The 118090-nt window shown below is 38.9% G+C and overlaps 7 protein-coding genes across 8 annotated transcripts; 2 read left to right on the plus strand and 5 right to left on the minus strand.

Moving 5' to 3' along the window:
- Nucleotides 1-5971: 5971 nt before the first annotated feature.
- Nucleotides 5972-33063, minus strand: LOC574749 (epithelial cell-transforming sequence 2 oncogene-like). The gene is made up of 21 exons (XM_030995449.1): nucleotides 32614-33063; nucleotides 31612-31647; nucleotides 30234-30473; nucleotides 29650-29787; nucleotides 28531-28633; nucleotides 27599-27801; nucleotides 26919-27055; nucleotides 23241-23373; nucleotides 21834-21949; nucleotides 20343-20521; nucleotides 19503-19595; nucleotides 17413-17604; nucleotides 16586-16692; nucleotides 15950-16081; nucleotides 14964-15155; nucleotides 13473-13690; nucleotides 12508-12655; nucleotides 11226-11456; nucleotides 10028-10188; nucleotides 8514-8686; nucleotides 5972-7839 (listed from the first exon to the last, which is right to left on the minus strand). The coding sequence occupies exons 1-21, from the start codon at nucleotides 32905-32907 to the stop codon at nucleotides 7709-7711; spliced, it is 3357 nt and encodes a 1118-aa protein (XP_030851309.1). The 5' UTR covers nucleotides 32908-33063; the 3' UTR covers nucleotides 5972-7708.
- A 4776-nt stretch (nucleotides 33064-37839) lies between these two features.
- On the minus strand, nucleotides 37840-55923 carry LOC574685 (solute carrier family 35 member F2). The gene is made up of 6 exons (XM_030995450.1): nucleotides 55753-55923; nucleotides 46440-46746; nucleotides 44383-44542; nucleotides 42730-42895; nucleotides 39024-39231; nucleotides 37840-38622 (listed from the first exon to the last, which is right to left on the minus strand). The coding sequence occupies exons 1-6, from the start codon at nucleotides 55851-55853 to the stop codon at nucleotides 38326-38328; spliced, it is 1239 nt and encodes a 412-aa protein (XP_030851310.1). The 5' UTR covers nucleotides 55854-55923; the 3' UTR covers nucleotides 37840-38325.
- A 3273-nt stretch (nucleotides 55924-59196) lies between these two features.
- Nucleotides 59197-67751, plus strand: LOC115928321 (ras-related protein Rab-39B-like). Its single transcript, XM_030995451.1, has 2 exons — nucleotides 59197-59572; nucleotides 60992-67751. Exons 1-2 carry the CDS (start codon nucleotides 59283-59285, stop codon nucleotides 61422-61424), a joined length of 723 nt encoding a protein of 240 aa, XP_030851311.1. The 5' UTR covers nucleotides 59197-59282; the 3' UTR covers nucleotides 61425-67751.
- A 7234-nt stretch (nucleotides 67752-74985) lies between these two features.
- On the plus strand, nucleotides 74986-81572 carry LOC588301. 2 transcript variants are annotated; one of them, XM_030995452.1, is made up of 5 exons: nucleotides 74986-75208; nucleotides 76680-77495; nucleotides 78174-78387; nucleotides 79649-79818; nucleotides 80126-81572. In XM_030995452.1, the coding sequence occupies exons 1-5, from the start codon at nucleotides 75078-75080 to the stop codon at nucleotides 80514-80516; spliced, it is 1722 nt and encodes a 573-aa protein (XP_030851312.1). In that variant the 5' UTR covers nucleotides 74986-75077; the 3' UTR covers nucleotides 80517-81572. The 2 variants fall into 2 exon arrangements, with proteins under 2 accessions (XP_030851312.1, XP_011676490.1); XM_011678188.2 differs by having other exon boundaries at nucleotides 76918-77495.
- Nucleotides 81573-88044: 6472 nt separating this feature from the next.
- On the minus strand, nucleotides 88045-88563 carry LOC105444229. The gene has a single exon (XM_011678189.1). It carries the CDS (start codon nucleotides 88561-88563, stop codon nucleotides 88045-88047), a length of 519 nt encoding a protein of 172 aa, XP_011676491.1.
- Nucleotides 88564-95527: 6964 nt separating this feature from the next.
- On the minus strand, nucleotides 95528-99762 carry LOC115927913 (thyroxine 5-deiodinase-like). The gene is made up of 3 exons (XM_030994259.1): nucleotides 99754-99762; nucleotides 99518-99690; nucleotides 95528-98958 (listed from the first exon to the last, which is right to left on the minus strand). Exons 1-3 carry the CDS (start codon nucleotides 99760-99762, stop codon nucleotides 98706-98708), a joined length of 435 nt encoding a protein of 144 aa, XP_030850119.1. The 3' UTR covers nucleotides 95528-98705.
- Nucleotides 99583-108790, minus strand: LOC115928322. Its single transcript, XM_030995453.1, has 5 exons — nucleotides 108434-108790; nucleotides 102974-103721; nucleotides 101734-101865; nucleotides 100812-101006; nucleotides 99583-99690 (listed from the first exon to the last, which is right to left on the minus strand). Exons 2-4 carry the CDS (start codon nucleotides 103661-103663, stop codon nucleotides 100824-100826), a joined length of 1005 nt encoding a protein of 334 aa, XP_030851313.1. The 5' UTR covers nucleotides 103664-103721; nucleotides 108434-108790; the 3' UTR covers nucleotides 99583-99690; nucleotides 100812-100823.
- Nucleotides 108791-118090: the final 9300 nt, after the last annotated feature.

The following is a 118090-nucleotide window of genomic DNA, read 5'->3' on the forward strand; positions in this document are numbered from 1 at the left end:
AACCAAATTGGCAATTTGTGCAGTGATTTTTTAAGTTCCATAGTTTTTTATTTTTAAAAATCATAACTTCCTTATTAGTTATCCGATGTTTCTTGTTTTTCTGCATCTATAAAAGCAAATTATTTTTGGAGTGGACTTAGACCTTTAAGTGTGGGAGCGAGAGTGAAGATTGCAGAGGTGGAATATCAACCAGAGGGTACTTGGAAGAAGCAAAAAAAGAGGGAAAGTGAAATAAAAGAGAAATGAGAGAGGAGAGTAAAGAGAAAGCAATGTAGTTTTTACCAAAAAATATACGTACAACTGTATTTAAGAATTTTGTGATGGCAGTTTTCTGCTTTTTCACTCAAACAAATGTTTCACAGATAAATAACAACAACGAAAATATGTTTGATGGAATGATACAATTTGATCACGATGTTTCAAATTACGAGGTACACAAAAAAGCAGCTAAATAACAATTATTTCATTTGATTAGGATGGCATCTGTAGAAAAGGCAGGATACAAATTCATATTTTATTTATAAATAATTAATACTGGAATGTTTTGCATAAATATATAGCACGCTTGAGTATATATATAATATCAATGATTTTCAGACCTGGAAAAACTGTAAAGTACAAGGTTTGTTGATTCGTGTTCTAGACGGTGCATTCAGATTGACCTTGGCAATATTTTTTATTAGGCTTATTAGCATATGTGGAATATGTAATGTTGCTAATCTTAATCTAGGAAGCCTAAAACCATGGATAATACTACTTTTCAAGGGTTTTCTTTGATAAGGAATTCATTTGTGACACCAGTTTTTATTTTTAAGTAATGCAATTGTCTTAAATATCATGAGCTAATCAGCATACCATATGTACGATATATGGACTTCATTGTCATTGTTCATCTAGAACGCCTAAAAATGGTGCAATGCAACATTATAAATATCACCTTTTAAAAACAACACATTCGTAGATTAACATAATTAGTAATATGCATATTTTGATATAGGTCTAGTTTTATCAAGACATAACTGGAATGACAATTTTAATGTGTATTTTTTTTATGACGACCAATATTGATTTCGGAGGTCAATCATATCGAACGAAAAATAATTGGCTTTACTAGCATAATTAACCTAATCAGCATATTAATCGACAAGACAGAATACATAGGTATTTATTTTTAATTTCCCACTGTACCAGTGATAAGAGCAGAATAAACAGTCATGACAGAGACCCAGTAAGTTAGTAAAGATATAGAGAGAAACGGTTTGGGTCGACTGAAAGATGGTTAATATGGTGGCAAAGTAAATTTAGAATGTTGTTCTTTTCTTCTTCGAGTTTAAGTATTGGGAACAGAATTAAGAGAATTCCTTGTACCTGTTATCTGGACATATTAGTACTTTGCAATCTAACAGTGCTTATACTCAGATGCATAGGTAATGAATTACAAAGTTACAATCCTTGCCTATTTAATCTAACCTCAGCGGAACATTGGTTGCAAAGTGGAATTCACTCCGGTTCTTCTTCGTCTAGAGAGTCTTCGTTAATGTCTTCATCATCTCCTCCACCTTCTGACTTGTTTGGATTGCTACGGTTCACTTCTCACTTACACTTGCAGTACACAGAGCAAGACTATCTCTCACAATGACAGCATTCTCATCCTCTAAACGACCGCGGTGACTGCTTATACAACATTGTAACAGGACAAATTGCCTCCCTTGAAATTAATGTTGAAGAAGCACTTAGCATTGGCAGACAGATGAAGACCAAATTCATCTCAAACCTGCCTGAAAAATTTCACACCAGTGTAAGCAGTCCTGTCAAGACCATGGAGATGATGATGAAGAAGGGAACCAAAGTCGACGTGAAGACGATCTTTCCGAGGTTGATCACACTATGCCCCAAAAAAGGCCTCCCACAAGGAAGTGTACTTGCATCACTGCTTTTTAACTTGTACACGAACGACCAACCGATCTATCTATCCAAACACCTGGGGGGTGTTTCACAAAGATTCTAAGTCTTACTTAACTCTAAGTTGGACTTAAATATTATGGAGAGCCATTTGTAGCCTTATAATGAAATACATTCAAAAGCAAAATTGAAGTATTTTAGATTTTTCATAAATTCCACATCGAGAACATGAAATCTCCCAAGATAATAGAAAATATGAATGATTTGAATCAACATTTTATGCCTTATAAAATGATTTTTACAAAATATTTGTTATGCTAACAGCTTTCCATAATTGTTAAGTCAAAGTTAGAGATAAGTTCAACTTAGGATCTTTGTGAAACACCCCCCTGGAGTTTCATCTATGCTGATGATCTCTGCATCACCACCCAGAACCAGTCTTTCGTGAAGCTGGAGGAGTCCCTCAACGATGCACTGGCCCGACTCATCCCATACTATGCGACCAACCACCTGGGAGCTAACCCTGACAAAATTCAGATATTAAAGTGCATTCTACCTCAAGAACAGGGATGCCAACCCTCGGCTAAGGATCAGCTGATATGGGAATAGCTGAAGCAACTCACAACCAAGTCTACCTAGGCGTCACACTGGATCAATCCCTTACCTACAAGAGCTAGGCTACAAGAGGACTGATGTCAGGACATTCTGGACAACAGCCCTTGCTTTGCTTCTCCTGCTGCGGAGTATGCATCACCAGTATGGAATAGGTCTGCCCATGCACCCAAGATTAAACCAACTCTAAATTCATCCTGCAGAGCTTTCACTGGTTGCCTTAAGCTAACTAAAAAGTAAAAGACCTCTACCTGCTTTGCGGTATAGCTCCATCACACATCAGAAGGTTGGTCTTGTCCCAGAAAGAAAAGGACAAACAAGAAAAAGATCCGCTCCGCCAAATCTTCCAATAACAGCCAGTGGGCAAGCGGCTGAAAGCCAGACACAGTTGCCTGAACACTGTAGAGCCCCTTGAATACCAACCCTCGCAACCAAAGGATGACCTATTGAGGTTGTTCTAACCACTTCCAGACCCCTCCACATAACCTCTCCCTCAACCCCAAGGAATCCCTCGCATCCGACTCCAGTGAGATTTGGCCTTTTTGGCTAGGCCTCAACCGTCTAAGAAGTGGTTACGGACGATGCAGAGTCCTGATGCAGAGTCCTGATGCAGTCCTAATGCAGAGGTGGAGTTTCAAGGACAAACAATACTAAGTGCTTCTTCAACATTAATTTCGAGGGAGGCAATTTGTCCAGTTACAAAGTTGTATAAGCAGTCACCGCGGTCGTTGAGAGGATGAGAATGCTGTCATTGTGAGAGATTGTCTTGCTCTGTGTACTGCAACTGCAAGTCAGGAGTGAACTGTTGCAATCCAAACAAGTCAGAAGGTGGAGGAGAAGATGAAGACATTAACAAAGACTCTCTAGACGAAGAAGAACTTGAGTGAATTCTACTTTGCAACCTTCGTTCCGCTGAGGTTAGATTAAATAGGCGAGGATTGTAACTTTGTAATTCATTACCTATGTATCTGAGTATAAGCACTGTTAGATTGCAAAGTACTAATATGTCCAGATAACAGAAACAAGAAATTCTCTTATTTTCTGTCCCCAATACCTAACTCAAAGAGGAAAAAGAACAAAAGAACAACAACCTAAATAAACTTTGCTACCATAACCATATTTCAGTCGACCCAAACCAATATCTTTCTATCTTTGATAACATACTGGTCTCTGTCATGACTGTTTATTCTGCTCTTATCACTGTCCAGCGGGAAATTTAAAATGAATACCTACCGTATTATGTCTCGACAGACAGAAATCCACAAGGCCATTAGGCAATTGCCTGATTAATTTGCTAATTATGCTAGTACAGCTAATTATTTTTTCGCTTCAACATGATTGACCTCTGAGATAAATTTTGGTTGTCATAAAAAAAATACACATTAAAATTGTCATACCAGATAAAACTAGACCTATATCAATAAATGCAAATGTACCAATTATGTTAATTAGGTTAATTATACTACATCTACATGGAACATCTTTTCATGAATCAATGTGTTGTCTTTAACAAGTGATTTACAATGTTGCATTGCACCATTTTCAGGCTTTCAAGATAAACAATGAAAATGAAGTCCATACATTGTACATATGGAAATTAGCTCATTATGCTAATTGTGCCATTAAAGACAATTGCATTACTTAAAAATAAAAAGTGGTGTCATAAATGAATTCTTTGTCATAGAAAATCCTTAAAAGAAAAAATTATCCATATTTTTAGGCTTCCTGGATTAAGATTAGCAACATATTACATATTGCACATATGCTAATTAGGCTAATATAACAAATTGTCCAAGGTTACCAAGATGGCAACCAATCTGAATTTACCTCAATACCCATCTAGAACATGAATCAACAAAAAAACCTTGTACTTAACAACTTTTCCAGGTCATGTACATCATATTTGGTACTGTCTACTGGGCTAATATGAATTCACAGCAAACTGATTTTATCTTCATAATACATGAAAATAAATCATTGATACACTATTGTCCATAAAGTTAGAATAATGTTTTTTAATTATTGTGACATGATTTATTCTTTTTAGATAAGGTTTATATCTAAAAAAACTAGATGGAACTTCGATGGACAGTCGAAAGTGATGCCTCCGTCATAGAGCAATTTTACAAACCAAAACGAAAGAAATTTTTCAAATTCAAGTTCGGTTGTAATCCATTAACAGGTTCTCAGAATATCGTGATTACAAGCTATTTTTCATATACATGTATGACCCTTTGATCTTTGACCTCATGACCCCAAATGCAAGATACATACATGTCTTGAGTTTGATGATAATCCATCCATCGGTTCTTATGATAATGCAATCACAAGCTATTTTTGCATACATAATGAGCCCCATGACCTTTAACCTTGACCTCATGACCCCAAAATCTAATCAGTTCATTGCCTCAGCAAGATACCTACATGTCCTTAGTTTCATGGTAATCTGTCCATCTGTTCTAATGATGCGATCACAAGCTATTTTTTAATACATAATGACCCCTGTGACCTTTGACCTCGTGACCCCAAAATCTAATCAGTTCATTGGCTCTGCAAGTTACATACATTATTAAAGTTTGGTAGGAATCCATCAATTGGTTCTTGAGATAACGCAATCACGAGAACGGGACGTAAGTACGGACGGACGGACAACCCGAAAACATAATGCCTCCGGCTACTTCGTAACGGAGGCATACTAATTTAATTGATCAATCTCTATGACTCTTTAGATTAATCAATCAATTTCTGAGAATATAAATACATGTACTATCCAGAATATATCATATTGTCACTATCTAGACAAAATTTATTCTAACTTAATGGACAAGTGTAAATATCTATCTAGTACATGGCAATTCCATTGACATGTTATTTACAACAATTGTTTGCTAGTATGTAAGACAGTTTTAAACAAAATTAAGAGTTCTAAAACATATTTCAGTCAGTGATTGAGACACGTTCGACTATCAGCGAAATACCAATTTTTACAGTACCGAGGAACCTCATTATAACAAGCTCTTTGGGACCAAGGAAAATTACCTTGCTATATCAGGAATCTTGTTAGATCAGGGTTTAAAAAAATATATATGTATATATACATAGAGCTGGGACCAGCAAAATCGGCTCTTTAAGACGAGGTTCAATTGTATTCCACTGAATGATCAAAGAGAAAACAGACTTTGTAACAATTAACAGACATTACACAAAATGGACGGTTTAAGGTTGAAAAAAGTGATTTGGGGTGTCAATGAATCTAGTTTAGGTATTAATAATAGTTGATCATTTAGGAGCGCTAAAAAAAAGGGTACCACAGCACTTACAACATTACAAAGAGTGAAGAAACATGAAATACATACCAGTAGCCTTATAAAAATAGATAAATCATATTAAGTTACTAGAAATATGTTTAAAGCCTCTTTTGAATAGAAGCTTATATTATCATACTACATGTATAAACATCTATACATTGTACATGGTGTAAAATAATTTGATTACGCATTTCCTTGAAAAGCTCAAATGAAGCATAACAGACACGTCACTTGTGTCCGCTTTTTATAAACCTCCATAGCTTTGCTCTAACATGTTCAAGATTTCATGAAAAGGTTTGATCACTGATGTTCAATGCTTTTATCATAATTAACTACAAAAGGATACAATCTGAGGTGATTTTGGCGTGGAATACTGAGACCTGAAGATGGGATGTCTTGACTAAAAAATTTGCCACATTTTGCCCTAAAAAAATAGTGTCTTGAAGATAATTGTGTCTGAATGTATCTCACTTTGACGGAGTAACCACTCAAAGTGAAGAGCTTGTTGAGCTCATGTTTGATTATGGCTATTGAACACATGAACATTCAGACACATACGCATACATGTTTCCTGTAATATGGAACATGATACGTAACTTACCCAATTTTACAAAAGGCAGCCTCTGTTGAAAGTTGGAACAATACTAGGAATGCTCAAAGGCACATCCACTCTGGCACTCGGCACCATCTTATCATCAGCAACTGTTATATTACAAATATTCATGCCTAGTTCAATAGAACCGTTTACTACTTAAATGGATGCGTTTCAAACAAAACTTTCTCTTGACAACTAAAATGCATTGCCTGATGCATGCCCGACATGGCAACATCTAATTACTACAGCATACCTCGGACTCAACTCCGAGTTGGGTTCCGTGCGAGCCCTATACCTGGGATTTTATGTTCTTTTCTTTGAACTCCTTAGCTGTTTACCTATAGAATGCCAGGTAAACTTTTCCTAAGTTGATTTTCTAAATTCTAGTTATACATCATTTATTTTTTCAGGTGAATGGTACACTTTAAGCCACAGCATGAAACTGATGCATCTAGTCTAAGAAGGTAACGTAATTGCAACAACACGATCCAATGCAAGCATCAAGGAAATCATTCCCAAAGGCACGATACTGTTGACAATTCCCCTTACTGCAGTTGTCCCCCGGACGGGACCTAAAGCCGTCGGCCGTCTGGTTGCTTACTAACAATCATTTATGCTTTTTTAGCAGTCAGGTAAAATAACCACCACTTAATGCGTTGTACAATATTTGCAGGTTTGCAACCTTAAATAATCAGCATCAAAGGCACTACTTGTATTGAGGATACCATCTAAGCAGTTTCAACAGTTGAAAAGGCACTATGGTATACTGTAGAGATATATTTGAGTGGTTTAACTCTGTATTCCCTGCAGAATGAAACCCTAGACACTATTTGGTGATTGTAAGACACGCACATTGATCTTTTGACAAAATCTGACAGTGGCAGTCCGCCGTTTGATCCTTTACACGGCCCAAGCGGGTGAAGATCGACTGGAGGTGCACTTAAGGCATTGCGGCACAAGGCACTTGATGTATATTGCTTCTCTCCACCCAGGTGTTTAACGGGCACCTGGTAGGATGTGAACACCATTGTTATTGGGTCAGCATTGTGTGCTCCTCTAAAAAAGGCCTCTTGCTGGAATGCTCCCCAGGGAGCGGAGTGTGTGCACACAAGGTGTACAGGAAACCCTGGATCCCCTGACCAGGGGTGGCGATGTGTCCGTTTAAATTTTTGTTTACAACCAAGGAGGATGTACCAGGCTACACAGAGCCACTGTTGTTGTTCGTGTTGCGGTTGTTGTTCGTGTTGCTGTTGTTGTTGACGTTGTCATTGTTGTCATTGTTGTCATTGTTTCAGTCCACATCTAAAGCAGCTCGAATCGTTTCCTCCAGTATGCTGAGTAGGGCCACCTTGGATGAGTAGTCTTCGGCTGAACACAGCAGCCTCTTCTTAGGCGAAACCAACAAGATAGCATGCTGGACGTCTGTTCATTGGAGAGAGAAAAGGCAGAAAAATGCTGGGTTATCACATCTAGCATACATGTACATGTATTGTAAATAAGTCTTCACAAAAAGACAATACATACAACTGTACAACATTATTTTTGCAAAGGGTATATAACAAAGAATAAGGTGAAATATAGACACTGTGTGGTGTGGTACACATATTTGCTAAGACATTTTGTATAGCATTTGGTACATTGGCCATGGCGGTATGGAATTTCTAAGTCATGGATGAGCCTCCTCCGTCATCCCTATTACAATGTTGCATCACTAAATCAAAAAACGATCCAAGTCTATAGTATATATATATATATATATATATGTCCATCTTTTAAAGTTGCTCAAGCGTGGGTATATAAAGGGCAGCACACGGACGTACACACGGGAGCGGAATACTTGTTGGCGAAGTAGTGATCGCCAAGTTGCCTACTTCGGAACGACTATATACCCACGCATGAGGCGAATCCATTTTGTTTTAAATAAAATTATAATAAACCTCCTGAAACTACATGTATTGACTCTACTAAGACATATATTTTGTCTGACAATAGAAATTGCAATTTTAAAATCTTGAAATGAAAGTGCACAGTGTTTTTTCTGTGATCTTTTATTATCTTCATATTCCTTCGTCATCACTTGTGAACGGTAGACTTACATTTAGAATCTGGCACATCCTGAACCTGCAACCTTGTCAGACTCAGAGCCACCATGAACCTGTAGAAGGTCTCTGAGCGGCGGGTGTAAGGCACATGACGGGAGCCCTCGTGGGTCACGACAAGAGCATCGTTGAACAGAAACAGGCAAAGGTCATTCACGTGCTTCATGGGCCTGCAAATGAAAATGTCAGAATAACGATGAAGTTATATTACTAATATATATTCAAATAATGTTACTTTCCTGGGATCTGGTGATGAGGTAAAACATTAACTTATTATTAAGTCTGCATACGTTATTTGTTGATATATCGGGTAAGCCTTGGGCAAGCTTTCAGGTTGTCAAGAACACTCTTTGTTTACAAAGTATGCATTAACTTTGAATATGTTATTAAACCTGCCTATTGCAACCCAAACCTTTTTTGTCTGGTTGGTCAGTTCATGGTAAATTTCCTTCACTAAACCAAATTCGAACCCTAATCATAATACAAAACAAAACCCTAAACCCTAACCCCTACCATAATCCTAACCCTAATCCTAACCATTCTTAGCTACAGCCCTGGGGCTATATTCTGAACCCTGTGTTATCTCTAATATTGTTGTATCTTTGGAGATAAGATAAAGTTGGTATCCTGAACTTTTGTAGTAATTTTTGTTGTATCTTTTCATGTATCTTTTCTCTCATCTCTTAGGCCGCGCCAGCCTCAAACTGTTGGCACTTAATCCTAACTTGCATATGCCCACAAGAGATAATATGACAAGATAAGATAATTGGTATTCCGAAAATTGTTGCATCTTTTATCTTATCTTATCTTGCATGGTATTTACAACAGGTAGGGGGTTGTTGTATCCTTTGTGGTGATATAATGGCGGCAATCTTCCTTGCCCAGAACCAACTTAGTGCCAATAGACGAGTTAGAAGAAGATTGTGTGTTGACCGGAGACATCACAGATAAGAACTTTCTAAGAAATTACATGCTAGGACATGACGGTTTTAATGCTCTCATCTCTGTGATGTTTCTTAACCACTAAGTGAAAGCATGATTTGTCTTCATGATCCATGTGCCACAGCACATATGATGACGCGCATAATAAGCGCTCAATTAACTAATTACGCCCAAGATGAGTATGCGCTGGGCCATCTTCAGTATGGCATAAAGTACTCCTATTGGTTGACCTACTTATAGTACTTATCATGCTTATATAAAATAGATCTTGACTGGTAGGGTCCATAATAGGGTGTGTCAAAGATAAGATAAAGGCGGTCCTTCAAGAGATAACATTTTCAGAATACCAACTTACAACAATATAAGTGCTGTGTTATCTCTGGAAGATACAACAAAAGATAACACAAAACTTACAACAATGTTCAGAATACCGCCCCAGGATAAAACACTATACACTAACCCAAAACCCATGCCCAATCCTAATTGCAATCTTAACCATAACCCCAACTTTCGCCAGAGCAAATTTCACCAGAGCAAATGGATCACCCACTTAATAAAAGCTAGCTCACCCTTTGGATTCACTGGTCTTGCCCTGGGTTACTGACTCCATCAGGGCAACCGTCTCTAACTGTTGGACCAGGAACCTGTTGGCCTCTAGAAGACTGGGGCAACCGACGATGCGCTTCTGAAGCCCTTTCAAAACACGCTCTCTTTCACCTCGCTGCTTGTTCTATGAGATAGGTTTTTGATAAACAATTGACGAGAAGGCAAATCAAAATTAGTACATTGTCTGTGTAAGACTACACCCTTATTTCACCTTGTTGCCTGTTCTATATGATAGGTTTTTGATAATAATAATAATAATTACATTCATAGGGTGCTGTACACATGCGTTTCTAAGCGCACAGGTGATACTGTCCAACTCAGTATAATTATTCAACATGTTCTATACCTTAAAAGCAACAAAATAAAATAAAACATTACTAATACAATACAATTGAGTTAATGGAATTAACTACTTGTGTGTGCCTCCAGTATACTATAACTGATTTTTTTTTTTTTTAATAATAATTTTTAATAAACAATTAAAGAGAAGGCAATTAAAACAAACTTAGTACATAGTCTGTTTAAGACCAGACTACTTTCCCACCTAGTTGCTTGTCCTGTCAGACTGGTTTTTGATGAACAAGAAAAGAGAAAGTGAGCAAATCAAAATAATTGTATTCTCTGTGTGACACTCAACCCTTCTTTCACCTCACACGTTGTTCTACAGTGTATATGACAATGTTATTGGTGAATAATAAAAAAGAGGGAAAGAAAATTAGCATATGAAGATTTTGTAAACGAGAATAACCTAATCTGATACAAATATAGTTGACAAAACAACAGATGAACTTTAACCGTTGTACTCCCTGTGGACCTTTCTAAAAGTAAAAGATAGCCATGCAAGTCCCGCAACAAGCTTTCCATTTTGTAACGAGTACTGCGTCTCTTTTCTTTTAATACCACGCTTCACCCCAATTTCTTATTCTTCTATTCTTCAAGTACAGTCCATACCAGACAGATAGTATTACCTGGAGCGGCAAATAAGGATATCTTTACGCCTCAACATCAAAGTAAATATCAAAGTAAGTAAGATCAGAAGCCTGAGTGATATTATCATCAAATTCATTCTACATTAATTTCAATTATTCACGGATTAAGAAATCTTGGAGGCAGATGACATTGCAAGAAGATGTGTCACAACTTGCACAAGAAAACTTTTACCTGGTCGATAAGATCTTGCAGCTGCCGGAATGTATCAATGGCCGTCATCAAGTCCTCTTTGTCCGGGTGGTCATCGGGTGTGGCATGATGAATGGCTAAGAGGAGGCGAGTGTAGTGGTGGATGTGATGGGCCACGCCTAGCAACAGCTCATCCAAAGTCATCATCTCGGAAGAGGCTGAGCTGTCGTGCTGTTTGAGGAAGGCACGAAACGAAGGCTCTTGCTCTCGACACTGGAGACAAGAAACAAATAGTATTAACATTAACAGAACTAAAGTGTTGCCCCTCAAAAATTTACCACTTATCAAAATTTCTTTACAGATATAGACCGGTAGAAGTAAAATTGCAGTTCAAGGGTTTTGGGTGCAAAATATCAATTCAATATTGTTTAAATATTGTGTTCAGAGGTTTAGATGGCAATACTTCAACCTAAATTCACAAACAAGCAGAAATATATGCCCAAATATTCAATGTTGAAATGACTGCGGCGATATCTATCCAGGCCGGATCGATATGATAATTTAGCAAATATATCAATTAGTAGGCGGCTTCCCGGCAAAATTTATATCATCACGTATTAGTCAAAACATATTCTTTCACATGATTCGTAATAAGAGCTTCCATTTCATTTTTTGAGAGGGGGAGGGGGGCGTTTCTAAAACTGGTCTATACCTTACAATGGATGGTAGGATATCCCTTGATTTTGACAATTTCTTTGGAAATACTCTTTAACAAAAAATAACAAGTGGGTCTTATTTTACCCAGGGTAGCCCTTGGAGCCCGTTTCATAAAACTTGAAATCTATAACAACTGCTAAATTTCTATGACAAATTTGCTCTCAGCCAATCAGATGCCATAATTTCAGTAGCTTATAACAGTAGCTTGTAACTTGTTATTGATATCAAGTCTTATGAAACAGGGTCAAACACTAATACTGCTCTTCCTGCAGGCCCTGCAATATTCATCCCCACAAATGTCAGGTACCCATTTACACCTGGGTGGAGAGTGGCAAATGTGGATTAGTGTCTTGCCAATGGACATCAGTGCCTGCCTGGGATTCAAACCCTCAACCCCTAAATTGTAACGCAAGTGAATGAACCACTAAACAATGACACATGTGCGAACAAAGAGTTTAAAACCTACTCTAAAGGGGTTGGAGGTTAGGGGTTAGGGTTATCAAGCGTACCTTAACTATTGTGAAGAGGATAATAGGGTTAGGGTAGGGGTGAGAGCTAAGGGTTAGGTGTTAGGGATAGGGTTAGGGGTTAGGGTTATCAAGCTTACCTTGTCTATTGTGGAGAGGACAATTGCATAGTTGTTGTGGAAGTTGGTATAGGCCTTGAGTTTCGATTGGAACTTGATAAAGCAGTCTCCTAGGCACATTTGGACACTCCAACTCTCTACTCGCCCTTTCAATTCTTCAAAAAGACCCCTGTCAAACATAAGACATGGTTTACACAGGATTTTAACAATTCATTCCTTATAATTGCAAGCATAGCAAAGTGCAAGGGGAAGTCCCTTGCACTTATCAGAATAAAACAAAATAAATGAACAGAAAGCCGTAATTAAACATCTAGAAGAGAAATTCTGATTGAGATAACAAGGTACTAGCCTCTGTTACCAGCTAAACGACTACATTGTAAGTGTGTGAAGCTGAAAAGATAATCAATGTCTTTCCCCAAGTTTGTGGTGTTTATCATCTCTTTAAACATTTTAGAATTTAAAGCACTTAATACAATAATAATAGCCTGCTTTGGATTCTATGGGCAGTGTTTTTAAGTTATCTCCTAGCAGCGTTATCACCTGAGCAGCGTTGAACCAATTTGACCCTTTGGCTCCATTAATACAGGGGCTGCTAGTATGACCATCTGTCATCAATTATCTGTTGACACCAGGGGGCATTTCACAAAACTTGTCATCAGTGGCAAATTACAGTTTTGTTATAAGCTACTGAAATCCTTGCTTCTGATTGTTTATCAGAAGACTTTTTGTTATTTGTCATTGAAACAAAGCTTTGTGAAATGGGTCCCTGAACTTGCTATTGTTCACAATTGCACAATAAATACAATAACAACAACAAAATACTCTATATTCCTCATATACTTCACCTTTAGAATGCTGGGTACAATTTGGGGAGCTTAGGGGGTTGATTTTATACATACATGTACTAGTTGTAAAACTTTTTATTTTTTGAGGTAATTGTTAATTGGCCCTTTTATATAGAGACAATGGCATAGTGAATCACATACCTTGTTACATTAAGTATATTATTTGTATCGGTGAAGATGAGACTGATATTCGTCTGTCCAATGATTGCATGGTTCGATCGAAGAGCTGCCGCCAGTCTCTCAAAGTAGACATTGTGAATGATGTTGAGTCTTCGCAGGTAAACCCGCTCTGAATCAAGGATCTCATTGGCCAGCGCTCTCCTCCGCTCCGACTGGGTCTTCCCAGGGGGGGTGGTCAACTGAAAATGCCAGGATAATCATAAGAATATTAATAATACAAAACATTTTTATAGCCCCTTTTTGTAAAGCAGGTACAAATTGCTTACAAAAACATTAAAGGTAAAGACCAGTATTGGAAACGCCCCAATTTCAAAAAATGAAATGCAAGCTCTTATTACCAATCATGTGAAAGAATATGTTTTGAATAATACATAATGATAAAAATTTTGACGGGAAACTGCCTACTAATTGATATATTTGCTAAATTAGTGTATCTCTCGCCTGTTGAGAGATACAAATGCACGTGTCGCGCACGTGTGTGTAGTCCCATATACATATTTCTGTGTACAGTGATTCTAACTTTATGAAGACTTGGCCAAATTTCTCATCATTTTGATGATTCCAGAACCTTGCAGCGGGCATTAACAGAACAGGGGCCTGTTTCATAACAATTAAGTTCTTTATTCTATGACAAATTGGCCCTAAGCCGATCAAATGCCACGATTTCAGTAGTTTATAACATTTATTGTAACTTTTTATTGATAACAAGTTTTATGAAACAAGACCTAGAAGAATATTACAGAGACAGACCGAGGATAATACTCATTTCAGAAGAGAGATTATTTGTGATTAATAATCAACAGATACATGCAGATGATCAAAACTAGGTCTGTAGTGAAATCAATGCGACTTCTAGATTCATTGAAGAAGATTCAAGCGAAGTTCCCCATTTCACTGAATGCTTGAGTTAAAGCCTATCTGCACTAGTTTGACCAAGAGGGATTAGACCTCCCTGCTAGGTCACTGACAGGTGGCTATCTCATCAAATCAGCTCTCAATTAACATAAGAAAAAGGGGACCATGGGGGACATATGATCACCACTTAGGCATTGTTTGCTACTGTATATAGAGGGCGCAAGTACATGTAGCTATAATTACATGTAGTGCAGTGCAAATATACTGAAATATACTGCATCTGATACAGAGAAATGAAGTCTGGGAGTATATAAGCCTCCTTAGAGAATTTTGAAATAATTCAGGCATTTTTCATTTCATTGTTTTTTTTTGGGGGGGGGGGGGGAGGGGGGCTGTCGACTGATAATTTATTCTTGTCCACAAATATGGAAATATGCTTCCACCAGCAATACAGTAATCAAGATAACAAAATAACAAGCACAGCTGGATGTGAAAAATGGGCACCCACAATTTGAAGAAAAAAAAAATTGTTCCTTTGATTTCAGGGGTGTTGGGGCCGATATTCACACATCTAGAGGCTAGTAAAACACAACTCACCTGCATAGATTGAAATGTCTGTTTCATAGTACTTGGTTTGGAATGTGTCCGTAAGAATGTTTTTGATTGGATGGGTTTAGAACGGGACTTAGTGGGTTTGATCAGCTCCTGCTCGCTCCCCTCATCGTACTCCTCCTCGATCTCCTCCTCAATGTCTTCTCCTATGGACAGATCATCTTGACTTTCACTTGCCTAGCGCGAAAGAAAAAAGGGAAAAGAAAAGGAAAGGATGTTTAGGTACAACGCGGGGAAGAGGGAAGCGTAGGTAGCACTAGAAGCCCCTTTTATTACTAACACTGATTGACATCCTTGCACGGATCCATGCAATAGTATACAAATAATACACAGCAGTCAGGGCATTAGTAAGAATTACCCACACAAGGTACCTTAGGAACAGTCTAGTAACACACCCAAGGCGATAGCCGAGGGTGTTTGGACTGTTTCTAATTTTACTAATGCCCAAACAAAATGAGGTGAATTATTTGTTTTATAAGATGAGGTTTTATTTGTTTTATAAAATGATGTTTTATAACATGATTTTACTAATGACCAGTCATAAGTATTTTCTTATGACCGGTTATTAGTAAAATTACTTGTTAGGCAAAATAAATGCCTGGTCACATGTACACTCTCAACCAATCAATTGATTAGGATCTGCTTCATCATCTTATCCAGTAGTTTAATACCATATTCAAACTTATGGATGTTTCTGTCCCTGGGGACCTAGTGACAAGGTATTCCATTCAGCTGTTGAACTAATGAACAAACTACAATACTTGGAATCCAGTCTGCATACATTACTTGTTGCTTTCAGGTAAGCCTCTGGCAAGTTTTCAGACTGTCAAGAACAGCAACCTTTGTTTATAAAGTATGCATAAAATGGGCATTAAGCTCACTAGTCTCCTCATATTGACTTTGAGTACACATCATAACCTATTTAAACACCTGGGTAGAGAGAAGCGGTATTGATCAAATGCCTTGCTTACGAGTTTCAAGCCAGACATCTTCTTGGACTGCCTCGTTGCTCCATCTGACACGCCATTGGTCATCCCTTGAGGCGGCACAGGTTGACCGGACACTTTCAGAAGAGTTTCTCCAAGGAAAGCTGCTGGATTAGGCTGGAAGCGGACAAGAAAAGGAGAGAAATATTAAAGGGATTGGGTATCTTTCTAAACAAAATCCTGGATTTAGCCCATGCTGCAATCATAAATTATAAACTTTTAGGTCAGTCAGGAATCCCATGATTGGAAATCGAAATTTTAAAAAAACTTTTGCACCACTAACTTATCTATTAAAGGTCTTCAGGAGACTGTGTAAGACTCACTTATTTGGTCAGGGTGCATGGCTAGTTCCCCCGAGCTTCTCTGAGTCTCTACTCTGACTGAATAGCATACACCTAGTCCATCCTATCTGATATCCTACATCACATTACCTCTAAGAATTTTTTTAGGAAACTGAGTGGGACTCATTTGTTGAAGGTACCACGGTCTGGCTAGTTTCTCAACAGTCCCTCATAGTGTAACCCTATCCTGGCCACATATCTTTGAGCTATCCTCCTAAAGATCTTGTACTACCAACTTATCCATTATAAAATGAGTTTTAAGAGACTGTGTGAGACTCACTTGATCAGGGTGTCTGGCTAGTTCCTCCAGGGCTTCTCTCAGTGCTTCCATGATCTGATCACATACGCTTAGTCCATCCTCTCCCAACTCCTGCAGAACTACATCACCTACAAATCACAGAGATAGGGGAATTAATCAAATAATAATACACTGCCATATACATTCACAGAGTCTGGTACATCTAATGACAAAATATTCAGTTTTACAAAAAAGAAATCAATCTCACAAACTTGAATGCGTTTGATATATTAGCAGACTAGCAGCTGCTATATTTTTGAAAATTTGTACGATGGCACCTTTTTTTTTACTAGGCATTCTTTCATTCATTCAATTCGATAAAATAGAAAAATTACCCTCTATGAAAAATGGTTAGGAAGCTAAAGAAATACAAAACACAAAATATAGACTCAACTTTGCACACGGATACTAAAATAAAATGAATTATTATCTATATAAGGCCTCCAGCTGGTACAATGAATCAGTGTATTCCATATCTCTAGCGCAGTACCTGGATGACTGACCAATATTATTTTTGTATTGCTCAGTCATCCGGGTACTTCAACTATTGACATCAATATCACACACAAAAATCCATATTTACAGAGGTAAGTTAAATTTTGTTATTTCGCTAGTCAATATTGGACTCGTCTCTGACTCGTTCAATATTGTCGCAGCTCGAGCAATATATTCTTGTATCACACTCAAAGCCATCCAATAAGTATCCAGATTTCAAAATTGAATAAAAAGAAGACAATGCCGATAGCAGCTGTGCAATGCCCTCTCTTTTTGTTCACATAAATAATCTTCAGCTGTTTAGTCCCACCAACCTGTTACCCTGTGGAGTAGTTGCTCTCTCCTCTGGACGAAGAATCCCCTGAGGTCTTCACTGCATCGCGTGGTTGCCTCGGCCACTCGACCAGCAAGAGCCTGCCAGGCCTGCAGGGGACCCGCTTGGAAGTAGAGGGAGTGGGGCGAAGGGTTGGGCCGCGTGTGGGCGGTGTCCAGCCATTCACCTGTGACTGTTGGACAAATGAGTCAATGTCCATTAAAGGCATCGTTTAACAATGTTAAATCTGAGATGCACGGCCCTACGTGTTATCAATGTCTATGATATGGTGTAATATTGACGCCCTAAAAAAATTGCACTTCAAAATGATCAAGAAGTGCCTCAAAAAAGTAAAAATCTTTGAGTGACTGGTTTTACCATACTCGTTTTCCCCAATAGACTGAAGTTTTATGAAAACTGTTAGGAAAAAGCAAAATTTGGTTTCAATTTACAATCATAAATATCTTGATAATCAGACAGGCGATCAGCTTGTGAAAGTCATGGGGTTCCTGACTGACCTAAAGGTTTATAATTATCATTGAAGCATGAGCTAAATCCAGGATTTTGTTTCAGAATCTGAGGCAATATTACCTAGTCACTTTAATTACAATATCTATAAGGGTGACCCGGAATGTTTTCTCAGTGTATACCCATCAGTTGAGAGCCAGAAGGATGTTCACCAAAATGCTTTAACACAATATTAACACCCTTCTATCTCTCAACACCCTTTTATCTCTTAACACACGATACGATGGCTTTGTCTATGTCTACATAGCTTCAACTACATTTAACACCTATGGAAAACAAATTTCTGTAAATACATATCAACAATGTAATCTTGAATCTTGTACGTAATAACTATTGTTTATATAGCACCTTACCAATAGGAAGTAACCCTACTTATAAGCACTTAGTCTTTCTACAATATGTAACACTCAATTTAGATGAAAGGAAATGCAAAGGAAAAAAATGTTTGCTTAGAGCAATATAATTCTCTTTTGCTTTGAACAATATTTTAAATTTCCTAAAGCATGCACAAATGACTGTATCATATATTCTTTAAAAATGTAAAAGTAGAGCATTACAAGGAACCATCAATGTTAAGAAAACAGCATGATAATAGCGATTTTAACAATTAGGACACACTGCCTTTTTCATAGAAAAAAACCTTCCTCATATAATTTTGTTCTAGGACATTATGTTTGTACAGAGGGGACTGACGTCCAGACCGTAGAAGACTTCAGCCTGAACGCTAATTGACCTCCATGAAGTGATCTCTCACACACAGCATTATCAACCATCACATTGGGTTTGAGAAGGCTGACACAAATAAGCTGGTGTGCATAACTATACCTTGTGATTAGTTACCGGATCCCTTTAACAAAAATATATGTATATTAATTTGATTTATATGGGCATAAGCTGTGTATGGGAAGGGATACTGTGAGTGACCGGAGTCACTCGAATAACAATATTACCTACAGTGTATGGTTATATGCAGTTATACAGAAACAGTTCCTTAGCAAAAGCTGCACCTGTCTTCTAGAACTCACTTCCTTTGTATCTGAGACAGTTAGATTCAACAAAGCAATTCAAAACACATATCTGTTTATCTAAAATTTGAGTTTCACAGCCTGTAGATTACCTGTTGAGCTATTTCTTATGTATATTGCTTTATATTCATCATTGCTGCACCTTGATATGTGTGTGTGTTATAAATTCCTAAATAACGTTATCAATATGCATTCTTGTATAGCGCATATATCACATGCTGATAAAATATCATGCACTTCCAAAGGACTTTGGATATCTGTGTCAGCTCTGAACAGCTATTATTATTATTATCGTTATTTTGGCGTCACCTGTGCCTGGGAGGCGAAAAGCGAACTGAATCACTGTAACCCTGGGGTCTCTCCTCCTGGTATAACTGATTGGGGGTGTGCAGGTGGACCACTACACCGGAGTTCCCACTACTGTTATACGAATAGTGCAGTGGGTTCTTAACGTGCAAAGGTGGTAACTCTCCTCTACACGGGACCTCCATTTAACGTCCTATCCGAGGGATATAGTTGAAACTAGACTGAAACTTACCATAATCAAATCGAGTGGGTGAGAGAGTGGCGGGGCTGGACAAGCGGAGACCCAGCAGAGACGATAGACGGGACATCATCTCGTGGCCTCCAGCTGGATGTGAAAAATTGTAAATAAATCAGTTCAAAATGTGTTACGTGGACAGCAAAAAAATGTTTAAAATCTAGAGAAAAATTACTACATGTACCGTAAAGTGAAATATTTAAAGAAAAATAAGGAGATAATGAAAAATTTGAAATGCTTGTGAACTTGTCATAAATAATAGTAACAATGTCTTTTTTAAAACTTAAGATGACAGATAAATTTTCCTTCGAGTCCAAACATAAACTTAGACATGCAGGCTAGTTTTTGAGTGGTGAATCGATATCCCGTGTGAATGAGCTACAAGATACGGCTGTGTGAGCTGAAGGGACAGGTGAGCTTCTGCCGGCAAAGTGCTATGTGAAGAGGCATAATTTATCAAGACTGAAAAAACTCTCTTCCCTTCAAATTAGGAACGTAGGTTAACTTCAAATAGTAGATCCTATTCTTTATTGGCATTATGTGATTTATGTTGAGATACAGAGGTTTTCGAAAACCACTATAAAGTAGCATTTTGAGGACTCAAATATCCTGTACCTGTCTTATACACAGAGATTTACGGTATTGACCGGTAAGCCGGCATGGCTAAAATCCCGACTACAATTTTGACCAATCAGATCAGATGGCTAGATTTCTAAAGAGAGGTATATAATGTAGGACATTGACAGAGTGGCAATTTTCACCGGAGCATCTTTGTAGGACCACCCTGGTGAACAGGTGGACATGTACCGGTAGGTTACTGTGAAAAGGTGACCTCACCTGTAGCCTCGAGCGGGGCAAAGAAATCCATGGATCCGCCCTCTTTGGCCGACTCGATGCACTGAGAGAAAGACTCCCAGAAGTTCTTGATGTCCGGATGTTCTATCATCTTGGCCGTGATGGCCATCTCTCTGATGATTCGCACCGAGTCCTCTCCAAGAGTGAATAAACCAATGCTCCTACAAATAATGAAAACAATGATTTTTTTTTTAATAAAAAAAACGCAGAAGGAAGTTACTCTGTATAAATTGGAATAGCCGTCTCTAAGATCCAATGTATAAAGTTTGCTGCAAGAACACATAGACACATTGATGCTCATATGGCCAACAAATGTCACATTAGCTGCTAAAACCGGTGTGTTGGCTCAGTCAGTAGAGCGTTCGCCTCACAACCAGGAGGTCGTGGGTTTGAACCCCGGCCGCATCATACCAAAAGACGTTAAAAGATGGGAGTTGCTGCTACCTTGTTTGGCGTTCAACAATAAGGGATAGAGCAACGTCGATCTGGCGCTGCTCAGTGGCTGCCGGGCTCACGATCAATTGGGCAAAAAGAATTTCCATTTTCGGTTTAACTTAATCAAATTTGGAGTGGACTTTAAAAAGATTATTATTATTATTATTATTATTATTATTATTATTAAAAGTGGCATTACAGCCAGTCAAAAATGACATTATGTAATATGTACAGAAGCTTTAATCTCTTCAAATTTGTTGATACATTGCAAATAAAAAAAAACCTATAGAGATAAGTAAATAGTATAAGCAAATCAATTCAAGTTCATAATAGAAATGAAATAGATTCAACTAAAGCACGCTGGTAACCGCAATGTTTATTATATTTTCATTTTGTTCTCTCGGCGATACCATAGTACTGTTGCTTCCAGCTAGCTAGATGGGCAATGTCACGTTACTCGTTTGTAAATTTCGCACCGCATCAAAGATTGAGTTCTCTTCTTCACTTTTGAGGTCAGTAAATAATATTTCTGTACAATTAATAGAAAAATTTGTAACCTCTTGTCACGTTTAAGACTATATTGGGGAATATAGCTTCGACCTAAACACCCCGAGTGATTTCATTCCGTTCATGCTACAGCAAACGGCATAACCTCCTGCTACGCTGGCATCAGGCCACTCCAGCAAAGCATAGAGAGTCAATGCTAATGCATATTGACCTCTAGCGCTGTACTACATGCTAATAGGCAGCAATTGCACACATGAATAATCAATACACACATTACACACAAATGCACACAATGAAGTTTGACAGTAGACTCACAATTTGAATTTTCAAATTATTCTTTCTAACATCAGTAAGGTGAAAAGATTGTATTTTACTGCTATTTAGGTGTCATCAATTGTCACTTAAGTACCGATTTTGAGTGTAATCAGTTGAGATTTGTACAGTGGTGTTTGAAATGTTGAGAATCAATAGAACAGGTTTTACTACACAGCCAGGATAGTAATGCAGCTATGTTTGACATGAATAACTTACCTGGCTTGATGTGACCCTACAGTAGCTTGTAACATCTCCAGGAGGGACTCTATGGTGCTGCCATTATACTCATACACTATGGGTAACACGTCTGGTTTGGCCGCTGAGACAAGGAGCTTGGAAAGAACAATGGAATAGAAAGGGTTTTTCAGGTTGCTTTAATAGAGAAATGTAATGGCACAAGAAAGATGTGTCCAGGGCCATGTTTCATTAAACTTGTTATCAATGACAAGTTACATTAACTGTTATAAGCTACTGAAATCGTGGTATTTGATTGGCTGAGAGCAAGTTTGTCATAGAAATTTCGCAGAAAATTTTAATAGAGAAATGAAGTGGCACAAAAGAGACGTGTCCAGGGCCTCATTTCATAAAACTTGTTATCAATAACACATTACAAGCTACTGTTATAAGCTACTGAAATCATGGCATTTGATTGGCTGAGAGCAAATTTGTCATCGAAGTTTCGCATTTGTTATTGATAACAAGTTTTATGAAACAGGGCCCTGAATGCAAAAGGCATAATGATGTTTGTTATCAGAGGTTCTTTATTGACATATCTCAATGTAAGCGTAAGTAATATTATGCCTAATTGAGATAGTACAGTCAAACCTGTCTATAGTGAAAGCCCGAGGGAAACACAAAAAGTGGTCTTTGAAGACAAGTTCCTTTAGTACATGTTTCAATGAGAAAACAATTTCAAGGGAAACAAAAAATGTGGTCTTTGTTTAGACAGGTGATCACTAAAGCAGGTTTGACTGTATACACGTATTTACCAGCTTTTAACTTAACGATGTACTTCTACTTCTGTGAGATGAAATTATAATTTTCAACCATATTCATTTTGCATTCTGGATGCATCTTCTTAACGCTTCCTAACGAACCAATCAGGAAAGGACCTGCCAAATCTTGCATTTTTTTTGTGTTTTTGGTATTGATCATCTATCAAGGATGAAAAATGTTTATGCACAAATGACTCCAATTTATGTTAGAGAAGATATATGATTCATTGCATGAAGTTACTACACATAGACAAACAAGAGTGCAAGTTAGAATCAGCAACTTTAAAAGCACCTTTTTTCTGCATTGCAGAAGACATCCTCGAAGTTTCAACAGTGAGTATTCATTTTGATTGCTTTGAAAGGAGTACTACTCGTTTTCCCAAGCCTTCTTCAGTGTCATTTTCATATAAGACATCATTTGTAGGTGTCATGGTCAAGTGGATGTGTCACCGGACTATGGATCATAAGGTCTGCGGTTCTAGTCCAGCTGCGGCACTAATGTCCTTTGACAAGATAAAATCTACATTTGCCACACTCAACCCAGATGAGGTAAATGAATACCTGGCAGGAATTAATTCCTTCAAACACTAGAGAGAAGGAAAGAAAATGCTAACGATTGAACGCTTACTTGATAAGCTGGTACTTCACTAGATATAAGCAGAATCCTGAATGGGGAATCCCCTCTGATGACCTTTGACCCTACATCATGTTTGGACGTTTCCTTGAATGCGGAGTAGTCTCCACCTCTAGACAGATCAGGTCTGTAAAAAAAAAAGGGGTCAAATAGTCGTCAAATAGCCAGAAAATAGTGACCGGTGTTTGCTTCTGCGACATATGCTCCAGGCTTTATTTTGTCAGGGGGGTGTTTCACAAAGCCTAAGATCAACGTTAAGTCGAACAGCAGGCCATTCATGCCACTGGTTGCTCTCACCATTGGTCTCTCAATGATGATTTCTAGATTTGTGACCAAAGCTATGTTGCTGGCTTACAAGTGTCCTGAATATCTTAACTTGAATGACTGAATGGACAAAAACAACATCACATACCTCCTGCACTTGCAAGCTACTTTCATTTTCATGTTCAATCAAGTCATGTTCTATTTCCATTATATTGTCAAATTTATTAACATAGGTATTCAAGTTTATGGATGTTGTTTCCAGCATGGGGACCTATAGAGACGAGTTATTCCATTGACCTGTTATTAATGAATGAACTACAATACTTGGAATCCAGTCTGCATACATTGCTTCTTGCTATGTAGGGCATGCCTTGGGCAAGCTTCCAGGTTGTCAAGAACAACCTTTGTTTAAAAAGTATGCATAAAGTTTGAATATGTTAGTAAAAGGTCTATTGACACTATGAATATGAAGGACAAAGAAAGCGGACAAAATATACAGTTCCTCAGGTAAACGAAGGAACATCCCTTTCACTGCTATTATATAAAAAGGTGACTATGCATAGTGACACCTGTTCTACACATGTTTACATAATAGCAGTGAAGGGATGTTCCTTTGTCTACCTGAGGAACTGTACATTTTGTCCGTTTTCTTTGTCAGTTATATTCATAGTGTGAGCTCCTCTCCAGACCTCACCAGCTGTGTTTATAGAACCAGTAACTTCAAGATAAGCAAATATGTCGTTAGCACTTCCCTACTCTATTGCATCTCCTCTCAGGACCTTGCTTATACAATATGGAAAGAACGTTGGTTTAAAAGAGTAGAGGAGGTTGATTGCATTGATCACTATGTGCATGCGTGTCGATACTTACGTAATACCAATTCATCAGGGGGGGATGAATGAATAGATCATCCCCCCCTGATGAATAGGTATCAGTTACGGATCGACACCCATGACTATGTGCAATCAATCACAAAAATCAATCGTATGATCAATTACCAAGTTTTGTGTTACAGGGCCTAGAACTCAAATTTATCTTACAGGCCTTTTTTAAAGGGAGACAAAAGTCATGGTCTTTTTATACAGGTGGGAACTCAATAAAAGGCAAGTTCGACTGTCAATAGACCATTACAGGGCGCGACAAACCCGCTTGCCCGACGTCCCGGGGCAACCAAATTGAGCCGTCGGGCAAGTAAATCAAATTATCACTTGCCCGATTCGGGCAAGTGATACTTTTACAGTAATTTCCTAGTGTCCAAGAACTCTACCATTCACCCGTCAACTTCTTACCCGTCGTCAAAATCCAGAAGCAAAAAAGCGATCGTTCCGATTTCGAAAAAACTTCACAGACAGCTAGCCAGCTCAGCTAGCTCAGCGCGCATGCAACAGTGACACTTCAAGCCATGAATGCCGCTCCGCCTCCACGCACGGCCGGCAGTGAGCTAGCTAGAGACAGCTAGCGCGATCGTACCAGCTGCGAGCTTATTCGCGCTCTCTCTCTCTAGCTCTGCAGGCCGCACCGACAGGCCTTTGCTATTCTCTGATTGCCGATTGGTTGAATCACGCCAAATATGACGTCATTATTCTAGGGAAATGAACACGTGCGAATCGGAATGGAATAAACAACAGGGATTTTCTAGTAAGTACAAAAAGTCAAATGTTTGATATTTATTCATAATGACTGTTAATGATTGTGAACATATTATTTAAAACTCGCTGCTCATATAAATCAGATGAATGTTTTTGTCTCGTTTTCAATTTATTACTGCGGTCTCAAGATCCGACCGAGCGAGTCATTTTGATAATAGTATCGAGACCCCCAGAATATAAGCTGTTGTTGTTTTGTTTTCATGGTTTTAGCGACGTTGTTTAGTCTAGTTTTCGCATACTTATCCGAGATTTATCGTAAAATATCTTCAATATTATTATTTAGTAAGAATTTACAAATTTTGGCATGATATTTATAGCAGTGAATGATGAAATAAAAATGTCCGTACTTTATTTAAAATAGTTGATTACCCATTATTTACATGACGTTTCTTGATGGAAGAGTTGACCCAAATTATTAACAGCTGAAAATTAGCCTACGTTTCCAAATGACAGCGGCTTGCACAGACACACATGTGATGTTGCACCATGGTACATGTGGCTACCATTAATGACATGTTTGTATCATATTTTTTACAACAGGGTCATTATGCTTTTTTACATGACTGAATATTAAAAACTTAAACCTGCTTGAACCATTCTACCTTGCCGAGATTCATGTGAATCTGATTATTTATGGAGAATCAATAAAATGCGTTTTTTAAACCTTCAACCATCCTTTGTTGACCATTTTCTTTGACATATTAGGTTATTATTCAGTACAGTTACACTGTACATGTATGTGCATTAATTTGCTATCTAAAACACTAACTTATCATTACGAGATAATAAATGCTTTAACCTCGAGTCCTTTTTCGCTTTAAAGTTTTGGGCAAGTGGAAATATTGTTTGGGCAAGTAAATTGAAAACCCACTTGCCCGACAGGGCAAGTGGTGAAAAAAATTCTTGTAGCACCCTGCATTACATGGTTAGCACATGTCCCAAATAACCCTGAATATCCACAGATCTACAAAACATGAAGAGGTCCCACTTTGTACATTTTGAAATAATCACTCCTACAGCGATGGAGGGGCTACATAAATAGCCTTTGTTTCCCCTTTTCAAAGAATACTTCCACCTGTGTATCATGGAGTGCACTGCTTGTGCGTAAATGAACAATGATTACATAACTTTCATGAGCTCTGTGCATGTCTCCGTGTATTTCACAATAGGCCATCTTCGTAGTGTAACCAAATTCAATGCACAAGTCTTTGTGAAGTGCCTCAATACAAATTATTTCATTCACCTGATAAGAATAATAGTATTTCAATAGTCAGAATACAACTGCATATATTAGGTGTTGCAAGGTAAGTCAAGCCATAATGTTTGTCCAACCTGGCAAAAGCTAATGTATGCAGTTTGGATTCTGTCTATTGAAATACTATTATTCCTATCAGGTGAATGAAATAATTTGTATTGAGGCACTTCACAAAGACTTGTGCATTAAATTTGGTTACCTTACGAAAATGGCCTATTTGGTCTGCAATGACCTTTATCTGCTCATGCTCAGACTCACTATGAACATGACGGACAAAGAAAGCAGACAAAATATACAGTTCCTCAGGTAGACAAAGGGATCCCTTCACTGCTATTATGTAAAAACGTGTAGAACAGGTAAATATGCATGTGACACCTGTTCTACACATTTTTACATAATAGCAGTGAAGGGATGTTCCTCTGTCTACCTGAGGAACTGTATATTTTGTCCGCTTTCTTTGTCCGTCGTGTTCATAGTGACTACAACTATGAACTGACTTATTACCTTCTAGAGACTGGCTGAACTTCAGGTTTTGCCCAGGCCTTGTTGATCTTGTCTGGGCTCTCACTCAGTTCTATCGCTATACAGGCTGATAATGAGGTGGCTAGACTCCTGCCATTGCCTATCGTTTCTTCTACATCCTGCAAAGAAGGATGATGAAAACAAATCGAAAACAAATTAAGCTAATACAAAAATCACATTATCCAATGGTTGTAAAGTGAACAAGTATATTCTACTGCACTTAATACAAGGTATCACATTATTACCCTGGCTATAATGAGCTGCCATAATAAGGCGCTAAAGCATCCAAGGAATTTCTTCCTACCGGATACCTATTTACTTAACCTGGATGGAGAGTGGAAAATGTAGATTAATGTCTTACCAAAGGACATTAGTGTTGCGGCGGGACTCTATTGTCATGAATTACGATGTTCTACTTCTACTTCTACGACGATACTCAGCAGGATCCATAAGTCAGGATGTATAGTGCTGAGGAATAAACTATCTAAAAACGAGGCCAACCTTGCATGACTAGCTCTTGCTATTTGTTAGCTCTATTTACTAAATGTACTGTATACTGTAAAGCTGAATTACAATGTAACTTGAATTTGGGGTAATAGTTAGATGAATGAATACACCCTTAGGAACATAGAAGACCAAAATCTGCAGCTCAATTAAGGTACCTGATTGACTCTATGCTGTTTCTTTCTATCGCCGGACTCCAGGCCATATTCAAAGTTGCGGGCAGGTTCAGTCCACGATCGCTGGTGCGCCTTGGATAGGCCAAAGGTCGGGTTGGCCGAGTCCGCCATGCTCTTGAAAGCTTTCTCAGTGTCCTGGGGTCGTGGATCAGGGTCAAGCCATGGCCCCCTCTCAGCATAGGGATCTAGGATTGAAAGAATGATAATATTAGATCAGAGATGCCAACTTCTTGACACAAAAAAAACAGACTGAGTATCCTATAAAAAAAAATCAGATTTTGGAGAGAAATATCAGATTTTCACAAAAACTCGACACTACCTCTGTTGCTTGCTCTTTCACTAAAATTTAATAAGAAAATAGTAAAGCAAAGTTTTTGTTGGGGTTGCAGGGGTTAACTTGTACATGTTTCTATGTGATTCAGCTGTTTTTATGTTGTTGTTTTTTTAAACGACCCTTTTCTTCTTTTTTTTGAAAAAAAAAGATTAAAAGATCGTATTTTAAGATCGTATTTCACTCTTATTATCATACTAAATACGATTTAATCGTACTGATTGGCATCTTTGTTAGATGCATTTATCTTCATTCCATCTTTCAATTCATAACTATAAGTTACAGATTATGATGGTGCCTACATACATTGTAGATCTCATCAAATCATTGGGGAGTTCATGAAACTTTTTTTTAAAATAAGGAATTAGTTGACACTACTGTACATTCTCTATGGAAGCCGGTATTGTATCTGCGCGTGTGCTGAACTGCGCAGTGTGGGAGGAAGGTCGCAATCTACTGTCGAACATTGTACTTGAGGTAGGGTTGATTCTTTACACAACCTTTCTTTATACAAGTTTCATATTCCTTTCCTAAAGTCTGATAAACAGGCAATTCGATACTTGAGGGGAGTGGAATGACTCACGTGGATTAAGAGGAAGTTCCTTGGTCCTGCCTGCCTTCAGTTTCCTTAAATACTCCTTCTCCGCTAGGGTTGAACCATCTCCAAGCTTGCCATACCTGTCAGACTGGAAGAAAATAGTACAAACCATTTCATGGACATCAGCCTTATGATATATCCTCTCCTAAATGCTTTACCTTCCACTAAAATCCTTTTCACATTCGGTAATTAAATCTAATATCAAAATTTCGAACCATGGAAGGATAACTCTCTTAAAAATTGCCTGTATTACTAAGAAGACAAACTTCTATATATGCAGAAGACACAGGGCTTTAAAACAAATTTAAAGGCATAGCTAGAGCATGCCTGCAAAATGGCAAGCAAACGTTCCTACAACTTAGTGCTGTTATATGTTATACTGCACTATATAGCAATAGATTTCTTATGATATTTACTGACAGTCAACCTTACTTTGCCTTTACTAAGTTCAGATTAATCTCATTAAAACATTTCAAATATTTAATACTATTGCATTCTTAGAGCCTATCTGTACTAGTTTGGCCAGGGGTATTAAACCACCCTGCAAGGTCACTGACAGGTGGTTATCTCATCAAATCAGCTCTCAAAGTCTCAATTAACATACGAAAAAGGGGATCATGGGGGACCAACAGGCACCGATTAGTTTGCTATATAGGGGGCGCAAGTAGCTATAAGTAGTGCAGTGGGGCTTTAAAGGCCAGATGATAAATATTTCAACTTCTCTAGTGACCATTTGAAAATGTCAAACATTACCATTTGTCCTCAACTAATGAATTCTCTCTGTATAGCCTTTATTAGTACACGAGCCACAAAGTTCCCACAGACAATGGGTTGAGATAAAAAAAAAAGTTATTCAATTATAAGAGTACCGGTAATGATTGACATTTGCCACCCTTTTGGAACCACTACAGGAGTAAGGGAGCATGCCCAACTCAATTGTTTGTTTGTTGTTCTTGTGGTTTTTTTTTTTTTTTTTTTTTTTTTTTGGGGGGGGGGGGGTTCTTTGTTTATTTGCTTGTCGTCAATTTTTGGGGAAATTGTATCAGCCCCTCTTTTACAAAATCCTGCATCGATCTCTCTCAACAACTCGACAGAAGATTGTACCTTTTCATTGGGCTGTGTAACATCGAGCGACCTGAAGCATTTGATGTAGTGTTTCTTCCAAGCTCCAAATTCATTCTCTCTGGGGACGTAGGGAAGGAGCCAGCCGTGTCGGAGGCACTTGTGTATCCAGAGCTCATCCTGCAATCAATCAGTCAAATAAACACACATAGGAAAGTGAAATGTTAAAGCCTGTCTGCACTAGTTTGGCCAGGAGGGATTAGTACACCCAGCGTGGTCACTGACAGGGGGTTGTCTCATCAAATTCAGCTCTCAATTAATATAAGAAAAAGAGGATTATGGGGGACCAACAGCCACCGCTTAGGCATTGTTTTCTATATAGAGGGAGCAAGTAGCTACAATTAAGAGTACGGTGGGGCTTTAAGTGGATATAAAAGCAGAAGAATGAGAGGAACAGACAGTTGGAGAAAGCTCTGATGAAATATGAAGAGTGGCAAATGTAGATCAATGTCTTGCCAAAGGACATTAGTGTCGCGGTGGGACTTGAACCGCGGACCTTGTGATCCACAGTCCAGTGACATATCCACTTGTCCACGACACCTCTACCACTGGCTGTTGTCAATTACCTGTTCGCTGACAAACTTCCAGTGCCAACAGACCATGGATGCGCGGCTGAGGCTGCGAGGGTCCAGGAACGAGAAGATGTAGAGGCAGAGGAACCGCGGCAGGATCTTGGTGAAGTCCACATGGGTCAGCGGAATTTTACTGTCAAAGAACTGCTGAATGAAGACAAGCTGGCTACGCTTACAATGCACCAGTAGGAACTGCAGGAATCGCTTCCGCTGGGAGTCGGTCCACAGGTCAAACTAGAAGAGTATAGCAGTAATTCATTATTTCAGTAATAATAATAACAACAATAATTATAATATAAGGAAAAAGAAGAAGAAGAAAAAAAAGAAGAAGAAGAAAAGGAAAAGAAGAATAAGAAAGAAGAAGAAGAAAAAAAAAGAAGAAGAAAAAAAAAGAAGAAGAAAAGGAAGAAGAAGAAGAAAAATAGATATAGATAGCTTTCACTGAAACAGTTCGATAGTCTTAAAGCCTTTGGTACAATAAATACAATGTGGCACAGAAAATGTAAACAAAATTGTGGCATATCACTCACACTGTATCACAGAGTTAAAGCCACACTCCTCCCAACACAATTTCACAAAACCGTAATTTATACATGTAAGTACAATTTCACTGACATCCTATCAAAATGACAGTGGTCCTATGCTTATGTCGGTTTCATGAAACGCTGGCACACTGATTTCTCATCTTCATCTTCAAGGAGTTCCAGAATGTATTTCTGAGCATCCAATTCTCTCAGGATCCCATGACAGTCCTCCAAAACTATATTAGTTTTAACAAGGTTTAATAATCACCGTTAAAAAATATGCACGATGTGATTATCATCTATCAATTTCCATATCCTTGCTGGATGAAAGCCTAAATTATTCCAAGTAGGTCTAGTGTCAGAACTTTAAGTGCATGTATATCTGTTAGATCCATTGGAGTCCGACCCGGCCCCCCCACTCAGTGTTATTTAGGGTACGCGTATGCTCGTTCCCTCTTTTTGAAAACACCCCCTATCTGAGGACTGGCAACATTTCCGAACCCCCCTTTCGCGGGCTTTTAGCGGGCTTTTCCTGCCTTGGAGACCCCCCTAAATACGGAAAAATGCTCAATGTACCCCCCTAAATTCAGAATAATTTCTCAGGAATCCAAAGAGATGAGAGAAAAAAAGAAAAACACCCCCTATTTAAATAAATCTCTGGGTGAAAAGTCCAATACACCCCTTTTTTTACAATTCTCGGGCCGGACTTTGTCGCACGAAAAGCACCCCTTTACTGGACATTTTGGTAACACGCATGCGGTCATTCCGACCCCGGAGTGGGGGGGCCGGGAGTCCGACTGAGCTAAAATAAAATTTGAAATACTTTTGTTAGTTTTGTGTACACTTACCCAATGAGCAGTTAAATCTCTCCTTTCCAAGTAGAGCTGAAATAAAAAGAAAAATTTAAGGAATATGTAGTTAATAATCACAACCAAAGTACATTTTACATTTTGCAGTCGTTTGCATCTGTTCCCAAAAAAATGAGCTAACCTACAAAGGTTTGGAAATCTTAATTTTGAGAGAATACACGTTATAAAAATTGTAAGTATATAGTGCAATGATACCAACTGCTTGTACATGTTGTATGATATTTGGTTTTCACATTTGTTTTCATGACCTTTTCTTTCGTTGTAGCGCACACCGGTCGAACATAGAATACAGAGATTGCGATATCTCCAGAGTTTTTTTTTCAATTAATTTCCTATAGTTGCCCCATTTTCGTAGTCTAGAATTTTGCTGTTCATTAACTTCATTTGGAGTCTATACTATTAATTTATTTAAATGAATTTGTGTAGAGTATGAGAATTCATGGTCATGGACCAATTTATTCCCAGACAACGAGGCCTAAATTCACAAAGGGGGTTTGTCGACAAACCTTGGTTTTCGTACGTCATATGACGCGCTTTTACACGTTTTTTACAAACCTGGTTTGCAAAAACACGTCAAAACGCGTCAAATGACGCACGAAAACCAAGGTTTGTCCACAAACCTCCTTTGTGAATTCGGGCCAGAGTGCCCGGACACCTGATTATTTAAGACAGCGTTTTGAAGAAGTTTTCAGGCAATATTTCATTAATCTTTTAACTTATGAATAGGTCTATGCTAGACAGTATTATAAAATAATAAAGGACGATTATTTATGATGGTCTAGACCGTTGGCATTAGTGCTATTTGATGCGAAGTTTTTGATAAATCAAATACACCCCCGGCCCATCATTAATCTCGTCATCATCATCATGTTCATAATCATTCTTCATCTTCTTCGACTTCGTCATACCGTTTGGCTTTGCCTGAGATTGGCCGATTTTCATAATTAGATCTAGGTCTAGGGTCTAGATTGGAAGAATCACCTGTTCGTTTGATGGTTTATGTAGAATAGGTGTCCATGTACTATTCTTTGTCTGCAGTTTGTTTGTCTTGAAGGTAGTTCCTGAGCGCATTGACGGTGTACTCATCTGAAGTGGCGAGACCTGAGCCGTCTTCTTCAATGAACGATCACCAGAGTGTTCTGCCCTATACTTGAGCACCCTATCAGCAGCAGGTGCTGTCCCCGACGCTCCGGCGGTCGCAACAGGTAGCGACCTGCTCAAAGGGTTGCTGCTTGTCCTCGGTCGCGGAATTAATTTTGTTGAAGAATTCGACATTTTGGCAATGTTTTAGTGATTTCCTTTCCACAAGACCGCCTCATGAGCAAGAAATCAACCAAGGTTAAACGTTCCTCGTCCAGATTAGCGCAAAGAGACGAGGCAATCGCAGTTAATTGTCACCATGGCCACACAAAGCTTCTTTACCTTAACGGTTGTAAATTGTCATATCCGAAATATATCGGCATATGTTTTGTTGTGTGTACGTACGTGTGTCACTGATCTCTACGGATTTTCCGTAGAGATCAGTGACGTGTGTACGTTTAAAATATATTCGTATCCGAAATAAACACCATTTTCGAGGGGGAGTCCCATATGGGGTATTGGGGGGGGGGGGGGGGGGGGGGGGGGGGGGGGGGGGGGGGGGGGGGGGGGTTACATAGGCCTTCATATCGCCAGCTTATTAACACTACACACATTTTTGTTATCAGTTTCAGAATATAGGAACAAAATATGCATCATTTGATGTACATACAGGGAATCTAGGTAGCATTTTAAATTTTAGTGATTTTTTTACAAGATGGCACAGCTAGGCAGGGTATAGGCTAGACCGAAAGCTTCAGTCTCTCTAATCGTCGGTTGTTCCACTGAGACTACGTCTGGCTCCACTAGACCTCGAAAGCTTCAGTCTCTCTAATCGTCGGTTGTTCCACTAGACCTCCGATTATTATGTATTGGGGAATGACAACAAATGTCAGTTTTATTAAAGAAATGACCCAAATCAGATGGTTATTGCTGTCTAGGTATAGGCCTACTATAGGGGACAAAATCTTTTATGTCAATCAAAGATAAAACGTTCAAGTCATTTTGGTGCACACATATTTCAGGAAATCAAGGTAGCAGTTTCATTCACAGAAAATAATAAGAATTTAGCAGGGGAAAAATAACTTTGCATCCTGTATCAAACCACTATCATATTAATGACGGATGGCCAACATATTTGACACTCTTTCATATTATGATAAGTAGTATACAATTTTCATACGGATGAACATTTCGTGCAACAAAAATTAATAAATCTATATTGCATTCACCTCCGAATCCCCAATTTAAATCTACCTACCCCCCCCCCCCAATACATTTTTTTAAGATGTAAAACTGAAAATTTATAAGACCCAGTGTCAGGCTAATTTAAGCTTGAAGCTTGTGGAAACTTGTCAAAAACATAGTTTTATATGGGTCTGCAGGAGAAGGGAAAAAAAAAAATCAATATTATTTTTTAGAATGATGATATGATAAAATGTGATACATGTACAGAGCATCTTTGTACTACATATCCTCCTAATATGGAAAACAGCTGAGAAATGAATCATTGAAACATTTTTGAAGAAAAGAAAGACTTAACAAGTTGGTTTTAATGATGGTATAATAGTACAAGATTGGTTTAATGATGGTATAATAGTACAAGATTGGTTTAATGATGTCAGATAAACTCAATTGAATAATGCATGATAGTACATTTGTAATAAATCAAGAGTATCAAAATTATAGATAAAAATACAGAAGATTTTTCTTGTATCTGCCTACCCAAGGTCAAGCACATCTATAGCTGGTGTTACGAATAAAAAGATGAAAACTAATGCCATTAAAAAGAGTCCCACTTAGGAGCATTTTAGACAATTTTTTCAAAAGAAATGGGGATGCGACATAAATAGCAGTTATTCATTTTAACCTGCTTATCATGGGATGCGACAAGGATGCATCATTGAAGAATGATTACATAACTTTTGTGAGCACCTACGTATTTCCCTCACTTGATATCAGGGTCTGGGGGTGTTTCACAAAGATCCTAAGTTGAACTTAACTCTTAAGTTGGACTTAAATATTATGGAGAGCCATCTGTAGCCTTAAAATAAATATATTCAAAAGCGAAAATTCAAGTATTTTAGACTTTTTTTTTTATAAATTCCACATCAAGAACATGAAATCTCCTTGATAATAGAAAATAAGAATGATTTGAATCAAAATGTTATGCCTTTTAAAATAACTTTTACAAAATATTTCATAGATGCTAATGGCTTTCCATAAGTCCAACTTAGAGATAAGTTCAACCTAGGATCTTTGTGAAACACCCCCAGGAGGTACAAATGACTTTTATCTGCTCATGCTCAGACTGAACTGACTCATTGAATTCATAGCTTCAAGTATAGCACATGTGTGGTATGTAGCAATCCCCATAAACTTTGTTTTGCTCTTGATCTAAAGGGGTCCTAAGTGGCTATACTGTGTTCAAAATATGAGCTTCAAATCTTCCTTTTATAAAGAGATATTGCAATTTATTTGAAATACACTCTCAGCTAACAATAAAATGTCCTGTTGAGTAGACTGTTTAATGCATGTACAGTGTGTATTAAGCATTCGCATAGAATTAGGCATGCATTGAAATCAAGTCCGACTCGGGATCAGAGCCCTATACACTGGGTTTTATGTTATCCCTTATTTTCTTCATACTCTTTACCAGGTAATCGTTTACCTATAAGTTGCCAGATAATGGGGAGGGGGATGCTTGGAACACTTTCAATTGGTTTCTTTCTGGATTAATTTTCACCGGTCAGAAACAGCCTCTTGTGAAAACGGGTAAAATGGATGTTTCGCTCTCTTAAATTCATAACATAATGCAGTTCTTGAAAACACTACATTGACATGTGTATACAGAAGTTATGCAAAAGAATACTTGGCAATATTTCATGGCAAAACTCACTCAAGGCAAAATTGTGAGTAACGGTACAGTCAATTTTGGATACTTTTTACACAGAGGTTTTCAGAAAATGAGAGGAATCTAAGATTCATAACATGAGTTTGAAGGCCCCCAAAATAGGAAATCATTCCTCAAAAGTAGTAATGGTTGGCAGCTATGTATGTACCCCTAATATGACTTCTACTCATACTGATATTATATGTTTACTCTGCACATTGTATGTTTTCAAGATTTTTCAGCAAATCATATATATATAATTTTAAGATTAAAAGAGCAAAACTGTTTCATTAAATAAACAAGAGAAGAGAAGAGATAGTGTTACCGTGAAATGTATAAATATGACCAATATCAGTTCTAAACTTCTAATAAACGTAAAATGACTGTGCAGTGACACATAGTTTACTCACATACTCATAATGTACAATCATAATACATGTATACCAAATCATAATCAAAATCATAATTCATCTAATTATTTATATTAAAATAATGCCTGCTTAATTTCGTTAAAAGCGACAACAAGAAAATGGTATTTTATGTAGACTCCACGATACCCTTTTAAAGCTCTTTAATTCAGTTTCATACACAATATGATTAAAAATGTGAGCAACAAATGCAGTTATCTTACAAGACATACACCGAGTTCTTTATACATGAATGTACAAAAATGCTTTTAAAGTACTCTTAAAGCATTTGAATTTGAAAGCTCATAAGTAAATATGAAAGATATACATTGTATACCCAAATAACTGCTTTTTTATTGGGGGGGGGGGGGTGGTGCATCTTGCCTCTTTGAGTAGACGTATCTTAGTTACGTAGTTTAAAAACCGTCTGCACTAGTTTGCCCACGGATTAGACCTCCCTGCAAGGTCACTGACAGAAAGTTATCTCATCGATTCAGCTCTCAATTAAAGATATTACAAAGTGTTGGTAAAATAAAGGGGATAATAGGGAACCAACAGGCACCGATTAGGCATTGTTTGCTATATAGAGGGGGAAAGTAGATCTAAGTAGTGCAGTGGGGCTTTAATCACTTGACTGGTAATGCAGAGGTTGTGGGTTCAAGCCCCAGCATGACACTTATATCCCTGGGCAAGGCATTTTAACTACATGGCTCCTCTCCACCCAGGGGCTAGTTAGGTGTACCCTTTAGATCAACGTGATTGGTTTAGCTTGTGCACGACCAAAGCCCAAGCAGCTTTCGTTTTCCCCACAGAGCTATAAAACAGTACTAGAATCCAGAAACCAGTTTTATGATAATACTCTAAAAGAAAGTTATTATTGTCATTATGATTACTTGTGCAAGAATGAGAGGGTATGAGATGTTTGATATTTATTAGAAATAAAGGAAACATTTTCTCTTACATGATCAGAATTTTAAAAAAATTGTATAAAAGGTACATACATTATATCTAAATCTCAAGGTTAATTTCAATAAGAAGCCATTCCTTTGTCAACAGCTTTTCAATTTGATGAGGTATTGTGCAAAGTTTGCTTTGTATGATTGCACAAATATCAAATTTCTTGCCCTCTGCCGTAGAGTCAGTGATCATCAACTTCTTGACCAGAAAAAGGCCAGAATCATAATTTTGTTCAAGCAATTTGAGATAATTCCTTTCCCTACAATTCATCTTTCCCCAAAATGCAGGACTATCAGCCAGTACCAATCATAACTCTATTACTATTACAACTGGGCCCTGTTTCATAAAACTTAATATCAATAACAAGCTACTGTTATAAGCTACTGAAATCATGGCATCTGATTGGCTGAGAGCAAATTTCTCACAGAAATTTGAGAGAGAGGGCCCAAGTCCACAAGAGCAAGGCATGAGATCGCAAATACCCTCCATTTTATGCACACAAAAATGATCAATATAACATATACAGTGTATTCACCACCTAATTCAGAATTCCCCTCGTGCCATTATATTATAAACTGCGGCCTTGGTGGAATATATCATCTCTCACAAAGTTCTTAATTTTTCAGTTCATACCCTTTGTTATATTCAACAGCGGAGCATGAATCATTTGGATAATATTGTGAGGCAGCTGTGGCTGTGGCTGTGGCTGAATACTCTATGTACTATGAGAGACCAATCCTGTGTGTGAACCTCCTTTAACATGTGGTGGTTGTTATTTTACCTGACTACTAAGAAAGCATAAATACTTGTAAGTAAGCAACCAGACGGCCGACAGCTTTATGCCCTCTCCGAGGGACCTGCTAATGAGGGTTAATGCCTTACCAAAAGGCACTAGCGCATCGCCTTGGTTTCGAACCTGGGTCATCGGATTACGAGACCACTGTTCTACCGACTGAGCTATCGCGCCTCCTCCTTCAAGTCTCTCTCATTATCAAGCACAGAATAATGATCATCTTTACAAAAGAAAGATTATATACATAAAAATATTGCTCCTTCTGTAACAACTCCCCCTCATACCAGCATTTCCAAGCGATTTCCTTTTGGCGCTTGATTAGAAGATCATACCGCTGTTGCAGGTTGTTGGTCTGCCATCTGGCTAGAGTTGACAAGGGAACAGGGAATGACACCCAGTAAAAACTTGATGGCAACTTTGTTGAATCCAATCCTGGCACCCTTCCTGAATCCAATCCTGTTCCCGGATGAAGACAGTGATGCTGTATCATACGATTATAATAACTTACAAAAAAAAGAATACAAGAAAAAAGGACAACCTCCGAACGCGTGAGATTGCCGACTCCTTCAGTTCGAATCGCCATTGAGGCTCTTGCTAAATTCTTTGTGCAACTGCTCTGTATCATCATCCCTTGGTGTTGCACCTTCAATGTCCACACCATCGGTCAAGGTTGTTGTCGTCCCTGCGGCAGCATCATCATCGTCGTCTTGGACCCTGATGTGGGTAATGTTTTCCGATGACTGGTTGTTGTGGAATAGACTGTATGACCTTGGACCCGCGGGAGAGTCCTTGGTGGGTCTCAGAGAGTAGAGGATGACCCCGGCGAAGATAAGGCCAAAGCCAAACAGGTAAAGCCCAGAAAACTGAAAGATGACAAAAACAGTCATGATAAGGGTTGCAGCATGAGACTGTGTATGGTTTCAACTTTGCGTATGTCGCAATATATATAGTACATTCAAATCCTACAGCTGTCACTTTTAATATAGTTTTGAAAAAAAATATTGTAGCAAATCATTAATTCATTCTGCAAATATTAGAAATGGTTATATTTATGGATATTTCAGCCGTCTCCGAACCGATTTTGATCAAACAAAGATGATTTTGACACTCAGTTTTTCAATATCTCCCCAAAAAATTATTTTGTCCAACCCCCTCTGCAACAAAACTCAACTATTCCTTTAAGGTGGAATTTCCCTTTACTGGCAGATCTAGACACTGCTCAAGGCTTTAGGAATTGTTGTCAAGTGTCAAATTCAAGTCTTACCGCGAAATGGAACACAAAGATGCCGATGATCAAGGTGTACATATCGGCGGTCAGGATGGACAGGTTGACCACTGTGGCGCTACTCCACTGGATGACCACAGGGAAGAAGGAGTAGAGACAGAACATGCAGGCTGCAAACCCAAGGAGCAGCAGGATGGCCTCGATGTTCCAGGAGAATGAAGCCAGTTCTTGGCGCTCCAGGGCTACCCTGGAATATCAGAAAATAGGCGAGAAAAGAAAACTCAGTGTTTATTAAAGCCTGTCTGCACTAGCTTGGCAAGGGAGGATTAGACCACCCAGTGTGGTCACTGACAGGTGGTTATCTCATCAACTCAGCTCTCAATTAACTTAAGGAAAAGAGGATCATGGGGGACCAACGAGCACCACTTGAGCATTGTTTTCTATACAGAGGGAGCAAGTAGCTACAAGCAGTGCAGTGGGACTTCAATCAAGTAATAGTTTCTCTCTTATTGGTTAATGACAAGATGTAGGCATTAAGAACCCACAGTAGTGGGTTCTCATGGGGAATTTGACACCGTTTGGGTGTTTACCCAATCACTTTTAGGACAGACAGGTTGTATATCATGCAATGTGCCCAAACCCATCAATGAAAGAAATTATTATCATAATTGTGGAGTACAGGATGACGTTCTGAAGCTGATGTTTGTGATGTCACAAGCATCACTTTATAGAAAGGGTTTGGATTTGGCCGCTAGAGGGCTTGGTGAATTTTGTGTGCTGCCAATTCTCCACATCATGGGAAAGTTTGTTGCCCAGAGTTGAGTATGTTTTCGTTTAATTTGTTATACAAGTTCAATGATGTAAGTAGAAATTATTGTGTTATCTTGAAGTTTAGGAGTTATATTGTCTTTTATAGCCAGCTGATAGCTTGATATGACACTAATATGAGGTGATGAAATAATGACATGAGTTCTTCATGTGAAAGATTGCACACGTGTACAGTGTGCGTTACGTGATTGTAGTGCACGGTCGTGAATATTAATTTACATGTAGTAGTAACATGAATGATATGATACTTGAGGAATGACAAAGTCAATGTCAGTGAGTCATTCTTGCATGTATTTAGTCAGATTTATAGTGAAGAAGGCATTGTTTTTTTTCGTTTAGTAAAATTACAAATGGCTATTAGGAGTGCCAGGGTACATTTAATTTGATACATGATATGTTACTTTCTAGTCAGTTTATGCAAGATGACTTATTATTGTTTATCTTTATTAAATTGCAGATTGAACCCTGCCTGTTTACAGTTCAGTGTAACTAATATACAGCGGTGCATGGTCTATATTTTTGGTTCTTGGGCATCTGGGTTGGCATGCCATATCACACGCCACAATAATGATATTTCAGTCACGCTTTACATACATATACAGTAGGAAGGCAAGCCGGAGTAAGAGTCTTTACACATATTTCAATACAATGCCATCAGTGAAAAATATCCCGGTTGGTCAACCCTTCAGGACTTGGCTAAAGTGATCACACATTGTTCTTCAAATTGGCAATAATGATATTTTCTTTCATTACTACATTGTTAAATCATATGTGTTATGGCTCTGAAACTGATAAGCATGGGCAAGAATGTTGCCAAAAACACCTGCTTTGTTTAATCACTATAAACTTACCGGTATCTGTACAAAGGATCATTAAAAAATTCTTGCATGGTCAATGTATGGTATGTCGTCAATCTATAAAGCGCATAATAGCTGAGAATCTCTAGGCGCTTTTTGTTAACAGTGCAACAAAAACAAACTTCAAATTTATGTTACAAAATGCTCAAACTGGAATTCTACAAATATTGTGATAATAATGACATTGGAAAAATCATACATTAAAATATAATTGATCAATTAATAGTGATATTATTGATCACAAGTCATATCAAGCATTCTTTAATATCATTTTTCAATGTACACCTGTAATGAATAAACATAATTCTCTCTTTATATGTGACACATTTCTAAGGAATCTCTTATACAATGGTTTCAGCTATTCAAGTGATCTTTGAATTCGATTTGGGGTATTACAGGGTACTCAAGCGCAGCTAAGCAAAGTCTATACAAATAACACAAAAGACTATGATCTACGGGACCTTTTCAGGCCAGGGTTATTTCCTTGTAATTATGCCCCATGCCTCACCCCCCACCCCCCCCCCCCCCATTCCTCTCCTTCAATATCCTCTCAATTCCATTGGCCTGACTCACTATATGAAACTCTATTCACTTCCAGGTAACAAAAGATAATACTAGTAACTAGGCATTGTGGCGTGCGCCTGTAATTCAGCTGACAATGGAAGTTACAAACTGATTCAGCCGAGGACGCAGGTTCAAACTGAGTCACGTCTTTCGAATAGTGACGTTTAAAGGTCTGTCCACAGACGTAAATGATCATATCTGATTGATAAACGTCTGTAAAAACCCAAAACATACATACATATACAATAGGAGAGTACTAGCATCTACATGTATATTTATTGTAACTCTTCTGTGACAAACATCCCACGTTTTGTAGTTTCGTTCAATAAAGTTTGATTCGAAACCCTACAAAATACGCCGGAAGCATGAGTGTAAAGAGTAAATTTTCTGCACACAATGCATCCATTTGTGTTTCACGGCTGTAGTAGGCTACAATTGATGCCAGGAATTTAAAAAAGGAAGATAATCCTTAAAATCCTTAAATTGGCAACATGTTGAGAGATTCAAAATCATTGTTTTTTATCTTATTTTGCAATTTTTTCAACTTTTTAATAACAATCTTGCCTATGTATATTGTAGGAATTTCATGGAACCTGAACAATATTTTAGTAAATTCAGATATTAGTTGAAAATGCTGTATATTCTCTATGGAAACCGGAATAAACCTTGTCTCGTCTTCACCGGTATGGCATCTATGCATGTGATGACCTGCGCAGTGCGGGAGGAAGGTTGCCTCTACTGTCTAACATCGTATCAATGGTGGTAGGGGTGAATTGTCTAAAGGGCAGGATAGAATGACTAATAGAAGACTGGTCTTTAATAGCTAGACTGCTTCAGAAATCAAACCATTTCAAATTTGAGCACAGTACTGTAAAATTACTAAGGCCAGTCTCAATTATGCGCTACAGAAGCAATTTTATTTGGGAACAGTACAAAATGGGAATATGCTTTGTTCTTTGAAAGAATAGGGTCATAAAGTTCAAGATAGGTCAATGATTGAATCACTAGCAAGATCTAAGCTTCCGAATCCCCATCAATATCATCATCACATACACAATTTATAGCCAACTATTTGATAAGATACAGCAATAAAGATTCTTCAAAGGGATTTTATGATTAGGGGTAAATAGTTTTATTGAGAGAGAACAAACTCTACAGAAGTCGTACCGGTACATGTCATGAATAAAAAAAAATCTTAAGCAATGAAAATTCAGTTTAGAAGAGGCGAAATCTGGATATGAACTTTAACTTGAATAATTCTTTCAAGGTACCATGTACCGGTATACAATTTTTTAAAATGATATAGGATAATATGATAACAGAATTCATGTATAGTAGCTCAAGCTGAAGCACATCTCTATGTACAGTATCTGAGCCAATGATAATGGAAATTTAGTTCTATCCAGGACAACAATATAAACTTATATGAGCATTTAAAAAAAAAAAATCAAATAATAGCAATAAATGAATGAAAATAACTAAAATGATCTACTCACAGCTGTATTCCAGAGACAAACGTCCCAAAGAGTCCCACCATGCCCAAGAACTCTGTCCGCGTGTACTGGCGGACCACATACTCCTGTGCTACGTTGGAGACGCCATACAGACTGGCACCGAGCAAACAAAAGATGTCTCCCAGGAGCTTGTTCGACGGCGCGCTATCTGCAAGGACATTTTATAAAGTACAAAGGAGTAATCAACAAAATTCTAATTACCAGTTTAAGGATTTTGAAATAAATGTTGATTCATTTTAAATCATCATAATCTGACATTTTCTTTGAGCTTGCTTTTCCTTTTTCCAAAAAAATCATCATCACATTAATTTTCTGAATTTCCCCTGTCCACGTGTACAATAAACACAAGACAATAGGACATAATAGGCTTATGAAAGCAACGAGGTAACTGTATCGTTCCAGAACTTGACACAGGAAAATATTCTGTAAAAGCTGTCATAAGGGTGACCTCTCTAAAAGGTCATCTTTCATGTTTCCCTCTGGAAGTATTAAATTATTTTAGGACCTGTCTTTATAGAAGTCACCTGTCTACAGTCTGGGGCCACTCAACCTTTTAGTCATTCCCTAGTTGGCCTCTATGAACAGGTGTAACTGTTCAAACCCAAATAAAATTTCCATGATTCGGTAACAAGTAGGTTATTATTAGGAGCAGGTGATTCTACATTGCTGTTGAAATGATGATCTCCAACATCTCAGAGAAACACACACAAAATAAAAAAAATAAACTTATGGGGCATTGCAATCAATTGCAAATCCCCCAAATCAAGGGTACAGTGTGTAAGTCTTGCAATTAATTGCAAATTTGCAATTGATCGCAACTCAACTTTCTTGCAACACCCATTAGTAAGAGAGAAAGAGAGAAAGAGAGAGAGAGAGAGGGGGGAGGGGGAGAATAAAAGCTAGATCTAGTTAACATAACTTTAATCTTAACAAAATCTTAGGAAATTTAGGAGACTAGTGGGGCGTTACAAGAAAGTTGAGTTGCAATCGATTGCAAATATCAGTAGCAAATTTTTCAACTTGCAATCAATGGCAACTTTCCTGCAACGCCCCATAAGAATCACCCAAACTTGCTGCTTTCATTGATCTCCTATTCACCAACTCATACCTGCTCATGCGCAAACATTAACATTTTGTATATATTTGTATCAAGTTCATATGATTGAATATCTTTCTTTTGTTCATATTTGTACGCATAGACACAATCACAAAAGAACTATGAAAAAATGGACAAGGTGTATGCCCTCACAGTGACCTCACATTGATCAAGAAAACATAAAAGAAATAGTATGCCGACATTCATGTAACAAAATTAAACAATAGCCATTAGGCCTGTCCTCATCAGCTCCAGTTCGCCAAATAACCCGCTATCTCAACTATCTCGATTGCAAATTAGCCAGGTAATTTGCATCTTCATCAGTCCGCAGTTGCAATTAGCAGGATGTTTAGCTTAGAAAATATTCTGATAAATCTTGGTCTTGTTTCCAAAATATTCTGCCATTTGGGAAATAGCGGGCTAATTTCCGCTTGTCCAAGCTAGTTTTTGATGAGCGTATCGGTCTGGTGAAGACAGACCTATTGTGGATCGAAAAAGTACATTGAACCCTGCCTTGAATGAATGAATAATTGGCTTACCACCGCTGCTGGCTCTGCCTGAAAGCACATCGGCTCCAATTAGAGCCCCCAGGCCAGCGATGCACGTTACCACGCCAACGATGTGAATGATGCGATACCGAGTGCGCAGGATGAGGAAAGAGAGCAAGATCACCACTGGGATGGTGATGCAATCCAATAGCTAGAAAAGGAACATGAGATGTATTCAGATGAAAAATGTTTTGAAAATATTCTTGTATAGTATTCATTTGTAAAACCAATTATAGTGGGGGCTGTTAGGGCTAAAAAGGGCTTGTTGCTCAGATTCTTCTAAAAGCACCAAATTTGGTCCTTACATGTACTTTCAGAAACAATTGCTATCAAGTCATTACCTATTCCTATGGTAATATGTGAGATTTCCTATTCAATTTTAAAACATACTTTCTTGTTGTTGTTTCTGTTTATTCAATACATTTTCAAGATTCTTCACAAGTCTACGGACAAATATGTAGAGTTTTCTGTAAAATGCATAAAATTAGCATTTGCATTTAATTAGGCTATAACGACAAAAATTTGCATATTAGGAAAAAACTAATTATACCATCTTGTTCCTTACGTAAATATCTACAAATATGCAAATTTTCGTGTTCATCGGACATTCAACGGCCGAGATCATAGGGGGGCCTCACAGAAGTGAAAACCCGGTGGTAGAATATTCACTGCATATATCCTTGGATTAAATCAAGCCAGATTTAGCTTAAAGATAAAGTCGAGTTCTGGTTATCCGATTGCATTGTGAAAGAAACATTGTGGAATCGATCAGAAACGGTTGATTATCTAGCATTTAAGTATTGGTTTGTACTGCAAGGTTCTGGAATCATCAATATGATAAGAAATTTGGCCCAGTCAGATGTACACAGAAAGATGTATTCCATGCCATATTTAGATTTTAGAATAGTGAGGCATTTGAAGAGCCATGCTTTTCAGAGAACATTTTTTATATGGTGTTCTTCCATACACACTTGCATATTACAATGATAACGCTCACAAATTATTTTCCATCTCTTCCCAGAACTCGACAACCTTCTCTTTAATCCCTTCATGAGTATAAGAGCCAATTAATTAAGTGGTTGATTTCACATGCATATTATCCAAGGTTTATTAATCAAAACATTGGCAAACAGAATGAATGTGAAACCCTGGTAGCACAACAGTAATTCCATAAGGGTACCTGGGAATTTAATAGATGATGCTGTAATAGACTAGTTTACTAAACATATTAAAATCTACTGATGTTTCTTTTCGGGGGACCTAGTGATGAGTTTATCAAATGGCCTGTTATTAATGAATGAACTACATGTACATTACTTGAAATCAAATCTGCATTCATTATATGTTGCTATAGATGTCGGGCAAGCCTTGAACAAAGCTTTCAGGAAGTCAAGAATCCGTGTTAAAAAAGTATGCAAACTGGTCTATTGTTTGCACTCAGTCACTGTGTTGATAATTTTCCTTCAACAGCTAATGTGATATACTGTACATGTATGAGACACTCAAACACCTAACCTACAATGTACAGGGTAAATGGACAAATGGACATTGAGGTGCCTAATTTTGAAAAATAAATCTATGATACTTCTGTATTTTGTCCCATACGTCATCAAGATCAAGATCGACAAGTACTGTAGATACCAGACGATGTTGATAGCCCTAATAGAGCTTACATGTTTACAGAGCAGAAATATATGAAAGAAGCCGGACCGGTAAGTCGTACAGGATTGCATGGTGTCTCCCTTCGATCTTATAACTCTTCTGTTTATCAAAATGTTAGCTAAAAAATTCATAAACTAATCTAGGCCTACAATGTAAGTCTTTTCTCTCTCATCCACGTACTTTGACCACTGATCTGTGATAACCAGTGTAAAATATAAGTTTCTGTTCTCAGGATCTCTTTTTTTAAGTTCATGGTGATATTAAAGTTGTTTTTTTCTTCTCAGTTTACCAGATCACTTTTGGTTCTTTCAAGCGCTAAATCGCTCACCACTCCCGTATAGTTGATTTTATGCTGGTGAAAACACATCAAAAAGTGGGTAATGTACCTGTACACTTGTGAGAGTCGTATACTGATACGCCTTCACCACCAGATAGTTTGCCTCCACGTCGACGAGCGCCACCAGGATGTACTTCCACCATCGCTTGGTGAAGATGTGGTAAAAATTCTTCTCCCTGCTCTTGCGCAGGCACAGGAGGGTGCAGTACACCAGCGCCAGGAGGAGGTAGTTGGCGAAGCTCTGGGTCGTCGGGGCATTGATTCCGTGGGTGTCGTTCAGGATCTGGCTCGTGACCCCTGTGCCACAGATGAGCAGGGACAGGACCTGACCCCCCAGGAAAACCTTCAGGAACGAACTGCAAATGAAAAGGAAAGGTAGTCATGAAGCAGCAAAAACTTTGCAACAGGTTGCAGAATACTTACCTCAAGCCTGTACCATTTTCCTTTCTCTCTACTTTTCATTTACAACTCTGTCTTTCTCTACACATCTCCCCTAATCTTTCATTATATTCTCTGATCAACTTTTCTTTCTTTCTTCTTCTTCCTTCTCTTCCTCTTTCTAGTTTCCTCTCTTTCTCTCTCTCTCTCTCTCTCTCTCTCTCTCTCTCTCTCCTCTCTTTGCAACCTTTGATGACACAGTTTTAAGTTTTTAATGTTTTTAATATTTTTAATATATTTCGATTTTGATGTAATATTGGACAGTTGTATTTTGTTTCATTATGCATGATTTATGGTTGTACGTTTTAGTCATTAAAATTTTGATCATTTATTGTGTTCTATATTGACTTTATAAATTGAACAATTTCAGCTTTCCAGCTGCAAGTTCTTTTATTGCAATAAACTGAATCAAATCAAATCAAATCAAACTTACATTCTTGACAGTGAAGAGACTGTAAGCTACAAACACGGGTATGTATAAACTGAGCATATTTCAAAGCATTAAATCAGATAAGTGATATATTTCTAAGCTTAAGTGGTGTGCCTTATATCCCAAGAAATAAATGCCCTAATTATACGGAACCTTCTTTTGACCTGCTTACCAATTGCATGTTACATAAAGTTACTCTTGTCAACTCAAAAGCTTGCCAGACATAGCAACAGCTAATGCATGCAAACCAAGGGTTATTTTATGAAACTAACTTTGGTAAATCTTTGCCCACTACCTAAGGATGTCAGAATGCTTACAACCTGTCCTGTTTCACATAACCATGATAAGCGACAAAATCATTATTTAGATATTCGGCTAAAATAGTATAGTTTTCATCACGATCCATCATCTTTTATCCTGAATTGGCGATAGATCCGATTTCCACATTTAGGTACCTCAGCGTAGTCAAAAGCTCTGGCCCGACATGGAATTTGCACGTGGATGCGATTGTGTCTCGGGCGAATCGCCTCCTTGGCTTCATAAGACTTGTTGCACATGGTGCTTGATCCTATTCTATATTTTGTCTATACAAAGCACTAGCACTCCCATTATTAGAGTATGGCATTTCGGCCTGGCACCCAACGATTTGTTCCCAGGAACACAAACTTGAACATATCCAGAGAACCGCCACGCATTTTGCACTGAAGCAATCTCGTGGAGTGATGCCATACAACAAGAGACTCCGCTTTCTTGGTTGATGTTCACTAGCTTCTCGCAGAGACCACCTTTTGTGTTCATTTGCCATGAAATGTCTATACGGTCTAGTGATTGTTCAGCTCTGCTAGAAAACATGTTTATCAACCCTTGCCGTCCCCACACTCGGTCCTTTACCCATTTTCCAGATCTGCCAACCTCTGGAGTTCAAAAAACTGTATTCTTTAATCCCAAAAGTTGTATTTTACTGACAAAAGTTGTATTCTTAAAAATAAACATGGACAATGCCTCCTACAGTTCCTACATGTACATACAGGAAGAATTTGTTTATGGATCATTGGTTGAATATGCATGATTTCGTCACGACTGGTGTGTTCGATGAACCAATGAACATCCCCAAATTGCCGATGTGAGATGCTTGTAGGCTACTTTACAGGACAGAATTGGCATTTTGCCATTGATATACTTATATATATATATCATTTATATACTTACATGTTGATACTATTACAAACATTATGTCGGATTTCAATGATTTTTCTCAAACCTGTTGGGCATACCAGCCTCCTTTACTCTTTAATTCCTCATTACTTTTATCTATAATGCTGCTTTGTATCATAATGAATATAATTTCCTTGGTAAATCTAAATGATATCCTTATGTAGCAATATGTGATACATGTATGTAATAAAATGTGTCACTTTAGTTTTAGTTTTTCAGGGGGGGGGGGGGTATAGAAACTAATTTTGATTGAATTGATTTTATTTGAGGAATTGTAACTTGATAAAGGAGATTTGATGCATTTATATACACTGTAGAAGTTGCAGTTTGTCAGTTCATTAATTATTATTTATTTCTTGTTTTCAAATGTGTTGTGGTTTATACAGTAAGTGTTATAATGATAATGCTGACAACGATATGATAAAAATAATGACTGACTTTGTCCCCGCATCTCTGGCGGAGGACTTGCTTGCTGCTCATTTTGCTATTCGCGAGATTCATTTTTTACATCAGTATTTGGAGAGACTTTTCATTGTCTATATATTTTTTTGTTGATGGGATTAATCATTTTTTTACTCCATGCAGTGAGAATAGAGCAATCTATTGGTTTTCTCATTCTGCTTCATAGTTTTGACAATTTCAACAGCAATTTTTAACCCACATCGATCGACTCGATAGCCGCTTCAATAGCCGCGAACATAAGCATCTTCGCCGTCATTCCTGGTGTCGTGCTGAATTTTGTATTATTGTCAATGTTATCATCTTCATCGTCCTGTTTGTTTTTGTCATCATCGTCATCGCGAAGTACCGGGTAACTAATTTTTTCTGTTTACGCATTCATCGCGAGCGATTTGAATTTCTTCGAGCATCATCTTCGAACTGATTGTTTTGTCATCATGGACATTGTGCATCGAGGCATTGACCGCCTGATCATCAACATCATCACTGAAATCATCCAGTGACTACTTCATCACCATCATCACCAACACCATCATCAACAAAAACATCCCCTTAATCATTATTATCGCCGACATCATCGCCGTCATCATTATTATCGACATCATCAGAGTCATCATCATTACTGACATCGTAATGACTTCATCATCAGAGTCATCATCATTACTGATATCGTAATTGTTACGATATACGATATCCGATATATCCGGTATCCGTGGTAGTTCAATAAACATGGTCACCATCATCACAAACCTGACTGCCGACTCGTCTATTATCATGAGTATCTACCAAATCTAAGACCCTCGAACTCATCATGGTGGCAGCTGCTGGGATCTTCGAAATCAAGTTTGATTTTTGAAGACACAATTGATCCAGTTCACGACAGTTGGGAAGTATAATTAGCAAAATTATCGTCGATTAGCGATTTGTCACGTCGCACTTTTTCGTATGCACTGTACGTGCACCGTACATATATACAGCACAGTGTACCGAGACACTGATGCTACTGCATAATCCCGATGAACTCGTACGTGAATGGTGATGTGTGTATGAGCATATAAAGGTTCATAAAGCCTGCTCAGAATAGCCTAATCAAGTTATAACTGTGCTCAATCACTGACACAGGGGTCTGCATAATAACTAAACTAGTAAAGTTTAAATCTAAAATTAAACTAAATCAGAGGTGTGAACATTAAACCTGTTTTCAGATAATATTAACAATAATATCTGGTGTGTGAGGAATTGTCACTGTCAGACATTGAGTGAGAGTGACCAACATTTTCATTGCATGAGACACTTAATGACATCCACACAGGTGCGAGAGTGTACACAGGTATACGTGTACGAACCTTATCAACACCAGCCGGTTAGGACCTGTTCACACTAAGATAAACAACACAAAGATTTACACTCAGTCATATAATCTGTCGTAACCAATACGCACACGTGACATATACAATGAGTACTAAGTATCCAGAGATGAAATGGGAGGTACCAGACCTACCCGAAGAATTCAAGCTATTCAAGCAGAGAATGGAGCTTGTGTTGGCAGATCAAGAAATAACTGAAAACAAAAAAAAGGCTATAAAAATCAAAATCGCTGTAGGCAACGAAGGTTTGCGCAGAATCAATGCGTCTGGGCTATCAGAGGCCGACCAAGAAAAACCACAAGAGCTGTGGAAATTATTTGAGAAACAAATAAAGGTAAACATTAATTTTCGGGTCCATCGTCTCGAGCTGATGCGATATCGGCAGAGACAAGATGAGAGCATTGACGCATTCGTTACTCGATGTAGAGACAAAGCCAACACATGCGACTTTGAGGATTCTGAACTTGCCGAGCGGATAATGGAGGTAGTCATCACCTCAACACCAAGTCTAGAATTCCAGAAATTCCTATTGGACCAGCCTAAAGGATATCTAATCGAAGCAATTCTTGTAGAGGGCCGAAAATACGAGGCAGTTGCGGCGAGCAGAAAATGCCTAGAAACGCTTGAGCCGGCTAAAGAAAGCATAGATTCATTCAAGCGGAACCAGGGACGAAAGACGTGTGGAAACTGTGGACGTATCCACAAACCTCGTCAGTGCCCTGCGTACCACGATGTGTGTCGTGCCTGTGACACAAAGGGCCATTGGGCCAAGTTCTGTAGAAAGGCTAAGAACGATCGAAGTCGAAAACCAGATCGTAGATCAGATGACCATAAATCTGATGACCGTCAACCGAAACACGGTAACCAATCACGATCAAAATCAAAGGGTCGAAAGTATAAACCGATAAGTGAAATGGACACTGAACATGATACTAGCACAGATCATGAACATCAACAATCAGCAGGTCCATCAAACTTCGAACATTTTGACACCATACACACGATCGGAACACACACAGTGATCAACTCAAAGGGTACAGTAGCTTTTGCAAACATTGACATCATATGCCCACAGAAATCAGGTCAGCATTACCTATATCTGAAGATAGACTCTGGGGCAAGCGCTAATACTATCACAGTACGCACAGCCAAACAAATATATGGTGACAAGTGGAGGCAAGTAGTGAAACGTACACCAGTAAAGCTAGTAGCATATGGCGAAATATCAATACCATGCGTTGGTACACTAGACATAAAGTGTAGATACAAGAGTCCAGAATGGTATACACATACATTCTACGTAGCAGACGTGAATGGACCAGCTATCTTAGGGTTGTTAGGTTGCACAGATCTCGGGATTATCACAATCCATACAATGCACAAGGACACACCTACACATACACCTATCACAAGTGTTAGTGACCTCAAACAAACATACCCAGATCAGTTTGATGCCATAGGAAGCTTTAGCGGGAAAGCAATGCTGCATCTGAAAGATGATGCAGAGCCAACCATAGATGCACCTAGAAAGTGCAGTGTCCATCTGAAGGACAAGATCAAAGCCGAACTAGATAACATGGAGAAGCAAGGAGTCATCAGAAAGATAGAAAACCACACAGATTGGTGTAGCTCGATGACCACCGTTGTGAAGAAAGATGGATCCATACGGATATGTCTTGACCCCAGAAGGTTGAACGATGCCTTGAAAAGGTGTCCACACAAAATTCCAACCTTGGAAGAAATCCAACCAATCTTCGCAGGAGCTCAATTCTTCTCCAAGCTAGACGCAAAGGCTGGATACTGGTCAGTACACCTAGCAGAGGAATGCCAAGACCTGACCACCTTCAGAACACCATTTGGAAGATATTGTTTCCAAAGATTACCCTTCGGCTTATGCACAAGCCAAGACATCTTCCAGCAACACATGGATAGGATCGTCCAGAATGTGCCTGGCTGCGTATGTATCGCAGACGACATTGCCATTGTCGGGAAAACAGAGGAGGAACACGACAAGAATCTCCACTTACTCATGGAGACAGCGAAACAGGAAGGACTCGTGTTCAACAGCTCCAAGTGTACTATCAAGAAGGAAGCTATCAGCTACTTTGGATCCATGTACACAAGATCTGGAATCTTCCCAGATCCAAGCAAGGTTGAAGCTATCAACACAATGCCTTCACCCAAGGACAAGGAAGATGTTCAGAGATGCCTAGGATTATTCACATACCTAGCACCATACATTCCTAATCTATCAGAGAAGTCAGCACCACTTCGTGAACTCCTTCACAAGGAAAATCCATTCGTCTGGGACGAGGATCACGAACATGCCTTAAACAGCCTGAAAAGCGCAGTCTCATCGGGTGCATGCCTGCAGTTCTTTGACCCAAAGAAAGAGACGACCGTTGAGGTAGATGCATCAATGAAAGGGCTGGGAGCATGCCTGCTCCAAGATGGCAAACCCGTAGCTTTTGCATCCAAAAGTCTCTCCAATGCACAGTCCAACTACTCGAACATAGAGAGGGAAACCTTAGCCCTAGTGTTTGGTATCGTCCGATTCCATACATACCTATTCGGGAAGGAATTCACTGTGATAACAGATCACAGGCCTTTGGAGACAATTTGGAAGAAACCTCTAAGAAGCGCACCACCTCGTCTACAGAGACTATTGATCAAGGTACAAGGATACAGATGCCAAGTCAAGTACCGACCTGGGAAAGAAATGATTCTTTCAGATACCTTGAGCCGTCTTCCTAACCCCAAGGAAGCACGCGATGTTCCACTAGACATCAGAGTGGAATCAATCTGCTCCGAAGTAGAAGACACTCATCAAATCGACTTGATCTTCTTCGGACAACACAAGAGAACAGAACTCCAGAGGGAAACATCCAATGACCCTGTTCTTAGGTCATTGTGGCAGACAGTCACTCAGGGTTGGCCTGAAACTCTTCAGGAGCTGCCGACATCCCTCAGGGAATTCTGGTCTTACAGAGATGAGATTGGAGTATCTCAAGGAGTACTCTTCAAAGGAAGCAGAGTCATCATACCGAAGACACTTCGAGAAGATATCCTCAGACAACTTCATCTTGGACACATGGGAATCGAGAGCACGAGACGACTAGCTCGTGAGACAGTGTTCTGGCCACACATCAACAAGGACATTGAACAGCTCGTAAAGCAATGTGCTGCATGCCAGGAACACCAGGCAAGGCAACAGAAAGAGCCGTTGCTTCCCCATGATGTACCTTCAGCACCTTGGACTAGACTAGGAACAGATTTGTTCATGCTAAACAGACAAGACTATTTACTCGTCACTGACTATTACTCCAAGTATCCGATAGTCTACAAGCTGACTGACACATCAAGTGCTGCAGTAGCCAACGTGATGAGTGGAATCTTCAGTCTATTTGGTCCACCAGAGGAGATCGTATCCGACAACGGTCCACAATTTGTCGGGAAGCACTTCAAGGACATGTGCCGGAAGTGGTCGATCACCCATACAACCTCTTCACCTCACTATCCAAGATCCAACGGACTAGCTGAGAGAATGGTTCGTACCGTCAAGAATCTGTTGAAAAAGTGTTCACAGACTGGCCAAGACAGTCAACTGGCTATGTCACACCTAAGAGCAACACCCGTTGACAGTCACATGAGATCACCTGCAGAGATGTTGTTTGGAAGACCCATCAGAACAACACTGCCAAGTCATCATCTTTCAAGAGAATCTACCACCACTGATCATCTCTTGAATCGACAGAGTAAGATGAAAGAAACGCACGATCGACATGCGGGTCCAGATCTTCCACCACTCCACGTAGGACAACCAGTCAGAGTCCTACATCCCAAAGATCATACTTGGATACCAGCCAAAGTATCCAAAGTCTGCGACGAGCCTAGGTCGTATGAAGTATCAACACCTAACGGAGGAATCCTGAGACGAAACCGATCTCACCTGAGGGAGATTCCATCGTCAACCAACCCTACTCCAAAGCGTGTTAGGTTCGACGAAGACGACACTTCATCTACTCAAGCAGAAACACCACAACAGAATGGCAACAACCATCAGCCAACACCAGAAACTCAGAACATTCAATCTAAAGGACCAACATCAAACTCGCAAACCACAACAAGATATGGACGCAACATCCGTACACCAGCGAGATACATGTTTGAAGATTGAAATTGAACTCTTAAATTTCTTCAAAGAAGAGAGAAGATAAAGAAGAACACAGAAGACGCTTAGTTTAATGTAGTCTAAGAAGTTTATTGTTCATATGTATGTATAATCATTGTACAGTAGTTTTGGTATGACAAGCATAATGCTTATAAGTCTAAACAGATGCTAGCCCAAACATGTTTCGTTTGGAAATTCATTTTATAAAGGAATCAAGTTATATCAAAACTATGTTCAATCTTGCAGATCAACTGTGAAGTTGAAAGTGGAATAATATAATTATATAGACAGTTAAATACTCATTCTTTAATACAATACAAAAGAAACGTATTGAAAACAAATCAAGATTTTATGTTATATAACCTGATTGGAAAAAGTTTATTAGGAAGCAAATAACCAAAACTTGCATACTACCAAAAGTATTGTTATCAAAGCAATATGTCATTAATCATCGATCAGTGATGTTCACTGATTCCCAATTTTTCCAGAGGAAGGGGGATGTTACGATATACGATATCCGATATATCCGGTATCCGTGGTAGTTCAATAAACATGGTCACCATCATCACAAACCTGACTGCCGACTCGTCTATTATCATGAGTATCTACCAAATCTAAGACCCTCGAACTCATCAGTAATGACTTCATCATCAGAGTCATCATCATTACTGACATCGTAATGACTTCATCATCCAAGTCATCATCATTACTGACATCGTATTGACTTCATCATCATCAACATCGTAATTTTTGACATAGCCCTGGATGCTAAGTTGCTAACTTGGTTTAATGTAATAATTTTGAACGCTTTGCTGAATTATTTGAGGATCCTTTCTGCGCTCGTTTTTGCAGATTGATAATTGTTGTTTTTGTATGATTGTTTATTTGATCTTCTTCTTCTTCTTTCTTCTTTGGTGCAGTCTGCTTCCTTCAATCTTGAAGATTCTTGCAGAACTTAAGTGTACAGTGTGTGTCATAAGGATGGCCAGCAATTTATTAACACACACTAGACTTCCCTAAGGAGATGTTCTACACACAATCAACCACGTGCAATTAGATCTACAATCTACACCATGGCCATGTTAATGTCTGGTGTCTACACAAGCAGCCGACAAAGCAACACAAGTACACACGCTGGCCATTCATTTAATACACAATTGCAAATCCCCTAAAACGTGCGAAGCAGTTCCCACGCTGCGCTGACTTTTAAAATTAAAACCCATAACAAGACTTCTGATCATTATCCAACAATGTTTAACTTAATTTCCGTAGATCTACTTACAGTGTATACAGAGGTGCAAATATTTTCTTTGTTTTAGTCCAACAACTGGAAGGAATTTCTTCCGTAGTACTGACGTACGGGACGTCGTTGCCGAAAGCCATGATGTATGTCGCAGTCTAATCCGGTCTGATCTGATCGGCGGCGCAGCGGCGTTCTTGTACTTGTTGTGTGCACATCATGGTGCACATGTATTGTACGTTCTGTGAGCCGCGTTAATTTTTTTTTTTCATGCGAGCCCAGGGAATTGTTCATTAATCCCAAAGGGTGTGCTGGGGATGAGTCTAAATGTGGTTACACTTCGGAGCCACTGTCACGATTTTTTATAAATGATTTAGATTTTTATGGCATAATCGGGCCGAAAATTTCGCAACCACTCAATAAGCAGGGGGGGGGGGATAAGAGGACATATAGTCTATATATCTTTTTTGGGTCCCCAAAAAATCGCAACGACACAGCCAACCGCTGAATAAGCGCGGGGGGAGAGGGGGGAGGGGGGGGGGGGGGTAAGAGCACATTTTTAAAAATTATTTTTGTTTTGCTCCCGAAAAATTTAAAATCGCGCTGGTCGCGAATTCGCTCAGTTGGGGGAGGGGGGCATTTTTTTGGCCGGGGGGACACGTGTCACCTGTGCCCCCCCCCCCCCCCGCCCCTGCTCATATCCCCCTTCCTCTGTCTTCGTATCTACATAGATATTTCTGCTTTTATTTTCACGTTCGCTTTTATTTTTTCCATAACGGGCCTTTTAGTCTCTGGCACTAAACTGATGATAGAAATGATAATCAGTACAAGAAGAAATGGAAGAAGGAGAAGAAGAAAAAGAGGAGGAGAAAGAAGAGGAAAATAATGATGAATTTGTAGCATTTCTATAACGTACAAAACATAAGTATATACAAAATCAAAAAGTATGAACCGGCAGAAGAATACAAATTTCAATCATATAACACTCTTCACTTCTCTTCTCTGACTGAGCTAGAGACCCTAGCTAGAGACCTGAGCTAGAGATAGAGCTTTTTTTTTTATGGGGGGGGGGGTGCAGAAAGAAAATAACAGGCCCGGAAAATCATGTCATTTCAGCAACATATTTCGTAAATCACTGGTATCAAACCACGTTTGAATTTTGAACTGCTCCCCCCCCCCCCCCCCCATCAGTACGCCATTGGTGATCTCTTTACTCCTCCAATACCCAAAGCTTTGTGTCTCTCTTTGAGTCCGATATCTCGGCAAATTAACAAACAGTTTGGCGAGATCGACTATTTGTTAACATTTAGTGTTGTGGCGTGCGCCTGTAATCCAGCTAAAATTGGAAGTTACAAACTGGTTCAGCCGAAGACGCAGGTTCGAAACTGAGTCACGTCTTTCGGATGGTGACGTTAAAGGTCGGTCCCAGACGTAAATAATCATATCTGATTGATACACATCTGTAAAACGCAATTACACACACACACACGTGATGATTTTTTTTCTTTCTAATTAACATAAATGGTGTACCTTTCTGCTATTTTTCTTTATTTGTTGGTTCATTTGTATCTGGAATCTGACTATTATATTCATATATTTAACCTGTTTTGTTTATTATTCTGTTAATTGCATATTATGTAGCCCATTTGTTTACTATCATTTATTTAAATAATTAATTTGTGTATGCCTCTCCTTTTCGACGGGTCATGTTAAAAAACATTGTTGTTGTTGCTTAAAGTAAGCAATATGGGACCGAAGCCTCCCCGGAGGATTTGGGTACTTTATATACCAATTAAAGGACACTAGCGCAAGAGTAGGCCTATATATAATATTTTACCCCGGAACATGAGAGTAATTTTGATAGTTTCATTCTTTTAATTAAATATAAGGCGCCGGAACTGGGGGGGGGGGGGCAGGGGGCACTTGCCCCCCCCCCCCAACCCAAAAAGTGAGGGAGACGCATCCCCCCCCCCCCCAAGGCAGTAAAGGAGTAAAGATGGTTTGTATTTTTAACCCAAAAGAACATAACATTAATAAAAACCTGAATTAAATCACATAACAAATTCAGCTCAGAGAAAAGGAAAGGTAACAGGAATTAAATTTCCTAAACATTCCGCATGCCGCCTTTATTATTGATGATGGGGGGGGGGGGCTATTTCTTATTCGATACCAGTAATTTACAAATGTTGCTGAAATGACATGATTTTCCCTAATTTCTCAATTTTTTTTATAAGTCATACCTGTTTATGCGTTTGTTTGAAAATTAGAAACTCCCAAATGTACAGTCGGGCGAAAAAATATGCTTATTTAGAAGCCTTCATGTCAGGGCCTGCAGAATGGCTGGGCTCGGGGCTCGAGCCCCCCTTACTTTTTGAAAAAGTATGTTACAGAGAAAATGTCACGAATTCAATGAGGTATCGAAATATGCTCATCTGACCGTAATTAAACGCCTAAAAATCCAGAGCTTATGGGGCCCGCCCCCTGGACCCCACCAAAGTCCTTAAGGCGGGCCCCTGGATGCTCATCTGACCGTAATTAAATATCTAAAACCTCTGAGCTTCGGGTAGCTCTGCCCCCTGCATGGACCACATCAATGACCTTAAAGAGTGCCCCTGGATGAACCGTAATTAAATACCTAAAGCCCCTGAGCTTCCGGGGGCGCTGCCCCCTGGACTCCCCGCTAATTAGTGACCTGCCCGGTGTCATGACCGTTATTTAATGCCTAAAAACACAGGGGCTCGGCCCATAACACCTGCTGGGGCCGCGCAGTGCCAAAGTCACTGAAAGCTAGGTCGTTGCCTCGATCTGCAAGGGTGTCTATGGCATGTTATATTAACATTATTTTTTGTTTAAAGCTTATCTGCCGTAGTTTACAGGAGGGGTTAGACTGCCCTGCACGGTCACAGGACAGGTGGTTTACCTCATCAACTCAGCTCTCAGTTAACATAAGAAAAAGAGGATCCGATGGGGGACCAATTGTACGTGGTCACCGATTATGTATTGTTTGTTGTATAGAGGGCGCAAGTAGCTACAAGAAGTGCAGTGGGCCTTTAAAGTAGATGATTATTTATATACTTTATATACTCATTTATGTTAACTTAATATAAATGTATATGGAAATAGGCCTACTATCCAAAATTAGGAATTGAAGTGTACGTTATACAAAATGTAGGGGTTATACCGAACCCCCAGTTACCAACTAAGCCTATTTGAATCACCCGCGACTCACAATGACTTCTCCATGGACTTAATTCACTTTGCATCCATAATTTGTTGATATGTCGGGCCAGCCTCTGCCAAATACTCAAGAGAAACTTTGCAGTCACATTAAATGTAGAAAGTTTGCGGAATTGACAATAATTACTACAGAGCTAGACTCATAACGAACGTGTTCGTTGAAATTCATCCAGAAATCCCTGGGTCTTCATGCTAAAAAAAACGCGACCCGGAAGTACATTGTCGTCATTTTTAAAGGGTACACAACACAATTACAAGCGAGCTTTTGGTTACAGTAGAACGACATTTTATAAAGCCGGTTGAGATAGAACCGATAATTCTTAGTTTTTCAACATATGCTGTTTTCACATACAAATTGTAACAGCAATGCAGCTATGACAGCCCCGGCAGAAGAATTAGCAGGACTACCCCCAGAAGTCATTTGGGAATATCAATTTCGGTTGATTTTAGTCGGAGATTCGACGGTGGGAAAGAGTTCACTGCTCCGCCGTTTCTGTGATGGGAAGTTCGTGGAGGTGTCCGATCCCACAGTGGGAGTGGACTTCTACGCAAGACTTATTGAGGTAGCGCCGGGGCGGCGAGTCAAGCTGCAGCTGTGGGATACCGCTGGCCAAGAAAGATTCAGGTAAGTGAGGTAGCCAGTGAGTATGACGGGGGTTGGGTGTCCGGACGGTTAGCAAAAATAAAGCCATCACTTGTCTTTTGCCTTCAGATTTACTGAAATGTAGACTCCGACTAGGTCTACGTCTAGATCAGTGCATCAAATTAGAAATTAGTCGAATAACACAGATTAACACGTTAATCAGTGATAATTAACTACTAATATTTACCATCTATAAATCATCTAACTGACTTAGACTAGATCTAGTTCTAAGTCACTAACATTAAATGATTAACAAGTAGGCCTAGAGTAAAGGAGCCCGTAATCGGCCAGCTCCCGTTTTCGGCCGATTGGTTGGATACAAGGTAAAATCAATCTAAAATACATCGCATAATAGCGTAACACATATCCCACACATAACATACCATGCCAGTGTCACTGAAGAACCACATTTGCAATGAAAAATATATCCTAAAATATCACATTTTAGCGAAGTAATCGCCGGTCCTGCTACCCGAATCTGAAAAATCAAGTATCTTACGCATGTCTGTAAGAAATATGGGTACCATAAAATGAGCTTTATTTCAAGTATTTTTCAGATTTAGAGCCCGATTTTGTGCTAGTCGCAAGCTCAAAAGTATCTCATCGCATGTATTAAATCAATGCAGCCGCACACCGCGACGCACACATGATATCTCTGTCTAATTCAGATTCCAACTTCCGATCACCGCTGTGCCTGTCTTCGGCCAGGCGAGCACCAGGGAGCTCAGGCGTGGGATACCTGCTCCGCCCGCTTGTGCTGTACATCAGCGCGGAAACGCATGGCGCGCGCGAGCGCTTCCTATTGACTTTGTACATGCGGCCGTAAACTGAAACGCTCGGCCGATAACCGGCTCCAAAACAGTGAAAATTGAAATGAATATTGTCATGGCAATTCGTGATTTTTTTCTGGGATTCTTTTTTTGTTTAAATAATAATAATATTTGCTTCATGATTTGAACAAGAAATGATAATAAATAGGAAGTAAAGAGTCCTAAAAATAGGATTTTGTCTTAAGTGGCCGAAAACGGGCTCCTTTACTCTATGAAGTATTGAAGTAACACCATCCTAATTGGGCTTGAATTATGATTTCTGAAATGTTGCAAGTCAAACTCTTCAAGATGCTGCTTTAATTTTAAATCAACGGTCCGGATACAGAAGAACCTGTCGGCTAACCAGACACGCACTGACCAGTAAACATGCTACATGTAGGTCTACTAGTAGTAGAGTCTAGATTGTAGCATTTGTAATTGTACTATTATAGTACGGTAGTTTAAAACTGGATGTCTAGATCTAGGTCTAGATCACTCTTGTTCTTGAACCAGTCTGTTGTAAAAATGTATGAAGATTATAGATAAATGATAATGTAATTTCTCTCATCACTGTTTGTCTCCCATTTTCCAGGTCGATAACCACGTCTTATTACAGGAACTCGGTTGGCGTGATGCTCGTCTATGACATTTCAAACAGACAGAGTTTCGAGAATTTGCAGGAATGGCTGATCGAGGCCCAGGAAAATGTAATCTATCCCCACAGCACCACGTACATGGTGGTGGGTCACAAATCAGACTTGGGAGAGGACACCAGGGAGGTCCTCAAAGAAGAAGGGGAACGCTTTGCCCAGGCCTACGGGATGAGGTTCATTGAAACGTCCGCCAAGGCCTGCACCAACGTGGAGGCAGCATTCTCCGTCATGGCGAAAGAGATCTATGTCAAGTTGAAAGACGGTGACCTGCGCATCATGGAAGGCTGGGACGGCATCAAGGGTGGGTTTACGGCGCCGCGGGAAACGCTACGGTTAGAAGAACCTGAAGAGAAGCCTAGGATATGCTGCTAAGAAACTTCATGCTTTATGCTGGTTTCAAATTCTTAGTAGAACCATTAGTAATAAGATATGTTTCATTTTTAAAATTATGCACACACACATTACAAAGAGCAGGTGGTGTCAACCATTTGCTACGAAATCTAGATCAATGTATCTCATATTACAGATTGCATCCTGATTCCTGATTCATGTTCTGAATTGAAAGGTTTTTAGATGCACTAGTTAGGATAATGTTCCATTATCCATGAACATTTTCAATAAAATGTTATGATAAGTTGTGTTAGAAGATATTCACATTATGTGACTAAGACGCTGACATTTTTAAAGATTATCTCTAATGCCTCTGAAATAGGCCTGTATTTTTGGTGTAAAGTCGTTCAGGCATTTTAATGTGAATAGGTAGACGAGCTTATCAATTTGGTTTCTTAAATCTAGGCATCTGCAAATGGTTAACACTACCTGGGAGAAAGAGCAAGATTATTTATGATCTTTATTTTAACTTGAGCTACCGGTAATAATATGTTTTACTTTTCCTCTAATCATGAACGTGTCAAATTCTGTTTGTTGATCAATTCAACTTAAATTTGAGATTACAACTCTTTCAGGAGAAATGTTACACTGCAGTATATATTTGAGTGTTCTATTTATGTGAAGAAATATGCATTTGTTTGTTAATAGCATTGAAATTACTTTTCGCTATGATATAAGTCAAGTACAAAAAAAGATAGATGATCTTTTTCTAGAAAAAAATATATACTCCCCCTCCAGACACAAGATTTATGATAAAAATTAACAAGAAAACATTCCAAAGATGTGTCTTTTGTATTGATAAACGTTATTGAATGAATTGAAGTTCTAAAAGTTCTATTTTACAATATTCTTAGTCAAAATATTAGATATATTTCGGTTTTCAAATTCAGAGAAAGAAACGTTTGTGGATCATCTTAAATGGCAAACTTACTTATTAGGTCAACTAAAAGGACTGTTTGTACAGAGTTAATGAGGTGAGATGAAAGTACAGTGTACAAAAGTACATTATAGAAAGTACATTATTGCTATCTTTCTTCATTCTCCAATAATACAAAAATGGCTCGGTACTCCCGTAGCCATTTACTCATATTTCTTCATAGTTTTCATAAATTTTAATTCATGAAAATAAATAAGAACTCTTCAATGTCTAGAAATCACAACTTTGATGCAAGGATAATGTTTGACATATATTCATGGCAATTATAATCTTCAATGCATGTAACATGTAAGTTATGTCAGTGCTTTGCATCATGACTCATCTAGTGTGTAGCACTTTTTTTTTAAAATCCGCATTATGGTGACGGGGTTTTTAATAACTAACATTTTTTTGGTGTGTGTACATTTACGTGTACACCATGCCGTTTCGAATGATCTTTCTTCCATGTAACTTTCCTTTTTGTATATTTCCTTTATCCATACTTTTCACACACACAAATCAAGAGTATGCCATTTTGCCAGACATACTTACAGTACATGTACATGTATTGTACATTCTGTATGTGTATTTTTGTTTAAAGCCTAATAATGATTAAAAATAAACCTTGTAAAAAGAAAGATAGATTTAATTTTGTGATGAATAATTTTCTGCATTGTACTTATGTATTTTTTGTTTATTACAAGTTATATTGTATGTTAACATTTTAAAGCATGTATTTGTACATGTATGTGCTTATTATTAATGTAGTGGTATTATTATGATGCATTAGAGGAAAGCATTAAATCATTAGAACTTAATCATTGGAAAGAAATACATTAATGACATTTAAATGTAGGTGATATTGGTATTATACAATAATTTATGAAAATTGTGCAATACATACGTGAACCATCCTTAGGAGAGTTGTAATAGTGCTACGTAAACTATGTATTTATGCCTTTGTGGCGTAGTGTCATAAATATCTTATGTTTTTTGCATGTTCATGTACCCTTATGGCCTTTTAATTGATAACAATCACATGTGAGCATGTGTTATTGTGTGTACGGTAGATTCAGATTTACATGTTGATGTATTGCATACAGGGCAGGGGGGCGTTGCACAAAGCCTTTTTTCAATGACAAATAACAAAAATTAGTGACAAATCTGCTGATAACCAATCAGAAGCAAGGATTTCAGCAGCTTATAACACAAATTGTCATTTGCCACTGATGACAAGTTTTGTGAAACGCCCCCCAGGGCCGGATACTCAATTTCCAATGTAACCAACTGCCACTGGCTATTTTTGAAAATCAAACTTGTGTGAATTGTCACGTGCTAGCTGATGCATTGGCCGTGTTAACCATGACCCATATGGACCGGCGGCTAGTTATTTGAGCACATCTTATTGTATTTTTGTTCATGTTTATAAACACGGATTACTACACTCGTAGTTGTACCCAAATGTTTCATGCAGATTCACTATACAGTATTGCAGAAATTGTTTTCAATTTGTACTGAAATTGGGCTGTTATGGATTTTTTTTTTTAATGTCAACTTATGCGAGTACATTTTAGTGTTTATAAGCTACATGTAGGTAAATTTAAAAAACCTTTCTACATGTACGGTGTACCTCTGTAACTGTGCAGCATCTCAACTAAACAAAAAAAAAGAAAAAAAGTTAGAGCTGTAAATTCATCTATAGATATAGGATGAATCCCTTTAGATTTTTGGGAACTTAGCTCACTAGATATACGGTAGCCAGAAAGCTTCAATTTTCCTCAGAAAATCATGTCAGTATGTACCACAATGTTGTCATGTAGTAACCAGGCATTCAATTTGCGTAGCAGGTCACGAGTCCCCTAAATTAAGCTACAGGTTTAGCATTTTGCCCATTTGAAAGAAAAGAGGGGGATTACTCATTTGTGTGAGCTGTAACCTTTCAGCGAAGATTCTTCATATTTTATGCGCCATAAACAAAAAAGAGTTGTATCTGCATTCTGCAGCAATCATAAACAGTATACAAATATTGACTGCTTTAAGGGGCATGGTTACAACTATTGCCCAAGGTGATCTCAAAACTGTTCTGTGATCGGAGATTAAGTCTCCAGATCACAGAGGAGCTATAGTTTCAACTGAGATCTAAAAATAGGCAGTCAATATTTGTTATATACATCACATCACATTTATTACAAAAAATAATCGCTTGATGTCCAAAAAATATCCATTTGCTTACAAGTATATGGAAAACTAATGAGGGATAGTTCTACACTGACTGTATGCCTTTACATGTACATTGTAGTCAATGAAAAAGTATTTTAATGTAATGGATTTACAGTTTTACACATGCATGTAAGTTATTATTTGTACATGTATTATAAGTTGCAGTATATTTCTTTACAGGTACATGTATTTAATTTCATGTTAATAGCATTGTTTCTACCTCCCATAAACTGCTTGTTATCAACATCAACACTGCATCCATCAAATGCTGTAAAACAACTAGAGATACAAAAATCCCACATTTGCTCTTTTTGTTACCTTTGCTGCCAAAGTGTATATGATATCTTTTGTTGTTATTATTGGCATTCTGCTGCAGATATTTATTAGGTAGAAGCTAGAAAGGATTGAGCATTATGAATTATTCATCTCTATTCCCATTTGAAGGTCTAATTTGTTTGTTTTTAAATCATTTTTTAAAGCTCAAGTTGGTAGTATAGACTCTTCATTTTTTTTTTTTTACTGAGGCTGAAATATTGCATATGATATTCTGGATTATGTAGTAATAGGGTAGTGTAAAATATCAATAATTTTTTGACAATCTTGATTCAATTGAATTGTACATATGCACTAATTATGCACAGATGCTACATATTACAAGGAACTCCAGTGTGTGGAAAAAACCCTTGCCCATCCACTGTGTCGCATGCTACACAGTAACACTGTTATTCTTGTTTTCCTTTTCTAGTTAAAATGTAACACTTATATATCTGTATGCAATGTATCTTAATTTTAGTTGTCTACTAACCAGATGTATGAAGCATATTGTCTTGTAAGATGTTACTTGAAGGGTGTTTATTCGCATAAATTATTTATGTATCGTTCTTTGAGAGCCAGAAGACAGAAGAATGTTGACCCATGTATAATTTTACATCAGGCCTGTCTTCATCAGCTCGAGTTTGCCAAATAATCCGCTATTTTAATTATCCCGATCGCAAATTAGCCAGTTAATTTGCACCTTCATCAGCCTGCAGTTGCAATTAGCGGGATATTTGGTCAAGAAGATATCCTGAGAAATATTGGTCTTGTTTAAAAAATATCCTGCTATTTGGGAAATAGCGGGTTAATTTGCACCCGTCCGAGCTAGTTTGTGATTTGTGTATCAGTCTCATGAAGACACAATTTCGAGCTTCAGGATAATATCCCGAGTCTGACGATAGCTGGTTATTTGGCAAACTCAAGCTGATGAAGACAGGCCTAACGACATAAAAGGAAATCCATCCTCAATAGCAAACAACGCTAAAAGAAAGCAGAGAAGTAGACTGGTGAAAGTTTGAAGGAAATGGGACAAAAAGGAAGAAAGTGATGAATATTTAAAATTTGTAATCATTATACTTCACATTGGCTGAATAGGTAATGTCACCAGGATGTTGTTTTTCTTCAAAACATGTTGACTCAGGAGGGTATTTTCTGCTAAAAATATACCAGCCATAATTTATATTCAGTAGTGCCCCAAGGAAGAAGGTACTTGAAAGAAAAAACAGAAATTGATGATAGTTTTATATACAACGATCGGGAGAGTAGTCCAACGGTCACAATCCAATGACAAAATTAGCAATTTGAAATTTGCTTGGCTGTATAGAGGTGTCATATTTCAAACATTTATATTTTCCTAATTGTTGTTTTGAGTTGCCCTTTAACACCCTTTTAGCTCTCAACAGATGATGTATATTTAATGCCTTCCTGGCTCTCAGTGTACATGTGTATTATCAAATCATCCAAGGAGCATAGAGATACCTCCTTGAATGAACTACCGGTATCTGTCTTGCATGGAACATGTGTGAATTCAAATTTATGAACCCTGCAAAGCTTCCTTGTGTTCTCATGCCCTTTTTACGTCAGTTTCATGGATGTACATAGATTTTTTTTTTTAACAGATGACACATTTTAATGTATTGTTCTAAAGAGAAATATTCTAAACTTGATGCTGCTAGCATAGGGGGAAGTAGACTATTATCTAGTTAAAGCGACAAAATTAATGTGTATGATATTTTGATGGTAATGGTTGATATTGTGAGGTGATCCAATTCTTCCCGAATGTGTCACCAGTGCATGCTCCTGAAATGATGTCAATGTCTCTAAATAGGATGAATATGAATTTTGAAAGAAAATATGTACGAGTAAGTTTTATGTCTGATCATGTAGTAGAGGGGAACTATCATTATGATGAGGCTGCTTAGACAACCCCCCCCCCCCCCAAAAAAAGAAGAAAATTGCCTGTTTTTTTTTAATTCTCTATTTCTCTCTTTTTTTTTATTGGACTAATTTTGGTCAAGGTTTATGGGAAATAATTGTGCTTCTGATGGTCCAATGAAGGTCAAGCATCAACCTACTTAACCCAAATAAAAATCATGAGCTGCAACTGAATGCATGAACAAAACCTATTTCATGATAAAAAAATTATTTTGTGATGAAATTTTTTATTCTCTGTGCCACAGACTGCATTGGCAAGGATGAAAATGATACTTTATAGAAAAGAAGAAAAAGGGAAGTTGGCGCCATTTAAATCAGTTAATCAGTCAAATTGCTTCATCTGCATTTAAGAATGCAGGCCGGGGTACAGTATGAAGTATGTGATGATAATTACCATTTTCAAACAGGAATTCCCATGTGTATAATTCATGTATCAAGCACTATGACTCTTTATGTACTTAATAATATCTCAAATTCATGACACCGTTTGAAAATCAAGTTTCATTATTTTGTTATGTGGCGCATGGTCAAATATTGTGAAGGCTCTCGCATGGCACAGTCTGTATATGAGGCTACTCTGAATGTGGACATCAGCCTTTTTCATGGGTTTGTTAGGCATTGCACTTTTCTTCAATTTATTTACAAACACACTGAAGTTGAGAAATGCGTTATTTGTTCTCTCTTGTCATTTTGGGAATCGATTCCTTAATATTTAAACCTGTGAACAGAAACAAGATGAAAATATATATTGTTTTTTCATTGCTTCATTTTGTTGTTGTGGCATTATTATTCATGCCTTTATTCCCCCTACATACATGTTTTTGCCCTGTTACTGCAACTTAATTTGATTGATGTGTATATTAACATCTTGGTGTGCAGTATATATTATGACAATGTCAAAGTAAACTGTGAGCAAAACCAAACTTGTCTACTTGTTTTCTTTTGTCTGTGATGAATCTCTTTTTAATGTGTTTAAAAGCATGATATTAGGAGGAAATGATTTATTTCTTTTCTGTACTTCTGCGAGCATGATGTTGTAAGGAGAAGTACAGAGTTCACATACCAGTAATAACTCAAGTAGGTAGGCCTATACAGTGGAGAACGTTTTGGTTGAAACAATGGGTATTTAATTCTTATCATATTGAGATAACAAACTCCCATACAACTATTTGACCTGTAGTAAATAACTAAGAGAGTTAAGAAGCTTAAATCTAGTTTAATTAAAATAGGAGGTTACAAGCATTGTTGTTGCAGTGTTCTAAAATGAAATAGGTCTTGGTCATGGTCATCCATCCCCTGTTCTCCCCAAATATTGTGAAACATGGAAATTCCACCGTAATTCTACAATATATATATATATATATATATGCCTGTATTGTTATGAATCTCCCCCCCCCCCCTTTCCCTTTCTCTCTCTCTCTCTCCGGCACTCTACCTACCTATCTACCAATTTATCTGTGTATCTATCTTTCCCTCTCCCTCTCTCTCTCTTTCTCTTTCCCTCTCTCTCTTTCTTTCCCCTGTCTCTCTCTCTCTCTCTCCCTTACACTCAAACATGTAGGCTACATTCAGCTCTGACCATGAGTCATGCACCCCTTCCCACCTTACATCAGTAACATTGAAAATAAAACCAATCATTAATCATCAATTCCACTGCAGTCGTATAATTATGTTTATAATTTTGTGAATTTTCTATTCTCATCCTATAACAGGACAGTCATCAGCTGCTATTTGATATTCGTCCTTCAGCTTTAGCCATGGTGGCAATTAGGAAATCCATGGGGCATGCACCCCCCCCCCCCCCCCAACCCAACCCAACCCAGAAACTAATCAATGTCCATTCATTATAATTGTACATTATGTTGAGGGGAATCCGATTTTAAAAGGCCCAATCGAGATCGAGGTCTCGTCCAAAGTTCCGATACAACTACAAGAAAAGCCCCCAAAACAAGGATAGAAAATCTGAAATGCAATCACCTTAATTGTGCCTCTTTTTCTATGAGATTACACGGTGCTGAAATCAAACGGCACTATAATTGCAGGCCTTCTACAGCATCTTTCCCCATGCCTCAAAGCTGTTTTACAAAGCTGTGGATCGCAATAAGTCTTGATTAGATTACTGCATGGTGTGTCTAGTAAGTACATGCTCAATCGCGGCTTCATTGTCTCAGAGATGCTTTATATTGTAGGCCTACCTTTAATTTGATTCTAACATATTACACATGCCCCGGTGGGTTGAATGCTGTATGCAATCTATATTTATTTGGATGCCTTCTTTGCTAAAAGTCTAAAAAGAGGATGGAGTTGCGGTCGTCGATATGATATAATAGAGGATCTCTAATCCCTATTCTGTATCTTTCCTCTAATCCTCTCTCTCTCTCTCTCTCTCTCTCTCTCAGTATTGTAAGAGGCCACCAACTCTACTGGATAGAAAAGAGAGAGGGGTGGATATTCTTATGCTGATCATTCAATGGGCAAATTATATATAAACAAGAAATAAAAAGAAAGTAGAACATTAATAACATGTCAAAACTATAACAAATATAATGTTTTTGAAGTCACATTATCAATGGAGTAAAATTCTGTATCTTCTATAATTATAGAACTCTGTAAAATGGGTGTTCTCACATTAGTACCCACTTTGATCATTTCATTGGACAGATTTTTTGTTGTATATAACGACAATTTGGTAAACTGCGCGGGCAGTGCTTGAGGTGAAGTTGGACAGTCAGGGAGATATGGGACAAACTTTTCAAAAATGCTTTTTAAAAATCACAAATTTTACAGGTGATCGTCATAAAATAAGTAGCTGAGATAATGTATCAGTTGAAAAATTAGACTCTTACATTTTGAAAAATTTATTTACCTGAACCATGCCTAAAGTTATTAATACTAAAAAGTATAATTGTGTTTATCGATTCTAAATGGTCAAAATTCACGTTCCTAACATCGTAGGCCAACACAAAAATGTAACTATATAACTCTAACTAACCTACCTAACTCTAACGTGTCCAATTTCACCCCAAAAAAAAGGGGGGGGGGACAAAATAAATATATTAAACAAATAAAATATTTATTACTTTTACAGATTTTATCACTTTTAAAAATATTTTAGCCAACTATTGGGTCCGTCAGACATCCAAACTATAGCTGTATGCAGAGTTTTAGAACAACTAAGTGGTACATTTTATAAAAACATTTGGCAGCGAACGCCCAAAAAAGTGGCGGGGGGGGGGGGGGGGGGGGTGGAGTCGTCAAAAAAGTGATAATTAAACCTACAAGCAAAATGTGTGATAGCTGTCGATGTATTTGTGGACATATAGGTAGTTAAGACCTTTTATTGGATTTTAGCAAATTTATAAAAGGTTAATTACTGTTTAAATGGGGTGTCCCCACTTTTTCCGCATCCCGGTTTACCCCGTTTTCCCCGACACGACCAGAAATTGTGAAAGGTATATATTCATAAGGAATACCCCACCCCCCCCCCCTCTCCCTATATACCCACCCCCACACACATGCGCTCTTGTGATACACGTACACTCTAAAAATTAAAAATAAAGGTAAAATATTTACCCAAATTTGAGTAAATTGAAGGAACATGCATAATTCTTTTTTAAATATAGGGAAACATTTGATAAATGTGCCCCAAAGTGGACAAATTTCATACCAATATTGGGTAATAAGTCATCCAACAAAGATGAATTTTCCATGTTACCCACCGTTGGCTTGAAGAATATTCCAGGTCGAGGATCGTTGGGGGAGGGAGGGGGTGGGGGCTAATTGTTTCCTCGCATTGTTTATTATAATTAAATAATCTGAGACACGAAAAAGGGGCAATGGTTATTACTTTTCAGGTGCCTTTTTGAGATGGATAAGTGGCTAGGTTGAAATCGTTGTCGAGGTCACAATAATTTTATTCGACAGATTTGTTTTGCCATGAAAATAATAATAACAATAATAATGATAATAATAATGACAATGTCTTGTTTGCCAAAGGTAACTTTATCAGTAATTATAATTTCCCCTTAATAGCTCGCTCTGCATGCAATGTTAAATCATTTTCCGGCTTTATTATATAGCCAATTAAGCTACATATGTAGTCAATGAATCTCTAATTCCTATCGGGCCGGGTACTGTACAACTAGGAGAAATCAGTGTCAAAAGTAAATTAATATCTTGCTATATAAAGCTTGACTTACTTGACTTAAGCCGTCCACACCATCACTGGGATGTATGATGGCTTCTGTTTCACTATGGCTTGCCACACCTTCCTGTCTTCTGTTAACCTTGTAGCTTTAGTCAGGGAGTCAACTTGTCTGTTTTTGCAGTCCGCCTTGATGCAGTCTGTCCATCTCTTAGCTGGTCTTCCCCTTGGGCGTTTGCCATGTATATTTCCATTGAGAAGGATGTGGGGGTATCTTTTTGAATTCATTCGGTTGATATGTCCAAAGTATCTCAGTCTTTTTGTGGCAACCCTGTCGATGATAGTTTCTTCCATATTCAGTTGTGTTCGTATGTGTGTGTTCCTTAGCCTGTCAAATCTGGTCACACCCATGATTCTCCTGAGGCATGCCATCTCAAAAGTGTGAAGTCTATTTTCATCTACCTTCTTTAATGTCCATGTTTCTGCACCATATAACAGAATAGACAACACCAGGACTTTGTACAGATCTACCTTTGTTGAGCAGCGTATATCTTGTGATGTCCAGATTTTCTTGAGTGCTTGGAATGCTCCTATTGCCTTTCCAATGCGGTGCTTTACCTCTTCCGAGCAGGATCCTGTCTGGCTTATTGTTCCTCCCAGGTACGTGAACTTATCTACTTGTTTTAGCTGTTCTCCTCCAACGTTTATATTCAATAGTTGAGGCTGTTTGCTTATGGCTTGTACTTCTGTTTTGGTAATGTTTATTTTCAGTCCAAAGTTTGAGCTGCTCTGATGTACTAGGTCAACTATTGTTTGGAGGTCTCTGTCATTGTCAGCTATAAGGACTATGTCATCCGCAAATCTTAGGTTGTTGATTAGCTGTCCCTGTACTCTTACGCCGATCTTGGTGTCATGTATAGCGTAAAGCATCACAGCTTCGAGTAAGATGTTAAAAAGTTGTGGGGACAGGGCACATCCTTGGCGTACCCCAACTGTGGTTTTAAACCAGTCGGTCAATTCACCATTCACTCTGACTGCACTGCTTGATTGTTGGTAGAGTGCTTGAAGTAGGTGTATGTATTTTGATGAATATCCAAAGAAGTTCATTGCTTTCCACAGCCCTTCCTGCCAGACTGAGTCAAATGCCTTTTCGTAATCGATGAAGCAGCATAGGAGACTTTGATTTCTTTCAAGGCGCTTTTCCATTATCTGTCTGAGGGTGAACAGTTGATCCATAGTGGAACGTCCTGGTCGGAATCCAGCTTGTGCTTCGGACAGCACTTCTTCTGTTTTCTTCATGATCCTTCGCTGGAGGATGATACTGAATACTTTCCCTGCATGGCTTAGCAGGCTAATACCCCTGTAGTTTCCACAGTTGAGTTTGTCTTTTTTCTTGTAGATTGGTGTTATTATGGCTTTTCCCCAGTCAGCCGGAAAACTTTCTTCCCGCCATATTATGTTGCACAATTTGTGAAGTATGGTGATTCCTGTTGGCCCAGTAGCTTTGAGTTCCTCTCCTGTGATGCTGTCAAATCCAGGTGCTTTCTCTTCTGCGAGTTTTCGTACAGCAAATTCTACTTCATCTCGCAGAATGTCTGGAACCGGTTCGAGGCTGGCCATCTGAGGTATGTTAGTAGCTTCTCCATTTGTTTGGTTCTGGTGATTGTACAGTTCCTCAAAGCTTTCTTTCCATCTCTCTTTAACATCTTTCATCTCGGTAAGGATTTCTCCATCTTTGCTTTTCACTGCCTGCATTCTGATGCTAGATTTCTTAGTGATTTGTTTGATTGTTGTGTAGACTGCCTTGGATTTGGTAGCCTGACGTGAGGTTTCCACTTTTTTGCATAGATCTTGTATCCATTTGTCTTTGCAGCCTTTTGTTTTCCTTCGTATTTCTCTGTTAAGGAAGTTGTATCTCGGTCTTTTGTTTGGGTCTCTTTGTTTGTCTTGTTTCGCTTCCTTTCTCTCATCACTCAGTCGGAGGACTTCCTCACTTATCCAGGGTTCTTGTTGTTTGGATTTTTTAAGTCCCAATACTTTCTGTGAGGTTTCATTAATGGCTGTTTTTACTTCTTTCCATAGGTTTTCCACATCTGTGTCATCTTCCCCCAGCAGAGGGCCAAACTTTCCTCCTATTTCAATTTCATAATCTGTCCTGGTTTTGGGGTCTTTGAGTCTAAAGACATCATACCGCTTCAGGTACTGCGGTCTAGGTTTTGCTTTGAGCTTGAGGCGTAGGTTGGTTATAATTAACTGATGGTCTGTTCCTACATCAGCACTTGGAAAGCTTCTTGCATTACTAATTGAGTTTTTCCAATTTTTGTTGATCATAATAAAATCAATTTTATTATGGGTGTTTTGGTCTGGTGATTCCCACGTCCACTGGCGGCTTCCTTTGCTTTGTTTGTATAGCGTGTTAGTGATGATCAGGTCGTTTGCTGCACAGAAATTAAGAAGTTTTTCTCCCCTGGGATTGGCCTCCCCAAGTCCATATTGACCTATAACCTGGTTCCATTGCTTGGAGTCTGATCCTACCTTCGCATTTAAGTCGCCCATTACTATAAGAATGTCTTTTCTTGGAGCTTTCTCTATCGTTGCTTGTAGTAGGTTGTAGAATTCCTCAATTTCCTCTTCACTGTTGGCTGTGTTTGGAGCGTAGACCTGTATTATGGTCAATGATCCTGTTTGTATTTCAAATCTTGCTGATATAATTCTTGGTGAGATGGGGTTGTAACCAAGAAGTGCATTTTGGGCGGTTTTGTTAAGAATCAATGCAACTCCTTCTCTATGAATTTTATCTTTCCCCGAGCATAGGATTCTGTGTCCATCATGGGTGAAGTCTCCCATGTCTGTCCAGTGGGTTTCTGCAATGCCGATGATTTCCCAGCGAAATCCTTTTAGTTGATGTAGTAGTATGTCTAAGCTTCCAGCTTGGAGCAGTGTACGCACATTCCATGTGCCAATTCCAATCTGTTTTTTTGTTGTTAGTAGTGGTGCTTTCTTTGTCGGTGGTTCTTCAGTAGCAACTCCCCCGTTAGGCTTTCGAGCTGTTGCGTCATAATTCACTGCTTCTTGCAGGACCACGGGCTGAGTTGGCAGGTTAGTAGAGGCAGGGGCTTTAACCCTGGTGCTGTTTGTGTGTACTTCCATTGTGAAACAGTTTCGCTCATGTTGTAAGCTAGGTGGACGAGACACTCCTCTCCTAGCCACCCTGGTCTGTTTGTCCCTGTTGTACGAGTCAACAGGTTAACAGTCCCCACCACGAGAAGGTTGACCAGGACGATTACCCGTACTCTCACAAGTCGGTCATACCCCTCACGTTTTGCTTGTTACAGCAGTTGTTACCGGGGATGTCTCCTCCTTGTATGGTCTACCAAATTTGTTACAAAATGGTAAGAGAGTATAGGCTTTTTTAGGGGGACCTAAGATATTAATTTGTATACTTAGGGTATACCAGATTGCGAAACGATCCGCCACAGCAAATTGAAATTTCTCAGTCAGAAATTTAAGACATAGAAAGATCCCTCGTCGATCTCATATAGGGATGTGGTCGCTAATTAATTGTAAACAACCAACAATTAAAATATGACAAACAAAACTAGATAAGACCAACAAATTATGATTGCAGGGCCCTCAGGGAGAACAGTATGAATACTGATGAGGCTACCCTGGGTAAACAAGACATATTATTATTTTTATTATTATTAACTATATAACCAACTTCTAAACTAATTAAAGGCCTACTTAGCTAGCTAGCTAACTAGCCAATTACTTACTGACTGATTGACTAAAGCAGGCGCGCTTGAGATATCGCCGTTTATCTCTGGACAAAATTCAGACACAAAGCAATAAACATGAAGAGCGACATCTTATAACTCAATGTCACAAAGTAGTTAGTAAATTAGTAAACACAAAACGTAATGTTTACAATGGAAAGTGCGTTCACCTTAATAACTTACGTGCCGCCGCTGATCATCACTGATCTCTAGTTCTACGGAAAAGATTCCGTAGAGATCAGTGCTGATCATCGACGCTTCCTAATCCTGGCCTGAACAGTTCGAAATGTTTCTTCATCATATTCATAGTTATTTATATTTTTATAACAATGGCTGTCGACGGCCTGGCGATTCAAACTATTTGGATGAACGTAGCTGCATTTTGTTCCCTGAGTGATCTTGGAAGATTACAGTCAACATGCAAATATCTCAACGCGATCCTTTCATGCAATTCAGTTTGGTACGTATCATCGCATGACAGTGTTTATCAATTGAGGGATACATGCGCTGATATAGTAGGCTGTTCCGAAGCTGTCTGGGGTCGGCAGCCCCAGCGTATCCGATATCTGATCCAACCTTAACTAGCATTAGCATTGACTCTCTATGCTTTGCTGGAGTGAACTAGACCTAGATCTAGACTTTTTAAAGTCTATATATCCGAACTGGAAAATGAAATGGATGAATTATATATCAACGGAAAGCTTACAATACTATCAATTATATATAGACCCTATGCCATTTTAGTGTCTGTCACTGCCAGAGGAGTACTACTAGAACTACCATCAGTATCAGCTCTCTGAAAACTCAAAATCCAAAGGCAAAGCTCTGAAAATCGGAAGCTATCGACTTGATCAATGACATCATCTTATGAGGAGTAGCCTACGCATATTTCCAATGACTTTGAATTCGTTAAGCAATGCTCATCATCTCAGCTATATAGGTGAACCGATGGGGTCCACATGTTATATCGTCACTGTAACTTAGAAGTTAGAGTCTAGGAAAATTTGACCCCTGTTGACCCATTATTTGGAAAATGAGGTTTTAATTTGCTTTTGTGCGTTAATGAAAGGGTAAATACTTTTTATTCCTTTATATTTGTGTAGGGATTTATTTTGAACTTAAAACTCCCCTTCGTATCCATGATTGATGACTATTCATATATGTAAATTATACTTTAAGCTTGACTGCATCTGGTGAACATTGGAACCAATCAGATACTGTAGATGAAAGGATGGTGGATGAAAATGTGAATGAGGGATGACCTACATCGTAGTATGAAAGGAATGAATCATGGAAGTGAATAGAGGGGAGTAAGAATTTCAAAATAAAAACCTACATGAACAAACTAGTCGTCCTCTCACAAATAAAATGCCCTCATTTTATAATAAGGCATTTTCTTTTCTTTGATTACCTGAACACATTAAACATTAAATATCTAACAAAAATACAAAATGATATATCTTAACCCTTTCCTTTTGTAAATAGACAAAGTCAATATCAATTTATATTTTCTTTTTTCTTTTAAAGAAACTAAATCCTACTACCTGCAAGCATAACAGTGTAAAATTTCACAAAACAAATGAATTTCACTTTGTATATGAATAAATTATGACTTACATGTACATATGATTCAAATGTACAGTGTATTAAGCATAACATATAAGCTGAAATATCTGTCAATACACAAGATTTTATATATCTGAATTCTCTTCACATTTAATCTGTTTTCACTTTTATCACGAGGAAACAATCAGGTTCTAATTTAAATTTGTGCATTAATGAAATGGTAAAAACTCTTTATTCCTTTATATTTGTATTCTACATTCATTCAGGTTTCCATTTCTATCAAGTTGTATTTTCATCGGATATGGTCCATCTCTGTAAATTTAGCCTGATTTTTTTCTCCTGAATTATTATTTTATCGTCAACAGGAAGATTCAGTGGAAAAAGTTGTATAGATTATTTGACCTGGAGGAGAAGTACAGGGACCGTGTTGATTCCTCGGCTCTTGTACCCTTCTTGTACCAGAACCTCTGCTTTCGTCTCCTGTCATGTCTCAGACGCAGGGAATGTTCACAGCAATGGTTCGTCATGAACCAACAGGATGAAGTCGAATCCTTCAACATTGCTCAGAACCTCACATCATTTTCGTTCTTTGATTCAACTCAGCTGTGGCGCAGGGCCGAGTCCTCGCGGCACATCCGTTTGCGCTCGGCGTTGTCTACGGTAGTTCCTCTTCGCAGACTGAAGGCGTGTGATGCAAGGTTCCTGGATGCTGCAACAGATCACATGCTGCTTGGTGGCATAGCTCAGAAAGATGACAGTTTTGCTGAACTCTGGCCTTTCCTGGAGTCTGAGAAGAAGGCCTTCTACAACCACCGCATTGCGATGCTAATGAGGAAGGGGCGGAAGGGGAGAGAGAAATGCTTCTCACAGGTCTCAGGGTTAGAGTGTGGCATGCCGCTACAGTTCTGCTCTCTGAACCTTCTGGGAAGCGGATGGAAAGTGCGGAGGAGGGTTGTGCAAGCCTTTGAGGACACCACCAAAGGCACCAATGCTGCCATCAAGATCGGTGGAATCAAGAACTCTGAGCTGAGGTGTAGCCTGCAGGAGTTACTCCGTCCAGGATTGATCAGAGACTTCTCTCAAGAAGCGGAGCCGATCTGTCTCCGAACCCCCATCAATATGATTCCAAAAGACCTGGAAATAGTCAAGGACCTCTTCTTTCGTGTCCTGGGATACACTTGGTAAGTTGATGATATCTTATGCAATATAACAAATATTACTTGATGACTGAAAACTGATTTTGGAAGGTCACTTCCTATCTATTCACTACACACATAATAAATGATAGTCTTGACAAAAATAATACCAGATGCTTGAGATCTGGTAGCCCCTTTGGAACAGGTTACTTAACTATTCATGAGATACTACCAGCTTTCCACTCAGTCACCATTCTGCACACTTGCTTAATCAAGAATAAAAGTAGATGTAGCGTGGACTACATGTATATTTCTATTGGTATTGGGACCGTTTTAAAAATATTTTGTGCATGCCTCGCTCTGTTTCAAACTTTCAATTTAGTCTCTTTGCCACACAAGCATACACAATTGTGGTGTGAATTGATGACTCAAAATAAACATCAGTGTGTTATTTCATAATCAAGGACACAAATTTTTGTAAAAATACATGTATATCATAGATAAGATCTGGAAATGTACTGCATAACTAAGGACTCACTTTTTCCCATGCAAATAGAGCACCTAAATAGAAGTACCCCAAGACCGAGGATTTCCTCATTTTGTAAATGGAAGTGAAAGTGAAGGTACATTTCTTATCAGTCAGTGTCCTTGGTACCCACACGCACTGAATCCATAAGAAACATGGATGTATTACAAACTATATATCCTATCTGTCTCTCCTAGCATCTTACCGTTCAACGTAGCATCCCATGTCAGCGACAACGCTAGAGCAGAGACATGCCTCATTATAGAGAGCTACGTCCATCACACTGTCATCACACCCATTGTCGATGGCATCCTGTGCTCAGACCTGGTGAGATGCAAACCCATCGGCTTTGCTCATGTCCTGGATTATCTGGTTCTAAGTTTGGTAGTGAAGAACCCAAACCTCAGTAAGGTAGGTGGAAGAAGAACAGTCTTTAACATGCTTCTGCAGTCTGGAAAGACCACATTTTATGGCTTTCCTCAAACAATGTTAGGATTCACACATCAATGAACATCCTGTACTCAGCCCTGGTGAGGTGCAAACCCATTGGCCCGAATTCACAAAGGAGGTTTGTCAACAAACCTAGGTTTATGTGCTTATATGTGTTTCAGACCAAGGTTCAGACAAACCTTGGTCTGAAACACGTCAAAACACGTCATGTGATGCACATAAACCTAGGTTGTTTTTACAAACCTCCTTTGTGAATTTGGGCCATTGGCTTGGCTCATTGTCTTGGATTATCTTAGTCTAGTGGTGAAGAACCCAAGAGCCATCCTGGTAGGCTAAAGTACAGGGTAACCTGCTATGGCAACAACATCTACAGAAAGACTACGTCTATGTAAATATCACCTTTATGAAGAAAAACATATTTTGCTTCCCTTTAACAGTTTTTTATTATTGAAACAACTATTAAAAGAACCTGTGCATAAAGACCACCTTAACCCATAAATCAGCTGCCTACTGGTATTTATTGCCTCAGTTGAGTGGTTTTACATTGTATCTACTATTCGCTCTAAATGTTATTTTTCATTCATTTGTTTATTTATATATTCATATATTTTTTTTATTCATTTACAGTCAAACCTGCTTTAGTGACCACCTGTCTACAAAGACCACATTTTTTGTCTCCCTTGAAAATGGTTATCATTGAAACATGTACTAAAGGAACCTGTTTACAAAGACCACTTTTTGTGTTTCCCAGGGAGGGGGGGGGGGGGGGGGGGGGGGAGGGGGAGGGGGGTTTCAAGAAACCGAAATTGCCTTGCCTGTGTCCCTCTCCTACTGCATTTCACACTTTACTTTGGTAGTTTTACCAATGAATTTTATCATACTTCTAATCAGTGTATATCCAGTTCAAGCACTCATTTTACTTTAACAGTATCACATAGTGTACTGTGTGTCTTTAACAGAAATATGTTCTACTCTGCAAATTATTTGATATCCTCATTTGTAATTGTGAGGGTAAAATTATAATAAAGATCAACCATATTGTTAGGCCAGTGTATTAGTGTATTTTTATTTTCCCAGAACCCCAATGACATGCCAAGTAGTTCATCTGTTAGCATCTCTATGAATTCACTTATGATCTTGCGATGTTAGACGCACCTCTGGCAAGCTGTTAATAATTTTGATGAACTAGTCTTATTCCTTTTCTTCCCATCCCCATTCTTAGATCAGAGCACCATCCCTCATGCTGAACACGAATCCTGAACGCATGACCCTTGCCCTTTCACCTGCTCGTGACCTGATGGCTGCCGTCCGTCCAGAAAACCCTTCAGAGTATGCCTACAATTCACAGCTTGGTGTTTTGCAGTCAGGTACTGCACTTCAGCTCAAAGAAAGGTAAGAATTTTGAGGGTTCAGTAACACAAAGATGTAACTCCATATTTTGCCAAAATGAGTATTTGATATCAAAAAGTTCAGAAAAATGTGGGCTTTCCAGGAAACACAAAGACTAAACTCCACCCAACACCCCATTGAAGTCAATGGCTAGTGAAACATAGACTTTAAACTTTAAAGCTTTCTAAATCTGCACATACTGATGACCGTGTATAACCAAAAATGTGATATATGTGATATATCAATGGTACTTTTACTTCATATGTATCGTAGTTCAGTAATTTTTTGCAATTTTATTTCTCTTCTGAAGCATCCTATGCGTCTTCCAAGGAATCGACTCGTGTAAGCGCTCAGAGTTCCTAGTCCTTCTAGCAACCGAGTACATGTACAAGTGCCTTGACCTTGTTTCCATGGTAACCGAACTCCTCAGCCAGTTTGACCTTCTCAACGTGCGGCGGTTGGTGAGTCGCATCTTCTTCGTCGGGGAGAACACGCGGATCGGTAGCTTCCGGGAGAGGTTCGAGAGGGACCTGCGGGTGAGTCTCGACCGGTTGGGGGCGGTGTTCGGAGGAGAGTTTGCCAGGCAGCAGCGATGGCCGATACACTGCGTACACGCAGAGGTGGAGGACAGACCGAACTGTCTGTTCTCCGATACCTTCACCACCATGGACTATATCTTTCAAGGCCCTGATTTCTTCTGAATCTCCCTTTATTTCTTTTTTAATTATTTATTCGGTACTTTCAAGAAATATAACAATAAAACAATATAATCATGGTGATTACAAAATTAGAATGACAAAAATTATACAAATACAACTGTTTGTAGCAATATTCTAAGTGCAAAAGATGGCGGCCAGGGAAAAACAGAGCAAACTTAATTACTGTAACCGTAATGGTCTCTTCGCCAAACCAACTGATGCACTCAGATCGTGCCTCCTCCCCAATGAACACCCTATACAAAGGGTAGTTATGAGGATATGCAATTGACAACCATGAACAATAATTTCCAAATCACAATTTCTTCAGGATCTTCCTTTCAATGCACCCATTTGAGGCTTGCCTCTAAGGAACATGCATGTCTACATCCTATATAAAGAAAAGTCAGCAGAATCTGCAGTTTTACAAAATAGCACATATCTTTCAGGACCCTAACTTCTTTTAGGTCTCAAGGAACATGGATGTTTTGTCCTATCCAGCTGATAGTAGGGCTAATGTACAATTTACCGTCATCAATATATTCAAGGCCCTAATTTCTTTTGAATCTCTCTTTCAGTTCATTCATTTGAGCTTTGTTCCATAGGAACATGGAACATTTTTATATTTTCTAAAATCCAAAGGATAGTTGAATAATTCAATTTACCTTCATGGGCTATATCTTTTAAGGTCCTAAACCTTTCCCAGCATTCATTCACCCATTCATCCACCCTTCCTTCCATCCATCTGTTGGTATCATATCCTTAATACCAGAATTACATACTAGTTATATTTAAGAGGCTATAAATAACAAGATGTTACACAAAGGTTATGTGCTTAAAGAGAGAGCTCTCAAGGCTCTTCATTTACTGCATGTATTTCACTTTTACAATTTTGCCACAAGGTAGCGCCATTTCACTATCAACCTCGGGACATATTAACTAATTTCATTACACCTTTCAGAAGCATGTCATTATATAAACTAAAATAATACCAACAATGTTGCTCAGAATTAAGCTGTACTGAAACGTTTGAGAATCTTATATAAACTTTCAAAACCTGTTCTTTGTATTGTAAATATGTATGTGTGTATTCCTAAAAACCAGCTCACACGTTTCGGATATAATAACAAGTGATCCAATTATCACTTAGGTATAAAACTACTGAAGCAACTTCAACAAACATATATTTACAACTTAATATACACAGCAACTCCACAGATGAACTTCCTTAATGCTTACTTACTAACTGTTCTTTGTTTTTATCGTTCATGAGTTCAGTTGAGTTTGTAATATTTTAGATATGCTGGCTGTTTTGTCTGCCGCTGACTTCTGCGGAATGGTTCTAAGTTCTGCCCTGAGTTATCGCTATTTGATGTCGTGTTTGGTGATGAATCGGTAGGGGTTGGAGATGTATCCTGAGGATCGTCTGTTACGGAAGATTGTTGATCCACAGCCAAGTCGCTATTATCGTTGAACTGTTCATTCGATTTTCGATGTTCAGTTTTGATGAGTACGACCGAATACCGACTTTCTTGAGTACAATGGCACTTTCCCAGGCCCTGGCATCCTTTTTCGGCTTGACTCTTACGGTATCCCCAACTATGAGTTCAAGCAGATCTTTGGCACTCCGGTTATAGTATTGTGCCTGCTTTTTGTGATTCTTCTCTTTTCGTTCATCAATGTCTGTTTGCAGCTATACAGGGGTCCATTGTCAGCTAGGACCGTTTCCGGGATTCGCCAAATTCCTCTGCAATCTAGTTATCACAGCTAGCGCATCCTTCTTCCCAGTCCCAGTAATCCGAAAAATAGTCCACTGTACATAGATAGTCATGGCCATCTAGCGCAAAAATGTCACATCCATTTTCTGCCATTGACGCGTTGGTAATTCATGGTGTATGAGGGTTTCCTTTCTTTGTGATGAAGCATATATGTTGCATGCTTCACACCGCGATAAGTAGTCTTTCATGTCGGATGTCATATTCGGCCAAAAGACACACTCCCTCGCTCTTTGTAGTGTGTTCTCGAGGCCTGTGTGACTGGCATGTAGTTTCTTGCGAATTTCACCTCTCATGTCCGCGAGGATGACACATCTCAGTACTTTGAACATGATACCGTTCGCGCTTGTTCGTGACGAATGCTGAAGAACGGTTTTGCCTCTGACGTACAAGCCTGGCTAGTGCTCGGCCATCCTGAAGCAATATAGTCCATCACTGCTTTCAGGGCTGTATTGCGCGCGGTAGATTGGCAGATCTCTTGTTGCGATATCTGAGATACGGGAATTGCATCAATAAGGTGAATACGCTCGACCTCTTCTTCAATGCCTGATCTTTGAGGTCACTAGTTTTATTTCTGAATAACTTGTTTTAATCGATTTAAAGATATTGGGTATTGTCGTAGTACGTGATGAGACAGTGAAGGAAGCCCAAGAGACGTTTGTTAGTGTAACTGGTGCTTTATTTAAAAAACGTTGATTCTCGGTGTCTACACACAGAAATGAAATGTCTACAGCAAATAACCCACTGAAGCCCCCAACTACAGTCCGGCATCCTCAAGGGAAGAAGGAAGACACCATGCAGCCATTAATCTACTCAACAACACAAATTGCAAGTCCTCTTGCCCTCATAACTGAAGACTGCCAAACAGTTGAACTAAAACATTCACCAAAAGTAACTGCAAGTTTCTCTAGCACAGGCACAGCCAAAACATGCACTCTACCCTTGAACGTGACAAAATGTGCTTCAATACAAACATGTGTGTTAAGACATTAACGTGGGCGGTGTATTACAAAATCAATTACCCATCCGCGAAACCATGTGTAACATGTGTAGTGAACTAATTTGCATAATCCACCTGATCTTGATAGCAACTTCCACACAATCCTCAATTGGTACTTCATTGTCACGAACACCTCTTGGTACGCTCGAAAAAGGAAGACCAGGCTAGATTTCCGCTTTGTTGTATAAACCCAACAATATGCCAGTTGAGTAAATTTATTCAACCCGTAAGTAGAATAAAAATAAACATCCTCAGTATACATCACGCAAAATATATATGTATGCATTTACTCTGTTCATGTATAATTAAAAGCGTTAAATTGCAAATAATTGGCGGATGCTGATCTGGGCCCCTGAATCTAGGAGCACATTTCCTTCTCTCTTTAGCTGGTCTGTTCCAGTAAACCTTGCCCTAATGATGAGTAGCATGGCTTCCGTCCCCCTTACATGGGCTACTCCCACTGCATTGTTGTCCATACTGGGGTGTAAAAGCGGATGATGGAAGAACTTGCACGGTTGCCCTTTGTATGTCTCTGGACACCGTCTCCTTTTCTTACAAGTAGCCATCTGATGCTCTGTACCAGCTTGCTTTAAACAGCTATAACAAGCTCGGCTGCTCTTTACCAACTCCAATCTCTCTGCTGTAGACTTATCAAGGAAAGTCTTGCATTGATCAGTCCAGTGCCCATCCTTACTCTTGCAGATCCAGCAGCGATAATCTTGCTGTCTTTCCTCAATTGTTGTGACCTGATTAACAGCGGATCTGGACTTGGAGGTTGAATCATTCCTCACTGGAGCAGATGATCCTTGAGGATTCTCTCCTCCCTGCATAAGACTTTCTCCTTGGCCACTCCTCCCAAATGATCAACTAAGGATGGGCCTTGGCAGCATCTTTCAGCTGGTAGTGCCGACAATAACTATCAAAGTTTTCCAGCCACCCCTGCAGAGACAGATCACCAGCAACCTGTGGAGAACCCTTAAACGTGCCCACCTTAACTGGTGGTGGCGGCGCCTTCTGTACATTAAGTCCTTGCAGAACACTGATTAGTGTCTCTAATATCTGCATCACTGATACGGCCATCGTTACAAAGGCTGTAAAGGTACTAGTGGGACAAAACAGATAAGTTACAAGTTACTCTACCAAAAGTACATAATAATAATAATACAAAACAAACAAAATACAATGATAAACAATTACATATTAGACATAACAAAAATTACAAATAAACCTGCAAATTGCAATACATATGAAATATACATCAATATGAACAGAGTAAGTTAATCATCAAAAGTAATTTTCAATAAATGTGTTATGACGATGTCTCCTACTTCGAGGTTTCGATGTTTGTGGACCCACTTCTGGCGGCTCTGCAGCTCTTGGAGGTACTCTCTTCTCCACCTAGCCCACAACTCGTTGGCTGCTTACTGTACTTGCCTCCACCACTTGCGAGAATAGAGGTCCTCGCGCTGGAAGGCTCCTGGCGGAGGAAGTACCACCTTGCATTGATGATAGCCTCTACTTCTGTCAGAAATGTCCGAAAGGTTTTGTCGTCCAGATGGCTACCAACCGTTTGCACAAGGAGTTCTAGAGCTTGACGTATAGTCTGGATTTGCCTTTTCCAGACACCGCCCACGTGAGATACATGAGGTACATTCATCTTGAAGGGTATCCAATCGCATCTGTTCTGAAGAAGGTAGTCTTGCACTTGAGACTGGTCCAGTTCAGCTAAGGCCCGTCTCAGCTTGGTGCGGGCGCCTATGAAGGTTGTTCCCTGGTCAGATCGCAGCTGTCTCACTACTCCTCGTCTATTCATAAATCGCCGCAAGGCATTTATGAAACTGGACCCAGTCAGACTGTGGGCCGTCTCTAGATGCACACTCCTCGATGCCATGCAAGTGAAAAGGACTTGGGGTTGTCTTACTCTTTGTTGACTACTGCTCCTGCGTAGTGTTTGTTCTGGTGTGCTTGCTGGTGTGTAATCGGTGTTGGTGAGTGGTTACAGTTGGTTGTCCGCTGTCTTCTAATCACTCTGGAGCTTGGTCATTCGCGTTTGGAGTGTGCGGATAGCTTACGCAAGTGGCGTCGATTCCTTTGGAATTCGCGCCCACTGTCCGTCATGATCCTGTACAATCGTATGTCAACTTTCTCGGTCACTTCCTCTTTGTCCCACTTATCCCTTTGACGCGACAGTTGTAGGCGTACGTGATCACCTACTTGTAAGTCTGGGAGAACTCTTGTGTGGCAGTTAAAGTAAAGGGCTTGTTTCTCCTGTTTCTGCTTTTATCACTCACGTACATCCTACACCAGTTGAGGTTGCAAGAGTTCATTCGCAATGGGTATGTTTGTTTGCATTCGTCACCCAAACATCCTTTGTGCTGGAGAGCTGTTTATGTCCGCGGCAAGGGTGGTAGGATGGACGAGTAGACTCGGTTGTCTACTTCAAAGTAGTCTGAGAAATGGTTGACAGTACACAGGTAATCCTGCCCACTGACTGCAATCACAGCCAACCTTCTGCCATGGGTGGCTCAGTATAGGATGGTTGATCAGGGGCTCTTTCGGTTGTGCGATGGCATAGGTGTTGCATGCATTGCAACAGGATATATAGTCCTTCAAGTCTGCAGATATTCCCGGCCAATAGACGCATTATCTCGCCCACGACAAAGTGCTTTTGATGCCAATGCCCATTGTGTGCTGTATGCAGTCTCTTCCTTACGCTCGGAGGCATTGATCATGGAATCATACAACGAAGTCCCTTAAGTACGATGCTGTCGTCGAAATGTCAGTCCATGTCTGATCGTTTGATACTGTCTCTCTTTGTTACATATAGTCAGCAGGGTCGTCTTGTCCTAATTGATATCTTATCACCATCTTGTACGGTTGCATGGCATGTCGCGATATTTGCTGAAGAAATTGGGGAGTCATTTAGTGATTTGAGCAGTAATACTGTTTCGGCTGGTACTGGAACTGATGTTGGCTTGTCGGGTAATGGCAGTCAGCTTAGTGCGTCAGCAATAGCGTGCGCCTTTGTCGGCGTAAAGCGCAATGTATACTCTTATCTCGCAAGAGTTAATGACCATTATTGTATTCTACCGATGCTTGTACGGGTGTGGGTCGATCCTCATTGAAAAGGTCTAGCAAGGGCTTATGGTCAGTGACCAACGTTTGAAGGCCATAGATTTAAGCATGGAAATGCGAGACTCCAAAAACACATGCTAGTCCTTTTTCAATCTGCGAATACTTCTCAGCTTTTGCGAGAGTACGCAAGGCGAACGCGATTGGCTGCTCAGATCCTTCTTCGAATCGGTGTGCGATGACGGCAATTGCAAAGCATCACATGACACTATGATCTCTCTTTGTGAATCATAAAGACTAACGATGAGACTAGTAGCTCATTCGACTTTTCAAATACTCTCTGCTAGGCAGAACCCCACTTCCACTTCATATCTTTGCGAAGTAATGCGTACAAGGGCACAAGCGTCGTCGACACATTCGGTAGAAACTTTTCATAGTTTGCAAGTAATCCCAATAAGCTCTCAAGTCTGGAGCATTGCCATTGTTGATTGCTTTCACCCGTTTCCTTCTTTTCAAACGTAAGCCGTTGACAGCGTTGCTAAATGATCGTGATCATTCTTGCCTGTAATAAGGATGTCATCCAGATACACTGTAACATGTGGTATCCCTTGTAGCAGCACCTCCATTACATGCTGAAAAATTGCAGGGGCAGATGACACTTTGATCTGATGTACATGATTCTCTGTATGGAGTTAGGAATTGATTCAAGTTCTTTCCTCGGCTGTTTGACGTCGTACTTTGCCTCCTCAAGACTACATTGCAGATCATGGATGTCGCCGTTCTGTTTCTCAATCAGAGTCTTCATCTCATGTATTTTGGCATCAACTGCCTTCATTACCAGGGCATTCATGGATCATGGATGTCGCCGTTCTGTTTCTCAATCAGAGTCTTCATCTCATGTATTTTGGCATCAACTGCCTTCATTACCAGGGCATTGACAGGAGACAAGAAATCGTTGTCCTTCAGTAAGTCCTTTATTACCACCTTCCTCTTGTTCCTGGCCACTGTTGAGTTGGGTATTTAGGTGATATCAGCAGTTAAGTCCAAGTAGATTATTTCTTTGAAAGTCGAATGGTAAATGGAATCTCAACAATGGTACACCTGATCAATTGAAAACACTTTTATACTAAAGAAAAGTCACTGGCACTGTATAGTCTATACTGTATAAAGCTGAGGAAGAGTATATTTATATATAACATAACACCAAAACAGGCAGATTTTGACAGGAGCACTGCAGAAAGGTGGCTGTCTTTCAAATATCCTTCGCAGGTGTTGTAAACGTTGTTCAGCTTGTGGCTTGTTTCAAACACAGCACATTCCAGCCTGTTTTTGCAATCCTTTGAAAAATGTGAAGACTTCTTCAGGCATGAGTAGCAAAGTCCCTGGGACTTGCAAAATTGCAGATATTCTCTGTACGGTTTGCCTCCAAGTCTCCTATGTTTGTCTTGCAGTAAAGACAGTACTGCTCTGGTTTGACTGACCTCACTGTCATGTTGTCTGGCTGGTTAACATTTGCAAAAAGCCACACCTTTCATCTATTGGCTTTGCATTTGTAGGGATGGGGTCTGCCTTCTTTTGAGGCCCTTTAATATTCCTGTATACAGGATTTGAGAGTACTCGAGCCTCCTTCGCCACAAAGGATACTGCGTCAGCAAACTGAGTGGACAGGCCTTTGACGCCACTTTTCCTATAGGCAGTACGGCAACTTGGACACTACCATCCTGATATTGTTGGAACTATTTATCTTGTGGCATTGTTCTAGATCTCTTGCTGTGTTAAGCAACTCTTTAAGGCACAAAGAGAAGCTGGTCAGTTTTCCTACCTCATCAGCCTTTATATCCGGCCAGTCCTCTACTTTTTCTATTATGGCGTCTGTGATGCGGTATTTATTCCTGAAGGCCTGCTCCAGCATTTCTGTCGCTTTTACGTATGCTGCCTCAGCATTCACATTACACATGCAGCTGCGCACCATGGCGTTCGCCTCACCTCTTGTGTACTGTTCAAGGTACATAGTACAGCCTGTTTTGGGATTGGTGGTCTTTTCTTCAACGCTATGTTGGAAGGTTCTCAGGAAGTCATTATACTCCAGCGGATTGCCATTGCCTATGTGGTAGGGACGATCTACTGCTCCAAACTGGGCAAACATATTCTGCGGATGACATGCAGAGGGCAACAGCTGTAGTTTGTACAGTGGGGTCATCGCCATAGTGTGAAGTTGCTAGCTTCCCAATGATGGCATTTCGAGATTCTACTTTGCCTTTTGTCTTCTCGATGTGTTTCTTAAAGGATAAAGTGTGATCGATTTTTACACATACACTAGATGCTCACACTGGTTTAGCTGTACATTGTTCCACTTTAGCTGCCTTCAGTTCTCTCTTTGCCTCCCTGTTCTTCAAGTGGAAGACACATACCTGAGTCTTGGATGGGTTTGTCCGTAGGTAGTTTGCTCTGTAGTTTTCCGAAAGGCTTGCGAGCGCTGTGTTGAGATGGAGTTCAACAGCTTCGAAGGTACTATGCTGGGCTGTGATGCAGGTGTCATCTGCATAGATGAAGTTTCGAGTGTTGTCAGTTGAAGGGATGTCAGCAGACCGTTTTTCTGTTTCCGCCATCTGGTCTTTTGCCCATCAAGTTCGACAAAGAAGCGTCATTTGTGATGTCATGAAGTTTTGTCTGTGGCCTTTGGTGATTGACAGTGTCATAAGCCGCTCTACCGGCACATATAACACTCCACCGGCACCTTTGTCAAATCGTTCTGCTGCCTTACTACCTCATTCTGTTGCATTAAGTATGCAGCGAGATAAAAAAAAAAAAATAAAAAAAAGGGGGGGGGGGTAATAATTACGCATTTATTCAAACAAGCTGAACTCTAGCTCATATAAACTTCCAAACATATTCACGAATTACGGTTATTCAGAATAAATAGTTTAGTCTATTTCTATAGCGAAAGACTGACGTTTGTTACATGACACTACACACTTCAATTCCAGCACACAACAATGTAAGTACACAAGTTTAGTTAGTCTATTTCTATAGCGGAAGACTACCGCTTATATTCAAATTAGACTAACCTACATAGTAATTATACAAACTAACCTTCCAGCGAATAGGTGCGAGAGCCGTCAGCGATGTCGGACTCAAATTTAGTCGAAAAACGAAAGTCGAAAAAACGATGGTACTTGGTAGATCATAGATGACGTCGGTGATAATAGTATAGTTAAACAATGAATGATGAACGAAAGCCAAAGGTCGGCGATGTCGATCGGATGCGGAGTCCACGTTCGGTGATGGGGAGACGTGGAATATAAATTTCGAGTTGACGGTGCTCAAAGACGGAACGAAGGTCGATAATGTCAATATCCAATTCATATTATTGGAGTTCACAACAAACTTCATAGTTCAAAGTGGTTATGGTGGCGGACGAGTGATGAGGATCCCAACAAACAAAGGATCGAATGTCAAAATCCAACTTGACTTGAGTTCGTAAAAACTGTAATCCAAGATGGCGGATATCAGAAGCAGCACCAAACTTGGTTTCCAGCCCAAAACAGCTAAATCGGTTTAAACCAGTCAGCGAATCGAGTCGAATTGTAAGTCTGTAGATCAATTTTAATTAATGCCTAATCGAGGCAAAACTACGAAGTACGAAATGCCATTGAATATAGAAGGGTGCCAATTCGAGGAGGACCAAAATACGTAGGTCCTCTCGGCACCGGAATCTAGTCGCCACTGATTCAAAAATTGCGGGACAAATTCAAAAGAGAGTCGGCTCCGGCGCACCGGCCGCTCTGAATAAACTTTAAACCCATAGGCGCCGGAAGTGGGGGGGGGGGGGGGCAGGGGGGGCAGTTGCCCCCCCCCCAGTCAAAAAAGTGGGGGGGCAAAACGCATTTTTGCCCCCCCAAAACGCCCCCCCCCCCTCCAAAAAAACAAAAACAAACAGTAAAGGAGTAAACATGGTTTGTATTTTTAATCCAAAAGAACGTAACAATAATAAAAACCTAAATTAAATCACATATACAATCATCTGTATACAATTCCATTCAAAGAAAAAGGAAAGTTCACAGGAATTAAATTTCATAAACATTGCGCATGCCACCTATACGGTATTTATCAATGGAGATCTCTATAATAGCGATACGCGCATATCGTGGACATATTGTGCGAGAATGGGAAAGCGTGTCCGTTTTTTTTGTTATAGGGGTGAGAAGACATGAGCCACTGAACGCTGGCGTACTGATGGGGGGGGGGGGGGTGATGTATTTCTTATTCGAAACAAGTGATTTACAAATGTTGATGTTGTGACATGATTTTCCGGCATTTTTTCTCCATTTTTCTTGTAAGTCATACCTTTTTATGCGTTTGTTGGAAAATAAGAAATTCCCAAATTACAGTCAGGCGAAATACGCTTATTTAGAAGCCTTTATGTCATGGTCTGCAAAGTGGCTGAGCTCGACCTCCCCCCCCCCCCCCCCCCCCCCCCCTCCTTTTTGAAAAAGTATGTTAAAGAGAAAAAGAAAGAAGACGGAGAAGAAAAAAAGTGACCTGCCAATGTCACAAATAAGGTATAAAAAATGCTCATCTGACCGTAATTAAATGCTTAAAACCCCAGAGCTTACGGGGGCTCTGCCCCCGGACCCCACCAAGGGACCTAAGGCGGGCCCCTGGATGCTCATCTGACCGTAATTAAATACCTAAAACCCCCGAGCTTCCAGGGCTCTGCCCCCTGGACCCCAACAAGGGCTCTAAGGCGGGCCCCTGGATGCTCATCTGACCGTAATTAAATACCTAAAACCCCTGAGCTTCCGGAAGCTCTGCCCCCTGGAACCCCACCAAGAACCCTAGGGCGGGCCCCTGGATGCCCATCTGACCGTTATTAAATACCTCAAACCCCTGAGCTTCCGGGGCTTTGCCCCTGGACCTCACCAAGGGCCCTAAGGCGGCCCCCTGGATGCTCATCTGACCTTAATTAAATACCTAAAACCCCTGAGCTTCAGGGGGCTCTGCCCCCTGGACCCCACCAAGGGCCCTAAGGCGGGCCCCTGGATGCTCATGTGACCGTTATTAAATACCTCAAACCCCTGAGCTTCCCGGGCTTTGCCCCCTGGGCCCCACCAGGGGCCCTAAGGCGGCCCCTGGATGCTCATCTGACCTTAATTAAATACCTAAAACCCCTGAGCTTCCGGGGGCTCTGCCCCCTGGACCCCACCAAGGGCCCTAAGGCGGGCCCCTGGATGCTCATCTGACCGTAATTAAATACCTAAAACCCCTGAGCTTCCGGGGGCTCTGCCCCCTGGACCACACCAAGGGCCCTAAGACGGCCCCTGGATGCTCATCTGACCGTAGTTAAATATTAAACCTCTGAGCTTCTGGGGGCTCCCCCCCCCCCTTGGAACACGTCAATTGCCTTACAGAGGGCCCCTGGATGCTCATCTAACCGTAATTAAATACCTAAAACCCCTGAGCTTCCGGGGGCTCAGCCCCTTGACCCCCTGCCGAGGCTCATGCCCTGGACCCCACGCCAATTTACGATCTACCTGATCCACTTTGAAAAACGTTCCGCGGGACCTGCATGTAACGTGTAAGACTGGTGGTGATGCAGATTTTTCGTCTCCCCCCCCCCCCCTTCCGAACAATTTTTCTCATTACGTCACTGCCCCTGGAATGTGAGCCCCCTGGAATGTTTGCCCCCCCCCCCCCCCCCCCCAATCCCAAACTGCTTCCGGCGCGCCTGTTTAAACCAATCAGGTTGCTACGTATTCCACCTATCGCGAGCTTCTCGTAACCGGCGGATCAAATGAATGGCAATAGTGGTGAGATTGTGCTAATTAATAAAATACCATTATCAAGTTAAGCTCGAAGACAAAATCCTATAAAAAATACCCTACGTTATACAATCAATCTAAGTATACTACTTACATACTAAAAAGATGGCACCAATTCTCAATTATTTACAATGTCAAAACAGCATTTTACTATCGTACTATAAAACGATTCTGACACAAATTACATAGGTGGACGGCGCTATTAAATTCCCCCAAATGCTAAGCGGGGAAAATTGTTCTAGCGCCCACTAATGTTGAAACTTTCCAAACTACTGTAGCCTATCTACTGTGTTTGAAACGATCTTTTGATTTTCAGAAGATCAAGATGGATTACAACGGTACCGACCAAGACCTACCAAGTCTCATGCCTATAGCTGGTCCCTTATATTTTGTTTTGCATAGTAGAAAAGTAACTGTTCATTGTACATTGTGTACTTTTTGTAAACACTACATGTAGGCCTACTTTATATAAATGATATCAATTTCCATACCCCTATACTAAATGCTAGTCCGTTTTGTGCTGTGTAAAGATTCAATCAGTTAAATTTGGCTATTACAAGAAGTGGGTTATTGATGTAGACAAAATGCTCATGTACCCTTTCAGTTCATTTTCTGTATGTCATTACCAATACCAAAAAAAGTCAGTGAGTCACTCAATAGTGTCTGACAGTGAAGTCTAGAAAGTAAACGGGTTTCCTTGCACAATTTGAATATTAGCTAGGACACTGCTAACGTTGTCACAGATATGACATATTACGTTTCATATTCATAATTCCTGCAAATTTCTAGAATTTGATGTTGGCTGCAAATGGGACATAGTACCTTTAATGAAGAAACTGAACTTAATAAAAAAGAAGAAATATTTTGTAAGTTTTATATTCTTTATGTCGGTTTACGTAAGTTTTTGCGTACAATGCATTATTTTATTTATTTATTTTATCTGTCAATACAGTTCAAAAGAAAGATCATGCGGATGATAGGTTGCTTGCCCTTCAACAGGGCTCAACATTAACGTTTTTGGAAGGAGATCCTGATTGAACTGTATTTAATTTGTATGCATGAGCCCTACAATTGAAGAGTTTAATTCCCAAAGGAGCTAAATCCATATTTGTAACTTCAGCGAAAAAGGGATTTGTTTACCAGATTGTGTACAGGCGTCTATTGAAAAGTGGTATTAGAAGGTGTATTTTTTAAATAATTACTCCCAAAATTTAGGTAAATATTTTTGTTGAAAAACAGGTACTTAAGTGAACAATGTTCTGATATCAATAACTCAATTTTCATCAAAATTGGATTTAGCTCCTTTTGGAATTAAACTTCGGAATCTTGAGGGTCCAGACTTATATTTTGGGCACCCATGTGTCCCGGGCACCTGTTTAATAGTGTCGAGTCCTGCTTTCTTTGGTGCAGTAATAGCTAGTATGTAGAGTTTTGAATGGAAAACAAAAGTACTTCCCTTTCACGGTTGAAGTCATGTTTGTAGCGTTCAAACATGACACATTTATGTGCAATAATGAATTGATTTTTTTTCGAGTTGTCCAATTTAAGGCAACTACTTAAACGAAGTTTAATGGTAATGGACTGTTAAAGAAATACCTTTTTAAAAATAATTTTGTTCATAAGTTACACACTGTATGAGAAAACAAAAATGTGGTCTATATATTGACAGGTGATCTTTCTAAACAACTGGTTGTCAATGATGGTTCTCTGTCGTATTAAGTATATACTTTAAATTATACCGTCAGCAGTATTAGTTGTGTAATAAAATCATGATCAAATCAAATATCAAGTTTTTTTATGTATGTGAAGTGCCCATGCATGTGGGAGCTTGTGATTTGAATACATAATAAAGGAATGTTTTCAAACCGTTTTGTGAAGAATACAGATATTCATTTTACAGTGTTTTGCCAGGGCAATAGTTATTATAAACAGTAGTTGGAGTGGTGTAGAGCTGTTAAGAGTGTTAGTTGAAAGGAAAATCAACTAAGTTTCAACAAGACAAGCAAGAACAAAAAATACATCTAGGTAAGCTAAAAACAAATTTAAAAATCTGATAAACAGAAAGTTATGTTTTTTAAAAATGTTGAAAAGGGAGAGAGCGACAACGAGAGAGGAGAAAGAGGGGGGAGGGGATGAAAGAGAGAGAGAGAGAGAGGAGGGGATGGGGGTTGGTGGCTACAGAACAATTACAACAAAATGAAGTCGACCTATCCTCTCCTGTTGGTTTCCACGCAGAACACTTGTCTGCGAACAAAAATCGTAGTCACTTCATCTTCAAGCCTTTAATAGTATATATGCTGCCATCTTGTGTCATAATTTGTTTCGAGAATTGTTCTTTTACCATTTCAGAGTAGTAATAGGTAGAATAGTATGGTAAAATAGAGAGTACATGTAGGCCTATACGGCAGAAAAGGCTAACAAATGTCAAGAATAGAAATTAAACAATTACTATAATTTGTGTGGTCGGTTCCAGATGGGGCTGGGGAAGCCGTCCGTAATAGAAAAAAATTCAATATCTCTTTTTCAATCATTAGTTTTCTAAATATTACTTTTTTTTGTTTTGTTCATTCTATTATAACACTCATTCACGCTCGCCCCTCACACTAAAAACATGAAATACGTTTAATACATCGGAACCTTTTCAAGACAAACTTGAGGACATGCTATGTTTTGTTTGTATTGTATATATATTAACGGCGATATGTGCACCATACTCTCTAAAAAAATCGAGTGATCACGGACGTCACTCCTCTGGAGAGCGAAAATGTAGTGAAAATAGAGTGAACATTCACTCTTTTCTTCTTAGAGAGCACTCTAAAATCAATCGATTTTCACTCCTAAACAAGTGATCACGGACGTCACTCCCAAGAAAGTGAAAATAGTGTGAAAATTCACTCCTTTTTTTAAGAGAGTACGGGGGGGGGGGGGGGGGGGTAGTGAGCATCATTTTTGGGGGGGTATATGACCCCGAAAATGTGAAAATCGAGCCTACCAATATCTCGCTCAGTGGGGGGGGGGGGGGGGGGGGAGGGGGGAGTGGGGGGGAGTATGCATCATTTATTTTTTGTATTTGACCCGAAAACTTTTTTTAATAAATTTTTTATTAAAAAATAATAATAAAAAAAAGCCAGGGGGGCCGGGCCCGTCGGGCCCCCCGTGGATCCGCGCCTGTGTATATATACATGCACTCGGTGATTTCGAATCATATAACATTTCACGCTAAACAACTCCACAAACATGGACACTTACACCCCCGAAATAGTGAAACAAACACACAATAACCAACAAAAGTCAACACATACATACATACATTGAAAGCCTTTTAAGAAAACACTAAGGACATTCCTGTTTTGTTTTTAGTGTATTTTTAATTGCAATATGTGCACCACGTGCTCTAATAATATCTTTCTTCTATTTCATAGAAATCCAAATATTAAGAACACCACAAACTCGCTGTGCATGAACACTAAGGGGGACATGTATACATTACACTTATATTCACATGGAAGTAATATACCAAAATGGAGAATGTTACGAGATGAGAGAATCCGTGATTTCTTTGATAAATAAATTATCCAACTTCGACACTGATATTGAATATCTTTCGCGCGATGTCTTCATGGGTTTACCGTAAACCACGGATTCTCTCTCTTTCCAACATCTACCACGTTAATACAAATACAAAAACGCACATCTCGCATTGAATAAATTACTAAAAGTACAATAACTAGTGAGACTCATCTAAGTACTCCAACATAATATATCTTTTCTTTCTGAATACAATCGACAATGAAAGTGTTAGGAATGCTTTACATAGAAAGTGCACGTATAGAAATAGAGACCAGGGTTTATACTGTAGCACAGAATTGTGTTACAAAACAGTGGACGTGCGAAAGCAAAATAGAAATACGACGGAAAAGTAAGAGAATTAGTCATGATAAAATGGTATGATAAATATTCTCGGTTGATATTCATAGAAAAGTATTTTAGTCCATGTTTAAACTTCGACGATGTGGTATAAGGTTGTACAATGATTTATAGAACGCCAAGTGTCAACTTCTTAACCCAGTAAAATTTTCCTTCATTCGAAATTCTAAATCATTCCACCAGACGATTAAACAAGAATCATTTCAGAATGAAGAATATAATGCAAAAATAAATAAATCATGAAATGACTAAATTAATTTCGCCTATTGAGTTTGTCACAGAATTACAGTACACATGAATTGTAGGTAAATTAGAGCATGTTTAGTTTTATCCACTTTTATGATACATTTCTAAGTTTTAGCGTGTATCAGTGTACACTTTTCAGCTGCTTTGAAACACTGCCGTTGGCATTTTATGAACCGATTGGAACCTTTTACAATTGTGTGATATTTAAAGTTGGTGTGACTAATTCATCTTTAATCTGTTCTCAAAAGAAATACATCAGAATAATGAAAATGCCAGTTACCTGAAACATTTTACAAATAATACTACATTCGGGACATGGGTTCGTGTTCTAACATGGTGTCTAAATGTGTATGGTTTGGTTGAGTATTTTGTTTTCTGCCATCCAAAACGACGTACCAACCTTAATACTTTCTTAATTTACTTATCAAGCTGCTGGTTCCTGTATATACCATTACTACGCTGTTGGGCCAGATGCCATTACAGAATAAAAGGTAAGTACTCTGTTTTCAAGGTGAAAAGAACACATTAAAATAGGGAAAATTTAGAAAACAAGAAAATAGGGGAAAAAGAGGATAAAGGAATAATAATACAGTACGAATTTAACGAGAATGGATTATGGAAGGTAAAATAATATCTATGAATATTGTAAAAAAAAATATAATGTGCTGCCAATTGCAGGTAGAATAAAGTCCTGAATTTTTCCGCATCAACGTAATTCCCCTCGAAAAAGTTGTTCTATATTATGTCTATCTATCCCAGATAAAACACTGTAGATATTTGAAACCAGTTGTGTACAAACAATTCTCATTTACAACTATTTGATTACAAAATGATATATCATGAACACAGTGCACATCATTATTGTGATAAAATTGATTTGGATAACACGAAGGGACTTGCACAAAGTAGATAACATGGAATACTGTATTAGAATATATCATAATTATAAAAATATTTGTTTCATTTGTAGACATTTGCATAATGAATACGTAGAGATAAAATTTGGATAAATAATGATTCATGAAAAGGTGTGTAAAACGATATACTTTGAAAGATTGTTATACGGATAGTAATGCCCAGCTAACTGTAATGTTTTCTGAAAGGATTTGTGGGTATATTTTCAAATTTAGAGGTATAATATCATATTTCGTGCCCTGATATTCAAACAATTTAGACATGTGTAGTGTATAAATTAAAAATTGCTTGTGAAATTGCTATCGTAGAGGTGTCGTGTTATAGTGGTTAATAATCAACGTGTGCAATCATCTAAATAAATTCTACTTCTCGTGCTCGTCATCTACTTGTATATATATTTAATTTGTATATAGGCCTAAAAGGAAACATAGAAGAGATAGATTTTCTCCCAGCAAAGACATGGTTATTTCAAAGACTGTCGATAATTAGAGTTAATGCCCAATTTCATATAACAGCTGCTAATATATTACCACCAATACAATAACACCTTAAATTCTAACGAAATCTAAAATGAAACGATTCATAACTAGATGTTTTCATTTCTAATTTCCATGTGATCAAGATATCATTCGTGCATGATCAGGACAACATGATTACTAATACAGGAAATGGTTAACATTCATTTTTTTTCCCCCAAAGAATAACTTTATCAGATTGTCGTATTACGTATAAGGATTCCGTTTCTTAGAATCTTCTTAGTGGTTATTCAAAATAGCTTGTATGCTGTGTGAATACTATTTACGACTTGAAATCTGAAAATAAATCATATATAGCTCAACTTTTAAAGTTCATAAAAATCATCATACTGGAAAAGAAACACTAAGACACTTGGTCAAAATGTGTTGAGCATGTTCATGCATCAAATTAAGAGCAAGGTTTATTCATGGAGATAACAGATAGATATCTCCATGGTTTATTGGTCTTATGCCAGGCGTTGCATTTTCCAGTCACTTGTAGCCCTCATATTTTTCTCATGTGAGGTAGTTTTGAAGAGAAATCGGGACACACGAATAAGCTTTTACCCATAGATGTATTGTACATGAAATTTAGAAATAGAATCAAACATAGGTACACGGAAATTTTGACAATAAATTAATTGATCGATGCTTGAAATGCTTCCCTCGATTTCTTAAATACTAGAACTATAAATTTCTTGTATTCATGTCTCACGTGATGACATAATGTTGCTTCCCGCCTTTCCGGTGTTGATGTTTGATGGTGCAGTCGACGAACGCCTTTCACTTTGGGGAGAATACGCATTCGCCCGTTGACACGGGGTGTTGAACTGTATGCATAGCAGCGATCAAGCTCACGATGACTCTCGCTTTAAAATAAAAACCTTCTCCAAGACTAGAGTTTAATGACGGGCAGTACACCCTTACATTCTCTCTTTGAGCCACTCACGGACTTCGTCGGTCATCAGCTGTTCGGGATGTTCCATCTGGTCCATGATGTCGGAACCAACGAAGGCGACTTTGTCGTCGTGGATGATAAAGACGCGATCGGGGAATGCGTCGAATCGAGACGTGAATGAATTGTCCATGGTATCCACGACGACACGCACTCGACTGGTGTCGGAAACGTCTTCACTCAAACATCCGTGGTAAGCTTTGTCCAGCGCCACAAGATCCCTGAATTAAAACAAATGACAGAATATAAAAAGGGAATTAATTATCTTTTCTCGTAAACCTGCAAACAGAATTCAAATTTACCCGAATGTAATTTCATGCTTTTACAGAAATAGACAAAACATTTTAAACAATATTTGTTAATAATTTCGATTTCAATTTCATTTATTTCCACAGATTCATAAAAAGACAATATAGATTACAATAAAAATACAAAAGTATTAAAACAAAAGATGAACCTGCCGAGGGGGTGATACAAAACACAGAGGTTTATCAGAGATCATACATTTTACACTAAAAGTGTTGTTAATAACTGCTGGTTTTTACTTTCTACCTTACAAAATTATGAAAGTATGAAAGACATCAACTATTCCAATTGTTAAATCTATTAATAGCCCATTTTTTCCTAATGTTTCACGAAAATCATCAACAAATAAATGAATGACAATGACTGCTAGCATGGTTGGTTTTTATTACAATCCTTACATCTGGAACATTGCATGCATGGTGAAAAATAATGACTTTTGATGACGATGACATGAAATTGAATGCACGAACTTACTTTGCAGCGTTGATTCTGTCATGAATAGAAGTGTGTCTCGAGTTCCTACTCATCTTGCTTCCCATACCAAACTCCCCCTTGGCATGTGCTTCCTCCAAGTAAACCACTAAGAACTCGGCCTGCGTTCGGTAGGTCTCCAACAAGGTTGAGAGAGCCCCGCCTATTAAACAGGCCTGTCAATGTTACCGAAAATAAAACACAAGACAACAATTAATATTCAGTTGATTTGCAATTACATGATACATCAGTACCAAAGGTAGAAATATTGAATAATTTCTACCAATATTGCATTATGCTTTTATGTTTATGCCAATATTTTAGAAGCTGTTTCTAACGGACCACCCGAAGTGAAATATTCTACCGTTTTTGGAGTTGGCGTAACGTTCCCTCATTTCCTAGTTTTCTTGTCCATCTCTTTGTTAAACATTCATGTAAAGGTCTTTTTGTTCTTCAAAAGGCTTTATTTTTCTATCCACATTTCTACGTCTTTCTTTCTGTTTACGACGTGCCGATTTGCTACGGTGATGTTATATAGAAAAGTGCTGTTAGGTGCAAATTTACAAAAAAAAGTATATATTGACAAATGTATTTTTAAAAAGTAGTGTCGATCCAAAGACAAATGGCCCTTGACTACTGCCTCGATAAACTCTCAATTGACAATTATCCATAGGAAAATTAACACCAATGCATCTACCACCTGGACAATAACCCACTAAGACAACTTCTCATCTAGGGCATCTTGACAACCACAGACTTTAATTTTTCAGGGGGTGTAATTGCCAAAGTGGTGTATTTGGGTGGTAGTTTTCCGGGTCGCAAATTTCTTAGGAGTATATCTCCAGGGTGGAGTTTGTCCATGGGTGGTACCTCTGGGGATAGTCATCAGCAAAGGCATTTTGTAACAGGACTGTCCTCATCAGCTCGAGATTGCCAACTATCCCGCTATTTGAACTATCCCGATCGCTAATTATCCAGTTAATTTGCGTCTTCATCAGCCCGTAGTTGAAACTAGCGGAATATTTGGTCGAGATAATCACCCCAAGATATCTTGGGCTAGTTTGCAAAATATCCCGCTATTTGTCCGGTATGTCCTCACCAGTCCGAAGACTCGCACTATATCTCGAGCTAATTTCTCGAGCTCGAGTTTCAAGTTTCAAAGTCAAGTCTCGAGCTGCATGATGAAGATGCGATTTGTGACTTCGGGATTATTTCAAAAATCAGAAATAGCGAGCTACTTGGCAATCTCGAGCTGATGAAGACAGGCCAATACTGTTAACCAATCTTGAGGACGTACCTGAAGCGGAGGTCAGGAGGACGACGCGGCGAAGACGACCAGGGGGAGGTTCTTGTTGACATGGAGGTCGTCGAGCGACACTGCTTCTTCAGAGCACGTTTTCATGATGATGTTAGGAACTGCATCACCTCTTCTTACCACCAGATCGGGCCGCTTCGAAAAGACAGGACCAACGAACGACAGTTCATTGAGGACCTAGAGTCCAGAAAGAATGAGGGGTCGTGTCAGGTACAGAGTTAGAGTAGGGACTTTTAGATTTACACGACGAGAGCGTGGACTGCCGCGTGTGACATTGTGTTAAGGCACTGGGCCGTGCCCGGCAGTGCCTTAAAAGGATGTCACACGTGGCGGTCCTCGTTCCCGTCGTGTAAATCTAAAAGTCCCTACTCTCTTTAAAAAAAAAGAGTGAATTTTCACTCTATTTTCACTTTCTTGGGAGTGACGTCCGTGATCACTTGTTTAGGAGTGAAAATCGATTGATTTTAGAGTGCTCTCTAAGAAGAAAAGAGTGAATGTTCACTCTATTTTCACTACTTTTTCACTCTCCAGAGGAGTGACGTCCGTGATCACTCGATTTTTTTTTAGAGAGTAGTGATGGACAAAATGCGCTTTTGTTATTATCAACAGATTGAATGATTGAAGTAAACTTGGCTATGGCAAGAATATAATATTTGCTTAGTAGTTAAAAGTAGTACTTATGAATAACCACTGTAAGTCACAGGAGTTGAAGTGCAGACGTAATCTCAAATGACTTACTTTTCTTCCTGAAATGAGTTTATGCCCCCCCCCCCCCCCCCGGAAAGCAATACAGGGCTCTCCTTAAAGAGTTATATGGATCACAGTAATTTGAAATGTTTTGCCCCTTCTTAGACTAAGGTCTGGATATATGACACTGATGACACGTTACAGATGAGTGACTTACCTCAGGTTCATCTTGGTAACAGATGAAGATCAATTGCAAAATAGGAGGAAGTTTCCCGGTTGCGATCAGCTGCGTAAGGTGGCCCATGCCAATTTCATTTAAGAATTTGAATTCCATCTCCAGTTTGCATTGCTACAAGAAAAGAAAGAGAGAAAGGGGAAAGGGTAAAACATCATTCACACCGCTGGAACCGACTATAAACCGACCGATTCTTCGTCATTCGAGGTAATGTATTTTTGGTTTGGTCTGGAGTCGGTTTCATTGGTGTGACATAGTTATATTACCTCGGTCACACCGCTGTACCGATTCCGCACCGACTCCAAACCGACCGAACGGCATTCGGTGTAATGCAAATTGTTGTTCGGTCTGTTGTCAATCAGGGACCCGTTTCACAAAGCCCCTTTTCAATGGCAAATTACTAAAAATCAGTGATAAATCGCCTGATAACCAATCAGAAGCAAGGATTTCAGTAGCTTATAACAAAAACTGTCATTTGTCACTGATGACAAGTTTTATGAAACGCCCCCCTGGTGTTTGTCTGGTTAAGTTTGACGGAGGTAAAAGCATTTTATAATTTCATTTAGAATGTCAAGAATCAGACTTTTTAAACGAGACAGAATTTATTGAATGTTATTTTTTGCATGCACTCGGGTACCTATGATAAAAGTCTAGAGGTCTTTTCTTTTGTGAGTGTAGCCTTATGTCTCTGTACCTGTTTCTGCCTTTCACAATTGTTTATTCATGTTTCTTAACCCTGGGTTCTATAAGACCCAGGATTACGTTTGGTATTTCACATTCACACGCCTATTTCCCGATTCTAGTAAAGTAAATCCAGATTACATTGGAAGAAGAAAAGACGAAGGAGAAGAAGAAAAAAAGATGGACACTGAATTTTAAATTTGTCGGGACGTTTGCACTGGGTATGACCTCCCATATAATCATGATAATTTAACAAATTTTCCTGTCACATTTTCTTCTCTTGATGTCTCATGATCTGGATCCAGGGGGAGGGGGCACAATGCACGCGCCCCTCCATTTTTCATCAGCGGAGTTAACTAGATCGATGCTACATTGTTGGGTTGAGGACCTACACCATTCATAGTTGTTCCCTATTTTTAAGCTAATTTAAGAATACACACATATATAGATTTGAAATGGCGGAGGCGCCCCCTCCCCCCACTGTTTCAAAACCAGGAAAAGCACCTGTTAACCCCATCTAGTCTGATATGACGATACTCACCATCATCTTGAACATGATGTTCCCGTCTGTTGAGTCCATTTTCTGGTCGCACAGGTCCTGTATCTCATCTGAATTGAATACGGACTTCATATGCCTCACGATACGAACTGCATTCTCCGTACTGCCCATCAGTTTGGGAAACTTTGGTGGCATCTTCCCGTTCATAGGGGGTGCACCATTGGGCTTGGTCATCCCATGGGGGTGCATACCATTCGGTGGGACCCTCCCGTTGGATGTCATGTTACCATTAAGGTTACCATTCGATGGCATTTGTCCATCCACATGGTCCAACCCTGTCCCGTTTGGCCCGTGTCCATTCTGCATGGGAGGATGCCCTCCCATCATCTTCTTCATCTTCCGCATCATCTCCATCTTCTCCACCATCATGGCCACCACGTTGGGGTCCATGAGGGGTACCTGGTTGTCCCAGTCCAGCTTGGTCTTCTCCCCGATTAAGGGATCATTGTCCTTGTTGAACATCACGTCGTGCCTGTCGTTTCCATTCAGATTGATCAACTCGTTTCGGATCCCATTGTTGGGTGGGACCTTTGCCGTCTTGATGGCATTGGAAGAATTGTTATTGGTGATGTTGATTGGTTTCCTATTACGTTGGTGCGGAGGGCAATTTTCAAGACCCTGGGAGTTGATAGAGACGGATGCGCCCGCCGGGGAACTGCAGTTCGCTCCCATCCTTGATTTCTTTTTCGAATTCTCACTAAGTGTGAACTATGAGCATTATCATGTTGGCCTGTAAGTAAACGAACAGTGAAAAAAAAAATTAATGGAGTTTATATCAAGTACAAAGGGCGAGAATCACTACCATGGTCTTCGTCACGTGACAGTATTCATGAGAGGAAAAAAAATCACGAGATTATATTAACATGATTGAGAAAACGAAATCATCCACATAAACAACCTTTTTATTATCAGAATGTAATGCAACTGTGAAACAGAGATAAAGATAAGGAACTGACAATACTACGTTATATGTTGAAATTGTAAAGAAATTATTCAATTAAACAGGGTGTACTCTATAGGTAAATGGCGCATCGATTTAATATAGCTATCCAATGACATGATGATGAACTGAAGTAATTTTTTTGTAAGATAAGAGATCACTTTTGTCAAATCTAAGGCTCCATTTGATTGCAGAAGGGTACACTTTTAGCTTGGGTGATCCCATAAAGATTTAAATGTCACGTTTATGGATGTGGTTGAATTGGATGATGTTACTAGTCCGGTCATTGCCCGAGCATTTGAACCGCGTGAGATTTGAAAACATTTTTTATTTTTTATTTTTTATTTTAGGACTTTCATTTAGAGACGGTCGTTGTACCTCCACAAGACATAGCAACCTCGTAGAAGATTTGGAAAAATAATGCAATTAAGACCCGACAGACTTTGCGATTCCACGCTGTTCCGACCCTGAAATGAAATAAATGCTTTTCTGGATAGATCTTCTTCCCTTCTCAATCCCGAATCCCAAGTTCAGACTACCTTCAAATCCTTTCCATCCGTTGCTCCACGCTAACGCCTGCCTAATTCATTTCATTTATTTTTTATTTCCAAACATTATGTTGATATCATGAAGGGCCTGGTTGATAATCAGTTTAAACAAACTTACAATATATAAATATACAAAATTCTTTTGATCATAAAGAAGTTACGTAAACACTTACGTAAAAGTTTCAATGTTAAAAATGTACAAGGAATTGCATATTAATTCGATATTGTTACAATAAACAAACATGTAAACAGTAATTTTGGGGGGTTATTAGGCCGACATGGAAGCCAATGGCAGCATATTTAAGGCCCCTGGAGAAAAAGCGAACTTTCTCGCACACACGTACACACGCCAACACGAACACGAATCACGTATGATTAACAAGAAGTTTGGGGTTTAAAGATATACATACTTTTCAGTTGAGTTTGATTGAGAGGGGAAGGGAATTCAATATTTTCGGTCCGCTAAAATGAAAATATGTTCTAGGCCTTGGTAAATGAAATGATCCAGATTGCCTTGTACTAAGGTAATTGAGAAAGTGTCGGTTCCTATAATAGCAAACACAATCTATGCAAGTTCTTAGACTATAGAGGACAGCGCCTTGTATATCCTTTGGAAAAGGCGCTATATATATATATATATATATATATATATATATATATATATATATATATAAATCTAATCATCATAATTATTATTATCATTACAATTATTACTGTTGTTATCATTATTATCATTATTGTTATTATTAATAATATTATCATTATCATTATTATCAAATTAGTGGTACTTTCATACCCACAGTTTACACATTTACTTTTACACCTCCACCCCTTTTAATAACCAACACCAGACGATCAGACATTAAAAATGTCGACTTTCGATAACGTTATTGTGTATTTCCATCTTTTGGTGATAACCCCTTTGTGTGCAGTTCATAAACACACCCCCGGAAGTATCAATATTGACACGAATACCATCACAAGACAGCTAAACGTCAGAGATTTTTTTAGACTCTGCTCCTTCAAAAATGACATCGGAACTGCATGATCCTCTCGAATACCATTGCACTTTATCCATTGAATATTGATCAACACATCATGTTTCTTGATGTATTTATCTTATCTTCAATCTTGGAACTGAGCCAGGTGAAGAAAACTGATCATTAAGCAAAAAGTCACATGAGTCATGACGTCCTGGTGTCCTTGGCCTTGATGTATATAGTTAGAGTTTGGAAAATATTGACACCATTTTATGGATGTTTAACTCCAAAGTGAAAACTGATAGGCGTTGACCAGATGAGAACTTCTTATGACAGGTAAAGGAGCAAGTACATGATTGTATTATGTAAAATTCAGGGGGTCACCGGTTTTATAAATTCCTAATTGAAGAACTTGGTGATTAAGGATAAATGAGTCTTGCAAGCGCAGGAGGCCATTAACAATTTGGTCTAAAAAAAGTGACAATCACTTTTCCTCTTACATGTTCCGCACCTTGATATTTTCATGCAAAAGAGACTGAATAGCAATTGGTGAAACATTGAGATAAGCAACAGATAAGGTAGGCTTTACTAGACCATTCTGAGCATATTTTTCTTAAATTGTAGAATAAACCCATTTCTTCTACTCCTTTTTATTGGAAGCATGTACGTACACCCACACACGCTCCCAGACAATCTTGGATTATCCCACGCCACGCTGCCGCATTGTAATGCATGTCGAATTAACTTGATAAAACCGGTTTCTAAAGTAGGCCCGATATCTCCCCAAAATGGAGAGAGAAGTGATAAACAGTGTTCAACGGTTAATGACCTCGAAATGTTCAAATATGGGGGGCGGGGTTAAATGATATACATTCATGGATTATTGAACACACAGATTATAACTTCGCAGAACTTTATTGATCAATCTCTAAGACTCTTCGGATTGGTCAATAAAGCTCCATCTATTAAGAATAAATCATACTGTCAAAATCCTTTCATGAAAAGAGGTAAAGAAAAATCAATCTAAATTTACATAGCCTATTATAAAATCGTTAATTTTGTGTGTGACATCCCGTTTATAAATGACTTACACCATGGACCTACTATGCTTACTTTTTTATCATTTCTCTCTCCATTTTGGGGGAGGTATTTCGGGCCTACCTTAGAAACCGGTTTCATCAAGTTATTTCCAAATGGGCGCTATTTGTTAATATGTGATATAAAATAAAAGCAAAAATGTAGTAGTTTAAGTTGTTGAACGGACCATGGACTCTAGAGTTCATGGTACTCGGTATGATACATTGGACAGTATGTGACGTATCCTAAATAAAGGTATTTACACAGACATACATCGATATGTAGACATTCAACATACGGTCTGAATAAATGAATAAGCAAATACTCGTATAAAATGATATCTTATATTCAAAATGTATATATGAACAAGATTTTAAAAAACTTGTTGTTTAAGCGTCTACCAGCCATAAATCAAGTAGGGGGGGGGGGAGGATGAGTTCACTCTTTAATCTCAATCTTCCAATTAACATATTTAATTATCATGAACACTTTTGAAGCAAATTCAAAACAAAAGGTTTATTAAACAACATGGTTCGCAGCAAAAAGCTGAATTGCACATGTATTTACAAGATAAATATTAACATTAAAATTCTAAGTACATGGCAATATATACAATTTATACAAATTATTTAATCATGATTTTCGAGACATAAATTACAGACACCAAGAAGTAAGAGCGTTGGTACATGTTCCAATATGATCCGAAACGCTCTTTTCTGTAAACGTTCTAATGTTATTATCTGTTCACGAGTAAGGCTTGAATTTTTTTGAAACGGTACACAGTACACTCTTTAAAGGTGCATGGTTGACTACTAAAACGTGGTTAAAAACGACCAGGACGTGGTCATTTTTTGACCACGTTTTGGTAGTCAACCATGCACCTTTAAAAACGACCACGACGTGGTCATTTTTTGACCACGTATTTTTAAGAGTGTTATAGTATAGGACCTTTTTTAAATATCCCAAATAGATGTTTATAAGATTATGTAAGGGTAACTGGTTAAACGTCTCAGGATGCACAGTTGCCTATTACATCTCGTTAGACTATCTGTAATGTATATGTTCCACTTGAGGTCTGATCGAACAATCGCTTCTCATATAAGCATGTATAAGCATGTTGAAATTAAGTTAAGGCCATATTGTGTACTGTAAGAAAATTGGGTTGGTCGATTTGTTTATAAAAGCATATATTCATAGCAAAGTATTTGGCTGCATTCAAGTTCATGTTATTATTTAACGACCATTGTACAAGCTCATCCAACGAATGCTGAATGTTGGAGGCCTGAGACAACATGCGACTTTCCACTAAGGTAAGATCGTCAACAGTGTGGGAAATTATTAAGTTTGCAAACATCATCAATCTTGATAAGGTATGAAAACGGACCTAGCTAGGTTCCTTGAGGACCTCCAGCATAAATCATTTCCTGTCAGTGAATTCACCTTTGTATTTGACACACTGTTTTCTACATTCAGGGAAGCTAACTATCTAAGATATAACACAAGGTCTGACATCTAACTCGATTAACTTGCGAATCAAAATGTTGTGGTCTATTCTATCAAAAAGCTTTAGGAAATCCGTTATAACTACCGTAGACATGAATCGGGGTTGTCAGTACAATACAAAAAACTGTACACACTATAGCTACAACAGAAAATGAGGATAAGGGAAAGAAACATATATTTCGCCCAAGCATCTCAGGCATAGCAAATATTATACGGTGCGACGGATATGTGACAATAATATAGTCCATGTGGGAAGACTTGAGAGAACATTGGATTTTTGAAATTTTATAATAATAATGATAATACCTTTCGATTTATTTAGCGCATAATAATAAACACTTAATTCTCTATGCGCTTATACAGCACTTTTGAAAAGCAAAAATAACAATCTTACCTTAGTATTTCAAAATGTCAAGAAGCTACATTGCCGGAGTGTCATTCAGCATAACGTGAAATCCAGGATTGAGATGGAAAGTTATTGTTCTTCGGGAAAGTATACAGATGAACTTCAGTGAAAGACAATGGGTATGGAACCGATACGGCCGGTGACTACCCAGAATCAACTCGCTATCTTTAAGGGCAGCAACAGCTTTCAGAATTGGTACAAATCCAAACAGCACAGTCGCCGATTAAAACGAATTTCTCTCTAGTTTAGAGAATTAATGTCTCAGCTACGAGCATTCATACCAATATATACCCTCGGAACGCCTGAATCACCTGTGCCCAGGGGCTTCTACTAGACAATATTCGTGTATTGTGGGCTGAGAGGCACGTGTACCAAGTATGAGCATGATCGTCGGTGACGAACGGACACGCCCACTTTTTAGAGAATCCGTCTCATTGGTCAATTGTTGGCACCCTCGTTTGCAGACTTTTCCATTATGTCGAGAGGGTGGTCTAGATAAAGAGAGAGGGTAAGAGGGTTGTTCAAAACTAGTTTGTTGAGCCGTTCATGGTAAATAAATACGTCAGATCGATGCATTCTTCACTGTATCATACAACAGATCCATTATTTCCTTAATGTTGAACATTTTCATTTCATTATTCTTCACACGCAATTGACCATCATTTTGCAAGCTACGTTACGACAAACTTGCGACAAAAATGAGAATGCAGTCAGGAAATAAAGAAGTCGTTGAATTCAAAAGTTAATCATGTAATGATTTTCATTGTCTAATCTTTTCCTAATTAGAGACGTGCTAGAAAGTAATACGTTGTGAATGATGCAATAAAGAGATAAAGAGATAATATGTTGGGTGGTAATGAATAATACCGAAGAAACGTCTCAAAATCTCTGTGTATGAAGTAAGGTATACATATAGATTGGCCTCTGATTTACAGGTAGGAATAAAATACTACCAAATTATTCCAAGTGTGAGGGTTATTCGATAGTTTTTAAACAAGGGTCGTCGTCGTCGCCTTATTTCTATCCTTATTATTTTTGGGGAGGGGGAGCACCTGAATCTAGATAATAACCTGAGATATATATATATATATATATATATATATATATATACATAGAAAGAAATACAATTAAACGTTTTTTTTATAATGACAACCTCCCTATAAAGGCCATCTATATACAGACCATTAAACAGTATTTTGTCTCCCTAGAGAAAGAAATGTGTGTTGTAGAACCTATTTAGAAAAGCCATCCGTCTAGCGGACAACTGCTCCTAGGATATTGACTCCAGACAACTACCCCTATGGCAATTATACCCGGACAAGTGCCCTCGAACTTCTAATACCCCCCCCCCACACACACACACACACACACACACACAGTGCAGTTGTCCGAGGGATAATTTAAACAAACTTAAAGGTACTATGTCCCATTTGCAGGCCCAAAAAATGAAAAAGTTAAATTCCAATTGCATTTGAAAGATAATACTAATTTAGAACTTCCCTAAAAAAGGTGGGGCTTGAAAATGTCTTCAAGTGGGAAAATAACGATTATTAGTGTCAAATCGACTTTAGGGCTATAGAGCCCAAAAGTAATAGTCTTGATTTTCAGACAATATTGTACCGAATGGTCATACGTTTTATGCTGCGCAAAGATTCAATCAGTTTAATCTAGGCCATCACAAGAAGTGGGTTATTGATGTAGACTAATGCTCATGTACCCTTTACAACTCTTTTCATTTATGTTATTACCAAAGAAGAAAAAAAGCCAGTCAGTCACTCAATAGTGTCTGACAGTGAAGTCTAGCAAGTAAATGGGTTTCCTTGCATAATTTGAATATGAGGACACTGCTAACGTATACATTTCACAGATAGGACATACATGACATATTCATAATTCCTGCAAAGTTCTACAGAATTTGAGGTTGGCTGCAAAAGGGACATAGTACCTTTAAGGGGGATAGTTTTTCAATGAAAATTGTCCTAAGGGGATAGTTGTCCGAGGCCCAGCGTTCGTCGTTCGGAAACGTCCTGCAATCCACATTTTATATTGCCTAAGATTCACAGTACAGCTTAAGATTTTCCTCTCACAATCCACCACAAAATGTAATTAAACGAAAATGTGAGAAATTTTCAGCATTTCAGTTATGAGTGATGTTTACCTCTTGCTTTCTATGCTGCTAACAGTCTATGCCGAATCAGACTAAAAAGTTCTAACGCACTTGCTTTACTTTGTGCGCCGTGGTTTTCCTGGTTATTTTTGCATGAAAAGAGAAGAGGAGAACAATTTGTAGGCGTGGATTAGCTGGCATATAGTATCGTCGCCACTCTTCAATTTCTGGCTTCGGAAAAAATATCTTTAATTCAATACAGCGTTTGAACTTTAATAAAATTGCTGTTGTCTAATTGGAGGCATAATTATGCGTCAACGTGGTTTTAGTGGTGCATTTCGTATTTAGCTCGCTGTTATGATGTCTCTAAAAATAGGACTCAGATGAAATTGTGGTGAATGATTAAGTTATAAATAGTGCAGGAGCGATTTGTTAAGTGCACTGTTATGGGGCTGGGCTGGGTTCTCTTACAAAACTCTGTGAAAAATGAAAGCCAGTGGCAGATCCAGGGCGATCTTGACGGTGTGGAAGGGGAGTGTGCCCCAATGGCCCGAATTCACAAAGCAAGGTTTGAGCTCAGACCAAGGTTTGAGCTCAAACCTCCTTTTGTTTCGCCAAACCTCCTTTTGTTCTTTACAAACCAGGTTTGAAAAAAAACGCGTAAAACGCGTCATATGACGTACGAAAACCAAGGTTTGTCGACAAACCTCCTTTGAAAATTCGGGCCAATGTGTTTCAAAAGGGGGAGGTTATCCAATTGTGAGTTGATGCTTACAGTGGCTCCAAACAGGTGATATTATTAATGGTGTGTGTGTGTGTGTGTGTGTGTTTGTAGGGGGGGGGGCACTGTCCCCTTCATCGATCCGCTACCGTTTCTGTGCTTATCCTCCATTATGTGTACGGGCACACGTTCGCAGGGGGTGATGTTTCTCGTCCGAATATCAACTTTCCAGTTTTTTTATTTCGCGAGTGATAAGACAATTCTAGTTTTGTCATAATCATTTTTTTTTTCATGGGGCCCGGCTGTGTTTCTGCCGATCCCCAGGCCCGTCCCTTCTATCCCGTATTGTACGCCTTGTTGCCTTATGTCATCTTCTTTATGTAACGCTAATCTTGAGATCTGGTACGTGAAACGTATTTTGATTATTTTTAATCATATTCGATAAAAACCACAACTTCCATTTGCACATGGTGTCGGGCCTACTTGCCCGGATTTCCTTATCTTTCTATGCTCATTACTCAGCTACTATACATTTTCTACCAAAGTTGTTTGCCACATATCATTTATTTGTAACCTTGAACATTCAGTTTAAGTTTCGTTGGATTCTGTGAGAATTTATCTTCAATATTTACCAGAATTCAAGTTTATCTTTAAGAACGCCAACTGTGATTCGTGTCATCATTTTTTTAAACCAGATTCATGGCTACATGGAGCACAGGGGTACGTGCCCCAAATCGAATGGTGAAGAAGAAATAAAAAGAATGGTAACAAATTAAAACAACAATATGAAAGAGGAAATGGGAAAATGACGGGAAAAGGGGCCCCATGCTCATCCTAATCAGAGACCACGTAAATTATGATTTCATTTTCCAAGACCGTTGCCCCCCCCCCCCCCCCCCCAAAAAAAAAAAAAAAAAATAAATAATAATAATAATAATAAATAAATTTAAAAAAAAATAAAATAAAAAAATAAATAAATAAATAAAACAAAATTAAAAAATGAGAGTGCCCTTTCAATGGCTGGACTAATGCCATTTAACTCGCCAGGCCCAAATAGGGCAATTATCGGCAAAGATGTCCAAGGATGTAAGAACGAGCATGGATCGAACCTGGAACCTTTCGTATGAGAGTCAAGAAACTTTACTACTACACCACGGTGCTCCCAGAAAAAATAACTTTAGACACAACACTCGTTAATTATTGTTGTTGCTATTCTTGTTGTTGTTGTTGTTATTGTTTTTGCTGCTGTTGTTATTGTTGTTGTTGTATTGGGTTTTGACATGACAAAAGACAGGGAGGATGGAGGGTAAGGGGGGGGGGTGGTGATAAAGTTTCGATTGGTATAAATAGTCAAGTTATGATTACGTAATTATGTCGAACATAATCGATTGTCATTACAACAAACCACTACAAAGCACACCCCACGAAATCGTACATGACCTGAAAATATGAAAACATGTGTGCTTTTACAACAGAAATAAACTTTGCTAACAACATCCAAATTCGATGACATTCTACCAGAAATGATGTCACTATAATTAGGTTATCGATATGACCCCTTATTTTGCAAATTAATCACACACACTGAATAAGAAACTTGTAGTGAGGATAAACAAATTAATACATTATCAAGGTAGACATGGAAGAAGCGGTTTGGTGCAAATATTTGTTGAGCGAATGAAAATGAAATGTTTAAGGCTTGATTGAGTTTCACTGAATAATTGGGTAACTGCTCTTATAATAATAATAATAATAATAATACATGAGATTTATATAGCGCCATTATCCATTTTGATTAAATGCTCAAGGCGCTTCAAAATATAAGGGAACACATTACATCATGACAAAGAATCGTGTACATTTACATAAGAAAGAAAATGCAAAAATGAAAGAATGAAAGAATGAATGTCTGTCTTCAAAACGCAAAATTAAACAAATGGGATTTAAGGTTGCTCTTAAAAGATGTTGAAGAGTCGGAGTTCTTCAGCTCCTGTGGAAGTGAATTCCACAGGGCTGGTCCGGCATGAGCAAAAGCTCGTTCCCCCCAAGATTTCTTTGAAAGCGGTATGTGTAGAAGACCAGAGTTGGAAGATCGGAGGGTACGTGTGGGTTGGTAGAGGTGAACTAAAGACTGGTTGTATTCAGGAGCTGTTCTGTTCATGATTTGATGAACTAAAAGGAGGATTTTGAAAATTATACGTTCTTTTACAGGCAACCAATGGAGATTTTGTAAGATAGGTGTAATGTGACTATGTTTGCTTGACAGAGAAATGATGCGTGCAGCTGCGTTTTGTAGTTTTTGTAACTGTGCAATTTGAGAATTTGGTAAATTATAGAGTAAACTGTTGCTGAAATCCAAACGTGAAGAAATAAGTGAGTGAACAAGTTTCTCTGTTGCCGAACGAGTCAGATATTTCCGTATGAAGCCAATATTGCGCAATTGATAGCGAACTGATCTGGAAATGCTTGTGATTTGTTTAGACATAGACATTTGAGAATCAAGAATGACGCCAAGATCGCGACATGAATTTGATAAGGGAATGGTGTTACCGGAAATAGAAATTGAGTCTATATTTAATTTATTCAACTGAGATTTTGAGCCGAAAAGAATGAATTCGCATTTACTATGATTTAATAGCAGAGAATGTGACTTCATCCAGGCGTCAATATCAGCGATGCAATTTTCCAAATTTTGCAAGGTTTGGGAAGCTCGAATTTGATGCGGCGGAAAAGAAACAAAAACTTGTATGTCATCTGCATATAAATGATAACGAACAGAATGACGTTGAAAAACATTTCTGAGACCGGTTAAATATATTGAAAATAAGGTGGGCCCGCCCACAGAGCCTTGGGGTACTCCACAGCCAAGTATATATCAACACGACCTTGACGTTATAATAACCCAGATTCAAACAAGACTCAGAAACTAGATTTACAATCTTGAACTTTGTTCGGTCCTTGTAATGATAGTCACCCCTCTCTCCAAATAGAGTATTCCAGCGACATCGCCCAGTGAATGGACGTGACTTATTTCGGCTGTCCCACTTTCGTATTTACGAGTCAATCATCGTGGTCCTTACAAGTCAAACTTTTAACGGGTAGAAGTTTTGTGAATGAACTGGATCTTAACTTATAGCCTATCTTACGATTTGGGTTGGGGATTACTGGCAGCATTGGTAGTATTTACGATGAGTGTGTACTTTCCAACAACAACATAAAAGAACGTTATGATCTAGTTTGTTGCTTGACCCATATTCAACCTCAACACACCCATCTACCCCCTAATCCCTCAACAACATACGAGGAAAATAGACCATAGCCGCCCGCGTGGTATTCACTGTTCTGAGGAAACCAATCACGCATGTCGTCACGAAAAGCCTCGAGAAACAATGGAACAATCAAAGTAGTTCATGTCATATTATGATAAATGTGCTAAATATTTAGGTCATGCGATATGACTAATATCTCAGTATTTACACATAAATTTGCTCGCTTTAAATGATTGTAAAGACCGCCTGCTTTTACGTCGTCTTCTTCTTCTTCACGGTTAATTTGTTCCAAAATGTCCAAAATTTATTTCAGTTAGACTAACGATTGCTCCCATTTTTCAAATTGCTTTGGGGCGAAATTGAAGAAGAATGATTTGTCAATGTGAAGGTCATGGCTAAGGTTCACATACGTCCTTCTTATACCGATATGGAGACTGTTAACAGTAATCTTCACACCAAACGTAAGTTTGAGCAAATTTCGATTTAAAATAAGAGTTATGATTTTTTTTTTTAAAGTTGCTATCAATCAAACACAAATTAGCAACACTGTGACGTATCTTGCGCTCCTTTCCTATTTGCTCTGTACATAATATTTCATAAACTTTCATTTTTTTCCCGTTATTAATAATGAAATATATTTTTTTCCCTACAGGGGTTAAATAGAATCATATTTGCAATTTCATATTGAGGGTGCAAATTTTCTTGAGGGAAAATAAAATTTCATAACGTTCTTATTTTTAATCGGATTTTTCTCAAACCTGCACTGACCTTCGCCTCCCATTTTGGCAGTTTGGTCAGCGGCTCATGATGGTCACACACACACACATGTATATACTTTATAAATACATGTATATATTGACATAATTCTAAGATGATGGTGTGTTTGATAGGTTTTATAAGTGCAATTTCGGATATTCAAGGGAGTATGAGAATATTTTATCCGCTCTCCTTCTCCTCCTACCCCTCCTCCTTCTTCTTCTCCTTCTTATTTATTTATTTATTCATGATTTCTTTCAACAGAGTAGTTCTTCCTGCTCCTCTTCTGCTTTTTCTTATTATTCTTCATCTTCTACTTACCCAGGAACGTCACTCTCTGCTTATACCCGCGTAGGAGAAAGATGAAGTTTCGTCGAAGATCGTCAGTGATTAATCTTTTTCGCAAAACACCGTTTATCCGCAGAATTCGTGAGAGATGGGGGTTACAGCGGTCAAAACGGGGTCAAAACCCTCATTTAAAAGAATTGTTGATCGAATTCTGTCGTCGGGTTCTCTTTGGTCGATTTCTGTCTTAATGACTGGACGCACTGGTATGCAATTGGTGTGGCGGTTTCAAACAAGGGAACAGCTAAAAGAAGGAGACGAAGAAGATTAGAAACAGTAGAAAAGAGGTGAACATGATGAAGAAGGAGAAGACGAAGAATACTAGAAGAAGAAAAAGATGAAAAAGGAGTAGAAGAAAAACATATGAAGCAGAAGGAGAAAAACGGAAACGAAGAAGGGGAAAAAAGACAACCTATCCAGTGGTGCTAACCCTTCCCTTGAGTTTTCTTTCGTTTTTCCTCTTCATAGAATCAGTTGATGTGTCATGTTCATGTATATCAACACTTAAAATTTTAATCGATTTGGAAAGTCACAATGTGTTTTTAAAGAAAGACTGCATTTTTCAGACATGATATGTCAAAAACTAGAGACGCAAATTTGAAAAAAGATTCTTCTGTGGGTAGATTATAAATGGCACCAATTTCGATAGAGACGGTTCAAATTGTGTGACCTACTTTTTTCAAGCTCACTGACATCATCTGCATAAAATGCATTGAAAACTGTTCACTGTTTGTATAACCTCAGTATCTACATGTAGGCTCTATCTCCTTATATGTAAAGTCAACAAGCGTAGAGTGAGAAAATAATAAATCAAATTAATTCATGGTTCTTTGACATGATACAATTTGTACGCGTTCTATTTGCTTAAAGGTCTTACAACTTAATTGTAAAGGTGACTGAGTGTGGTTTCAGCTAGTTTACGGCACGATAATTTTGACGATGTCGGACAGTGTCCATCATACATGAATGCCGGTGAACAAAGGAATTGCGCAAAAGCTGACCTGCATTTCACCTGGCACCTAGTCAACCAGTGGAATTAATTATTCGTCTACTAAAGCCGAAAACAATAATACATGGATTGTCACTGTTTCCACCTACCTCTTCCGATTCGATCTCATTCTCTTTTCGTCGTCCTCAACGTCGGTAAAAACGATCGGCTATTTGTACTTTTTTCCCCCGTTCAGCCACCCATCCCTTCCTCTCAGCATCGCTCAAGGACATTCAACTCCTGACCCACATCATCCGTCCACGCATAGACCACGCGAGCACCTTACCCTTGACCTTTGTCTGCCCACGTCAGAATTTATGAATGAACGTTTGGATAAAGAACACGTCAAACTTGTGCGCGTGTGCATCCCGCAGACGATCCGCAGACGACACGAAAGTCCGCTCCGTGACAACTTGACGGCCAGAATCCGAGATCTCGCTGGATTTTTGGACTGCCCTAGATCCGCCTCATTTAGACAAAATTGACCCCAAACTGACCAAACCGATGACAGAGCAAAGTCCGATAGAGACCCCTGTCTTTCGAAGAAAGGCTAGACAAATGTGATTGTCCGATCACGAATTTGTCCTGTTATATTTTTCTTCCTCCTGACCGCAACTTCTCTTGATTTGAGACGGAAAACTCGGGCACGAATGTACAACAAATCGTGTCGGTGGTTGAGTGACGGGTGCGTCAGGTCAGACGCGGGGATTAAAGGGATTGTCGGAGAATTCCAAGGTTAAAAGAAGCCTTCCGGTATCAGTTCGGTATTTGTACTGAACAACTCTTTGTTAATAATAATATTCCGCTTTTATATAGCGCCCGATACATCGATACAACGATGTGCCTCGTTCGTTCGTTCGTGCAAAGAATATCAGGGAGTACATCATCTAGATAGGAAGATCCTTATTAAGCCTTCTCATGTGCCTAAGCGCTTTACAGATACATTATTACCCCGGTCAGCGGATTCAGACTTACCCGCACACAATGTATGCACATGTTCCACTCCCTGGGGAGCATTCCAGCCAGTCGCCATTTTACAAGCGCGCACTTGCTCATCCAACCACATGAAATTTCGCATCCTATCGGGTACCCATTTAACACCTGGGTGGAGAGTAGCAAGTGCAGGTAAATATCTTGCCAAAGGATATGAGTGCCGTGTCGGGATTCGAACCCTCGACCTTCGCATCTCCCGTCAAGTGCCTTAAACCACTAGACCACGACACTCCTTGTTACCCGATATAAGCCCAGAAAATTTTCGTCATTTCTTAATGGTTCAGGTTCCGACGAGGTAATGAATCAACTATATTGCTACCGAGTTAGCACTTTTATTTTCAATACTGAACAAAATTATTTATATTAAAAAAAAAAATTATTTATTCCTTTGTAGGCCCATACATCCGTCATTCTGTTCACAGACAGATGGAACCTCCTTACAAATTAGTTTTAAGCTGAACAGTCG

This window comes from Strongylocentrotus purpuratus, unplaced genomic scaffold (assembly GCF_000002235.5).
Source record: "Strongylocentrotus purpuratus isolate Spur 01 unplaced genomic scaffold, Spur_5.0 spur5_scaffold_21, whole genome shotgun sequence".
Taxonomy (NCBI): Eukaryota; Metazoa; Echinodermata; class Echinoidea; order Camarodonta; family Strongylocentrotidae; genus Strongylocentrotus; species Strongylocentrotus purpuratus.

What these genes read in the sequence shown, in the direction of transcription:
- LOC574749 (XM_030995449.1), bottom strand. Translation starts at nt 32,907, where the DNA reads ATGTCGAATTCTTCAACAAAATTAATTCCGCGACCGAGGACAAGCAGC. An exon ending in GTGAAGTACCAGCTTATCAA is followed by an intron (nt 21,950 to 23,240) that starts GTAAGCGTTCAA and finishes GTTCTTTCCAAG; the next exon opens with CTCCTTGTCTCAGCGGCCAA. An exon ending in TGCAAGATCTTATCGACCAG is followed by an intron (nt 10,189 to 11,225) that starts GTAAAAGTTTTC and finishes CCTATCTCATAG; the next exon opens with AACAAGCAGCGAGGTGAAAG.
- LOC574685 (XM_030995450.1), bottom strand. Translation starts at nt 55,853, where the DNA reads ATGGCTTTCGGCAACGACGTCCCGTACGTCAGTACTACGGAAGAAATT. An exon ending in TTTGCACCTCTGTATACACT is followed by an intron (nt 46,747 to 55,752) that starts GTAAGTAGATCT and finishes TTTCATTTGCAG; the next exon opens with TTCGTTCCTGAAGGTTTTCC. An exon ending in CGACTCTCACAAGTGTACAG is followed by an intron (nt 44,543 to 46,439) that starts GTACATTACCCA and finishes TTCCTTTTCTAG; the next exon opens with CTATTGGATTGCATCACCAT.
- LOC115928321 (XM_030995451.1), top strand. Translation starts at nt 59,283, where the DNA reads ATGCTGTTTTCACATACAAATTGTAACAGCAATGCAGCTATGACAGCC. An exon ending in GCTGGCCAAGAAAGATTCAG is followed by an intron (nt 59,573 to 60,991) that starts GTAAGTGAGGTA and finishes CCCATTTTCCAG; the next exon opens with GTCGATAACCACGTCTTATT.
- LOC588301 (XM_030995452.1), top strand. Translation starts at nt 75,078, where the DNA reads ATGGCTGTCGACGGCCTGGCGATTCAAACTATTTGGATGAACGTAGCT. An exon ending in CTTTCATGCAATTCAGTTTG is followed by an intron (nt 75,209 to 76,679) that starts GTACGTATCATC and finishes TATCGTCAACAG; the next exon opens with GAAGATTCAGTGGAAAAAGT. An exon ending in AGAACCCAAACCTCAGTAAG is followed by an intron (nt 78,388 to 79,648) that starts GTAGGTGGAAGA and finishes CCCCATTCTTAG; the next exon opens with ATCAGAGCACCATCCCTCAT.
- LOC105444229 (XM_011678189.1), bottom strand. Translation starts at nt 88,563, where the DNA reads ATGGCGATGACCCCACTGTACAAACTACAGCTGTTGCCCTCTGCATGT.
- LOC115927913 (XM_030994259.1), bottom strand. An exon ending in GACAGAATCAACGCTGCAAA is followed by an intron (nt 98,959 to 99,517) that starts GTAAGTTCGTGC and finishes GTTTTAATTCAG; the next exon opens with GGATCTTGTGGCGCTGGACA.
- LOC115928322 (XM_030995453.1), bottom strand. Translation starts at nt 103,663, where the DNA reads ATGGGAGCGAACTGCAGTTCCCCGGCGGGCGCATCCGTCTCTATCAAC. An exon ending in ACATCATGTTCAAGATGATG is followed by an intron (nt 101,866 to 102,973) that starts GTGAGTATCGTC and finishes CTTTTCTTGTAG; the next exon opens with CAATGCAAACTGGAGATGGA. An exon ending in GTTACCAAGATGAACCTGAG is followed by an intron (nt 101,007 to 101,733) that starts GTAAGTCACTCA and finishes TCTGGACTCTAG; the next exon opens with GTCCTCAATGAACTGTCGTT.